The 137,447-nt window shown below is 38.9% G+C and overlaps 2 protein-coding genes and 1 non-coding gene across 3 annotated transcripts; 1 reads left to right on the forward strand and 2 right to left on the reverse strand.

The window, feature by feature from the left end:
• Window positions 1-21,016: 21,016 nt before the first annotated feature.
• Window positions 21,017-91,070, reverse strand: LOC128579275 (POTE ankyrin domain family member F-like). Its single transcript, XM_053581440.1, has 11 exons — window positions 91,030-91,070; window positions 87,217-87,323; window positions 85,724-85,858; window positions 78,410-78,468; window positions 59,369-59,508; window positions 53,049-53,127; window positions 52,391-52,452; window positions 49,656-49,749; window positions 47,490-47,560; window positions 23,923-24,016; window positions 21,017-21,253 (listed from the first exon to the last, which is right to left on the reverse strand). Exons 1-11 carry the CDS (start codon window positions 91,036-91,038, stop codon window positions 21,063-21,065), a joined length of 1,041 nt encoding a protein of 346 aa, XP_053437415.1. The 5' UTR covers window positions 91,039-91,070; the 3' UTR covers window positions 21,017-21,062.
• On the reverse strand, window positions 82,856-82,962 carry LOC128579293 (U6 spliceosomal RNA). The gene has a single exon (XR_008378119.1). It is a non-coding gene; the product is annotated as a U6 spliceosomal RNA (small nuclear RNA).
• A 32,717-nt stretch (window positions 91,071-123,787) lies between the features above and the next one.
• Window positions 123,788-124,723, forward strand: LOC128579278 (olfactory receptor 7D4-like). The gene has a single exon (XM_053581446.1). It carries the CDS (start codon window positions 123,788-123,790, stop codon window positions 124,721-124,723), a length of 936 nt encoding a protein of 311 aa, XP_053437421.1.
• Window positions 124,724-137,447: the final 12,724 nt, after the last annotated feature.

Below are 137,447 nucleotides of genomic sequence, written 5' to 3' on the forward strand. Positions count from 1 at the left end.
AACTTTTGGGGGCAAGACATAATTGCAAGAGGAACTTTGACTAACAAATTCAGTAAGTGTAACCTAGTTTGTTGTACCCTCAAAGAATCCCCAGCAAAAAAAAAAAAAAAAAAAAAAATTAAAAAAAATTTGAAGAAAGGATCTAGAATTAAAAAAACTCTAAGATTATCCAAGTTAAAGATTTAGAAATCTCCCAGTATATACATGATTGTCCACCAGGACCTGATACTCACATGAGGAAAGAAGAAATGGACTAAAATATTGAGCCAACAGGATTATTGGGTTTTACCGATAAAGGATGTTATGTGCATGGTTTGACAAGTATGAATACTAAAGTTAATAATGCTTCTTGAGAATAATAAAATCTCTGCATTGCTGGACATATTTGTCAAAGTAAGAAATGACCTTCCAGAGATAATTCTATATACTCTTTTGCAATCTTTACTGCCTTATGCTTCTGTAACACTGGGTAGTTTATTTGACGATTCTTTAATCAAATCTGATCACATACACTGGATGTGTGAACATCTGTGTCCATTACAGAGATTCCATGAGCACAAGATGAATGAGAAAATCACCAAAATAAACAAGTGACTAATTTGTTTAAGAGGATTGAGTTTAAAACCTCTTTTCACATTTAATGGATAAAGACATTTTAATTTTAGTTAACAAAACTATAAATGCTTATTTATTTTGCCTTTTTATTTTCAAAAAGTTCAGCTACCAAGAAATTACATCAAACAGTAAGATAAATTAGTTAAGTAAGTTGAGAATATACTAAACAATGTTAGAAAACTTTAAAAAAAGCCAGAAGAGTCAAATAATAATAATTAATTTAATAATTCTAATAGAGCCTAAAAGAGGTTTCACTTTGCATAATATCTAAATATAGGTTTGGCTAGATTAAATATAAGACGATGTTTCATTAAATTGAAAAGAAATAATAAGGACTAAGTTTCCTTTTTTAGAGATACTATAGAAAAAAGAATAAATCTTAAAAAGAAGTTTGATGTTCAGGCTGTCTTAAGCAATCAAATTAAAAGATAACTTTTGGGGGTTAGTCATAAATGGAATAACCTAAAAAAGAAAAGATAATCACATAGAATTAACATGATTTTTCTAAAAAATATGTAAAAGTCCTTTGTTGTTATAATAATAATAATTATTATTATTATTATTATTTTAAGACAGAATCTCGCTATGTCCCCCTAGGTAGAGTGCCGTGTCGTCACAGCTCCAAGCAACTTCTAACTTTTGGGCATCAGCAATTCTCTTGCCTCAGCCTCATAAGTAGTTGGGACTACAGGCACCCACCACAATACCTGCCTATTTTATTGTTGCAGTTGTCATTGTTGAGCAGGTTTAAACCTGCCAGACCCCATGTATATAGCCAGTGCCCTAAGCACTGAGCTGTGGGTGCTTAGCTATTTTTTAATCTTTGTAATTAATACATAATAGGGGTCCATATTTGGTGTGTACACATGATAATTTCACACATTCATATCATCAACTCAGGGTATAAGGTATTCAACACCTTAAATATATATACACATACATTTTTATATATACATTTTTTGAGGGTAGTAAAATAGCTTTATCCTCTGTCATAACACAAACCAACAGACTTTGGTGTTGGCAAGTAAGGAAACACAACAGTAGAACACGCTGCTCACTGAGAAGGAGGAGGATGAGTTACAAAGCCTTCCCCCATTTCTCGTGCAGCTGAGATAAAGCCATAACCCTTATAAATAGATAAGCATATTAAAAATATTTCCAGGGCCCACCTGGCTCTGCTCCTACACAAATAAGGTTAATCTCTGTAGTAAAAAGGGTGAGAGAGGCAGAAATTTGGTTTACTGGTAGGTGGAAAACAGGAAGGGATACAAGCCAATGTGTAACAAAGGCTCTCCCAAACATACAAAAGAGAGGGACAAGGGGGACCTATCAGAGGCTGAGAAATGTTCCTGAAGGTGGTCTCACTCCTGTCCCCAATCCCAGATGCTCTTGAGTGATCTGTCCTTTCAGACACCACCTGTGAGGTTCCACTATCAGAGTCTATTCTTCCCTCGGTCCCCACCTATTCAGCTCACCAACCAAGTTTTGGTGTCCCTAATTGCTTAGGCCTCTGAAATCAGCCCCTTTAAATCACAGCCCTCTCCTTAAATACAAAGCATGAGGAGAGCTGGAGGGCCGTTCCTGCCAAGAGGATATTCCAGGGGTCAGCCAGTTTTGGGGTTCCCCTTCAGTCCTGGACCAGGCAGTAAATTTGGTGGTGGGCCCCATATTCACTGTTGGAGACCTCAAAGACATAGACAGTGCACAGCAGCAATTTCTGGGTGTCTCAGTTTGTCACCACCTGGAGGACGGTGAAGTTTTCAAGGATGCTGTTCATCATATATCACTCAGCCAGCTGCCACAACCTGTGCAGGTAATTCACCAGGTAATCCCAGAGAGGCAAGCACACCAGGAAGTACACTAATCTCTGTCTTCCAGCTGGGCATGCTTTGTCTCCACCTTCTCCACCACCTGCTTGCCAAAGGAACAGGTCTTGTAGGAGCATGTGAGGGTCATGTGTCCCAGGCTCTCATACTGGCTGCTCACTCTGTTACTGCTGCTGCCACTGCTAGCCCTGGCTTATCACCCCTTGGGCCTCAGTTCAGGTCTGCCCAGAACTTGATCAGGCAAAAGATGGGGGTAGTGGAGATCACATTTTTTCAGGGATGTTGTAATTGATCTGCTGGACATTCACACTCTTGAGTGGGGGTTCCCAGGGCTAAGGGGATGCTGGGTGATCTGTAGAAACAGGTGTTTCTGGTATGAGTCAGCTGCATTAGGCAGTTACACACAGGCCGAGAACTCTACTAGCTGCAAGCAGACAATGCCCAGGGCCCAAGCCTGCCAGGTTGGGGGTAATGAGGCAGGTAGAGGCATGGGTAATATGGGTTAAGCAGACCCATACCCTGGTCAATAGATGTGGGAGTTAATGACAAGGAAAATGGCTTCACATCTGAAACATTCCAGAGGGGTCTAGAGCCCCTGACCAAAACTGGAAAATCTCAGAGACCTGAGGTCCAGCAGGACCCAGTTTGGTGAGCTTGGCTGAGGACATGGTAGTCATGGTTTGGAAAACCTTGTTCTTAGAAACCAGGTCCTTTAGCTTGGACTACATTTCCCTTGATTTATTTCAAGGTAAAACCTGGATGAGACTAGAGACCTGGTTGCATGTTCAGACCTTTTCCATTCTCAGCTTGATATAGGAGGTAATCATTTCATTCTGACCATACATTTTGCCTTCATAGGGTCCTTCCTATCAGGAGGCTATTCCAGGGACCAGCCAGTTTAAGGTCCCCCTTCAGTCCCAAACCAGGCAGTAAATGGGGTGGTGAGCCCCATGATCACTGGTGGAGACATAAAAAACATAAGTGGTGCATAGCATCAATTCCTGGGCGTTTCTGTTTGTCTACACCTGGAAGATGGTGAACTTTTCAAAAATGAGGTTCATCATGTATCACTTAGCTAGCTGCCACAATGGGTCCTTTGCAAAGCAGTAGGGGAAAACCCACAGTCATCAGTCCCAGCTCTTGGGCAAAGGGCTGGTTAATCACTACTCCAGGTGCCCCCAATCCAATTTCACATTATCTGCTCATCTAGCCAAATGGTGAAAAATAAACATGGGGTGGAATCAGCAGAAAAACTCTGGCAACATGCATAGTAAGAGTAGATCAACATCCCCAAGGAACGAAAAGGTGGACACACCAGAAGATCCAATTCACAAACAAATGGCTGAGATGTCAGAAATTGAATTCAGAATTTGGATTGCCAATAAGATTAACAGAATGGAGCAAAGTCGGATTTAGAAATTTAAGGAGCATTTCAAAAGTCGTCTGAAGAATTCAATGAATTCAAAGTCAAAATCAACCAGTTTTGACACATTGAGGCAAGAACTTACAGCCCCCAAAGATCTGAGAAATACAGTAGAATCCATCAGGAACAGAATGGAGCAGGCAGAAGAAAGGATTTCTGACAATGAAGGCAAAGCTTTTGAATGTTTCCAAATGCTCAAAGAGGAAGAGAAATGGAGAGCAAAAATGGATCATTCTCTCAGAGAGCTCTGGGACACTTCAAAAAACCTAACTTTCGCCTTATAGGAATTCCTGTGGGCAATGAGATTGCATCTAAAGTTCCAGATGCTCTACTGCAAGAGATAATCGAGAAGAACTTACCAAACATGGCAGGAGATTCTGAAATTAAGAAAGCAGACAGTTTCAGATCCCCAGCACAACTCAACCTAATTATAGCATCTCCCAGACATATTATAATTAACTTAGTAAAAGTTAATATGAAGGAGAAAATTCTGCAAGCAGCCAGATATAAGAAAACCATAACCCACAATGGGAAGAATATTAGAATGAGTGAAGATCTCTCTACCGTAACTTTTCAAGGTAGAAGAGGGTGGTCATCGACATTTAACCTCCTAAAACAAAACAACTTTCAACACAGGTTTCTGTATCCAACTAAACTCAGGTTCGTTTATGATGGAGAAGTTAAATACTTTAATGACATTCACATGTTGAAGACATTTGCCATAACTAAACCAGCTCTCCAGTATGTTCTCAGTCCTATCCTCCACAATGACAAGCAAAATCCTCTACTACCAAAGTCAACTCACTCAGCAACTTTTGATCAAATTCCAACTTCCACAGTGCTGAAAGGATTAAAAATGCATACTGGACTTTTGAAAACTTGATATCCAAAATACTGTCAGGTTTATCAATATTCTCTATTAATGTGTATGGCTAAAATTGTCCTCTAAAGAGGCACAGGTTGGCTGACTGGATATAAAAATTTAAGTCATGTATCTGCTGCATATAAGAATCTCCTCTTACCTTCAAAAATAAATATAGACTCAGTGTGAAGGGATGGTTGTATATAATGCAGGCAAATGGAAATCAGAAAGAAGTAGGTGTTAAAATTCTATTTGCAGATATAATATGCTTTAAACCAAGAAAAGTAAGAAAAGATAATGATGGTCACTTCATATTTATTAAGGAAAACAGTCAACATGATGAGATTTAGGTTATTAACATTTATACACCCAACCAGAATACACATCAATTTATAAGAGAGGGTCCAACAGACATGGGTACCTTGATTTCCCACAGCACCATAATAGTAGGAGATTTTAGTACTCTTTTGGCAATGCTGGATAGATCCTCCAGTCAGAAAGTAAGGAAAGTAATTTTGGACTTAAACTTAGCCATTCAACAATCGGATTTAACAGACATCTAAAGAGGATTCCACCCTAAGAAAACTAAATACACATTCTTCTCATTAGCTATGCAACATCCTCCAAAATTTATAACATCTTAGGTCACATGTCTAACCTCAGCAAATTTAAAAGAATAGAAATTATTCCTTGCATCTTCTCAGACCATCATGGAATAAAAGTAGAACTCAGTAACAACAGGAATCTGCATACTCATACAAAAACATGGAAACTAAATAACCTTATGCTGAATCACAGCTGAGTCATAGATGGGGTTAAGAAGAAAACTACCAAATTTTCGGACAAAATGATAATGAAGGCACAAATGACCAGAACCTTCTGGAATACCTCAAAGGCCGTCCTAAGAGGGAAATTTAAAGCATTGCAAGCCTTCCTCAGGAGAACAAAAAGATAAGAAGTTAACAAACTAATCTCTAGCAACTGTAAAAGGAAGAACATTCCAATCCCAAACACAGCAGATGAAAAGAAATAACCAAAATTAGAGCAGAATTAAATGAAATGGAAAGCAAAAGGTTTATACAGCAGATCAATATATCAAAAAGTTGGTTTACTGAAAAGATCAATACAAAATCTCCCCAAAAAGACCACCATCAGATGGTTTCACATCAGAACTCTACCAAATCTTTAAAGATGAACTAGTACCTATATCACTAACCTTTTCCAAAATATAGAAAAACAAGGAATACTACACAACACATTCCATGAATAAAACATCACTTTGATCCACAAACCAGGAACAGACACAACAAGAAAAGAAAATTATGGACCAATATCTCTAATGAATATTGACACAAAAATATTCATTAAGATACTAGCAAACAGGTTGGTGCCTGTGGCTCAAGGAGTAGGGTGCTAGCCCCATACATCAGAGGTGGCAGGTTCAAACCCAACCCCAGTGAACAACTGCAAAAAAAAAAAAAAAAAAAAAATCCTAGCAAACAGAATGCAGTATCACATCAAACAAATTGTACACCATGATCAAGTGGATTTTATCCCAGGGTCTCAAGGCTGGATCAACATACATAAAACTATAAATATAATGCATTGCATGAACAAAATAAAAAACAAAGACCACATGATTCTCTTAATTGATGCTCTAAAAATCTTTTGACAATATCCAGCATCGTTTCATGATCAGAATACTTAAAAAAACTGGTATAGAAGGGACATTTCTTAAATTGATAGAGGCCATATATAGCAAACCCACATCCAATATTGTATTGAATGGAGGAAAATTGAAATCATTTCCACTCAGATCAGGAACCAGGCAAGGTTGCCCATTGTCTCCACTGCTTTTTAACGTTGTGATGGAAGTCTTAGACATCACAATCAGGTAAGAAGAGGCGATCAGGGTATCCATGTAGGGTCAGAGGAGATCAAACTATCACTCTTTGAAGATGATATGATTGTATTTCTGGAAAACCCCAGGGATTCAACTACAAAACTTTTAGAAGTAATCAAGAAATACAGCAACATCTTAGGTACAAAATCAATACTCACAAATCTGTAGCCGTTATATATACCAACAATAGTCAAGCTGAAAAAACAGTCAAGGATTCTATTCCGTTCACAGAAGTGCCAAGGAAGATAAAATATTTGGAAGTTTACCTAGCAAAAGCCGTGAAAGATCTTTATAAAGAGAACTATGAAACTCTGAGAAAAGAAATAGCTGAAGATGTTAACGAATGGAAAAACATACCCTGCTCATGGTTGGGAAGAATCAACATTGTTAAAATGTCCATACTACCCAAAACAATATACAATTTTAATGGAATCCTTATTAAAGCACCACTGTCATACTTTAAAGACCTAAAAAAAATAATACTTCATTTTACATGGAATCAGAAAAGAACTCAGATAGCTGGATATTACTCGGAAATAAAAACAAATCAGAAGAATCATACTACCAAACCTCGTTTTATACTATAAATTGATAATGATCCAAACAGCATGGTACTGGCACAAAAATATGCATGTAGATGTATGGAAAACAATACAGAACCAAGAGATGAACCCAGCTACTTACCATTATTTGATCTTTGACAAGCCAATTAAAAACATTCAGTGGGAAAAAGATTCCCTATTTAACAAATGGTGCTGGGTGAACTGGCTGGCAACTTGTAGAAGACTGAACCTGGGACCACAGCTTTCACCATTAACAAATATACCAGATTACTGTATTAAAGATTTAAACTTCTTGATATATACCTAGTAGAGGAATTGTAGGATCAAATGCCAGGTCTATTTTTAAATCCCTAAGTGTTCTCCAAGTATCTTTCCAAAAGTAGTGCATTAGTTTGCATTCCCACCAGCAGGGCAAAAGTGTTCACTTTTCTAAACATCCATACCAACAGCTTTGGTTGTGGGATTTTGTGATGGAGGCTAATCTTACTGGAGTTAAATGATATCTCAAAGTGGTTTTGATGTGCATTTCTCTGATGATTAAGGATTATGAGCATTTTTTTCACATGTCTATAGGCCATGCGCCTGTCTTCTTCAGAGAAGTTTCCCTTCAAGTCCCTTGCCCACCCTGACATGGGATCACTTGTTCTTTCCCTGCTAATACATTTGAGTTCTCTGTGGATTCTGGTTATTAAACCTTTGTCAGAGACATAACCTGCACATATCTTTATCTTAAGATCAAAGATTTAAACCTTTGTCAGAGACATAACGTGCACATATCTTTATCTTAAGATTAAAGAATTTAACTTAAGACATGAAACTATAAAAATACTAGAAGAAATTGCAGGGAAAACACTTGAAGAAATCAACCTGGGACAATATTTTATATGGAAGACACCCTAGGGCAATTGAAGCCACAACAAAAATACATTACTGAGACCTGATCATACTAAAAAGCTTCTGCACAGCCAAGAACACAGTAAGTAAAGCAAACAGACAGCCCTCAGAATGGGAGCAAGTCTATCTTAGTTAATGGTGAAATGTATGACAGTGGTGCTTAATAAGGAAAAAAAATAAAAAAATAAAATTGTATATTGCTTTGGGTGGTATGGACATTTTAACAATGTTGATTTTTCCCAGCCATGAGATTGGTATGTTTTTCCATTTGTTAACATCTTCAGCTATTTCTTTTCTCAGAGTTTCATAGTTCTCTTTATAAAAGATCTTTCACAGCCTTTGCTAGGTGAACTCCCAAATATTTTATCTTCTTTGGTACTACTGTGAACAAAATAGAGTCCTTGACTGTTTCTTCAACTTGACTATTGTTGGTATATATAAAGGCTACAGATTTGTGAGTATTGATTTTATAACCTGAGACGTTGCTGTATTCATTGATCACTTTTTTTTTTTTTCCAGTTTTTGGCTGGGACTGGGATTGAACCTGCCACCTCCAGCATATGGAGCCGGAGCCCTACTCTTTTGAGCCACGGGCACCGCCCCTCCTTGATCAATTCTAAGAATTTTGTAGTAGAGTCCCTGGGGTTTTCCAGATATACAATCATATCATTTGCAAAGAGTGAAAGTTTGATATACTCTGACCCTACATGGATACCCTTGATCGCCTATTCATGCCTGATCGTGATGGCTAAGACTTCCATTACAATATTAAAAAGCAGTGGAGACAATGGGGAACCTTGCCTGGTTCCTGATCTGAGTAGAAATAATTTCAATTTACCTCCATCCAATATAATATTGGCTGTGGATTTGCTATAGATGGCCTCTATCAGTTTAAGAAATGTCCCTTCTACACCAATTTTCTTACGTGTTCTAATCATGAAAGGATGCTGGACTATTATCAAAATATGTTTTCTGCTTCAACTGAGAGAAACATCAGGTCTTTGTTTTTTAATTTGTTTATCTGATGAATTATATTTATAGATTTATGTATAATGAACCCCTGAGAGCCTTGGATAAAACCCATTTGGTCGTGGTGTATAATTTGTTTGATGTGTTGCTGGATTAACTTTTTAGGATCTTGTTGAATATTTTTGCATCAAGATTCATTAGTTACATTGGTCTATAATTTTCTTTTCTTGTTTTGTCTTTTCCTAGTTTGAGTATCATGGTGATGTTTGCTTCATAGAATGTGTTGGGTAGTACTCCTTGTTTTTCTATTTTGGAAAAGGTTAAGTAATATAGGTACTGATTCCTCTTTAAAGGTTTGGTAGAATTCTGTTGTGAAGCCATCTGGTCCAGGGCTTTTCTTTTTAGGGAGATTTTGTATAGTTTATGCTATTTCAGAACTTGATATAGATCTGTTCAACAGTTCCACTTCATTCTGGCTACATCTAGGAAGGTGGCATGCTTCCAAGCATTGGCCTATTTCCTTTAAAATTTCATATTTCTGAAAAAAGAGTTTATTATCATATTCATTAAGGCATTTTTTGAATTTCTGAGGAGTCTGTTGTTATTTCATCTTTACCATTTCTGATTGATCAAATTAGAGATTTTAGTCTTTTTTCATGGTTAGGTTAGCCAAAGATTTATCTATTTTATTGACCTTTCCAAAAAACTAACTTTTTGATTTATTTTGATCCTACAATTCCTCTACTAGGTATATACCCTGAAGACAAAAATCACGTTATAACAAACATAATTGTACCAGAATGTTTATTGCAGCCCAATTCATAATTGCTAATTCATGGAAGAAGCCCAAGTGTCCATCGAACCATGAATGGATTAATAAATTGTATATACACCATAGAATATCATGCAGCTGTAAAAAAGAAGGAGACTTTACCACTTTCATGTTTACATGGATGGATCTGGAACATATTCTTCTTATCGAAGTATCTCAAGAATACAAGAAAAAGTATCCAATGTACTCAGCACTACTGTGAAATCAATTTATACCTTTCATATGAAAGCTATAACCCAATTATATCCCAAGAACAAGGGAAAAGGGGAGATTAAGGGTAGGGAAGGGGGAGGATGGGAGGAGGGAGGGTAATTGGTGGGACTACAACTATGGTGCATCTTACAAGGGTACATGTTAAATTTGCTAAGTGTAGAATATAAATGTCTTAACATAATAAATAAGAAAATGTCATGAAGGCTATGTGAACCAGTTTGACGAAATTATTTCAAACTGTATATAAAACTAGCACATTGTACCCCATGATTGCACTAATGTACACGGCTATGATTTAATTAAAAATATTTAAACTTAAGATATGAACCTATAAAATACTAGAAGAAAGTACAGGGAAAATATTTGAGGAAATCGATCTGGGAAATAATTTTATGAGGAGGACCCCCAGGGCAATTGAAGCAACACCAAAATACATTAGTGGGATCTGATCAAACTAAAAAGCTTCTGCACAGCCAAGGACGCAGTACATAAAGCAAACAGACATCCTTCAGAATGAGAGAAGATATTTGTAGGTTATGTCTCCCACAAAAGTTTAACAACCAGAATCCACAGAGAAATTAAACGTATTAGCACAAAAAAAAAAAAACAAGTGATCCCATCTCAGGGTGGGCAAGAGACTTGAAGAGAAACTTCTCTGAAGAAGTCAGGTGCACAGCCTACAGACACATGAAAAAATGCTCATAATCCTTAATCATCAGATAAATGCAAATCAAAACCACTTTAAGATATCATCTAACTCCAGGAAGATTAGCCCACATCCATTCATGAGATACTTTGCTAAGAAGAATATTTTCTAGCTCTATCCATGTAAACATGAAAGAGTTAAAGTCTCCATCTTTCTTTAAGGCTGCATAAAATTCCATGGTTTACAGATACCACAATTTATTGATCCATTCGTGGCTTGATGGTCACTTGGGCTTCTTCCACGTCTGAGCAATTATGAATTGGGCTGCAATAAAAATTCTGGTACAAATATCTTTGCTATAATGTGATTTTTATTACTATTAAATCATAGCTGTGTACATTAGTGATTTTTGGTCTTCTGGATATAAGAAAAAGTATCCAATGTACTCAGCCCTACTATGAAACTAATTACAGCACAAGAATATGGGGAAAGGGACAAAGGACAGGAGGGGAGAGGGGAGGATGGTTGGAAGGAGGGTAAATGGTGGGACCACATCTATGGTGCATCTTAGAAGGGTACAGGTGAAGCTTACTAAATGCAGAATATAAATGTATGAACACAATAACTAAGAAAATGCCATGAATGCTATGTTAACCAGTTCAATGAAAATATTTCAAATTGTGTATAAAACAAGCACATTGTACCCCATGATTGCATTAAGGTACACAGCTATGATTTAATTAAAAAAAAAAAAAAGAGAGAGAGAGAGAGAGATTAGCCCACATCACAAAATCCCCAAACCAGAGATGTGGGCATAGATGTTGGGAAAAGGGAACACTTCTGCAATGCTGGTGGGAATGCAAACTAATATGTTACTTTTGGAAAGATATTTGGAGATCACGTAGAAATCTAAAAATAGACCTGCATTGTATCCTTCAATTTATCTATTAGGTATATATCCAGAGGACCAACAATCACTTAATAATGAAGATAATTGCACCAAAATGTTTATTGGAACCCAATTCATAATTGATAAGTCATGGAAGAAGCCCAAGTGCCCATCGATTCATGAATGGATTAATAAATTGTGGTGTATATACAACATGGAATATTATACAGCCTTAAAAAAGATGGGGACTTTGCCTCTTTCATATTTTCATTGATGGAGCGGAAACATTTTCTTCTTAGCAAAGTATCTAAAGAATAAAAGAAAAAGTATCCAATGTACTCAGCCCTACCATGAAATTATAAGCACCCACACATCCATATGAAAGCTATAACCCAACTATAGCCCAAGGTGAAGGGGAAAAAGAAGAGGGAAGGAAGGTGTAGGGGGAGGATGGGTGGAGGAAGGGTAATTGGAGGGACCATACCTACAGTGCATTTTATAAGAGTACATGTTAAATCTACTAAGAGTAGAATACAAATATCTTAACACAATAACTAAGATAATGTGATGAAGGCTTTTTTAACCAGTTTGATGAAAACATTTCAAATTGTATATAAAACCAGCACATTGTACCCCAAAATTGCATTAATATACACAGCTATGATTTAATAAAAAAAAGATGAAGAAAAAAAGAAAATATCCACTGGACACTTGATAAACATGGCATCCCAAACATTATGATGTTTATCAATACTCTCAATTAATTTGAGTTTCTTAAATTGTCCTCTAAAGAGGCATGGGCTAGCTGACTGTACACGAAAGCTCAGATCAGATATATCTTGCATACCAGAATCCCATCTTACCTTAAATGATAAAAGTAGACTGAGTGTGAAGGGATGAACATCTATAATTCAGGCAAATGGAAATCAGAAAAAAATCAGGGGTTGCAATTTTATTTGCAGATACGAATAGGCTTTAAACCAACAAAGGTAAGGAAAGTTAAGGATGGACACTTCATATTTGTGAAAAGAAACACTCCATATGAAGATATTTCAATTATTAATATTCATGCTCCCTACAAAATGCCTCTCTATTTATAAAGGAAAACACTAACAGACACTGAACAATTGGATATCATCCTGAACTATAACAGTGGAGATTTTAACTACCATTTGGCTATGTTGGATAGATCCTCCAAGAAGGAGGATCTTTCCAAGAAGAATGTAAACAATGAAATAATAGATTTAAACTTGGTCCTATAACAAATGGACTAAACAGACAGCTACAGATAATTTCATTGTAATAAAACCAAACACACATTCTTCTCATCATCCCATGCAACATCCTCCAAAATTGATCACATCTTAGGTCACAAATCTAACTTCAGCAAATTTAAGAATATAAATTATTCCTTGTATTTTCTCGGACCATCCGGAATAAAAGTTGAACTCAACAACAGCAGGAATCTTCATACTGGAACAAAGTCAAGGAAACTAAATAACCTTATGCTGGATGATAGCTGTGTCAAAGATGAGATTAAGAAGAAAATTACCAAATTTTTGGAACAAAATGACAATGAAGACATAAATTATCAAAACTGTTGGATTCTTCTAAAGCAGTCCTACAAAGGAAATTTATAGCATTGCAAGCCTTCCCCAAGAGACTGGAAAGAGAGGAAGTCAACAACTTAGTGGGTCATCTCAAGCAACTGGAAAAGGAAGAACATCCCTTCCCCAAATCAAGCAGAAGAAAATAAATAACCAAAATTAGAGCAGAATTTAATGATATTGAAAACTAAAGAATCACTCAGAAGATCAACGAACAAAAAGTTGGGTTTTTGAAAAGATTAACAAAATTGAGAAAACTTTGACTAACCAAACCAGAAACAGAAAAGTAAAATCCCTAATATCATCAATCAGTAATGATAAAAAAGAAATAACAAAAGGCACCTCAGAAAATGCAAAAAATCCTTAATGATAACTGCAGAATACTCTATTCTCAGAAATGGGAAAATCTGGGGGAAAATGGCAATGTCTGGAAGCACACCACTTCCTAGACATAGCTGAAAGAATTGAAAGTGTTGAACAGACCTATATCAAGCAATGAAATACCATCAACTATATGAAATCTCCAGAAAAGTAAAGTCCAGAAAGAGGAGGCTTCACATCATAATTCTACCAAACCTTTAAAGAGGAACCAGTATCTATATTACATAACCATCTTCAAAACAGAAAAAGAAGGAATACTTCCCAATACATTTGAGGAAGCAAACATCACCTTGATCCCAAACCAGGAAAAGACCCAACAAAGAATTAAAGTTATAGACCAATATCATTAATGACTATTGATGCAAAAATATTCAATAAGATCCTAGCAAAAACAATTCAACAACACATCAAAAAATGTATACACTATGACTAAGTTGGTTTTATCCCAGGGTCACAAGGCTGGTTCAACATGACTAACTCTATAAACGTAATATATCACATAAACAAAATAAAAAACAAAGACCATATGATTCTCTCCACTGATGCAAAAAAGCTTTTGATAACATCCAGGATCCTTTCATGATCAGAACACTGAAGAAAATAGGCTGAAACGGGTCATATCTAAACTGATAGAGGCTCACTACAGTAAACCCACAGCCAATATCATATGGAATGGAAGAAAATTGAAAAAAATTCCACTCAGATCTGGAACTAGACAATGATGCTCATAGCCTCTACTGCTATTGAACAAAGTAACGGAAGTATTAGCCATTGCAATCAAGCAAAAGAAGGAGATTAAGGGTATTCCAATTTGGTCAGAGGAGACAAACTCCCACTCTTCGCAGATGATATAATCTTCTACCTGGAAAAACCCAGGGACTCAACTGTAAAACTCTTATAAGTGATAAAAAAAATACAGCAACATCTAGGAATACAAAATCAATACTTACAAATCTGTAGCTTTTACATATACCAACAATAGTCAAGCTGAACAAATAGTCAAGGACTATATTCTTTTTACAGTAGTACCAAAGAAGATGAAGTACTTGGGAATTTACCTCAAAAAGGACATGAAAGATCTCTATAAAGAGAACTATGAAACTCTGAGAAAAGAAAAAAGCTGAAGATGTTAACAAATGGAAAATCATACCCCATGCTTATGGCTGGGAACAATCTTCATTGTTAAAATGTCCATATTACCCAATGCAATATACAAATTTAATGCAATCCCTAAAGCACCTCTATCATACTTTAAACAACTGGAAAAACTAGTACTTTGTTTATATGGAATCAGAAAAAAACATTGAATAGCCAAGACATTACTCCGAAATAAACACAGAGCAATAGCAATCAACCTACCAGACTTCAGCCTATACTAGCAATCTATATTGATCAAAACAGCATGGTAAAAATGCCAAGGTAAATGTATGGAACGGAGTAGAGAACCAAGAGATTAACCCAGACACTTACCATCATTCAATCTTTGATAAGCATATCAAAAACATAAATTGGGGGAAAGATTCCCTATTCAACAAATGGTGCTAGGTGAACTGGATGGCAACTTGTAGAACACTGAAACTGGACCCTCATCTTTCACCATTAACAAAAATTGATTCTCATTGGATAAACAGTTTAAACGTAAGACATAAAACTATAAAAAATATTTTAGAGGGGACAAGGGAAATACTTGTCCCCTGAAAAAATTGGCCTGGAAGAATGTGTTATGAGGAGGACCCCAGCCCCTAAACAATTGAAGCAAAACCAAAAATGTACTACAGGGATCTGATCAAACCCTGTAAAAAGAACAAAGTAAAGCCAGCACACGGTCCTCAGAATGGGAGAAGATTTTTCCAGGTTATGTTTCCAACCAAGGTTTGATAACTAGAATAAACAGAAAACCCAATTAATTCGCAAGGAAAGAACAAGTGATCTCATTTCATTCTGGGCAAGAGAATTGAACAGAAGCTTCTCTGAAGTAAATAGGTGCATGGCCTACAGACTCATGAAAAACTGCTCATCATCTTTAATCATCAGAGAAATACACATCAAAACCACTTTGAGACATCATCTAACTCCAGGAAGAGTAGCCCACATCAGAAAGTCACAAAACTACAGATTTTGGTGTGGATGTGGAGAGAAGGGAACATTTCTGCACTGCTGGTGGGAATGCAGGCCAATATGTCCCTTTTAGAAAGAGGTTTGGAGAAAACTCAGGAAACTAAAAGTAGACCTACTATTCGATCCTGCTATGCCTCTGCTAGGAATAAGTCCAGATGACCAGTCATCATTTTACAAAACATATTTGCACCAGAATGTTTATTACAGCCCAATTCATGATTGCCCAGTCATGAAAGAAGCCCAAGTACCCATAGACCCCCTAAATAGAGTAACAAATTGTGGTATATGTATACCATGGAATATTATGCAGCCATCAAAAAGATGGAGACTTTGCCCCTTTTTGTTCACATAATGAGCTGGAACATATTTTTCTTAGTAACATATCTCAAGAATGGAAGAAAAACTGTCCAATGTACTCAGTACTATTGTGAAATGAATATCTAATCCCCCACACTTTTATACAAATGATAAATCATAACTATAGCCCAGAATGAAAGAGGGAAGAGAGGGGGAGAGTAGGAGCAGAGGGAGGCCATGTGAATGGAAGGTAAATGGTGAGTCATCACCTATGGTGCATATCACAAGGGTACATGTCAAATCTATTAAGAGTAGAGTATAAATGTCTTAACACAACAAATAATTCAGTAAGGTGAACCCTATGTTAACCAGTTTGATGTAAGCATTCCAAATTGTGTCTAAAATCAGCACATTGTACCCCATAAAAGCAGTAATGTACAGTTACGATTCAATAAAAAATTTACGATATAAAAATAAGAACTTCAGAAAAAAAAATCTTAAGTGTCCCTTCATTTTGACAATAACTTCTGACTTCCTTGCTTGTTTTAGTGTCTGTATTATCTTCACATTTCTCCTCACCTGTGTCAAATGCATGCCGAGTGTCTGTGTGCATTGTTAGCATTTTTACAGTACACATTTTCTTTAATTTAAATAAACTTTAGAAGGTGAGTGAAGATTATACTTCAGGAACACAAAGTAGGCATGAGATGGAAAATATTTTTGTGACTGAGGCATTTTGTTGAGAAAATGCCTCAAACACTAAAGAGTGGAAAATCCAGGTGCATCTTTCCCCTCACAGTCTGGTATACTATTTGTTACATTAGATGGTGCTTTTTCTGAACTTTGCTCCGTCCTTACACTAACTCTACTACAGGACAAGCAGGAATTTTGTATCATTCACAGATTTAACCAGAACTCTGTTTCAACTCATTTCTCAGGTGTTTTTATTTACTTCCCCATTCCTCTTTGCCTTGTTTGATGCCCAGTTGCTCATACTTTTGAACACAAGGAAGTTCTGAATGTACAGATACATTTCATCAGTCCTCATTCATTCCTAATCAGGAGTCATGTTTCCATATGCAAACATGCTCAATTAACATGGTTATTTCCATTCTGTTTTTAAAAACTGATAACTGAAAACTGGAAAATTTTACATTATCACAAGATAAAATCAATAGCAATCAGAAAGAAAAGCCAATTCTCAAATGTGAATTCAAATGATACAGCAGAATATGACAGTGCTATTTTTCTGACACGGACTATCCGCTTAAGCCTATGTCTAAGATTTTCTAATGTCCTCTTAGGACAGTGAGTAAAGGAACCTTGATACCATTTAATAATTTCATACAGCTATGTGAGTTACAACTTGCTGCTGTACACAATCACATCAATGTCCCTTTCTGCAAGGTCGGATTTCCTTCATAGGCACAGTCTAATGACCTCATTCCCTCTCTTAGCACACAGGCCGAACCGAGTTAGAGGCCACAAGTTGGAAGAACCACTCTACCTGGCACAAATGACTGGCAGTATAAAACTACACTACAGTTGGGGACATTAGGCATGGTGACTCTTTGAACATGAGTCCAACTCAGTGGCCATCATGATGAAATTGCTTGTAATTTCTCTTGCTTAGTAATATGATTCTGTACTTGGCATGACCTTATCATGTAAGGTTATAAAACTAAAGAAGCAGGAAAACACCAGAAATTCTCTGCCTCGAATCCAAGGACAAAGATTAGCTATAAGTTACTCTTCACTTTAGGAAGGTTTAAGCTTTATAACTAGTTAAAAAACTTCCTCAACTTAAATATTAGCTTACAACATATGAATTATAAAATGCTATTCCAGTAGGAAATGTCCCTTGGACTATGCCACATTATTCATGTAAAAAAGTAGTATGAAACCAGGAACATAAGTGTCAATTTGTTTATACCTGTGGCTGGTCATTTTCAACTCCTTCAGGCTCTTCTTCCTCTTCTTCTGACGTAACAAAGTTGTATACTGTAAATTTCATATATTTATTTAAATGAGCTGATTAGAATGATGTGATAAAAGGTATCAGCTTTATAAAAGTGGATAGAAAGTTACATTTATGTTGATTTTATAAATTGAGAGTTTAGATGAAGTTAAGTCTTTAGCAGACTATATACTTCTTTTAAAAATACTCCTAAATAATCTAATAATGAGTTGCTTGGAATGATGGTAAAAGCTATTACCTTTATAAAAATGGATAGAAAGCTAAATTTCTTTTTATTTTATAAATTAAATTTCTAGATGAAGTCTTTGGCAGACTATATACTTCCTTAAAAAGTACTCCTAGTTAATCTAATAATGAGTTTCTTAGAATGCTTTGGTAAAAGCTATCTGCTTTATAAAAATGGATAGAAAGCTAAATTTCTTTTTATTTTATAGATTGAGTGTTTAGATGAAGTTGTCTTTAGCAGACTATATACTTCTTTAAAAAATATTCCTAATTATCTAACACTTAAAAAACCACTCAGAAAACTACTAGGCATCAGTGTGTAGAAGGCTCACAAAGATCACAGATTCACGCAGAAATTCATCCACCCAACATACATGACATAGCCATCATAAACAAAGAAAAATTTTTCAATCCAGGAAAACATATCAAGTATCCCTGTGTACGCCTGTCTCCTTCTTAATAAAACCTGCAAAGCATTGCATATGTTATTCTGTAAGTTGCTGTTACTTTTCATACCATAATCAGTGTATGCCCTGTGACTTACGTGTGAAATGCTTTCCCTCTAATAGGCTGACAATCTTCATTCAATTTTTAATTTTCTTTTCTCTTCTTTTATTCTTCTTTTTCCATCTTCTCTCTTCTTTCATTCTTTCCTTCTTTATTTTTGGACACAGATTGCTATGTGAAGACCTTGTTAATTACAGCTCTTTCCCTGGTTAAACAGGAATCTACTCTCTCACTGAATCTACTCTCATCCTCAGGACTTATGGATTTCTCTTTTGCACCTTCCCCACCTGAACTATAAGTTATTTATTTCCATTTCTATTCCCCAGATCCAAAGGCTGTAGGATACAATATTCCACAGCAATGTTGGGCACATAGTTTTTATCTATGTACTTGATAATTATACTGTGATTAAAGGAAAATGAATAAGATGCATCAAGATTGGCTTTTCTAGAGGTCATGTCTGAACTGACAAGTACAGGGTGAGATGAGCAAGGTGAAAAGATGGAGAGGCCAGGAGAAAGGGAGAGCAGGACAGGAAGCAGCAGGAGGAAAGAGAAGCCTGAAAGAGGATGTGCATTTGTCCAAAAAAGAGGAATTGGCTCAGAGGGCACTCCCAGAGGTATTTCAGTAATGCTAGTGAAAAGGCAGGCACACAGGGTATGGGCTAAAATGAAGAGTTGAGAAAAAGTCAGATTGTGAAAGCCCCATGTGAGACCTAAGGTCCTACAATATTACCAATTCAAGGACCACTTAATCATCCTAATGGCCCTAGAGAGGGACCACAGTGAATACTGTAGGGAAGATAAATTCCAGGGACACATGAATAAACAGAAGATGACTTACAGGCCATATTGCAAAATAAATGCACTTCTGAAATATATGAATGGTTCCAGAAATGATTCACAAAGTGTCAGCCTCAAGTGTAATGTAGATTTTTATGGAATAAATAAAAGAATCTAGGTTTTGCATTATAATTTTTTCCATTTTAATGCTTAGTATAGTAAGTTTTAATATTTACAACCTACTGTATACAAAAGATCCTATGGATCCCCAATCACATTTACATTTTTAATCTGCATTCAGTGTTCAGTTCAGTGTGGTACACATATGTTGGAATGGCACAGAGAGCTTAAACTAAACAAAGATACTAGTGTCATTCTCAGCAGATCCAAAAAAATGTAATATTGAGCAAATGAAGAAGTTGCTGAATGTTATATACAATGTATACCATTTGTGTGCAATTTTATGACCCAGAAACTAATTCTCAGCAATATTTATCACTAGACTCATACATTGTCAAAACTTTGAAAGTCCTTGGAAATAATGTACAGACAATTCCAGGTGTTCATTATTTCTGTGTAATATTCCGTAAATAGTACAGAAGGACTATTTTGTACTATTAACCTTTCAGGATCACGGTTTTAAGACTGTGTCTACCAAATATTCATAATGGAAAATAACTAAGAAAATGCCAGGAAAGCTATGTTAAGTAGTGTGACGAAAATGTGTCAAATGGTCTATGAACCAAGTGTATGGTGCCCCATGATCATACTAATGTACGCAGATATGATTTAACAAAAAAAAGAAAAAAAATTCATTTAAAAAAGTTTCCCACTTTGTTTGTAGACTCGCAACTTTCTCTTGCAATTCTGCCAGACTTGCTTTATATATTTCACCAAAATAAATATGTACTACCAAAAAAAGTCTCTCAATAAATGAAAAACTAAAAACTAAAAAAAAAAATTCATAAAGGAGTGATTAATTATTTTACTAATAAGGATACCCTCTCACACAAATATACTCTACTAATTGGATCATCTGACTTCCTTTGTTATCATCAGTGTAAAATCAGTAAGATGGAATAATTAAAGTTAAACATGACTGAGATGTTAACATGAAGTGCTCCTCTACGTAAAGATTTGAATTCCAAGAAGCACTTGGAAAGTTGTGGAGTCACCAAATTCACCTCTGTCATTTCCCTAACAAGGACAGGGATGCCAAATCAGAGAACAATGGGAGGCAGAATGACAACAACAACAAAAGAAAATTACCTGTTGCAGCTGGTTTAACTTTAATCCTTTGTACTCCTTTTTTTGGAGTAGGAGGTTTTATGTCAGCATCGTGCACAGTGAGCTTTGAAACAAATTGTATCATAAGTAAAGCACAATTTCACACAATGTACAGAAAATAATTCCCTCACATGAAGGGAATTAGGAAACAACTACTTTATAGAAAAAAAAAAAAAAACAATAATAACATTTGCAAAAAAAGCCAGCCATCTTTGTTCAAAGTAACCTGATCTGATTAACTAGTATCAATGCAACATATATCTCAGATGCCTGATCCTTCTGGAGAAAAGAAATGCCTCCCTGTGTTCTGCCCCAATCCAGCACTTCCTCCTCCTTCCAGTAATCTCTGGAGCTGCAGTAATCCAATCTTCTCTGTGTGTGCAAATTTCCTGAATGAATATTGTTACCTGATACTGAGGTTGTGTCTTAACATGCACTGAAAAACAAAGAGAACATAGAAATCAGTGTAAATGTAAATATGACAAAGCCAAACATACAGTGGAGGAGAGTTCCTATTGAGCTGAACCCCCAAGCTGTGCTTAGAAAATAAATACTTTAGGTTTCGGGCTGCTTTTTCTCTCTTTTATTGGTGGATTGATTGATTTATGGGCAGACAGGAGCATAACAGACAAAAACTGAAGACAATAGGAATACAAGTTTAATATAATATACAGTTAAAACTTCAAAAGTGAGATTATGTTTCAAATGAAAATCACTCATATAGAAAAGTGCACATACAGAAGAGTGAAGAGTGGTCTTTATTTGAAGGAGCAAATCATGACCCAGAGAGCATAAAAGGCAAGGCCGATGGCAGAAGCTTACAGCATGCCTTTACTACAACCCAAAACATCATTTGTACAATAGGCTGCAATTAAGTGCCAAGTTCTTCAGTTTGTGGATGTCATTTAGGAAGAAACACAGCTATGAAGACAGTTCAGATGAGGGCATAGTCCATTTCTCATTAGAGAAAGGGTTCAATCGATCTGCATGGCTAGACCCTTGTAGAATAGCAGTTTTAGAAATTTGATCTTCTCCATACCCACAAGAGACACAAGTATACCAATATTTCTTAGGTCCTCTACTTTTGTGCTGTTAATTTTCTTCCTCAATTCATATAAGAGGTATGTGAGAAATTACATATACTGAGCTATCTATGGTGAACTATTTATCAAAAAGGAAACACTGAATGGCCATATAATTATTAGATGTTGGGTGGCTCCTGTGACTCAAAGGAGTAGGGCACTGGCCCCATATGCCAGAGGTGGCAGATTCAAACCAAGCCCTGGACCTACAAACCACACACAAAAAAAACAAAGTTAAAATGTTTTTAAAAAATAATTACTAGATGTTAATGAATTTTTATATTCAAAAATCACTAGAATATTCATTGAACATGACATTAAATTTCATAAGAGGCAAAAATAAGCTTTTAGGCTTTTTTTAAATTTTCAGAATATTTGGGGATACATATTTTGCTTGCATACTTTACTTTTATACAGATTGAATCAAATGCTAAGTGTACTGTTTCTAAAATTAGTGTTCTTGAAGATCTCACATTAAGGGAATTAGGAAACAACTACTTTATAGAAAAAAAAAATAACATTTGCAAAAAAAGCCAGCCATCTTTGTTCAAAGTAACCTGATCTGATTAACTAGTATCAATGCAACATATATCTCAGATGCCTGATCCTTCTGGAGAAAAGAAATGCCTCCCTGTGTTCTGCCCCAATCCAGCACTTCCTCCTCCTTCCAGTAATCTCTGGAGCTGCAGTAATCCAATCTTCTCTGTGTGTGCAAATTTCCTGAAGCCACCTGAACTGAGTTCTGTCATGTTTGCTCATCACTAACTGAGAAATTACCTCGCTAAACTTCTTTCCTCTATGCCCACTCACAAGCCCTCTTCGTTTGCCAAAAAAAAAAAAAAATCTTGCAATCTGCCATCTGCATTCTTTTAATAGATTATTTCCACCACCTCTTTCCTCTTTATTTAGCAAAACATCATATATCTAGTGTTTCAATATCTCTATCATTCAGTGTTATCCTCCAGCTAGAAAAATGCTCAGAAATAAGAACAAAATAATGCTTTCCTTTGATTCTAGGTTGGAAGTGCTCTTCAATGGCGCCTCCTACACATTCCTCTACAGAGAACTCTATGCCCTAGTTATTCAGGGCGTTCTGAGGACCAACAGTACTGGAAACAAATGAGAATGCATTACGACTGTAGAATCACAAACCTGCTCAATCACGATGTGCATCTTTAACATGGTCCCCATTGATTTCTTAATGTTTGAGAATATCTGGTCTTTAAAGAGTATTAGTCCACATTTCTTTACCTAAAAATAGCCCTTGGAATACAGCCTCCAGTTTCTCCCAGTCACATATTCCACACTGAAATGGCATTTAAAATCACCATGTTTCTAATGGAATGTTACTGGGCTACAGCTTTCCTGACCTCTCCACGAATAACCCCATTGTCTTCTATCCACTTCCATAAAATTGAACCATATGCTATGAAGAAACATCACTTTATATGACATGAAATTGCTTACACGTAACAGCTCCACACTCCATCAAACAGCTCTGCATGAACAGGGGCCTCAGCCCTTAATAGCTTCCAAACAGTGAGAAACACAGGGAGAACAAGGATTTTGGTGCTACTTGTCTCACTCATTTTGGCACTGGAAGATCTTCATCTTTACTACATTCTTCCCACCTAACACTTTAATCTACCTTTTACTTAAGAAATATTTTATTGGACCACCCTGACATTACATCCATCTGCTCCTTTTCTCTCCATGTACTTTCTGTACTGTCTGCTTTCCCAGTTCTTCATCCCCTTTTGTAAAGCTGTCCTCTTCCTGATTTCTTGTCTTTGCTCAGCTCTCGCACTATACTGAGATGGAACTAAAGATTCAGTTCCTTAAGTGATACTCTCGATTTCATCATCTGTTGCTGACACCTGAGAAGACATACAATTTATCACTGTTTTGCTTCATCTTTTCTTTTTTCTACCATACATATCTAAAAGCCAAGATGGTTTTTGGTGCTCACGTTCTTCAATAAACATTATTTCACATGACATTTCCCGTAAGTTGTAGTGCTTACCCTTTACTTGTTTGGGTACTGTCTTGTATCCATTTGAATTGCCAGTCCAAGAAGAACCACTGAGATCCTCCTTGGTAAGATTCTCTGATAAATTCTGTTAAAATTAACATCAACATTGAGTTTAAAGTACTTTATAATTAAAATAAGTGGTATCAACATTTCCTAATCATTTTTGTCAAAAATATTTGAATTATCTACTCTAAGATCAAAGTTTTTTAACCTTTAAAGAAAGAAGAATGTCTTAAAAACCAAAGCATTGCAGCTATACATATGCTCTCGAGATGAACCTTACCTTCCACTTGTGTATGGCTATTGATTCTGTAAATTGAGCATAGGCAGCCAAAGGAAACATATTCGAAGACAAAACATTAACTCATGTTATATAGCAACAAGGAACTTACTTCACCTTCCATAACATTACTTTGCATTCTCCACCAAACACAGATCAACATTGTGAAAAATATAATATATGGGATATCATACTTCTGGCATTACATCCTTAAAATATTTCCCACTCTAGAAATATGTCAGTGATAACACTAGATACTGGCATAATGGGCAACTTGGGAGTACATCATGTCGAGTATGAGCTCAAAAATGTCAATGCTGCTTCATTTAGCTAAACAAGGCCTTGAAGACATCAAAATGTTTTGTGATAAAATATTTACTGATAGGAAAAATTGTTGAAGAAAAAGATATCCTCTGATAAGAACAACTTACCTTATGTTTATGTTTAAGTAAAAGCAAGTAAACAGGACATACACTGTGCAACTCCTTCCCAATTAGGAAACAACTTCAAGAAAGTATGGAAAGCCTTAATAAAGAGGGAAGGATGGAGGCGGAGCATGATGGCAGATGGGGTGGACGTGTAGCCGACCTCTCCCAAGTCATCATGTGAGAGGAAGAGTGGTCTGGACCTTTCCCACGCGTGGATTATTGGTGTGGACTGACAGCTGGAGACACTCAGCAAATTGGCAGATTGCTGTATATGAGGAGTAATTTAAAACCACAGACTGTTGTAGAGATTTTTCCCTGCTTGGCCATGCTGGCTGGCAGGCCCCTCCCTTACGGGGGACAGCAGCTTCCAATTACTGGCAAAACCCAACTTACGAAAATGTACTCCTGAGCTAAGGATGGCACCCGAAAGGAGAGCCACTCAAAACCACAGAGAGCTCGGCAACCCAATGGAAAATTGAAGGGAAGGGATACCGCCTGGGAAACAGACATTTTGAACTATCCAAAATGGCAGACGCCTTCCCCCAGAACAACAGGAGTGATTAAATAGACCAGAGCATCCCTGGTGGGGAATGTTGGAGGGGGCTGGCAGTTCAGGCTGCATGGCAAACTGGCAGGTGGCTGGACTGAAAAGTCCCAATTCAAAAGGGAGACTCTGAACCACAACACTGAGAATAAGGTCCCCGAACCCAGCCACGGGACCTGTCAGCAGCCACGGGAGCCACCAGCAGCCAACACCCTTCCCAACAGCCGACTGCAGTCGCCAGTTTGTAGGAGAACATCGGAGCAGAGTGGAAAGATTTGTGAAGCGTGGACTGCTGCAACGAGTTGGGAGGTCAGACAGGAGTGCCATCTGGAACAGAGCAGCTGAGGTTGCGCAATACTTAGGTGACAAACTTTGACCAAAACTCCAAAATGGCGATCGGCCAGGTAGGGTGCTTAGGTGGTAACAGTATAAACTGAATCAGGTATAAGCCTGGAAACTACTCACAGCGCCTCCTGGTGTCCAGAAAGTATACTGCATTATAAATATATTCCTGCGAAAATTGATCCCTACATCATACATACAGATGTATATTTCTACATATGTACAAGAATAATATTTTTGTGATTGGTGCCATTTTTTCTTTTTCTCTTTTTTTTTGTTCTGTTTTTTTCTCACCATTTTCTTGGAGGAACTATTATTATTTTTTTATGATTTTTATAGACATATTTTTATTTCCTTTTTTTCTAATTTTAATTTCTCCTTTCTTATTTCTTTAACTTTTTTATGAACACCACTTTTTTTCTTTTTTTTCAATTATTTTACATTTATCACTATTTTTATTGTAGTTGTTTTTTGTTGCTGTTGTCGTGGGTGTTGTCTGTATGTCTATCTATCTCTGTCTGTGCATCTACGGGCTCGTGTGTCTGGTAGCCTTTGTATATGTTTATGTGATCATTTGGTCTCAATGAGTTTCGTGTTACGACCTGCAATTCTGAGCTCCCAGCACTTCCCTCCACTCTCACTCTGAGGTCTGGAGGCCTGTCCCCCAGGAGTCCAGAGTCTTGTGTGATTTCTCGAGGGGTGTGGACAGGACCTGGACTGCAGCTGGTCAGAGCTGATTTTGTGGCATGGGAGTGAGGAGATGATGGTCAGCTGAGAGGGAATCACGCCGCAGCGGCAGTGCCCAGAGGCACAGAGCAGCAGTCATCTTTAGCAACAAAAAGGCAAACCCTCAGATTTCCCAAAGCAACTCCCCCTGTCTCCCTGGGCAACTAAAGGAGGCCAGGCATCTTCTCAGATGGCAACCACCACAGAACAGATTTGGGACTGAAACACAGGCCCCATGAGTAAAGGGCTTGCCTGAGGCGGTACTGGCCTGGGTGGAACACGAGGACTAGAAAAAGCACGCGCAGAACAAGGAAACTCCCAGAGCGGGCTGACCAAGAGGACCACTCTACTGAGCATAAGACACACCCGGCCCTCAGGGGATCATCAGCCTATAGACAAAGGAGGACAGGAGGCTAGAGCTGACAGCTGACCGTGCTGCAAATAAAAACCTGCAGGAGTAAAGACAGGGCCTGAGGCACAGGTTCTGGGAATTCAAATCAGCCCCTCCTCTGCAGAGGAATTTAGCTGGGACAGAAACAAACTCCAACAAGGTTGTTCTGTTAGGCCAGTAACATTAATCTAGGGCGCGGCTGGAACAAAGTGAACACCCCCCAGCCTCCATCAACCGCCCGAGTTTGACAGGTCTCACCACCCCCTAATGGATAGAGGCAGAGAGCAGCGGCGTGGCTGAGCAGACACAGACTTCCTTGTGATGTAGGTAGGTGCAAACCTCTGGAGTATCTGCTCACTGGAGACAACTGACTGGGTCACAGCCCTGCGGGGCTAGAAGTGACTGGGTGTGACAGAACTTCAAGATGGGGAAGAAGGTATCAAACTTCCCAGACTAATCTGTTTGCTGGTTGGGTCCTCCAGAATTCACGGAGCACCAGAGCAAGTCATATTTGAGTTGTCACCAGACCCCTGCGTTCCAGTTGCCAGAGACCTTTTAAACTCTCCCACCTGAGGCAGGTGCTGACTGACACAATTGATTTGGACCTTTTGAACTGAGCCAATTGCCTGAGGACTATTCTAATGGTGCCCTGGGTGTGTGGTTGTAAGAAAGTTTGATTTTCTTTTCCAATTCTTGCCTGTGGAGGGCAGGGTGACTTAATTGCTGGTAATACTCCACAGCTGATACTTCAACCCAGAGTAACTGTTTCACTAGGGGTGAACAGAGACCAGCTGAAAACAATACAGAACCACTTAGCCCCACCACATCAAATAGATCCCCAACATCTCAGGCTGTAGCACTGCACGGGTCCTCGACAAGGCTCCAGAGGAAAAATCAAATGGTGTAAAGTAATCGTGGGGCACAATTGGCGGAAAAATTCTGGTAACATGAATAACCAGAATAGATCAACAACTCCCAAAGGACAGATATGGCAGATGTAGCTGAAGATCCCATTGATAAACAGCTGGCTGAGATGTCAGAAATCAAATTCAGAATTTGGATTGCAAACAAGATTAATTGAATGGAGGAAAATCTGGAATTAGAAATCCGAAGAGCAATTCAAAAGTCAGAATTAGAAATTTGAGGAGAAATTAAAACATTGTCTCAAGAATTTAATGAATTTAAAGACAAAACCACCAAAGATTTCGATGCACTGAAGCAAGCATTTGCAGCCCTCAAAGATCTGAAAAATACAGTAGAATCCCTCAGTAACAGAGTGGAGCAGGCAGAAGAAAGGATTTCTGACATTGAAGACAAGGTGTTTGAACACTCCCAAACTCTCAAAGAAGATGAGAAATGGAGAGCAAAAATGTATCATTCTCTCAGAGAGCTCTGGGATAATTTGAAGAAGGCTAAAATCCGCCTCATTGGAATCACTGAAAGTGATGAAGAGGTCTTGCAAGGCACAGAGGCCCTTCTTCATGAAATTATGAAAGAGAATTTTCAAGATATGTCAAGATATTCTGAATTCCAGATAGCAGACAGTTTCAGATCCCCAGCACAACTCAATCCAAACAAGATATCCCCCAGGCATGTCATAATTAACTTCACTAGTGTCAATATGAAGGCGAAAATAATGAAAGCAGCTAGATGCAAGAAATCTATTACCCACAAAGGGAAGAATATTAGAATGACGGAGGATGTCTCTGCTGAAACTTTTAAAGCCAGAAGAGGGTTGTCCTCGACCTTTAATTTCCTAAAGCAAAATAATTTTCAACCCCGGATCCTGTATCCTTATAAACTGAGTTCCATTTATGATGGAGAAATTAAATCCTTTATGGCATTCATATGTTGAAGAAATTTGCCATGACCAAACCAGTACTCCAGGATACTCTCAGAACTATCCTCCATAGCGACACCTCAATCCTCTACCAAAAAAAGAACTCACTCAGAAACTTTGATCAAACTCCAACTTCCACAGTGGAGAAAGGACTAAAATTGTCCACTGGACTTTCAAAAAACTTGATACCCAAAATTTTACCAGACATATCAATATTCTCCATTAATGTGAACGACTTAAAGTGTCCTCTAAAGAGGCACAGTATAGCTGACTGTATACAAAAAGTCAGGTCAGATATTTGCTGCATATAAGTGTAACATCTTACCATAAAAGATAAATATAGAGTCAGGGTGAAAGGATGGTCATCCATATTTCAGGCAAATGGTAATGAGAAAAAAGCAGGTGTTGCAATTCTATTTGCTGACACAATAGGCTTTAAACCAACAAAAGTAAAGAAAGACAAAAATGGTCACTACATATTTGTTAAGGGTAATCCTCAATATGATGAGATTATAATTATGAATATTTATGCACACAAACAGAATGCTCCTCAATTTATAAGAGAAACTCTAAAAGACATGAGCAACTTGATTTCCTCCAGCTCCATAATAGTCAGGGATTTCAACACTCCTTTGGCAGTGCTGGATAGATCCGCCATTAAGAAGCTGAGCAGACTTCTAACTCTCTTTGGAAGTGCTCTAAACTTTCTCTTCGTTCTTCCTAAATAAAATCTCTCTTTGCTGCCCTGAGACTTGTTTCAGCCAAGTAATTGAACCAGGTCAGCTGGGTTTGGGGAACTGGGACCTCCAATCCTCAACGGTTGAGAGACAGAGTCTCATTCTGTTATCCAGCCTGGAGTGCACACAATGAGTGTTCACAGCTCATTGCAACCTTGAACTCCTGGGTTCAAGCATTCCTTCCACCTCAGCCTCCCAAGCAGCTGAGACCACAGTCCACAGGCACGAGAACTTAAAGAGCAAGAGGAAATGAAGGGAAAATTAGGGCAAGGAAACAGATAAAAGAAATCACCCATTAGGAAGAATCAGCAGAAAACTCCAGGCAACATGAAGAACCAGTCCAGAACAACCCCACCAAGGGACCATGAGGTAGCTACTGCAGAGGATTCCACCTATACAGAAATGTTAGGAATGACAGAAAGCAAATTTAGAATACACATGTTGAAAACAATGAAAGAAATGATGGAAACAATGAAGGAAACTGCTAACAAAGTGGAAACTAACCAAAAGGAAATCCAAAAACAGAATCAAATCAGAGATGAACGATATGAAGAATATAAAAAGGATATAGCAGAGCTGAAGGAAATGAAACAGTCGATCAGGGAACTTAAAGATGCAATGGAAAGTATCAACAACAGGTTAGACCATGCAGAAGAAAGAATTTCAGAGGTAGAAGACAAAGTTTTTGAGGTAACTCAGATAGTAAAAGAGGCAGAAAAGAAGAGAGAGAAAGCAGAACGTTCACTGTCAGAATTATGGGACTTTATGAAGCGTTCCAACATACGAGTTATAGGAATTCCAGAAGGGGAAGAAGAATGTCCCAGAGGAATGGAAGCCATACTAGAGAATATTATAAAAGAAAATTTCCCAAATATCACCAAAGATTCTGACACAGTGCTTTCAGAGGGATATCGGACCCCAGGTCGCCTCAACTCTAACCGAGCTTCTCCAAGACACATTGTGATGAACCTGTCCAAAGTCAAGACAAAAGAAAAGATTCTGCAAGCTGCCAGGAGTAAGCGCCACTTGACATACAGGGGCAAATCCATTAGAGTGACCGCAGACTTCTCTAATGACACTTTCCAAGCAAGAAGACAATGGTCATCTACTTTTAATCTACTTAAACAGAACAATTTCCAGCCCAGAATTCTGTACCCTGCTAAGCTAAGCTTCAAAATTGATGGAGAAATCAAATCATTTACGGATATATAAACATTGAGGAAATTCGCCACAACAAGACCAGCTCTACAGGAAATACTTCAACCTGTTCTGCACACGGACCACCACAATGGATCAGCAGCAAAGTAAGAACTCAGAAATTAAAGGACAGAACCAAACCTCCACACTGATGCAAAAGACAAAACTAAGCAATGGACTCTCACAAAATAAGACGAATAGAATACTACCACACTTATCAATTATCTCTATAAATGTTAATGGCTTGAATTCCCCACTGAAGAGACACAGATTGGTTGACTGGATTAAAAAACACAAGCCATCCATTTGCTGTCTGCAAGAAACACATCTGGCTTCAAAAGACAAATTAAAGCTCCGAGTCAAGGATTGGAAGACAATTTTTCAGGCAAATGGAATTCAGAAGAAAAGTGGAGTTGCAATCTTATTTTCAGATACATGTGGATTTAAAGCAATTTAAGTCAAAAAAGACAAAGATGGTCACTTTATATTGGTCAAGGGAAAAATACAACATGAAGACATTTCAATTCTAAATATCTGTGCACCCAATTTAAATGCTCCCAGATTCTTGAAACAGACCTTACTCAGTCTGAGCAATATGATATCTGATAAAACCATCATAACAGGGGACCTTAACACTCCTCTTTCAGAGCTGGACAGATCCTCTAAACAGAAATTAAACAAGGATATAAGAGACTTAAATGAGACCCTAGAACAACTGTGCTTGATAGACGCATATACAACACTCCATCCCAAAGATAAAGAATATAAATTCTTCTCATCACCCCATGGAACATTCTCCAAAATTGACCATATCCTGGGACACAAAACAATTATCAACAGAATCAAAAGAATTGAAATTTTACCTTGTATCTTCTCAGACCATAAGGCACTAAAGGTGGAACTCAACTCTAACAAAAATGCTCGACCCCACCCAAAGGGACGGAAACTAAACAATCTTCTGTTGAATAACAGATGGGTGAAGGAAGAAATGAAACAGGAAATTATTAACTTCCTTGAGCATAACAACAATGAAGACACAAGCTACCAAAACCTGTGGGATACTGCAAAAGCAGTTCTGAGAGGAAAATTCATCGCTTTAGATGCCTACATTCGAAAAACAGAAAGAGAGCACATCAACAATCTCACAAGAGATCTTATGGAATTGGAAAAAGAAGAACAATCTAAGCCTAAACTCAGTAGAAGAAAAGAAATATCCAAAATCAAATCAAGGATCAATGAAATTGAAAACAAAAGAATCATTCAGAAAATTAATGAAACACGGAGTTGGTTTTTTTAAAAAATAAATAAAATAGATAAACCATTGGCCAGACTAACGAGGAATAGAAAAGTAAAATCTCTAGTAACCTCAATCAGAAATGATAAAGGGGAAATAACAACTGATCCCACAGAGATACAAGAGATCATCTCTGAATACTACCAGAAACTCTATGCCCAGAAATTTGACAATGTGAAGGAAATGGATCAATATTTGGAATCACACCCTCTCCCTAGACTCAGCCAGGAAGAAATAGACCTCCTGAACAGACCAATTTCAAGCACTGAGATCAAAGAAACAATAAAAAAGCTTCCAACCAAAAAATGCCCTGGTCCAGATGGCTTCACTCCAGAATTCTATCAAACCTTCAAGGAAGAGCTTATTCCTGTACTGCACAAATTATTCCAAAAAATTGAGGAAGAAGGAATCTTCCCCAACACATTCTATGAAGCAAACATGACCCAGATACCAAAACCAGGAAAAGACCCAAACAAAAAGGAGAATTTCAGACCAATCTCACTCATGAACATAGATGCGAAAATTCTCAACAAAATCCTAGCCAATAGAATACAGCTTATCATCAAAAAAGTCATTCATCATGATGAAGTAGGCTTCATCCCAGGGATGCAAGGCTGGTTTAACATACACAAGTCTATAAACGTTATCCACCATATTAACAGAGGCAAAAATAAAGATCACATGATCCTCTCAATAGATGCAGAAAAAGCATTTGATAAAATCCAGCATCCTTTTCTAATTAGAACACTGAAGAGTATAGGCATAGGTGGCACATTTCTAAAACTGATTGAAGCTATCTATGACAAACCCACAGCCAATATTTTACTGAATGGAGTAAAACCGAAAGCTTTTCCTCTTAGAACTGGAACCAGACAAGGTTGTCCTCTGTCACCTTTACTATTCAATGTAGTGCTGGAAGTTCTAGCCAATACAATTAGGCAAGACAAGGAAATAAAGGGAATCCAAATGGGAGCAGAGGAGGTCAAACTCTCCCTCTTTGCTAACGACATGATCTTATACTTAGAGAACCCCAAAGACTCAACCACAAGACTCCTAGAAGTCATCAAAAAATACAGTAATGTTTCAGGATATAAAATCAATGTCCACAAGTCAGTAGCCTTTGTGTACACCAATAACAGTCAAGATGAGAAGCTAATTAAGGACACAACTCCCTTCACCATAGTCTCAAAGAAAATGAAATACCTAGGAATATACCTAACGAAGGAGGTGAAGAACTTCTATAAAGAAAACTATGAAATCCTCAGAAAGGAAATAGCAGAGGATATTAACAAATGGAAGAACATACCATGCTCATGGATGGGAAGAATCACCATTGTTAAAATGTCTATACTTCCCAAAGCAATCTACCTATTCAATGCCATTCCTATCAAAGTACCTACATCGTACTTTCAAGATTTGGAAAAAATGATTCTGCATTTTGTATGGAACCGGAAAAAACCCCGTATAGCTAAGGCAGTTCTCTGTAACAAAAATAAAGCTGGGGGCATCAGCATACCAGATTTTAGTCTGTACTACAAAGCCATAGTGGTCAAGACAGCATGGTACTGGCACAAAAACAGAGACATAGACACTTGGAATCGAATTGAAAACCAAGAAACAAAACTAGCATTTTGCAACCACCTAATCTTTTATAAACCAAACAAGAACATACCTTGGGGGAAAGACTCCCTATTCAATAAATGGTGTTGGGAGAACTGGATGTCTACATGTAAAAGACTGAAACTGGACCCACACCTTTCCCCACTCACAAAAATTGATTCAAGATGGATAAGGGACATAAACTTAAGGCATGAAAAAATAAAAATCCTCCAAGAAAGCATAGGAAAAACACTGGAAGATATTGGCCTGGGGAAAGACTTCATGAAGAAGACTGCCATGGCAATTGCAACAACAACAAAAATAAACAAATGGGATTTCATTAAACTGAAAAGCTTCTGTACAGCTAAGGAGACAATAACCAAAGCAAAGAGACAACCTACACAATGGGAAAGGATATTTGCATATTTTCAATCAGACAAAAGCTTGATAACTAGGATCTATAGAGAACTCAACTTAATCCACATGAAAAAAGCCAACAATCCCTTATATCAATGGGCAAGAGACATGAATAGAACCTTCTCTAAAGACGACAGACGAATGGCTAACAAACACATGAAAAAATGTTCATCATCTCTATATATTAGAGAAATGCAAATCAAAACAACCCTGAGATATCATCTAACTCCATAGAGAATGGCCCACATCACAAAATCTCAAAACTGCAGATGCTGGCGTGGATGTGGAGAGAAGGGAACACTTTTACATTGCTGGTGGGACTGCAAAGTAGTGCAACCTTTCTGGAAGGAAGTATGGAGAAACCTCAAAGCACTCAAGCTAGACCTCCCATTTGATCCTGCAATCCCATTACTGGGCATCTACCCAGAAGGAAAGAAATCCTTTTATCATAAGGACACTTGTACTAGACTGTTTATTGCAGCTCAATTTACAATCGCCAAAATGTGGAAACAGCCTAAATGCCCACCAACCCAGGAATGGATTAACAAGCTGTGGTATATGCATACCATGGAATACAATTCAGCCATTAAAAAAAATGGAGACTTTACATTCTTCGTATTAACCTGGATGGAAGTGGAAGACATTATTCTTAGTAAAGCATCACAAGAATGGAGAAGCATGAATCCTATGTACTCAATTTTGATATGAGGACAATTAATGACAATTATGGTTATCAGGAGGGAATAGATAGAGGGAAGGAGGGAGGGGGGTGGGGCCCTGGTTTGTGTCACACTTTATGGGGGCAAGACATGATTGCAAGAGGGACTTTACCTAACAATTGCAATCAATGTAACCTGGCTTATTGTACCCTCAATGAATCCCCAACAATAAAAAAAAAAAAAAAGAAGCTGAGCAAAGAAATTTTAGATTTAAACCCAGCCATCCAACATTTGGATTTAGCAGACATCTAGAGAACATTTCATCCCAACAAAACTGAATACACATACTTTTCATTAGCCAATGGAACATACTCCAAAATCGATCACAGCTTAGGTCACAAGTCTAACCTAAGTAAATTTAAAGGAATATAACTTATTCCTTGCATCATATCGGACCACCGTGGCATAAAAGTTGAACTCAGTAACAACAGGAATCTGCACACTCATATAAAAAATGGAAGTTAAATAACCTTATGCTGAATGATACCTGGGTCAAAGATGAGATTAAGAAGGAAATTGCCAAATTTTTGGAACAAAACAACAATGAAGACACAAACTGTAAGAACCTCTGGGATACCGCAAAGGCAGTCCAAAGACGGAAATTTATAGCACTGCAAGCCTTCCTCAAGAGAACGGAAAGAGAGGAAGTTAACAGCATAATGGGACATCTCAAGCAACTGGAAAAGGAAGAACATTCCCACCCCAAGTAGAAGAAAATAAATAACCAAAATTAGAGCAGAATTAAATGAAATTTAAAACAAAAGAATTATATAACAGATCAATAAATCAAAGTTGTTTTTTGAAAATGTCAATAAAATAAACATTTGGCTAACCTCACCAGCAAAAAAAGAGTAAAATCTCTAATTTTATCAATCAGAAACAACAAAGACGAAATAACAACAGACTCCTCGGAAATTCAAAAGATTTTAAAGAATATTACAAGAAAGTTTATTCTCAGAAATATGAAAATCTGAAGGAAATTGACCAATCCTTGGAAGCACTTCATCTTCCAAGACTTAGCCAGAATCAAGTGGAACTGTTGAACATGCCAATATCAAGTTCTGAAATAGCATCAACCATATGAGATCTCCCTAAAAAGAAAAGCCTGGGACCAGATGGCTTCACGTCAGAATTCTACCAAAACTTTGAAGAGGAACTAGTACCTATGTTACTCAACCTGTTCCAAAACATAGAAAAAGAAGGAAGACTACCCAACAAGTTCTACGAAGCAAACATCACCCTGATCCCCAAACCAGGAAAAGACCTAACAAGAAAAGAAAATTATTCACCAATATCACTAATGAATATAGATGCAAAAATATTCAACAAGATCCTAACAAAGAGAATCCGGCAACATATCAAACAAATTATATATCATGACCAAGTCGGTTTTATCCCAGGGTCTCAAGGCTGGTTTAACATACATAAATCTATAAATATAATTCACTGTATGAACAAAATAAAAAACAAAGGCCACATGATTCTCTTAATTGATGCTGAAAAAAGCTTTTGACAATATCCAGCATCGTTTCATGATCAGAACACTTTAAAAAACTGGTATAGAAGGGACATTTCTTAAATTGATAGGGGCCATATAGAGCAAACCCACAGCCAATATCATATTGAATGGAGTTAAACTGAAATCATTTCCACTCAGATCAGGAACTAGACAAGGCTGCCCATTGTCTCCACTGCTCTTTAACATTGTGATGGAAGTTTTAGCCATCACAATTACGGAAGAAAAGGTGATCAAGGGTATCGATATAGGGTCAGAAGAGATCAAACTTATGCTTTTCACAGAGGATATGATTCTATATATGAAAAACACCGGGGATTCTACAACAAAACTCTTAGAAGTGATCAAGGAATACAGCAGCATCGCAGGTTACAAAATCAACACTCATAAATCATTAACCTTTATACATACCAACAATAGTCAAGCTGAAAAAACAGTTAAGGACTGTATTCCATTCACAGTAGTGCCATAGAACATGAAATATTTGGGAGTATATCTAACAAAAGATGAGAAAGATCTCTATAAAGAGAGCTATGAAACTCTAAGAAAAGAAACAGCTGAAAACATTAACAAATGGAAAAACATACCATGGTCATGGTTGGGAAGAATCAACATTGTTAAAATGTCCATAGTACCCAAAGCAATATACAATTTTAATGCAATCCCTATTAAAGCCCCACTGTCATACTTTAAATATCTTGAAAAAATAATACTTAGTTTTATATGGAATCCAAAAAACCCTCGAATAGCCAAAACATTACTCAGAAATAAAAACAAAGCAGGAGGAATTATGTTACCAGACCTCAGACTATACTATATATCAATAGTGATCAAAACAGCATGGTACTGGCACAAAAACAGATAAGTAGATGTCTGGAACAGAATAGAGAACCAAGAGATGAATCCAGCCACTTACTGTTATCTGATCTTTGACATGCCAGTTAAAAACATTCAGTGGAGAAAAGATTCCCTATTTAACAAATGGTGCTGGGTGAACTGGCTGGCAACATGTAGAAGACTGAAACTGGACCCACAATTTTCACTATTAACTCAGATAGACTGTCACTGGATAAAAGGTTTAAACTTAAGACATGAGACGATAAAAATACTAGAAGAGAGTGCAGGGAAAACTCTTTAAGAAATCGGTTTGGGTGAGTACTTTCTGAGGAGGACACCCCAGGCAATTGAAGCAGCTTCAAAAATACACTACTGGGACCTGATCAATCTAAAAAGCTCTGCACAGCCAAGAACACAGTAAGTAAAGCAAGCAAACAGCCCTCAGAATGGGAGAAGATATTTGCAGGTTATGGCTCCAACAAAGGTTTAATAACCAGAATCCACAGAGAACTCAAACGCATTAGCAAGAGAAGAACAAGTGATCCCATCGCAGGCTGGGCAACGGACTTGAAGAGAAACTTCTCTGAAGAACACAGGGGCATGGCCTACAGACATATGAAAAAATGCTCATCACCTTTAATCATCAGAGAAATGCAAATCAAAACTACCTTGGGATACCATCTAACTCCAGTAAGATTAGCCCCTATCACAAAATCCAAAGACCAGAGATGTTGGCGTAGATTTGGAGAAAAGGCAACACTTCTGCACTGCTGGTTGGAATGCAAATTAATACATTTCTTTAGGAAAGATGTTTGGAGAACCTTTAGAGATCTAAAAATAGACCTGCTATTCAATGCTATAATTCCTCTACTAGGTTTATAAGGTTTATACCCTGAAGACAAAAAATCACATTATAACAAGGATATTTGTACCAGAATGTTTATTGCAGCCCAATTCCAATTGCTAAGTCATGGAAAAAGCCCAAGTGCCCATCGATGCATGAATGGAGTAATAAACTGTGGTATATGTACACCATGGAATATTATGCAGCCTTAAAGAAAGATGGAGACTTTACCTCTTTCATGTTTACGTGGATGGAGGTGGAACATGTTCTTCTTAGTAAAGTATCTCACGAATGGAAGAAAAAATATCCAATGTACTCAGCCCTACTATGAAACTAATTTTTGGCTTTCATATGAAAGCTATATCCCAGTTATAGCCTAAGAATATGGGGAATGGGGAGAGGCAGGGGAAGGAGGGGGGAAGATGGGCGGAGGGAGGGTGATAGGTGGGACTACACCTGTGGTGCATCTCACAAGGGTACTTGTGAAATTTAGTAAATGTAGAATGTAATTGTCTTAACACAATAACAAAGAAAATGCCAGGAAGGCTATGTTAACCAGTCTAATGAAAATGTGTCAAACTGTTCATAAAACCAATGTATGGTGCCCCATGATCACACTAATGTACACAGCTATGATTTAGTATTAATAACAAAAATTAAAAAACAATAAAAAATAATAAAATAAAAAAATCATTTACAAAAAAATAAAACAAAAAGTGAAGGATGAAAACAGAGAAGACATTTCTTAGAATCTCCTAAAGTGTTCTGCACTTTCTTGTACATTTTCTTTTCTATACATTATACTAATGAACATAAAAATCATGATGAAGATGGTGACCCTCAGTTCTGTTTTCTGTTCATTGTAGGAGGTAAGAGTAAAATGGTGAATAAATGTGATTAACGAAACATACAAAATTGGAAAATCAGAATGGACCAGACAACTGACAAAGGAAAAAGCAGCAGTGGGAAGGGAACCATCTACCTCGTTTGGAACTTGAACTTTTTCTTTTTGGAAGGTCAGAGTTCTACCGGCCTTCCTCATTCTGATTTGTTTACATAATTTGCTCTATTGTTTGCTTCATAAACACATATGCTTTTGATGATCTGTCTCCAGGTGGTGGGGAGAAATACACATTTTCTGATTCAGGTTTCATGATTTATACTTCTTAGATTTGCTGAACTCATCTAATGCCTCACAAACATGTTCAGCATGTACTGTTTTTCCTTCATCATAAGTGCCCATAGCAGCAGAAGCAGTGTGCCCTTTTGCTTGAATGAGGCACACTTCATTTCTTTGCTGTTATCAAGTTACAAATTTTGCATCACTAGACTGAAGCACAGTTCTGATATCTATTTTCACATTAATGGTTTTGGGGTTCCCATTTCCTGCCACTTCTCTACGGAGACAGCTTTCAGCATAAGCTCCCACAAAGAAAGAATGATAATAGTCAGAACAAACCCAATAAAGCTGTGAGCATGGCCATTTTCTTGTCTGGCATAAAAGTTGGACAAGTATTTTCCCTGCTATTCTGAACTCTCAGTCCATCTTTTCCCCGGGCCTAGAAGTCTGGAAGTCTAACCCCTGCAGAGCTCAGAGTTTCTGGTGGTTCTTTGCTAGGGCTGGGCATTGTATGGGCCATGGGACAGGCGCGCTAAAAATGTGACATGAGAAGAAGTGGAGAGATACAAGGGGTGGAGGACTGGCCCAGTGCCACCAAGTAATAGTAGCGGCTGCCAGAGGCTTGGGGACCTATGTGGTGGAAAAGCAGCAGTGATGGTACCCTGCTCCCTCCATGGTAAAATTTTGGGAAGCCATCTCACCACTTCTATGGATCACTAGAGGGAGCCCAACCTCGCCCCACAGCGGTACCAGAGGAGGAGTGTGGCTGTGTGAGAGCTGCATTCTCTGAGGGAGTAAAACACACACTGAGTCAACCCCCAGCTTGGAGCAGACTCAGGGAAAACATGACCCAGTTTCCAATGAGCACCAAAGGGTGTCAGGATTCAGCTCCCTTTGTGTGCTGGTGGCAGAATGCAACGGCCTGGTTAAGGAATCATTGACTCCCCTTTGAATTTGGAAGGTGCAGAACCCTGGCACATTTGCTCATTGGAGGGAACTCGGCAACAGACCCTCAGGATTAACATTGACTGCTCGTGGCAGATGTGAAAAGTGGGGAAGTAGTTCCAACCTCCCTGCACTAACTCATTTGCTGGGTAGGCCTTTCTGACTCCATGGAGTACCAGAACAAGTCATATTTGAACTGCCAGTGGACCCCTGCTGTCTGCTTGTTGGAGACATTTTCAACTCTCCCACCTGAACAGCGATTCTGCTGCCCAGGACAATTAGTTTAGAACTCCTGACCTGGGCTGGCTACCTGGGGATGCTCCAAGGTTGAACCCTGGTAGGGTTGAAATGGGAGAGACTGATTCTCCTCTTCAAGTTGTTGCTGCTTGGGGGTTTGGTGTCTTAGTTGCTTTTATCTCTCCCCAGCTAAGATTTCAGACAAAAGCCACTGATTCCCTAGGAATGGATAAAGGCTGGCTGAATACAAAACAGAGCCACCTAGCCCCATCACACCTACCATGTCCCCAGACTCTCAGGATGCACGATGGAAAGAGACCTTTGTAAAGCTGTAGGGAAAAAAGCCACAGTCACTAGTTCCAACTTTTTCATAAAGGGATGGTGAACTACAACTCAGGGATCCCTCAAACCATTTTCACTTTAGCAGCTTCTCCAGGCAAAATGTGAAAAATAACCATTGGCTGGTGTGGCGCCTGTGGCTCAAGGACAAGTATATGCAGTATATGCTGGCTCCATGTACTGGAGGTGGCAGGTTCAAAACTGGCCATGGGCAAAAACTGCAAAAAAAAAAAAAAAAATCATTGGGCAGAACCAGTGGAAATACTCTGGTAATATGAATACTCAGAGTAGATTAACAACCCCATGGAATGACAAAAAAGACACAATAGAATATGCCATTCATAAACAAATGGTTGAAATGTCAGAAAAGGAATTCACAATATGGATGGCAAATAAGATTAATAGAATGGAATGAAAGTTGGAATTAGAAATACAAGGAGTAGTTCAAAAGTTGTCTCAAGAAATCAATGAATTCAAAGACAAAATATGCAATGATTTAGACATAAGGAGGACAAAAAATGAAGACCTCAATGAACTGAGAAATACAGTAGAATCCCTCAGTAATACAGTGAAGCAGGCAGAAGGAAGGATCTCCAAAGTTGAATAGAAAGCTTTTGAAGGCTCTAAAACACTCAAAGAGGCAGAGAAGTAGAGAGCAAAAATGGATCACTTGGTGAGAGGGTTGTGGGACCAGTTCAGAAGACCAAACATTCACCTAATGGGAATTCCTGAAGGAGAAGGGGATAATTCCAAATTATATCCTCTACTCCAAGATATAACGGAGGATAATTTGCCAAGCATGACAAAAGATACAGAAATTCAGATAGTAGATAGTGTCAGAACACCAGCACAACTCAATCCAAATAAAGCATCTTCTGGACATGTTGTAATTAACTATACCCAAGTAAATATGAAGGAGAGAATTCTGCAAGCAGCCAGACATAACAAAAGTATAACCTACAAGAGGAAGAATATTAGAATGACTGTAGATATCTCTGTTCAAAATTTTCAAGCCACAAGAGGATGGTCATTCACCTTCAATCTCTGAAAAGAAAAGAACTTTCAGCCCAGGATCCTGTATCCAGCTAAACTGAGTTTCATTTGTGATGGAGGAATCAAATACCTCACCTGCATACACATGTGGAAGAAATTTGCCATAACTAAGCCAGCTATCCAGGAAATTCTCAGACTCATCCTCCATCATGATCAGCTTAATGGTCTACCACTAAAGTAAATTCACCCAGAAAATGAATAAAACCTAATATCCTCAATGGTGAAATGATTGAAAATATCCACTGTGGGGGAGGAGGCAAGATGGCTGATTGGAACCAGATTTCCACAGAGGCATCCATCCAGAAGGAGAGTTAAAGGACAGAAGTTTAGCAAGTAAGCTGATGGTTTAGAGCTGAGCCAAGAGGGAAGACTAAAGAGCACATATCAAAGCATCCCTTCCACAAGCAAGCAAGCAGAGTTCATACCTCTTCCTATTTTATCCCATGGGAGAGACACTCTATAAACCAGAACTCCTTCCCAAGAGAGGACTCACTAGTGTGCCATGGCACTCTCCCTCCAGGCATAAAACTGAACATAGACTCTACCTGCAATTCTGAACTTCCAGCACTCCCCTCCACTCTCATGCTGTGGTCTGGAAGCCTGTCCCCCATGGAGTCCATATTCTTGGGCATTTTCTCGAGAAGTGTGGACAGGGTGTGGGCTGTTACAAGTCTGTGCTGAAATGGAGGCATGGGTGGAAACTGGGGACTGTGGATCATGGGAGCCATACAGGAGAGAGAGAGATGGCATTCCACATGGCAGCCCAGCAGCTGCAGTGGTGGGATCAATAGGGCTCATGCCCCTGGTGATGTTTTGGAGAAACATTTTCCACCTCTCTTAGCAAGCAGAGGCAGCTGGGCCTTTGCTCTGGTGGCGGCCATGGGTGAAACAGATGTGGGATGGACACACAGGCCCCCTGAGCAAAGGATATGCCTGAGGTGATACCTGCCTTGGAGTGGCATGGCAGGAACAGAGAATAGAATCCACGTGCATGCAGAGACGGCACACTCCTAGGGCAGAGCTGAGTCAGAAATGCTACATTTGTGAGCCCAAGATGCAAGTGTTCCCCAGGAGCTTAGCCGGGACAAAAGCAGGCAGGGCAACAGCATCAGCCCATGGAAGGGCTGAAACTGAGAGTCATTTATGAGCACTAAGTGAACCTGCCCCAACATAGAGTGCAGTGTAGTCAGAGATGCCAGCTACATGAGTATAGGTGCAGCAGCAACAACACAGGGTGGGACTGAGCCATAGTTTCTGTGAACTCAAATAGTGCCTGGCCAATAGAGCAATAAAGCCAGGACAAAATGCAAATTCTGTGAGAATTGAGTTGTCTCAAGAATTCAATGAATTCAAAGACAAATCAACAAAGTTTTGACACATTGAGGCAAGAATTTGAAGCCTTCAAAGATCTGAGAAATACAGTAGAATCCCTCAGTAACAGAATGGAGCAGGCAGAAGAAAGGATTTCTGACAATGAAGACAAAGCTTTTGAATGCTTCCAAATGCTCAACGTGGAAGAGAAAGGGAGAGCAAAAATGGATCATTCTCTCAGAGAGGTCTGGGACACTTCAAAGCAAACTAACATTTGCCTTATAGGAATTCCTGAAGGGGATGAGGTTGCTTTGAAAGCCCCAAGATGCTCTTCTGCAAGAGATAATCAAGGAGAACTTACCAAACATGGCAAGAGATTCTGAAATGAAGAAAGAAGACAGTTTCAGAACCCCAGCATGACTCAACCCAAATATAGCATCACCCAGACACATAATAATTAACTTTGCCAAAATTAACATGAAGGAGAAAATTCTGCAAGCAGCCAGATGTAAGACAGCCATAACCTACAAGGGGGAAAATATTCGAATGACTTCAGATCTCTCTACTGAAACTTTTCAAGCTAGAAGAGGATGGTCATCAACTTTTAACCTCCTAACACAAAATAACTTTCAACCCAGGATCCTGTATCCAGCTAAACTGAGGTTCATTTATGATGGAGAAGTTAAATACTTTAATGACATTCACATGTTGAAGAAATTTTCCATAAAGAAACCACCTCTCCAGGATATTCTCAATCCTATCCTCTATAGTGACCAGCACAATCCTCTACCAGCAAAGTCAACTCACTCAGAAACTTTTGATCAAAATCCAACTTCCACTGTTGCAAAAGGATTAAAAATGCCTACTGGACTTTAAAAAAATTGATACACAAAATACTACCAGGCTTATCAATATTCTCAATTAATGTGAATGGCTAAAATTGTCCTCTACAGAGGCACAGTTTTGCTGACTGGATATACAAATTTAAGTCATATATCTGCTGCATATAAGAATCTCAATTTACCTTAAGTGATAAATATAGACTCAGGGTGAAGGGATGGTCATCTATAATGCAGGCAACGCTCAATAGCCAAGACATTACTCAGAAATAAAGACAAAGCAGTAGTAATCAGCCTACCAGACTTCAGTCTATACTATAAATCTATAGTGATCAAAACAGCATGATAGTGGCACAAAAATACCAAGGTAAATGTGTAGAACAGAATAGAGAACCAAGAGATTAAGCCGGGCACTTACTATCATTTGATCTTTGATAAGCGTATCAAAAACATAAATAGGGAAAACATTCCCTATTCAACAAATGGTACTGGGTGAATTGGCTGGCAACTTGTAGAAGACTGAAACAGGACCCTCATCTTTCACCATTAACAAAAATTGATTCTCATTGGATAAACGGTTTAAACTTAAGACAAAAAAATATAAAAATACTATTAGCGGGGACAGGGAAAACACTTGAAAAAATTGGCCTGGAAGAATATGCTATGAGGAGGACCCCAGTCCCCAGGCAATTGAAGTAACACCAAAAATATATTACAGGGATCTGATAAAACGAAAAAACATCTGCACAGCAAAGAACAAAGTAAGTAAAGCAAGCACACGGTCCTCAGAATGGGAGAAGATTTTTTCAGGTTATGTTTCCAACAACGATTTGATAATTAGATTAAACAGAAAACCTAAATTAATTAGTAAGGTAAGAACTATTGATCACATTTCATTTTAGGCAAGAGAATTGAACAGAAGCTTCTCTGAAGAAAATAGGCGCATGGCCTACAGACACATGAAAAACTGCTCATCATCTTTAATCATCAGAGAAATACAAATCAAAACCACTTTGAGACATCATCTAACTCCAGGAAAGTAGCCCACATCACAAAATCACAAAACTACAGATTTTGGTGTGGATGTGGACAGAAGGGAACATTTCTGCACTGCTGGTGGGAATGCAGTCTAATATGTCCCTTTTAGAAAGAGGTTTGGAGAACACTTAGGATATTAAAAGTAGACCTACCATTTGATCCTGCTATGCCTCTGCTAGGAATAAATCCAGATGACCAATCATCATTTTAAAACAAACATATTTGCACCAGAATGTTTATTACAGCCCAGTTCGTGATTGCCCAGTCATGAAAGAAGCGCAAGTGCCCATAGCCCCTGAATGAAGTAACAAATTGTGGTATATGTATACCATGGAATGTTGTGCAGCCATAAAAAGATGGAGACTTTGCCCCTTTTATGTTCACATGATGGAGTTTGAACATATTTTTCTTAGTAACATATCTCAAGAATCTAAGAAAAAGTATACTCAGTACTGTTATGAAACAAATATATAATCCCCCATACTTTTACATGAATGATGAATCAAAGAATGAAAGAGGGAAGACGGGGGAGAATAGGGGAAGGGGGAAGCTGTGTGAAGAGAAGGTAAACAGTGGGACATCACCTATAGTGCATATCACAAGGGTACATGTCAAATCTTTTAACAGTAGAGTATAAATATCTTAACACAACAAATAATTAAGTAAGGTGAACCCTATGTTAACCGGTTTGATGTAAGCATTCCAAATTATGTCTAAAATCGGCACCTTGTACCCCATAAAAGGAGTAATGTACAGTCATGATTCAATAAAAAAATGATATAAAAATAAGAACTTCATAAAAAAAAAACTCTCAGTGTCCCTTCATTTCGACAATAACTTCTGACTTCCTTGCTTGTTTTTGTGTTTGTATTATCTTCACATTTCTACTCACCTGTGTCAAATGCATGCCGAGTGTCCGTGTGCATTGTTAGCATTTTTACAGTATACCTTTTTCTTTCATTTAAATGAACTTTAGGAGGTGAGTAGAGATTATACTTCAGGAACACAAAGTAGGCATGAGATGGGACATATTTTTGTGACTGAGGCCTTTTTATTGAGAAAATGCCTCAAACACTAAAGAGTGGACACTCCAGGTACATCTTTCCCCTCACAGTCTGGTATACTGTTTGTTACATTAGATGGTGAATTTTCAGAACTTTGCTCCTTCCTTACACTAACTCAACTAAAGGACAAGCAGGAATTTTGTATTATTCACAGTTTTAACCAGAACTCTGTTTCAACTCATTTCTCAGGTGTTTTTATTTACTTCCCCATTCCACTTTGCCTTGTTTGATGCACAGTTGCTTATACTTTTGAACGCAAGGAAGTTCTGAATGTACAGATACATTCTATCAGTCCTCATTCATTCCTAGTCAGGAGACATGTTTCCATATGCAAACATGTGTAGTACCCATTCAAAGAACCCCTAAAGGCCCCTGTCTCATCCTGAGTTCCCTGCACATCTAAACCCCCTCTTGGGTTAATTCCCAAAACAGGTTTCAGAATAGAACAGGAAGTTCCCTTAGTGCCCAAAGGATTCCTAGACACAGGTAAAACAATGGTGCAACTTACCACAACCCCCTAGCAATGGCTAAACAATGATGGAAAGCTTACTCGAGTAAAATTTCCCAATCCAATTTTATCCCCATGCCAGCTGCCAGAATGCAACCCCCTGACTCACTGTAACCAGTGCCAAACCCCTGACTCACTGTAACCCCACCCTTGTGAAAACCGACATGCTTTTGGCCCCCTAAGCCAACTCTGTAACCCCGCCCCTGAGCTAACCACCTGCCTGTTTTTGCTTGGCTTGCCACATAGCACAAAATCGGTATAAAAATCAGCTTGATCCTCGCCTTGGGGCCGTTTGCCCTTTGGACAAAAACAGGCCTGCGCGGGTGTATATATATATAAATCACTATCTGATTTATACCTAGAGTGGGTATACCTGAGTCTTTCTTCAGGTAGCATGAGTACAACACATGCACTATTAACGTGCTTATTTCCGTTCTGTGTTTAAAAATTGATAACTGAAGCCTGGAAATTTTACATTATCACAAGACAAAATCAGTAGCAATCAGAAAGAAAAGCCAATTCTCAAATGTGAATTTAAATGATATAGCACAATATGACAGTGCTATTTTCTGAAACAGACTGTCGGCTTAAGCCCACATTTAATATTTTCTTTTTTTTTTTTGGCCGGGGCTGGGTTTGAACCCACCACCTCTGGCATATGGGACCGGCGCCCTACTCCTTGAGCCACAGGCGCCGCCCCACATTTAATATTTTCTAATGTCCTCATAAGACAGTGAGTGAAGGAACCTTGGTACCGTTTAATAATTTCCTGAAGCTATGTCAGTTACAACTTGCTGCCGTACCCTCACATCAAAGTCCCTTTCTTCAAGGTCGGATTTCCTACATAGGCACAGTCTAATGACCTAATTCCCTCTCTCAGCACACACACTGAACTGAGTTAGAGGCCACAAGGTGGAAGAAACACTCTACCTGGCACGACTGATGTGCAGTATAAAAACTACATTACGGTTTGGTACAATTGGGAATAATGACTCTTTGAACATGAGTCCAACTCAGTGGTCATCATGATGAAATTGCTCGTAATAAAAAAAAAAAAAAAGAAATTGCTCGTAATTTCTCTTGCTTAGTAATATGATTCTGTACTTGGCATTACCGTCCTTATCATGTAAGGTTACAAAACTGAAGAACCAGAAAAACACCAAAATCGTCTGCCTGGATTCCAAGGACAAAGATTAGCTGTAAGTCACTCTTTACTTTAGGAAGGTTTAAGTTTTATAACTAGTTAAAAAAACTGTTTAAAATTAAATATTAGCTAACCACATATGAATTCTAAAATGCCATTCCAGTAGGAAATGTCCCTTGGACTACGTCACATCATTCATGTAAAGAAAACAACATTAAACCAGGAACTTAAATTTAAATTTGTTGATACCTGTGGCTGGTTATTTTCACTTCCTTTAGGTTCTTCTTCCTCTTTCACTGATTTTGATAAAATTTTGTGTCCTGTAAATTTCATATATTAAGTTAAATGACATTGCTTAGAATGATGTGATAAAATCTCTCAGCTTTATAAAAATGTATACAAACCTAAATTTATTTTTATCTTATAAATTGAGAGTTTAGATGAACTTAAGTCTTTAGCAAACTATATACCTCTTTAAAAATTACTCCTAATCATCTAATACTTGAAAAACCACTCAGAAGGGGCTGCTAGATGTCACCAGGTAGAAGGCATATGAAGATCACAGATTCACTCACAAATTCTTCCATACAACATAAATGACAAAGCCATCATAAACAAAGAAAATTTTATCAATCCAGAAAAACATATCAAGTAACCTATGTACTCCTGTCTACCTCCTATTAGAACCTTCAACGCGTTGTACATGTTAATCATCAAGTTGTTGTTACTTTTTATACCTTCATCAGTGTATGCCGGGTGATATATATGTGAAATGCTTTCTGCTCATATGCTGACAATCTTCTTTCCTTTTTTTTTTTTTTTTACACAGATTGCTACGTGAGGACTCCATTCATTATGGCTCTTTCCCTGGATAAACAGGCATATCCTCCCTCAGTAAGGCCTCAATACTCTAAGGATTTCTCCTTTGCAACTTCCCCACCTCAACTGTAAGTTATTTATTTCCATTTCTATTCCCCAGATCTCAAGGCTCACAATATTCCATAGCATCATTGGCAAACAGTTTTTACCTATTTTACTTGATAATTATGGAATGCAGTTAAAGGAAAATGAAAAAGATGCATCAAGGTTGGCATTTCCAGAGCTCATGTGTGAGCTGAGAAGGAAAGGGTGAGATGAGCAAGGTGAAAAGTTGGAGAGGCCAAGAAAAAATGAGAGCAGGACGGGATGGAGCACCCTGCAGACTACAGATTAGGTGTACACTGTATCCTCTAGCTTTCCCATCTTAATATGTCTTCCTCCACTCATTCAAAAGCCTTGTAAGATACATCTAAGTAATTATGCATATTCACTCTAAATATGACATATTTATAAAAAAGGAAACAAATTGATTCACCTCATCATTATAACATATTAACTAATTTTTACATTTAAAAATCAGTTTCATATTCATTGAAAATATTAAGAAAAGTCATGGAATGGGCTCTATAAATTTACGGTTTTTGACTTTATTTTCTGTGGGGATATTACATTAATCTCTTTCTGATTTTAGAAAACACCTATTTTAATAAAGAATATTTTTAAAAATGACCAGTGTTTTTATATTCGAGTTAATCTATTTTTATGAATTAATATACATATAGCACATATCTCTGATGCCTAACACTTACAGGAGGAGAAATGCATTGCTGCTATAGCCCCACAGATTCACCATTCCCCACAATTTTTTTTTTTTCTCCCAAAATGTTCCTTGAATATCCAGACTGGAGAATTCAAACAGAAATAGTTTCAAATACCGGATCCTATCCTTCCAAATTCCACATTATAATTCTAGCACACTCTCTTGCTTCCAGTGATCTCTGTGGCAGAAGTAATCTTAATCTTCTGTGTAAATGCAAATTTCTTGAATCGATACAAGAGCATTCTCTCGGTTTTCTTCATCATTAACTGCAACATTACGGGTACAACTTATTCCTTCCCTCTTTCCCTGCTCATGAACCTTTTTTTCGGATCTCTTGTCACCATTCTTTTCAGGGATCATTTATGCCCCTTATTTCCTCTTCAATTACTAGTAATAGTTCATATCTATAATTTGGAATTGTTCACTTTTTTCTTTATCCCATCTGGCTAGGAACATGTTCAGAAATACATGTAAAAGCAAAATAATGCCCTTCTTTGATCCTTCTGTTGGAGATGTTCTCCAACAGCTCTTCCTATATATTTCTCTACAGGGATGTCTATAGTCTTGTTACTTAGTGTGGTCCAAGAACCCGCAGCATTGGAGTCACCTGAGAACATATTAGAAACACAGAGGGAGCAGTAGCTCGACCCTGTAATCCCAACACTCTGGGAGGCGAAGGCAGGTGGATGCTTGTGCTCTGGAGTTTAGGACTAGCCTGAGCAAGAATAAAATCCCATCTATAAAAATTGTCTTTTACAGGAAAATACAATTCTTACCTTCTACTTGTGCATTTACTCTGTTTTTTTCTTCTTGATTGGCATCCTGAGATGAATGACTAAGATCCTTCTCTGAAAGAGTCTCTGAAATACTCTGTTAAAGTTAATATCAATATGAGTTAAGTTAAAAATAATAAGTTACATCAATATTTGCTAATCATTTTCTTCAAAAACAACTGAATTTTTTTTGGTAAAAGCAATTACATATAAAACTAAGAGAAACATGTATTGAAAGCCAAAACACTTCAATACAGAACTTCATATATGCTGTCTAGCTCAAGCTCATCTTTTATGTGCATATCGGTGTGTAAACACAGCATGAAAGGCCAAAATGAATCATATTCACAAAAAAATATGAACTCGTGCATGTTTCAACATGGAACAAGATTGAAAATAACCGATTACTTTGTACTCACCACAAGGAATAGGAGAACTTTTTTTTAAAACAAAATACACTTGCTCTAATACTTACCGATTAAACACATAAAATATTTCTTAATGGAATTTTAGCATGAAAATTTGACACACAGAATTCTAATAAACTTTGTATATGTCATATTGGGCATAAACTGAACATTCATTTTTATTTCATATTAACATAAGTGTACCTAAACAGAACATTTCTGAAGCTGCTTTATTTAGGTAAACAAAAGGTTAGAAAAATCTAAAATATGTTTTGTAGAGTTTTTACTTATGATTGAATAAAAGGATACCGCAGTTAAAAATAACTGTTTTGTCATGTTTAAATAAAATCAAACAAACACTAGATATAGTATGTAACTTTTTACTAACAAAAAGCAAATTAGGAACTATAGAAAACCTCGATATAAAAGAATACAAACACTTATTTTTGAAGCATCTAAGGTATCCCAGACATGTATTTGCACATTTTCATTTCTATGCATTATAATGATAAAAATAAAATTGACTGATGATGATGATGATGACGACTACCCTACTTTCTGCTTCCTGGTGTTCCCAGGATGTTTAGAGTAAAAAATGATACATATGTGATCCATTGCTTTCTTTCCTATCTTTCTCCCACAATTTCACATGGCTGGCTCCTTCTCATCCTTTAGCTGATAGCTTGAAAATCACACTCAGAAAGATCTTTCCTGACTATAGATTTCCACCCCAGTCCTTTCCGCATTAACTGCAATCTTCCTCTATATTGTCTAACCTGATATTCTCTATTTTCTCTATATGAAGCCCCCATAGTAAGTCAGAATTTTTGGCTGTTTGGCTTTCTGTTGATACTACAATATTTATATGAAGCCCACATAGTAAGTCGGATTTTTTGGCTGTTTGGCTTTCTATTGATACTACAATACCGTAAGTCATCCTATTGTACATTCAATGTCTAACTACTTAGCACATAATTGGTACTCATAGTACCAGATACTACTTCGGAGGCTGAGGCAAGGGGATCACTTAAGCCCAAGAGTTTGAGGTTGCTGTAAGCTATGACACCACAGCACTCCACCCAGGGCACAGAATGAGATTCTATCTCAAAAAAAATATATATATAAATATATACATATTTTTTTTCAAGGTCAAACATATACAAATCTCATTGGGAAGGTCGTAAGCACAAAATCACTATTCTTACAGGATATCTGCCACAATAGTCTCCCAAAACTTATTATACCCCAAATTAGAAAGGCTCATGCCAGTTCTAACTTGCTTAACTTCCATTTTTCCTTGACACTACTGTCTGAAGGATTTTTTTTTAACTACTTCCCATATTTATTAAATCATTAAATAAAACTGTGAACATTTCTTACAGTTGCATGCATACTTTTCAGACTATAAAAATGTTTCCAGATTTCATACTATATTTGTTCATTACACATACCTAAGAGGTTGATATTAGTGCCATGTCTATGAATTAGGTCACAGACATTCAAAATTAATTAAATAATTTTCCTCAGTTTCCACAGAAAGTCAAAGATCCAGAATAACATGTCTTTTGACATCCATTTGATGCTGGTGCTGCTGCCCAACCACTGCTTCCAAGAGGTCAGCCTTTCCCATGTCTTCCTACCTGAGCTCTGCTTCCGAATAAATTGTCAGTATTTCATACCTACAGTGTATCAGAAGCATGGCTGCCACAAAAGTATTCTATGTGTTCTGTTTTAGAAAATGATTTTTGTTTATTAAAACTCCACTAAATCAAATAGTTACTATTACAGCCCAACATGTTCACTTACTCCCCATGATTTTTTTTTTTTTCTCTTAAAATGTTCCTTGATGATCTAGACTGGCCAATTCAAACATAGTAACAGTTTTGAGTGCCAGATTTTGTCATTACATGTTCCAAGTTATAAAAATCAAGTCTCCAAACTGCTTTTCCCTGAATTTCATTAGGCCTTTTATTACACATCCATATTTACCACAGACTCATGCATTTGGCTATAGATGAATCTGGAATAATTCTTTAATTTTTAAATAAACTTAACTTCAAATCCAAATGGTATTCTTATAACTTCTAAGCCTTATCATTTTGTATTATATTACACTGTCTTTTTAAAGGAATCTTGCAAATTAGCAGAATTTTACTATTCAGCATCTCATTCTTTCCACATAATTACTTTATTAATTATGGCCTGATAATGTAAGAAAATAATTCCTTGTGGGAACATACGCAGCTGAGAAAAGGTAATTAAAAGCATCCCTTTTATGTTTTAAAGTTGTCAATGCTTACATTTTAAAGTAATGATAAGAAAAGACAGTACCTCCAAATACAAACTTGGTTCTTTTGGTTTGTCGTGTCCTGATAACAGTACAGAGATTTTATCTATAAAATGTCATTTAAAGATAAATTAATGATAAAAATATTACTGCATTTTCAAAACATATACAAATGTATCTCCATTTGTGACTATTTGAGTAAAATAAAACTCATAGCCAAAAGAATTTCAGAAGGTCAAAGCAGTTTCAGGATAAAGTTTATAGTATAAAAAAGGTGGCAAAAGAAACGTACTTAAAAGGAATGGACAGTATATTTAAAAGGAATGGACATTATCTACTTGTGACCTTACCTATGGTGCATATTGCAAGGGTACATTGCAAGGGTCAAATCTATGAAGTGTAGAGTATCAATGTCTTAACACAACAATTAAGTAAGTGAGGTGAAGGCTATGTGACCCAGCTTGATTTAAGCATTCCTAATTGTATATAAAATCAGCACATCATACCCCATAAATACATTACTGTACATAGTTATGATTTAATAAAAACAATAAAATAAATAAAAGGAATGGAAATTAAACCAATACCCATTATTGGTTTTTATTTCGTAATAGCATGTAATTAAAAATTTTAGATGTTTCCCCTAATTATAAGATTACCACCTCTTATAATTTATTTTCACAAAAATAAAATTGTCATTACCTATTTGCTTTTGTGTAGCACTTTCAACAATACCAATCGTGTTGGTATTGTCTCCAACTTCTGACTCTCTTGCTCCTTCCTATTGAGAAAAAGAAAAGTCAACTTCAGGAAATGTATTGATTCACTCACACATCAATCTGTTAGCAAAATAACACACATTCACTATGTTTATCAAGCATACGCACTACCTGGGAGAATAATTTGAACATAGAAACAGAAGACAGAGTCTGTCCTATATTTAAGTGGGTGTGGCAAAGATATATGGAAACAAATAAGAAAGGTAATTCATGAGTCTGTAATTACAGTAAATTAATTACACAAAGGATACAATGGAGGAAGAGTCAGTTCTACCCAGGAAGCTTAGGAAATGCAGCAAAGATAGAGGCGTATTTTCAAAGACAACGATGTACACAGTGAGAGTGTGAAGGGCTTTTGGACAGGGGAGAAGGGGCAAAAGGATGAGGAATGGAACCACAGGGCATATGAGGGCTATGAAGGTAATGCGGTAAAACTGCAACCTTGTGATAAGGAACAGGTTTCAGAGATGAAATGGGAGAATCAGGCCAAGCTACCAAAGACAGGTGGCAGAAGAGGTGCAAACTTTCCCTTTCCTGTAATGGGATCCACTCAATAAGCAGGTAAGTCAGGCCACCACAAACATATTTTCAAAAGGTCACCTTGGTAGCAATGTGAAAATAGATGAACACCTGACAAAATCAGAAAAGAGCTTTTCAAAATCATAGATCAGAAAGAGAATTATTGGTAACAAGCTATGAACACTGGTAATGGTGAGTGACTGGATTGGTGATCTGCAGGAGAGATAAAGTACAAGATTTACACTAACTTAATGTTTCAGTGCTACTTACTAGATGTTATTTACTAGAAAAGAAAAATCAGATGACAAAATAGGGCACCAAGAGTCAAGGAAGTAAGGGAAGGGATAAGGACAGTGTCTTCAGTCCTTAAAGTCCAATATGTCAACTATGAAGCACACAAGGACATAGGAGATAAATCTGGATACGTACTTTAGGAAGAGATTACTTACTCATGAAAGGAATATGGTGTTAAGAACATAAGTATGTGTAAGATATTCTAAACTGGCACACCTATGTAATGCAAATCCAACAGAACTCTGACATTTGGAAAATGAGAACAAGAGGAGAAAATAAAACCATAGGATTCAAATTTTATATTTTAACATTTTTGAAGAAAAGTACACTTTCATTAATATATGCAAATATTTATTTCTTGTTATTTTGTCCATTTTTAAAATTGAAGAAAATGTTTATCTCAAAAAAAAAATTCAAGATGCTACAAGAAAACTCTTTCAATAATTATCCCTACAAATTTTAACTTGTAGAAGAAAAATGCTGTTATGATAAGAGAATTACGAGGGCATTTTAAGTACTACTATGATGTAAGAAAGAAATGTAAAACCCTAGTTTAAATTTCACATGTTTTTCTTATTCTTCTGTCAACAACGTACTAATAACTCTGTCTATTGATACCTGATAGAATGGTCATTAAAAGTTAAAGAAAAGGGGTGTGGTATGTCTTTTATGGGTGGGACAAGGGTTCTTTTTTATTATTATTAAATTATAGGTGTGTACATTGATATGATCATGGGACATCATATACTAGCTTCATAAACCGTTTGACACATTTTCATCGTACTGGTTTACACAGCCTTCCTGGCGTTTTTTTAGTTATTGTGCTAAGACATTTACATTCTACATTTACTAAGTTTCACATATACCCTTGTAAGATACACCACAGGTGTAATCCTACCTATCCCCCTTGCTTTATCCCCCTCCCCTCCCTTTCCCCCTTCCCCGTAAGTATCTCAAAAATGGAAAAAAAAGTACCCAATGTACTCAGCCCTACTATGAAACTAATTTAGGGCTTTCACATGAAAGCTATAACCCAGTTACAACCTAAGAATAGGGGGACAAGGGTTCTTATCTAACAAAGCAATCGATGTACGCTAGATCTGTGTACCCTCAAGGAAACCTCAACAATAACAACAACAACAAAAACTGAAGAAAGGATCTAGAATTTAAAAAACCCTATGATTATACATGTTGAAGATTTAGAAATCTCCCAGTATATCCATGATTGTCCAGCAGGACCCGATACTCACATGAGGAAAGAAGAAATGGACTAAAACATTGGGCCCACAGGACTCTTGTGTTTTACTGATAAAAGACATCGTGTACAAGGTTTGACAAGCATGAATACTAAAGTTAATAATGCTTCTTTAGAATAATAAAATGTTCACATTCTGGACATATTTGTCAAATTAAGAAATGACCTTCCAGAGATAATTTTGTATACTATTTGGCAGTCTTTACTGCCGTATGCTTCTATAACTTTGTGTAGTTTATTTGATGATTCTTTAATCAAATCTGACTACATTTACTGGATGTGTGAACATCTGTGTCCATTACAGAGATTTCATGAGCACAAGATGAATGAGAAAAACACCAAAACACACAACTGATTAATTTGTTTAAGAGGTTTGAATTTAAAATATCTTTTCACATTTAATGGATACATAAATTTTAATTTTAGTTAACAAAACTATAAATGTTTATTTATTTTGCCTTATTTTCAAAAAGTTCAGCTACCAAGAAATTACATCAAATAGTAAGATAAATTAGTTAAGTTGAGAATATACTAAACACTGTTAGAAAACTTAAACAAAGGCCAGAAGAGCCAAATACTAATAATTCATTTAATAATTCTAATAGAGCCTAAAAGAGGTTTCACTTTGTATAATCTGTAAGCATAGGTTTGACTAGATTAAATATGAGATGACATTTCATTAAATTGAAAATAAATAATACAGACTAAATTTCCTTTCTTAGAAATACTACCAAAAAATAGAGAATAGACCTTAAAAAGAAGATTGATGTTCAGGCTGTCATAAGCAATCAAAGGAAAAGATAACTTTGGGGGGTTGTTCATAAATGGAATACCCGAAAAAAGAAAAGATAACCACACAGAATAAACATGTTTTTTTCTAAAAAATAAAATAAAACTCCTTTATTATTATTATTATTTTTAAGACAGAGTCTCACTATGTCCCCCTAGGTAGGGTGCCATGGCGTCACAACTCCAAGCAACCTCCAACTCTTGGGCATCAGCGATTCTCTTGCCTCAGCCTCATAAGTAGCTGGGACTACAGGGGCCTGCCATAATTCCTGGCTATTTTATTGTTGCAGTTGTCATTGTTGAGCAGGCCCAAGCCAGGTTTGAAACTACCAGATCGGATGTATGTGGCATGCGCCCTAAACACTGAGGTACGGGTGTCCAGCCATTTTCTAATATTTGTAATTGATACATAATAGGGGTCCATATTTGGGGAGTACACATGATAATTTCACACATTCATATCATCAACTCAGGGTATAAGGATATTCATCATCTTAAATATGTAAACATATACATTTTTATATATACATTTTTTTGGGGGGGAAATAGCTTTATCCTCTGTCATAACACAAACCAACAGACTTTGGTGTTGGCAAGTGAGGAAACACAACAGTAGAACCCGCTGCTCACTGAGAAGAAGGAGGATGAGTTACAAAGCCTTCCCCCATTTCTCATGCAGCTGAGATAAAGCCATAACCCTTATAAATAGATCATTATATTAAAAATATTTCCAGGGCCCACCTGGCTCTGCTCCTACACAAATAGGGTTAATCTCTGTAGTAAAAAGGGTGATATTTTGGGGGCAGAAATTTGGGGGGCTGGTAGCTGGAAGACAACCCAATGTGTAATGAAGGCTCTCGCAAACATCCAGAAGAGAGGGGCAAGGGGGCCCTGTCATTGGCTGAGAAGTATTCCTGGAGGTAGTCTCACTCCTGTCCTCAATCCCTGATGCTCTTGAGTGATCTGTCCTTTCAGACACCCGCCTGTTCCACTCTCAGAGTCTATTATTTTCTTGGAACCCACCTATTTAGCTCACCAACCAAGTTTTGGTGTCCCCTATTGCTTAGGCCTCTGAAGTCATCCCCTTTAAATCACAGCCCTCTCCTTAAATACAAAGCATGAGGAGACCTCAAGGGTCCTTCCTGCCAGGAGTATATTCCAGGGGTCAGCCAGTTTGGGGGTCCCCCCTCAGTCCCAGACCATGAATTAAATTGGTGCTGGGCCCTGTGTTCATTGGTGGAGACCTCAAAGACATAGGCAGGACAGTAATTCCAATAAGACACCCGGCAATTCCTGGGTGTCTCTGTTTGTCACCACCGGGAGGATGGTGGAGTTTTCAACGATGCTTTTCATCATGTATCATTCAGCCAGCTACTACAACTTGTGCAGGAAATTCACCAGGTACTCCTAGAGGGGTGAGCAAAACAGGCAGTACACAAATCTCCGTCCTCCAGCTGGGCCCGCTCTGTCACCACCTTCTCCACCACCTGCTTGCCAAAGGAGCAGGCCTTGGAGGAGCACATGAGGGTCATGTGCTCCAGGCTCTCATACTGGCTGCTCACTCTGTATAAGGCACCACTGTTGCTGCTTCCACCACTGCTAGCCCTGGTCTTCTCACCACTTGGGCCCCAGTTCAGTTCTGCCAAAAACTTAAACAGGAAAAAGACAGGGGGAGGAGGCCATGATCATCAGTTCCTGGACACCACCCTTTTCTCAGAGAATTTGTAATTGATCTGCTGGACATCCACACTCTTGAGTGGGGGTACTCCAGGGCTGGGGCAATGCTGGCTGATGTGTACAAACAGGTGCCTCTGGTATGAGCCAGTTGCATTTGGCAGTTCCACACAGGCAGAGAACTCTACTAGCTGCAACCAGGAAGAGCCCAGGGCCCAAGCCTGCCAGGCTGGGGATAATGGAGCAAGTACAGACAGGGGTGAGAGGGGTTAAGTGAACCCTTACCCTGGTCAATAGATGGGGGAGTCAATGACAAGAAGAATGGCTTCACATCTGAAACTTGCACAGGGGTCTAGGGCCCCAGGCCAAAACTGGAAAAGCTCAGAGGCTTGAGGACCACCAGGACCCAGTTTGGTGAGCTGGGCCAACAACGTGGTAGCCATGGTTAGGAAAGCCTTGTTCTTGGAAACCTGGTCCTTTAGCTTGGACTAGATTTCTCTTGATTACTTTCAAGTTGAAACCTGGATGAGATTAGAGACCTGGTTGCAAGTTCAGACCTTCTCCAATCTTAGCTTGATGTAGCAGGTAATCATTTCATTCTAACCGTACATCTTGCCTTCAAAGGACAAGATGATTTTCTGACAACCATAGAACAGGTAGATGGCCAAGCTCTGCTCAGTATCTGGGTTCCAAACACCCTCTGCATCTGTGTCCACTTTCCTTCTAATACTCTTCCTGCCTGTGCCACTCTCATCACTGCCGTCCTTAATGCTTGTCCAGCCATGGCCATCATCCACAAGGGACCCTAACCCAGGCTTCCCAATCACGGCCTCCCAGCCTGTGGCTGAGGAACCATGACCTTAGATATTTATCTTTCATTCATGCTAGGAACTTATGAAATATCTTCTAGTTATTTGTAAATGTATACAAGATTAATGTTACTATAGCCATCATTAAGTTTTCTTTATGTTCCTTATTAACATCAGTTATAAGTCATTCAGATAAATCTGAACACGTTTTCATTACCTGGCTTTCTTTTTCTAAGTTATGTTTAAAATAATTTCTATTATATCTTATACAGAGATCATGCTACCATTTAACTCCACTATTTCCATCGTGTTTTTATTTATTTATTTATTACTTTTCTTTTTTAGAGATAGAGCTTCACTTTTTCACCCATGGTAGAGTGCCATGGCATCACAGGTCACAGAAACCTCCAACTCCCAGGCTTAAGTGATACGCTTGCCTCAACCTCCTGAGTACCTGGGATTATAGGCACCCACCACAACACCTGGCTATCTGTTGTGTTTTCATAATAATCTCCCTCATTTAGACTGTCTTACTCAATGTTTATATTTATCTTGCCCTTCCTCAATCAATTCTTTCCCTTCATCACTCTCTTCCTCTCCATGTTTGTTGAGCTGGGGTTTTTTGGTTGCTTTATAGTACTTTCCTTCCATAATGATAAGCTTAAGCTTTGCTCCACTAGTTTTCCTAATGCTCAATGCTAAGCACATCTCTGGCTTGACACTATATGATTTCTCTTATGATTATGAGGACTTTTTTTGTTAGATCTTTCTTATTATTATGAGAATCAGTGGGATGGTATGTGAAAAAAATCACATTGTATCCCATAAATGCATTAATGTACACAGGTATGATTTAATAATAAATAAATATCCTTTAAAAAAGGTTTTATGAAGACAACTTACCTCTGTATCACAATGGTTGACAAAGGCCATTCGAGGACCTGGTATGAATGGCTGGACTAAAGTGAAGGTGGAAAAATGGTTTTCAGCCATTTCTTCTTTTTGACAAACAGAACGCCTGTCCTTAACCAAAGTTGCTCTTGCTACAGTAAAAACAAGGTAAAGAATACATAAAAATATTGGTAGTTCATAATCAATAAATAACAGAAGAAGAGACAGTCTTCAAAAAGCTTATAATTTTCCTTGCATGTCTGAGAAGCAGTCTATAGACTTTTAAAATCTGGGTTGGAAACCCAAAAGGAAACGGAAAAGGAAGAAAAAGGAAACCAGAACAAAGGAGAGGTTGCAATCTTAATTTCAGATACAAGCAGTTTTAAAGCAACTAAAATTAAGAAAGACAAAGATGGAAGAGAGGAAAGGAGGGAGGGGGTGATGGGTCATGGTGTTTGGCACACCTCTTGGAGAAAAAACACATTTATAAGAGGGACTTTGCCTGACAAATGCAATTAGTGTAACTTGGTTATTTGTACCTTCAATGAATCCCCAACAATAAAAAAAAATAATAAATAAATAAATAAAATAAAAATAAAAAAAGAAAGACAAAGATGGACACTTTATACTGGTCAAAGGTACAATACAACATGAAAACATATCAATTTTAAATATTTATGCACCCAACTTTAATATGCCCATATTTATGAAACAGACCATGAAGGGTCTGAGCAATATGACATCCCAAAGACACCATAATAGCTGGGGACATTAACATCCCTCTGACAGAACTGGACAGGTCCTATAAATGGAAACTAACCAAGATACAAGGGACTTAAATATGACCCTGGAACAAAAGGGATTAATATACATATACAGAACACAACATCCCAAAGCAAAAGAATATACATTTTTCTCAGCTCATCATACATACTCCAAAATTGACCACATCCTAGAATACAAATCAAACCTCAGCAAAATTAAAACAATAGAAAGTGTACCTTATACCTTCTCAGACCACAAGGCAATAAAGGTGGAACTCAACTCCAACTAAAATGCACATCTCTACACAAAGACATGGAAATTAAGTAACTTTTAGCTAAATGAGTGTTATGTTCAAGAAAAGATAAAAGAGGAAATCATTAAATTCCTCAAACATAACAACAATGAAGGAATAAGTTCTAAAAACCTGTGGGATACAGTGAAAGCCCTCCTATGAGGGAAATGTATTACATTAGATGCCCACATTTGAAAAACAGAAAGGGAGTGCATTGACAAACTCAAGAACCATCTTATGGAATTGGAAAATACAACAATCTAATCCCCAAACCAGCAGAAGGAAAGAATTAACCAGAATTAAATCAGAGATTAATGAAATTAAAAACAAGAGAATCATTCAAAAAATTAATGAAACAAAAAATATTTTTTTATTTTATTTATTTATTTATTGCAGTTTTTGTCCAAGGCTGGGTTTGAACCCTCCACCTCTGGCATATTGGGCTGACACCCTACTCCTTTGAGCCACAGGTGCCCCCTCAAATGATTTAATTTTTTGAAAAAATAAATAAAATAGATAACCTGTGGCCAGATTAACTAGAAACAGAAAACAAAATCTCTAATCACATCAATCAGAAACAATAAACAGGAAATAACAACAGATGCCACAGAGACACAAGAGATTATCTCTGAGTACTACAAGAAACTCTATGCCTAGAAATTGTATAATGTGGAGAAAATGGATCAATAACAAGAATAATATCCTCTCCCTAGACTTAAACAAGAACAAATAGATCTTCTGAAAAGACCAATCTCAACCACTGAGATTGAAGAAAAATTAAAAAATTTCCCAATAAAAAATGCCATGGTCCAGATGACTTCACACCAGAATTCTATCAAACCTTCAAGGAAAAGCTTATACTCATATTGCAGAAATTATTCCAAAAAAAAAAAAAAAGAGAGAGAGGAAAAAGGAAGGAATCTTCCCAACACGTTCTACAAAGCAAACGTTACCCTGATGCCAAAACCAGTAAAACATCCAACTAAATTGAGAATTTCAGACCAATTTCACTAATGAATATAGATGCAAAAATTCTCAATAAAATCCTACCCAAAAAATTACAGCTACACATTATAAAATAAAATCACAATCACGCAGGATTCATCCCAGAGATGCAAGCCTAATAAACAAAAAATGTACTTCACCATATCAACAGAAGCAGAAACAATGACCATATGATCCTCTGAATAGAGGCAGAAAAAGCATTCAATAAAATTCAACATCTTTTTTCTAATAAGAACACTTAAAAATATAGGCATAGGTGGCATATTTCTTAAACTTATTGAAGCCATCTATGACAAACCCACTGCTAGTATTATACTAAATTGAGTAAAACTGAAAACTTTTCCACTTAGAACTGGAACAAATACAAGGTTGTCCTCTACCACCACCACTGTACAACATAGTGCTGGAAGTTCTAACCAATTCAATCAGGCAATAGAAGACTATAAAGGGCATCTTAATGGGAGCAGAAGAGGTCAAACTCTCCCTCTATGCCAATGATGATCTTATACTTAGAGAACACCAACAACTCAACCACAAGAATCCTGGAAGTGATCAAAAAATACACTAAGGTCTCAGGATATAAAGTTAATCTCCACAAGTCAGTAGCCTTTGTATATGCCAATAACAGCCAAGATGAGAAGCTAATCAAGGACACAAATGTCTTCACAGTAGCCTCAGAAAAAAAATGAAATACCTACGAATATACCTAATAAAAGAGGTGAAGGACCTCTATAAAGAAACTTACAAAACCCTAAGAAAGAAATAGCAGAGGATATTAACAAATGGAAGGATATAACATGCTCTTGGCTGGAGAGAAACAACATTATTAAAATTTCTATACTCCCAAACCATTCTACAGATTTTATGCAATCCCCATTAAAATCCCATCATCATACTTTCAAAATGTAGGAAAAAAAATAATTCTGCATTTTGTATGGAACCAAAAAAAAAAAAATGTTATAGCCAAAGCAATTCTTAGTAATAAAAACAAAGCCAGGGCATATCACTACCAGACTTTCAGCTGTAAAGATCAAAACAGCATGGTATTGGCACAAAAATAGTCACTGACATTTAGAACTGAATAGAAAACCATGAAAGGAAACTAATATCTTACAGCTACCTGATCTTTGATAAAACAAACAAGAACATACACTAGGGAAAAGAATCCCTATTCAATAAATGGTGCTGGGAGAACTGGATAACGATATGTAAAAGACTGAAACTGGGCCCTCATCTCTCATCACTTACAAAAATTGATTCAGGATAGATAAAAGATCTAAATCTAAGGCACGAAACAATAAAAATCCTCAAAGAAAGTGTGGGGAAAACACTTGAAGATATCAACCTGGGGAAAGATTTTATGAAAAAGACTTTCGTGGCAGTCACCACAACACCAATAATAAACAAATGGGACTTAATTCAACTGAAAAGCTGCTATACAGCTAAGGGAACAATAACCAAAGCAAACAGACAGCCTTCAGAATGGGAAAAGACATTTGCATATTGTGAATTGGACAAAACAATGATTACTAGGATGTATAGACAACTCAAATTAATCAACTAGAAAAGATCCAAGAATCCTATATATCACAGGGCAAGAGACATGAATAGAACCTTTCTAAAGACAGATGAATAGCTAACAAACATATAAAATAATACTCATCATCCCTGATCATCAGAGAAATGCAGATCAAACCCACCATAAGATATCACCTAGCCCCAAAATGGCCCACATCACAAAGTCTCAAAGTGGCAGATGCCGGTGTGGATGTGGAGAGAAGGGAACACTTTTACGCTGCTGCTGGGGATGCTAATTAATACAATTTTTTGAAAGGAAGTATGGATAATCCTCAAAGAAGTCAAATTAGATCTGCCATTTAATCCTGCAATCCCATTACTGAGCATCTACACAGAAGAAAAAGAAATCCTTTTATCATAAGGACATTTGCGCTAGACCGTTTATCGCAGCTCAATTTAAAATCACAAAATGTGGAAACAACCTAAATGGCCACCAACCCAGGAATGGATCAACAAACTGTGGTACATATATACCATGGAATACTATTCAGCCACTAAAAACGATGGAGGCTTTATATCTTTCATATTAACCCAGATGAAGATGGAAAACATTGTTCTTAGTAAATTATCACAAGAACGGGGAAGCAAAAATCCAATGTGTATATTTATATTCTAATATGAAGGCAATACATGATCTAATTCAAGGGGTATGGTAGCAGAACAAGGTAGCGGGGAGAGGCAGAGGTAGAAGGGGAGTGGGGGACACAGTGTGTGGCACACCTCTTGGGGGCAGAACACAAGTATAAGAGGGATTTTATCTAATAAATGCAATCAGTGTAACCTAATTCTTTGTTTACCCTTAATGAATTCCAAACAGTAAAAAATGCACATTTTGATTTCATTGATTTTGATTTTTTTACTTTTTATTCTGATTGATTTTGGCTCTAATTTTTATTTCCTTTCTTTTGGTCACTTTAAGTTTCATTAGCTCTTATTCTAGTTTCTTTTTTATTAATATTAAATCATAGCTGTCTAGCTGATAGATCATGAAAAAAATGCACATTTTGTGTATGATTTACAATTTGCTAAAAACGAAGACTGATACATTGTTACAAAGTATTCCTTTGGGATCATACTTGAATACCAGAGTAGAATTAATAGTCATACTATTGGTGGGCTATTACTGCAGAAAGAAACTCTTACTTCCCTTCCTTTGTTTATAAAATGTAAACAAGAACAAGATCTATCAAAATTATTTGATACTTGTAAGGAGCTACTATTTGCAATAATCATAATCCTAAAAAACCCTACCACACTGACAGAAAATGCTATCATTTGCAGAATCAGTATCACGTGAGTATAGTCTCAAACTTAAAAAGATTGATTTCTGAAATGGATGAGGAGCACTTAGAATACAGTATAAAGCATTCCCCCTTATCTGTTACTTCTGTGAGAAAAAACACACTCAACCTGTTTTTTCTTTGTCCTCACACCACCACGACACTAATCAACAGAGAGGATTTATGTGACCTATGTGTGGGAATATTTTTTCACTCCAAAAATCCCACAATCGATTCTTCAGTAGACACCAGCTGGGTGTCCTCCCTTTTGATCCCAGCACCATCTCCTTGGTGACAGTATCAGACCCCACAGGGTTCGTCTGCCCCTCCCCACACCAGAACTTCTGACCAACAGCCTTCAAGCTGGGGTTCCCACAACCCCATCCTAGGGTTCGATAAATTCAGTAGAATGTTTCACAGAACTCAAGGAGACACTTCTGCCAGCTGGTTAATTATGGAGGAGATTATGAAGGATACAGATGGTGAGGGACATAGGGCAAGGTATGGGGAAGAGATGCAGAGCTTCCAGACCCTCCAAAGGGCACCACCCCCTTGGAACTTCGATATATTCAGCTATCTAGAAGCTCTCTGAACCCTGTCCTTTGGGGTTTTATGAAAGATTCATTACTTGGCATGCCTGACTAAAGGACTGGCCATTGGTGTCAAACAAACTTCCAGTCTCTCTCTCCTCCCTGGAGGTTGGGAAGTGGGTCTAGAAGTCCCAAACTTCTAATCCTACCATAGTCTTTCAGGTGACCAGGCCTTACTCTGAAGCTGCCTAGGAACTGCTGGACATCAGGCCATCAACCACACACAAAGCTATCTCTTTTGGAGATCCTAAGGATTTTAGAAGTTGTATGCCAGGAAATGGGGTGCAAGATCAAGTATCACATTTTTGGCTTTGTGTCCTGTGGTTTCAATACATATAGTCAAAATGGTGTCTGAGTCTTAAATTGAAAACTCCAGAAATAAACAATTTATAAGTTTTAAATTATGTACTCTTCTGAGTAGTGTGATAAAAAAATCTCAAACCATTCTGCTCCATTTTGCCCAGGATGTCAATCATCCTTCTTCTGGTATAACCACACTGTCTGTGCTGTTCCCCAAATTCTCCCTTAGCCATTGATATGTTCTGTCCTCACATTCAGCCCTCAGCTTGGTGATCCAGGATCACTGGAAGGAGATGTTCTCCTCCTTCTAATATGCAGTTGGAACATAAACAGCAGCCCAAACTGCATCACAGTGCCTGCCTCACCCACCTCCCTCATCCAGTCGCGTTCACTGTATCTGCCCCTGTCATCGCAAGGAGAAGTAGGGTGAGGAGAGTATGATAAACTGTTTTGAGAGATGACATTCACGTCACTTACAGTATAGCACGTTGTTAAAATTATTCGTTTATTATTAGTTATTGTAGTTGATCTATTACTGTGCCTAATTTATAAACTATCATAGATATGTGTATATAGGAGAAAACATTTGCAGGGCAGACTAGAGACAGACTACAAATGTGCCACTCATGGGGAAAGTGGAGTTGCAGGTAGCTGCCTTCATACGGATCACTTGTCTCTGAAGCCACATTGTGAAATCACAGAGAAGGAACAGGGTACACTCAGTGTGGGGGGAAAAGGTGATAGGTGACACATTAAGAAGATTAGAGAATGTGAGGGGAAGAGTAGATTAGATTATGAAAGAACCATGTCAGCACAGCATGGCCTGAACTGCACGATGGCACCCAACACCCTCACAGACCTCTTATCTGCACAGATGGGATACCGCCTGGAGTTTGTGCAGAACCCATGCAACAGAAAACAGGCACTGTGGGGAAGCACCCTTAACTCTGAGGTGCACCCACACTGGTCTACACCAGGTCTACACTGAGCAGGGGAGGGAGCAGACTGACTTGTGGCTTCCCTTTGTCCTCTATAGATCCTAGTTATCAAGCTTTGGTCTGATTCAAAAAATGCAAATATCCTTTCCCATTGTGTAAGTTGTCTATTTGCTTTGGTTGTCGTCTCCTTAGCTTTTCAGATGAATTAACTCCCATTTGTTTGTCTTTGTTGTTGTTGCAATTGCTACAGAAGTCTTCTTCATACAGTCTTTCCCCAGGACAATAACTTCAAGTGTTTTTCCTATAATTTCTTTGTGGATTTTTATCGTTTTGTGCCTTAAATTTAGGTCTATTATCCATCTTAAATCAATTTTTGTGAGTCGAGAAGGGTGTGGTTCCAGTCTCGGTCTTTTACAGGTCCTTATCCAGTTCTCCCAACACCATTTATTGAATAGGGATTCTTTCCCTCAGTGTATGTTCTTGTTTGGTTTATCAAAGACTAGGTGGCTTTAAGATGTTAGTTTCATTTCCTGGTATTCAACTCGGTTCCAAATGTCTATGTCTCTATTTTTGTGCCAGTACCATGCTGTTTTGAACACTATGGCCTTGTAGTACAGCCTAAAGTCTGGTATGCTGATGCCCCAAGCTTTGCTTTTACTGCTAAGAGGTGCCTTAGATATATGGGGATTTTTCTGGTTCCATACAAAACAAAGAATTATTTTTCTAAGTCTTGAAAGTATGATGTTGGTATTTTAATAAGGATGGCATTGAATCCGTAGATTCCTTTGGGAAGTATGGACATTTCAACAATGTTGATTTTTCCCAGCCATGAGCATGGTATGTTCTTTCATTTGTTAATATCCTCTGCTATTTCGTTCCTTAGGGTTTCGAAATTTCCTTTATAGAGGTCCTTCACCTCTTTTGTTAGGTATATTCCTAGGTATTTCATTTTCTTTGCAGCTATGGTGAAGGGGGTTCTGTCCTTAATTAGCCTCACACCTTGGCTGTTACTGGCATACATAAAGGCTACTGACTTGTGGACATTGGTTTTATATCCTGAGACATTACTGTATTTTTGGATCACTTTCAGGAGTCTTGTGGTTGACCTTTGAGGTGCTCTAAGTAAAAGATCATATCGGCAGCAAAGAGGGAGACTTGGACCTCCTCTGCTCCCATTGGGATGTTCTTTATTTCCTTCTCTTGCCTGATTGTATTGGCTAGAAACAGCACTATGTTGAATAGTAAAGGCAATACCTGGTAACCTCCTCTTTATTGACCTAAAAACTTCTTATTCCGTCCTTATGCCCAGTTTTAAGTCAGGCTATTAAATTGTGATCATTCTGTCTTTTTGATTTAGGCTTTTAAGGTTATTGATTTCCCACCAAAGAATGCTATGGCTGAGTCCCATAGATTATAAAAGCTTGTGTCCCCTTGTTTTTTCCTTATTTCACAATTTTTTTTAAAGTAGATCACAACACCAAGCTTTCGGTGCATTCTGCTATTGTACAAGCTCTAAATGCTGGCTCAGCAGCTGAAGGGCACTCTTTCATAGCATGTCTGAAATGTGAACAAAAGTCCATATAAAACAAATATTTAAGCTTTTTCTATAGGAACACAGATAAAGGTAACCCCATATCCTAATCCTCTGAATTGCTTCATCTGTGCCAACCCTACTTTTACAAAAACATTTCAAAACTAGTAGTGATTCAGTTAAGTGTACCCCAAAATCCCTAATGCCAGCTAAACTCACAGTTAACAGCTACAGAATGATGTCTACACATTATTAATGGCTGAAGGACACACTGCTGGGTGACCTTTCATTTCACTTTCCCAAGTACAAGACACAGACAGAATGCTGACATCCCTCTCTTCTACTTCAGGTAGGACGTCAGGGTTCTGGATTTGTTCAGTTGCCATATCAGTCCTGACATCATATAGTAGACAGTCGAGTAGAAGCAGCAGCTACAGTGTAAGTAGCCAGGATTTCAAGGAGCATCCAGAAACACACATGCATTTCAGGCAGGTCACAGCACTCAACAATCTTATCAAGGCTATCACATACTCATCCCCAGAAGTAGATGGATGAATACTACTTCTCATCTGATTTAGGACTCTTGTGCGGAAGAGGCTTTACATGCACATAATCATTAGGATGTTACCAAATGACCCGTACACCCCGTCTTCACATAACACAGACAGACTTATTCACTGCACTCATCATCATCATCATCAGAGCCTATCTGTTCCTTCAACATGACTTTTTTTGCAACAATATTAACTGCAAGCATGAAAGGTGATGCAACATACTATCTGCCTGGCTCAGCTACGATTTTCACTCCAGGGTCTGATGCAAAACACTTGTCCAACACTGGGCTGATTACACTGATGATCTCTTCCACTTTCAGCTTCACATCCTCACATTCAGGCAAACCACCATCAATATGAAGCAGTACGTGCTGAAACCAACCTCGGCTCCTATGTTAAAGACACAGCAGACACCAGAGACCACCTGCATGAAGGGCTCAGGATCATTACAGCCATTTCCTACATGGAAGATAATGCTGATAACATTAATATTTAGTGCTTTTTCTTATTCCACAAGAAATCTTCTGGTTTTGAGCATGGCACCAAATTTAGCAGCGTCAACAGGCTGCCTTGGAACCATCAGTGGCAACCAGCAAAGCCAACTTTGGCTTTGGTTGTGTTTTGGCAACTTTCATCAGCTTGACTGTGCTGTCCAAAATCATCATCTGGACTCCATTATTGGCAGCACACTTAATTGTAGAAACTTGTTTACAGGGATTTGCATAGATAATCCTCTCTAGAGGTACATGACACTCTGCACCAATTGTATTTCAGTCATGCTAGCACAGTCAGATCCGGTCCCCATGGAAGTGAGGATCTTCACAATGACTCTGCTGTCACGACATTTGACTGCATAAAATGGAGTGACAGAAGAAGCTTTTCGCTACTTTTGGGGTTTCCCCAAAATCCCAACATAGAAGGCATTATTCCCTTCAGAAGAAACCTCATACATATTTTGGTCCCAAATGTCCCTGGGAGTAAAACCTTGTGTTTTTAGAATCCCACTGTGCATCCTCAGATCAAAATGGAAATGTTCTCAGAGCATCCAGGTGCCACGGGACAGCCCCATGGTCAAGCCAGGGTGCTGCTGTTCCACGTAGTCATCAGTGCCTCGCTCCCACCCATCAGAGATGCCACCCAAGACGGTGTCCAAGCAGCAGGTACAGGGGCAGCTGGCAGTGGCTACAGGGAATGACCTATGTTTCCCTGTTTTTCAAATTATTTCTTGATTTCCATCCTAATTTTATTTTTGACTCAATAATCATTCAGCAGCAGGTTGTTTAATTTCTGTGACTTTGCAAAGGTTTGAGTATTTCTCTAGTGATTCACTTCTAGTTGCATTCCACTGTGGTCTGAGAAGATGCATAGTATGATTTCATTTTTTTTTAACTTCTTGAGGCCTTTTTGTAGCCTAAGGCATGATCAATCTCAGAGAATATCTCATGCGCTGCAGAGAAGAATCTCTTATTCAATAGTTTTGAGGTAGAATGTTCTGAAAATGTCGTTAGGCCCATTTGATTTACAGTCTGCATTTATTTATACTCTGCTTTTATGATCTGTCTATCTCTGACAGTTAGGTGTTAAAGTCCCCAGTAAACACAATCCTGCCACAGTAATCTTCCTGCTCTCTGGAACCCATGGGGATGGTATATTCCAGATAAATGTAGTTTCTGGTTACTTGAGAATTCCTTTTAAAAATAGTCCTATCTCTTTTGTTCATAACATACCATACCATACCATACCACTAACTCTGTATTGACTTCATATTAATATTGAAATACACTAGTTAAAAGCTAATTAAGACAAAGACAGACTTCACTTACTATAACACAGTTTTACTGTGTTATAAAACAGCTTTTTAAATGCAGTGTACAATTTTAGCTAAATTGAAGTCAAAACATTTTCTTTCTTTTTTTTTTTTTTATTGTTGGGGATGCATTGAAGGTACAATAAGCCAGGTTACACTGATTGCATTTGTTAGGTAAAGTCCCTTTTGACATCGTGTCTTCCCCCAGAAAGTGTGGCACACACCAAGGCCCCACCCCCCTTCCTCCTTCCCTCTTTCTGCTTTTCCTCCCCCATCCCATAACCTTGTCATTAATTGTCCTCATATCAAAATTGAGTATATAGGATTCATGTTTCTCCATTCTTGTGATGCTTTACTAAGAATAATGCCTTCCCCTTTCATCCAGGTTAATTCAAAGGATGTAAAGTCTCCATTATTTTTAATAGCTGAATACTATTCCATGGTATACATATACCACAGCTTGTTAATCCATTCCTGGGTTGGTGGGCATTTAGGCTGTTTCCACATTTTGGTGATTGGAAATTGAGCTGCAATAAACAGTCTAGTACAAGTGTCCTTATGATAAAAGGACTTTTTTCCTTCTGGGTAGATGCCCAGTAATGGGATTGCAGCATCAAATGGGAGGTCTAGCTTGAGTGCTTTGAGGTTTCTCCATACTTCCTTCCAGAAAGGTTGTACTAGTTTGCAGTCCCACCAGCAGTGTAAAAGTGTTCCCTTCTCTCCACATCCATGCCAGCATCTGCAGTTTTGAGATTTTGTGATGTGGGCCATTATCACTGAGCTTAGATGGTATCTCAGGGTTGTTTTGATTTGCATTTCTCTAATATACAAAGATGATGAACATTTTTTCACATGTTTGTTAGCCATTCATCTGTCATCTTTAGAGAAGTTTCTGTTCATGCCTCTTGCCCACTGATATATGGGACTGTTGGCTTTTTTCATGTGGATTAATTTGAGTCCTCTATAGATCCTAGTTACCAAGCTTCTGTCTGATTGAAAATATGCAAATATCCTTTCCCATTGTGTACATTGTCTCTTTGCTTTGGTTGTTGTCTCCTTAGCTGTACAGAAGCTTTTCAGTTTAATGAAGTCCCATTTGTTTATTTTTGTTGTTGTTACAATTGCCATGGCAGTCTTCTTCACGAAGTCTTTCCCCAGGCCAATATCTTCCAGTGTTTTTCCTATGCTTTCTTTGAGAATTTTTATTGTTTCATGCCTTAAATTTAAGTCCTTTATCCATCTAAAAGAAAGTGTGAGTAAATATAAGTAGGTTTCATAGAAGTACTGAGTACACTGGATACTTTTTCCTCCATTCTTGAGACATTTTACTCAGGAGAATATGTTCCGGATCCCTCCATATAAACACAAAAGAGGTAAAGGCTTCATCTTTTTTAAGGCTGCATAATATTCCATGATATACATATACCACAGTTTATTAATCCATTCATGGGTCGATGGGCACTTGGGCTTCTTCCATGACTTGGCTTTTATAAATTGAGCTGCAATGAATAATCAGGTGCAAATATCTTTTTTGCAAAGTAACTTGCAAAATTACTTTGGTCTTTTGGATACACTCCTAGTAGAGGAATTGCAGTATCCAATGGCAGGTCTGCTTTATTTATCTGGAAGCTGCTATTTGAGGTGCATACATACAGTAGAACCATCAGAGTTGACCAACTCCCTACACTGACCCTCCTTAAGTTGACTTAATTTTCATAGACTGGACATGCACCACATGTACATGTCAGTACAGCAGGTCTAGTTCTTGACCAGTTGACCGGTTTTTTACAGTCCCTTGGGTGTTCTGTTCAAGTCACTGAGGTTCTACTGTATTCAGGATTGTTGTGATTTCTTGTTGAAGTTCTCCCTTTACCATTTTAAAATAACCCTCTTTGGCTTTCTTTACCTTTGCTAATTTAAAATCTGTTTTATCTGATTTGAGAATGGCTATGCCTGCTCTCTTTTGGTTTCAATTTGTGTGGAATACTTTTTACCACACTTTCACATTGTATCTGTATGTATCCTCAGTGGCTCCAATATGTTTCCTGGAGAAAATAGATACTTGGATTGTGTTTCCTTATCCATTCAGTCAGACTACACCTTGTGAGTGGTGCATTTAAACCATTAAGAGATACAATTGATATGTAGGATGCTCTTCTGTTCATAGTGTTGGGTAATACCTTGTACCTTTTTTGCCCTTTTGTGCTATTGTTCTATAAGAGTTGTGAGCTTTACTTTTTTGGGTGATTTTACATTGGTGGCTATCAATTGTGCTGATTCATGTATAATGCAGTTTTGACTACTTTCTGCAAGGCAGGCCTGGTCATAACAAATTCCCCCCATGCTTGTCTGGAAAAGCTTAATTTCTACATCAAATATGAAACCCAGTTTTTCAAGATACCAGATTCTAGGCTGGTAGTTGTTCTGTTTAAAAAGATTAAAGAGAAGACTCCATCCCTCTGGTTCATAAGATTTCTGCTGATAAGTAAGTTGTTAGTCTGATGGCTTTTCCTTTGCAGGTCAGTTATAGATTACACCTAGATGCCTGTAGAATTTTCTCCTTCATTTTGACTTTGGCCAAGTTGATTATCATGTGTCTCAGAGATGTAGCATATGCTATGAGACTTTCCAGAGTTTGATGACCATCTTGTATCTAGATGTCTGGATCTCTGGTGATACCATGGATGTTTTACTCAAAAATTCTCTTGAATAGATTTGGGTACAGCATGGAAATCTATGGATTATCTGAGATATCTCTCTGCCCCCTAAGAGTTTCACATTCAATAATCACTAAATCATGTTGACTATATGTCTTTTCTTCTTCTGCATATTTCTACTAATGCTGCAGGGTTAAATATTAATACATTAAAATACATTGATAATTCCTAGTTTAGCGTGTGCTCTCAATGCATCATTCTCATAGGGAAAACAAACTACCAACTATCACTGTTATTTCATAAATGAAAAAAATACTTTAAGACAAACAAATAAAAAAGTCATAATGCCAAGAAAAAGACCAACACTTAAAATAAAAAAAAAACAACAACAACTAAGCTCCCTATTTTTCTATATGTTACCATAGATGGGTAAAACCTCATAATAGATTGAGAGCAAGAATTGGTGCCAAGGTAACTGTGGTTTTGACTACCAAAAAAGCTTCCTTTGTCTCCTAATCGCTTCATGTGGTTACCTTCCTCCTATCCCCTACAAGAGGCCTCAGAAAACTACAGACAACATATAAAAATTCATCCTGGCATGCCTTTATAAGTAACATTTATTGGAATAAATTCATATCTATTTGCTTACATATTATTGATGACTGCTTTCACAGAACCATGACAGGGTTGAGTAGATGTGACAGAGATAACCAGCTGAGCTAAAATATTTACTGTGTGGCCCTTTGAATAAAAACTTTGCAAGTCCCTGCTTTACCCATAAACAGAGCTCTCTAATACTCAAATCTGACCTGTGACTTCCTTGCTCTAAATTCACCAATGAATCCCTACAGTAAACTTTACTGGCTCCATACCTAATAGCCATTCCATGTTCCCTCTTGCTAGAGGAACACAATCCCATTTGGATATTTATCAACCCAAAACCCTTCCCAGGCTCCAAAACCAGAAATAATTATTCTAAGCTAATCTGCTTTCCCAGTGACTGGTTTAGGGATGAGCATATGATGTACCCCAGCCAACAAAATCTAACAGGAAGTCCCCTGCAAGCATGTGAGTTTTCTCTCCATTTAACTGAAACATAAGAAAAGCAGGCCTTCCAACCATGAGACATCACCTTACGGGAACACAATGTTTGGAGTTACTGCTAATTAGGCAAGCACAAAAGGAGACATGAACAAAACACAAGCAACAGCACAGCAGAAAGGGGGACAACAAGGGGGATGCTGAGGATGCGCACTGACCCCCCCCCAAAAAAAAAAACAACTCTGTTTTCTGTGGTTGTAGCCAACATTGGTTAGGTCATCTTCAGCATGGATTGAGGGAGGGTAATTGGTGGGAACACAACTACGGTGCATTTTACAAGGGTACATGTTAAATTCACTAAGTATAGAGTATAAATGTATTAACACAATTAAGAAAATGAGCTGAAGGCTATGTTAACTAGTCTGATGAAAATATTTCAAATGGACAATAACCAAAGCAAAGAGACAACCTACACAATGGGAAGGATATTTGCATATTTTCAATCAGACAAAAGCTTGATAACTAGGATCTATAGAGAACTCAAATTAATCCGCATGAAAAAAGCCAACAATCCCATATATCAATGGGCAAGAGACATGAATAGAAGTTTCTCTAAAGACGACAGACGAATGGCTAACAAACACATGAAAAAATGTTCATCATCTCTATATATTAGAGAAATGCAAATCAAAACAACCCTGAGATATCATCTAACCCCAGTGAGAATGGCCCACATCACAAAATCTCAAAACTGCAGATGCTGGCGTGGATGTGGAGAGAAGGGAACACTTTTACACTGCTGGTGGGACTGCAAACTAGGACAACCTTTCTGGAAGGAAGTATGGAGAAACCTCAAAGCACTCAAGCTAGACCTCCCATTTGATCCTGCAATCCCATTACTGGGCAACTACCCAGAAGGAAAAAAGTCCTTTTATCATAAGGACACTTGTACTAGACTGTTTATTGCAGCTCAATTTACAATCGCCAAAATGTGGAAACAGCCTAAATGCCCACCAACCCAGGAATGGATTAACAAGCTGTGGTATATGTATACCATGGAATACTATTCAGCCATTAAAAAAATGGAGACTTTACATCCTTTGTATTAACCTGGATGGACGTGGAAAACATTATTCTTAGTAAATTATCACAAGAATGGGGAAGCATGAATCCTATGTACTCAATTTTGATATGAGGACAATTAATGACAATTATGGTTATGGGGGGAAACAGAAAGAGGGAAGGAGGGAGGGGGTGGGGCCTTGGTGTGTGTCACACTTTATGGGGGCAAGACATGATTCCAAGAGGGACTTTACCTAACAATTGCAATCAGTGTAACCTGGCTTATTGTACCCTCAATGAATCCCCAACAATAAAACAAAAAAAGAAAATATTTCAAATGGTATATAAAACCAGCACATTGTACCCCATAATGGCATTAATGTACACAGCAATGATTTTTTAAAAAATGCCCATGACCTACAGAATAAGACCTACTCATTTCTATACTAATAAAAAGGTTTTCATGAGCATGCGTGAGCCAGGTATTCACCTCATTCCCAGCATAACTGAACCTCTGAGAAATCCTGCAACGCCATTTATGAACATCAGATTTTACACTTCCTCTTCCTTCTGACAAATATGTAATCTGGTTAGATATTCCTTCTACAAGCATCAGTATTTTGCCTCTTTCACTGGAAGACTGCTGTTCACTCTACCTGCTTACCTTATATCCTATTCATTCCCTTAAAGCTTTAATTTCTTTGCATGGACTTAAGGTGGCTGGCATAAACATAACATAATAAATACATAAGGAATGATATAAGCATGTGCTCACACACAGTAAACACTGAAGATAGTAGCAAATAATTAAAATGACAATGATAATAACTAGTTCTTGACTTGGCACTAAAGCATAGTGGTTATGGTGCCAGCCATATGCACAGACGCTGGTGGGTTCAAACTCAGCTACACAATCACACCTGCAACAAAGAAATAGCCGGGCATTGTCGTGGGTGCCTGTAGTTCCAGCTACTTGGGAGGCTGAGGCAAGAGAATCGCTTAAGCACAAGAATTGGAGGTTGCTGTGAGCTGTGATGCTACGGAACTCTACCCAAGGTGACTTAGGGAGACTCTGTCTCGAAACAAACAAACAACAACAACAACAAAAACTTCAACTAGCTTCTGATAGTATTTTTTAAAATATTTGTCTTCTATAACACTAGCAAAATGCTTAGTACATAAAAAACACTTAATAGTTATTTGTTAAATGGGCAAAGGAATAAAGATTATTTCCTTAACAATTCTGTTCATCAACCTCAGGAATTAAATAGGAAATGATCTATTTGGAGCACCTTACAGGCCAAAACTGTGTATTCCATTTGTTTTCTTTGAGACAGTGTCTCACTCTGTTACCATGGGTAGAGTGCCATGGTGTTGTAGCTCACAGCAACCTCAAATGCTTGGGTTCAATCCATCCTTTTTTTTAACTTTTTTTTTTGTTATTAAATTATAGCTGTGTACATTAATGCAATCATGGGGCACCATATACTGGTTTTATAGACCATTTCACACATTTTCATCACACTGGTTAACATAGCCTTCCTGGCATTTTCTTAGTTATTGTATTAAGACATTTACATTCTACATTTACTAAGTTTCACATATACCCTTGTAAGATGCACCGCAGGTGTAATCCCACCAAGCCCCCTCCTTCTCCCCACCTCCCCCCTTCCCTTTCTCCATTCCCCTATTACCTCAGCCTCCTGAATAGCTGGGACTATAAGCACCCACCACAACACCCAGCTAGTTTTCCTATTTTTAGTAGATATGGGGTCTTGCTTTTGCTCAGGCTGGTCTTGAACTTCTGAACTCACTCATTCTGCCTGCCTCAGGCTCCCAGAGTGCTAGGATTACAGGCATGAGCTAGTGAGCCCAGTCTACTCCATCTTTTTTTTCTACAACTTGAGAAACCTGATACAGAAATTCTTTTAGACAGATACACAACATTATATTTCAGATTGTATATATATGTCACATTGAGGTAGCCTAATAGCACTTTTGTTACTATGAAACATTTTTGTACTTTTATTATACTTTGTTTACTCAGAGTTGGGCATTTGGAATATCTATGAGGCAAAACCTCTAGCGAATGGTAACAGTATCTTCTTCTACCACAATTATGGTTACCATGATAGTTAACTAGCACACAGAAGAACACACCTTATTCTAACCAGGTAAATATATCTTATTCAATTACAATTTTTGGTTAATGAAGTCAATAATAATAAGGTCTTGTTGGTATAAGAATATATAACTTGTGCTTCTCAACAGGGATTGCCCTTCTGACTCGCCGACTCAGAAGATACCATTAAGAAATATGATTGCAAGAGGGAAATTACCTAACAATTGCAATCAGTGTAACTGGCTTATTGTACCCTCAATGAATCCCCAACGATAAAAAAAAAAAAAAGAAAAAAAAAGAAATATTCACTTATTGGTGTTAGCCCACACTGGATATGTTTCGTAGTTTTATGCCTATTTATGGTACCACAGAGGTATTGTTTATTGTTGAGTTCCCAGGTTTAAAGACAGTATGTCTTTAGAGACAGATAGCACTATGTAATACAGTTAGCCTTTCAACAACAGGGGTGTTGCCTGCAGCATCCACTTACGTGCAGATTTTCTTTCACCTCTGCCACCTGCAGACAGCAAAACCAATCTCTCCCCTCCCTCCTCCTCAGCCCATGTGAAGACCAGGAGGTGGAAGTCCTCTACAATGATCCACTGCCACTTAATGAACAGTAAATATACTTTTCAATTCTTTCTTTCTTCTTAATGAATTCCTTCCTCTATCTTTATTGTAAGAATAGAAGATTCTTTCTTTATTGTGAGAATCAGGTAGATAACACACACAAAAATATGTGGTAATTGATTGTTTCATTCACTAAGGTTTTCAGTCAACAATAGGCTATTAATAGTTTGTAGGGAGCCAAACATTATACATAGGTGGATAATCCTAGCACTTTGAAAGGATGGGGGGATTGCTTGAAACCAGGAGTTTGAGACCAACCTGAACAAGAAAACAAGACTCCAACTCTATAAAATTTTTAAAAATTAGCTGGGCATGGTAGTATATGTCTGTATTCCCAGCTACTCAGGAGGCTGAGGCAGGAGGACTACTGGAGCCCAGGAGTCTGAAGTTGCAGTGAGCTATGGTTGATGCATCCCTGGCCAACAGAGGAAGATCCTGTCTCCCCCCAAAAAATGTGGTATGTAAATGTTTGACTACAAACCACACATTTTTTGAGGGTAAACAGTAATTAATATTCTTTAAATGAATGTAAATCCCTTATTACAAAAAGTAAATGGAGGATTTATTTTATAAACAAGTTCAACTCATTACAGTGTGATGATGGAGGACATTTTGAACATTCCAACTTGCACATCTATTTTCTCATTTATACAAAAATCTCATATAAGATTTTAGAGGCCATAACTAATTAAATGAATTGTTTTCGGACAATATTATATTGGATTCTAAGTTATCTGCAACTGACTTAATAAACAATTCTGAACTGTAGGCCTGGAAGGAACAAATGAAGAAAAAATACATAAAATTTACAATTTTTTTGGTAACTGCTCCTTTGTGTTCAGAACTTACTACTCTTACTATAATAGGTCAACCCAGAGTAATTCACTACCAGAAGTCTTACCTTGTGCAGGAGTTATAGGTTTAATTTTTGCCTTGTATTCCAAAATTTTCTGTTGAATGCTATGTATAAAGAGTAAATAGAATTATAGTTTTAATACTGATGTGAAATATATTTACCACATATATTAAATTATTAGACTATTTCAGAAAACATAAGAGCTGACATCAGAATGTTATCCCAAACAGATCAAATTTGTAAGCTCTATGAATTTATTATACAGCTTCTAAAGAATAAAGAAAAAAAGCAAGGTGAAGTACTCATGAATTGAGGGAAGTACAGCTCATTACATTAATTAGAATTAGCTTGAAAAAATGGAAAACTTCCTGAACTCAGAATAAGTTCTACCTCTACAACAAATAGCTAATTGTTCGTGCCAAAACTGCCTCTTTAAGGATTATTTTTTTTTCTAAAAATAAGGATTTTATGACCATCTTTAACTAGGTTATTATGATGCTTTACTGAGACAAAATTTTTAAATGCTCAGAGAAACAGGAATACAATGGAATACATTGCTCCTAAAATTTATTATTGAAACTGTCATAGAATCCCACATAAAATACCATCTGCATTTTTCACAGGTTGTAATTGTTTTATTATTTATTTTTTTTGAGACAGAGTCTCACTAAGTCACCCTGGGTAGAGTGCCATGGTGTCACAGCTCACAGCAACCTCAGACTCTTGGGCTTAAGTGATTCTCTTGCCTCACCCTCCCAAGTAGTTGGGACTACAGGTTCCCACCACAATGTCCGACTATTATTGTTGTTGTTGTTGCAGTTGTCACTGTCATTTTGGCTAGCCTGGGTGGGATCCAACTGGCCAGCCTTGGTGTATGTGGCTGGCATCCTACCCACTGAGCTATGGGTGCTGCCCCACAGGTTGTAATATTCTAATGTTGCATTTTCCAGTACATGTTCATTAAGTCCTACTTTTTTGGATATTGGTTGTTTTCTACTGTGTGGCTTATAAATCAGGTTGATAGCACACAAAGCGAGAATAAGATGGAGTTAGTCAGGCTAGGGCTGAGATGACACAGACGGTCTGGATGGTTAGGTCCTATGTGACCTCTGAGTATGTCCTATGTGACCTTTGCCTCATGTCTCCCATCCTTGTTGTCTTGTAAATATGGGTTTAACCTAACATTGTATATCTTGAATAGCTTAAGGCAATGTATTAAAGAGATTAACTTCTGGATTGGAATGTTGTTATATGGATCATGGGTTATGTCAATTATTGTTTGTTACAGATCATTGGTTATGGTGATTATTGTTATTTAAAATAAGTATTATTACTGCTGTTTAATATAAGGGTTAGTATGATTCTTTCTTTTAACATTTACATATAAAACTGATTTTGGAATATACCATATCAAAAGAAGCAAAAACAAAGACCTGATCCTCTCAATACATGCAGAAAAAGCATTTGATAAAGCCCAGCATCCTTTTCTGATTAGAACACTGAAGAATACAGGTATAGTTGGCACATTTCTTAAACTGATCAAAGCTATCTACCACAAACTCACAGCTAGTATTATACTCAATGGAGCAAAACTGAAATCTTTTCCACTTAGAAATGGAACCAGACAAGGTTGTCCTCTATCGTCACTACTAATTCAACATAGTGCTGGAAGTTCTAGCCGATACAATCAGGCAAGAGAAGGAAATAAAGGACATCCAAATGGGGGCAGAGCAGGTCAAACTCTCCCTCTTTGCTGATGATATGATATTATACTTAGAGAACCCCAAAGACTCAATCACAAGACTCCTGGAAGTGATCAAAAAATACAGTAAGGTCCCAGGATATAAAATTAATGTCCACAAATCAGTAGCCTTTGTATACACCAATAACAGCAGCCAAGACAAGAAGACAATCAAGGACACCCTTCCCCTCACAGTAGTTTCAAAGAAAATGAAATACCTAGGAATATACCTCACAAAAGAGGTGAAGAATCTCTATAAAGAAAATTATAAAACCCTAAGAAAAGGAATAGCAGAGGATATTAACAAATGATAGAACATACCATGCTCATTGCTGGGGAAAATCAACATTGTTAAAATGTCTGTACTTCCAAAAGCATTCTACAGATTCAAGCAATCCCCATTAAAATACCAACATCATACTTTCAAGACTTGGAAAGAATAATTCTTTGTTTTGTATGGAACCAGGAAAAATCCTGTCTAGCTAAGGCCATCCTTAGTAATAAAAACAAACCTGAGTGAATCAGTCTACCATATATTAGGCTGTACTACAAGGCCATATTGATCAAAACAGCATGGTACTGGCACAAAAATAGACATATAGACATTTTGGAACCAAATAGAAAACCAGGAAATGAAACTAACATCTTACAGCCACCTAATCTTTGATAAACCAAACAAGAACCTACACTGGAGGAAAGAATCCCTATTCAGTTAATGGTGCTGGGAGAACTGGATAACCATACATAAAACACTTGAAACTGGATCTGCACTTTTCACCACTCACTAAAATTTATTCACGATAGATAAGAGATCTGAATCTAAGGCACAGAACAATAAAAATCCTTAAAGAAAATACTGGTAAAACACTTCAAGGTATCAGCCTGGGAAAAGACTGTATGAAGAAGACTTCAGTGGCAACTGCAACAGCAGAATAAACAAATGGGACTTAATTAAACTCAATAGCTTCTGTACAGCTAATGGGACAATCACCAAAGCTAATGGACAGTCATCAGAATGGGAAAAGATACTTGCATACTATGAATTAGACAACAGATTTATAACTAGGATCTACAGAGAACTCAAACTAAGCAACAGAAAAAGAGTCAAAAATCCCTTCTGTCAATTGGCCAGAGAGAGGAAGAGAACCTTCTCTAAAGAAGACAGATGAATGGAAAAATAATAAACATATGAAAAAATGCTCATCATACCTAATTATTCGAGAAATGCAGATCAAAACCACCCTGAGATATCATTGAACCCCAGTGAGAATGGCCAAGATCACAAAGTCTCAAAGCTACAGATGCTGGTGTGGATGTGGAGAGCAGGGAACACTTCTTTTTTTGTTTGTTTGTTTTTATTATTTTTTTATTGTTGCATCATAGCTGTGTACATTAGTTCAATCAAGAGGTACAATGTGCTGGTTTCATATACAATCTGAAATATTCTCATCAAACCGTTCAACGTAGCCTTCATGACATTTTCTTAGTTATTGTACACTTCTGCTGGGACTGCAAACTAATACAACCTTTTAGGAGAAAGTATGGAGAACCCTCGAAGAACTCAAACTAGACTTCCCATTTGATCCTCCCATTACTGAGTACCTACCCAGAAGAAAAAAAAATCCTTTTACCATAAGGACACTTGCAGTAGACTGTTTATTGCAGCTCAATTTACAATTAAAAAAAAAAATGGAGAAACAGCCTAAATGCCCCCCAACCCAGGAGTGGATTAACAAGTTGTGGTATATGTGTGCCGTGGAATACTATTCAGCTACTAAATCAAATGAACACTATACATCTTTTGTACTAATTTGGATGGAGATGGAATACATCCTTCTTAGTGAAGCATCACAAGAATGGAGAAGCAAGAATCCAATGTGCTCAATTTTGATATGAGGACAATTGATAACCTAGTACATGTTGGGGGGTCAGAGAATGGGGGAGTGGAGAGAAGGAAGAAGGGGAGGTCACGGTGTTTGGCACACCTCTTGGGGGAGGAACACATTTATAAGAGGAACTTTGCTTGACAAATGCAATTAGTGTAACCTGGTTCTTTGAATGAAGAACCTCAATAAATCCCCAACAATAAAAAAATGTGATTATTTTAAATAGAAGAACGGGACAGTCTTGGAGAGGACGCTCTCATCTTCTCCACAATTGATGGACTTCTGACAAATAAAGTTTGGTGCATCTATCCCCATCTCTGCATATTGGCTGACAGTGACAGGTGGCCAAACTCTCTTCATCCAGTAACAAGGTCATCTCAGCTGTTTCATAGTTTTCAACAAAATTTATTTGTAAGACATTAGCCCACTAAATTAGATAACATAAAGTAAATGTCCCCCATTATAATGGTAGAAAACTAATAGACGTCAAGACCTGGTTTGGATTCCTACTATTCTCTCTCTACCTAGTACCTAGTCAGACTCTGAACCAGTAGATCTTTGTTAGAATGGTATTTAATCTCCATGCTCATCTCCAATTGATGTAGACGACAAAAAAATCCTGCTTCTTTAAATTCCATGAAGGAGCGAGATCCATGTTGATACTTTCTCATTTCTGAAATACATCAACAACACTTTGCACACAACATCCCAAGTGTTATTCAGCTCCATGCTCATTTCATAGATCATCTTACACAAAATTTTTTTTAGAGAACATCACAGTTTCACTATTGGGTGCTGCCCATTTTGCTTTGACTCATACTATTAGAGTTTGTCAAACAATTCAGTCACCATTCAAGAACTACACAAAATATGGAATGTCTCAAGAAACTGTATGTGACCTTTGCACATGAGTCATGCTAATCTTCTCTGTATTGTTTCAATTTTATTATACGTGCTGCCAAAGCAAGCACAATGTTCTACTTTTGTATGTAACTTTTTTTTTTTTTTATTTTGGGGGCTTCATTGAGGATTTAAAGAACCTGGTTACATTGATTGCTTTTGTCAGATAAAGACCTTCCAATAATAGTGTTCCACCTCCAAAACGTGTACCACCCCCTGTGATTCCCACCCCCTTCCTTTCTCTGTTCTCCCCATCCTCAACCCCCACACTGTGTGCCAGGTCACTAATTTTTTCCATATTAGAATTGAGTACATAGAATTCTTGCTTTTCCATTCTTGTGATGCTTTGCTAAGAATAATGTCTTCCACTTCCATCCAGGTTAATACAAAAGATGTAAAGTCTGCATCTTTTGTAGTGGTTGCATAGTAGTCTATGGTATACATATACCACAGTTTGCTAATTCATTCCTAGGTGGGTGGGCATTTAGGCTGTTTCCACATTTTAGCAATTGCAAATTGAGCTGTGATAAACAGTCTAGCACAAGTGTCCTTAAAGTAAATAGATGTTTTTGTTTTTGTTTTGTTTTTTTCCTTCTAGGCAGATGCCCAGTAATGGGATTGCAGGATGAAATGGGAGGTCTAGTTTGAGTTCTTTGAGGGATCTCCATACTTCCTTCCAAAAAGGTTGTACTAGTTTGCAGTCCCACCAGCAGTACAAAAGTGTTCCCTTCTCTTCACATCCATGCCAGCATCTGTAGTTTTGAGACTTTATAAGGTGGGCCATTCTCACTGGGTTTAGGTGATATCTCAGGGTGGTTTTGATTTGCATTTCTCGGATAATTGGGGATGATGAGCATTTTATCATATGTTTGTTAGCCATTCATCTGCCTTCTTTAGAGAAGATTCTATTCATCTCTCTTGCTCTATGTTGTAAAGGATTCTTGGTTCTTTTGTGTTTATTGAGTTATCTGTAGATCCTAGTTATTAATCTTTTATCTAATTCAATATATGCAAATATATCTTCTTATTGGGTAGGTTGTCTATTTGCTTTGGTATTGATTTGTCATGTAAATACAACTAACCTGTTCAGATTCAGAGGTTTACATCCAGCAGCTACATTCTTAGAATTTGACATAGAATTTGAAAACATTCTTAAATTTTGAGGTAGAGAACCAAGTAGCTTCAAAGATTTTCATAATTATGGAGGACAAATCATTTGAGGGCCAAGGACAAGTTGGTGTCCACTACTAGAGAAGGACATGGGATCTTTTACAGCCTAAGAAAAGGTGCTGCACAGGCTATAAGTAGGCTTCAGGGCATAGATCTGGTAACAAAGAAAAAACGGAACTCCATTCCTTTCCTGCATCATTATTTGGAACTCTCTGACAGTTTAGAACAATCTCAGCTACTATTTGCTAGACAAAAGGACTTTAAAGGAGAATGTACAAAGGATTAGGCTAAGTCTAAACTAAAATGTGAGCTCCATATAAGCTCTATATAAGTAGGGGAAGGGATCTCTTTGCTCACTGTGTGTTTGTGTGGCTAAAGGTCAGAGGCCTAGCTGCCAGAGCAGAGAATGATGCTAGTGCTTTTGGGAACAATGGACAAGCATATAAGCAAATGTAAGTGAACCACAAAAAGTATTACTTTGAAGTTTAAGTGTGTTTGACCATGGAGACTGAGGCATCTGAATCAGCAAAGACTTCCTAGTAGCATAATTACCAGACTGCAGGACCAGTTTCCAGGCAACAATGCAGCAACACAATCAGGGGAAACAGAACGAGTACAAAGTCCTTCTTCTCCCCTTTCTGCCTTATAAAAGAGGATTGCCTTTCTTGCACTTTAAAACCTGTTCAGTTCTTGAAAATTTCAAGGAGGAAGGTCTAGAGCACAACAGTACAACAGGGAATGGTACAACAGCTTCTACTAAAGTGGACCTTTCATGACCCATATAACTACTCAGAAAAAGCAGAGTTGTGACACTGTCTTTATCCCACGCATAGGGGCTGTACTTGTAATAAAACAAAATAAAACTGAAATCCGTAAGGTTAAAGGTCTTAAAAGTCTTTTTTTTTTTTTTTTGTAGAGACAGAGTCTCACTATACTGCCCTCGGGTATAGTGCCGTGGCGTCACACGGCTCACAGCAACCTCTAACTCTTGGGCTTATGGGATTCTCTTGCCTCAGCCTCCCAAGCAGCTGGGACTACAGGCGCCCGCCACAACGCCCGGCTATTTTTTTTGTTGCAGTTTGGCCGGGGCTGGGTTTGAACCCGCCACCCTCGGCATATGGGGCCGGTGCCCTACTCACTGAGCCACAGGCGCCGCCCAAAGGTCTTAAAAGTCTTCAGAACCCTGCACTCATTACTACTTGTAACACCTCCATCCTTTGGATTTCTTCCGGCTATCTCATTTCCATTCTAAAACTTTCTGAAACAAACCATGAAATTTCAACTGATGTACAAGTTGCAATAGTTATAATTATTTTACACCTCAATTTAACATTAACTGGTCTTTTTTCTTTTTCTTTTTTTTTTTTTTTTTTTGAGACAGAGTCTTACTTTGTCCCCCTGGGTAGAGTGACATGTCATCATAGCTCACAGCGACCTCAAACTCTTAGGATTAAGCAATTCTCTTGCCTAAGCCTCCTGAGAAGCTGTGACTACAGGTGCCTGCACAATGCCTGAATATTTTTTTGTTGCAATTGTCATTGTCGTTTTAGCAGACCCAGGCCCCGTTCAACCCTGTCACCCCCAGTGCATATGGCTGGCACCTTAACCACTGTGCTACGGGTGCCACCCAGCATTAAGTAGTCTTTTATCGTGTACACTTACCTTTCAGAGTCAGGAAGAAGAAAATTATCTATAGTCCGTCCAAATAAATCTTCCGCAAAGACATTAATATTCTGCTCCAAAAGAAGATCCACTAAGCTTTCCGAATTACAAAGTACAGCAAGCATGAGCGCTGTTCTAAAATAAGAAAGATAACCCACACTTACAAACTTGAAAAAAGTTATTTATAGTACTAATTGGATATACTTTACCAATTCAATATCCTGCCTGTCCGTGCAGAATGTTCTTACAGACATGAACATCTTGGGTACTGAAATGTTCATTTTAGCCAATTTCCACTGAAGCTAAAAGGAAGCCTCTTAACCACTGGTATAACACAGTACAAGTTGCTAATTTATAGGGCTTTAATGGTCAAGAAACTACGCTGAGATCACTTATCTTACATAGTGCAAGATTTAGATGTAGAATTCTCCATTCCTTCCCTATCTAAATAGAATATATTTTCATTCAAAGTCAGATAGTGGTCAAATAAGTAAGAGCTACTTGCAGGCTTCCAATAACAATAATAATGGTAATAATTTTAGTCAGAGTACTTACAGATTTTGATGCTGATATTCATGTGCTAGGAACTGCATTAAATTATTGTGTGTGTGTGTGTATATATATATATGTATCTGTGTGTATGTGTGTATATGTCTCTGTGTGTGTACATATAAGACTTTACACACCATAAGCCTTGGCAGATTATGCTCCTTTTCAGATCAAAAAACACATCTGATGATAAATGATGTTCCTAACATCACACCTAGCAAGTGGAAAAGCCAGGAATCCAACCCAGGCTTCGGGGAATCTAAAGCCTCTCTGTTTACACTTTATCACCCACCTATGGCTTATTTTATTCAAGGAAAAGTTTATCCAGTTAAAGTTTTCATCCTTCTGCCCATGCCAATTAAAACTAAAACATCAAACTACACTAGAAGTAAAAATGGAAAAAAAGCTGATGAACCCACAGGATCTGGTAATAGCAATTAATAGTCACTTAAGGTTAATCTAACGTCAATATTCTTTAAAGAAAACAACTTAAAGACTCACTAAGTCATTCAAAAGAGAAAATGAATCCCAGCTCCTATTTATGGGACACAGAACATTCTAAAGGAAAACCATGTAAGCAACAGTTGTTAAAAAATACTATGAAAGAGTGAAGAATTTCATATTAAGTCATAAAGTAAACTACAAGTTTAAGTCCACATTTTATACAACTAACTAAAGCCTATCAGCTAATATATCACCAAAACACCAAATTACGAACAAATATCAGTCAATATTGAAAAAAAGGTAAATCCTTCTGTATACTGTCCTTCATATTTCTCAGTCAAAATAACTGCTTTTCTGCGTAACTGAAGATCTATGTGGATATTTTTCACTATACAACAATTATGAGGTAACGTTATTGTTCATTTAACATTTCTGAGGAGAGATACTATTGCCACTCTAGAATACCACTCAGGTTTTAAAAACAGAACGAATTACTATACCTCCTACATCCATCAACTAGATGTATATTTGCCTTATGCTTAATTAAAAGTTCCGCCACATCTGAATGGGTTTCCTTCAGAGCAAGGAAGAGTGGTGTGGTGTCTTTCTGCAATACAGCAAAAACAATTAATACAATATTGGACAAAATTATACACTTTTATAAGTGGAAAACTTTATATAAGGTCCTAAAATTGTACACATAATGTAGAAAATAAATAAAAAGTAGACCCTTCCTTCTCATTACTCTGTGCTTTCCAATGTGACACTCCTTCCCTTGGAAACACCTCTCATCTGCCTCTTCACATCAACTCAGGTTACCTCCAAAACTCAGTTCAGACATTTAATGCTTTGAAGAATCTTTGCTTCTATCACAGCATTTACCACAGTATAATACTTTCTTGTTTCTCATCTAAACCAAGAGCTTCTTGTGGGCAGAGGCAGTATCTATTATTAATATCTCTATATCCCCCTACCCTAAGATATAGTAGTAACTATTTTCAGTATTTTTATTGAGTTAATGATCTAAATTATTACCCCTAGATCAGTATTTCTTACACTGGATTTCAAAGACTACTTACAAGTATGTACCCCCAACACAAAGTTTCCATGATCATCTATGCATAACAAATATTACCAAACTTTCCATTATATATCCAATATTAAAGCAATCTCTTGAATTTGCTTAAACCCTCTTTGGCAATACATTTTTGGGGCAAACCCTAACATTTGAGAAATTAGAGTTTCCGTGATCCTTGAAAGCTTTCCAACAAAGGGGGAGGATTTCACCAGGTATACCAACTCAGGACTCTCTTCTATCGATGGTGACAAGACCCCAGATGCCAATTGGTCTGTCACTCCTGTTGCGAATGGTTCACTAAGGTTTTCTGAGTGAAAAAAAGCTAGACTTCAAATGAACTTTTCTTGCTTATCATTAAATGGCCCATGGGATGTCTCCTGTTATAAGATTATCAATTTTTTACTTAGGAGGCTGAGGCAAGAGAATCACTTAAGCCCAAGAGTCTGAGGTCGCTGTGAGCTGCGACACCATGGCAATCTACCAAGGGTGACATAGTGAGACTCTGTCTCAAAACAAAACAAAACAAAACAAACAACAACAACAAAAAAAGATTACCGATTTTTATCTCAGCTGTTAGAAAGTTCACTGAGAAACATTATTCTCGATGAAAATGGTATATGGAAATCTAATGCATATTTAACTTTCTAATCCATTTTTTTCTGGTTTCTCTTTAAATTATGTTTTTTTCGGCAAAATATAAAGCAGAAATATAATGGTTTCTTAATAGAAGTTCTAATACTGACTTACATGAATTGTTTACAGCCTAAGTAAAGGCACTAAATCATTTTCATTTTTAAGGGATGGTGCTGAGGCAAAACATATGTCATCATCTATCCAACTACAACCATGATTAACTTAAAAAGGCTTATAGGTTTTGTAACAGGAAAACAATTATTTGATAGATGCAAAGACAAAGAGATTTTAAAAGCCATTTTTTAAGTTCTAAGATATGACCCCATCACTAAGGACTAATATAATTTTTTTTAAAAAAATTCCTATATGTATTCTAACTTCATGGTTTTCAGTGTTTCAAACTGAGATCCTGATTATGCTGAAGCTCTGTGGCCCTAAAAGATGTGCTAAGACAGTTCATATTACAGCTTCAACTAAAAAAAAAGGTAAAGGATTCACTACTATTCTGATTGAGAAAACTCTACTTGTAAAAAACATTTGTTGACTTAATCATCTGAATGATAACAAAGAGGAAATACTAAAATGGTCAGTCTGCACTTATTGAAAGACTATACACAAGTAAATTTCTAAAATCCCTCTCAATAACAGTAAATGATTGATGGTTGAAAAGGATAAGAAGGTGCTCTGTAAGCTAACAGATACTGCCAGTAACATTCCTTTTACCCTCTTAAGCAGTAAAAGACATCATAAACATCAGTCTAATATTACTGGAAAGCAGAGATTGAAAGAGAAGTAGTGCCTCTAGAAATTTCTTACATTTTTGATACATGTGAATTCATAATTACACTTAAGTGCTCAGTGCATCAGAGTCTTGAAGAAATTGTGTTGTTCTTAGGGACAGTGTCAGAGAAAGTGTCAAGAAATCCTGGGTTGGTTCAGTGCCTGTAGCTCAGCAGCTAGGGCACTGGCCATATAAAAAAACCTGAGCTGGCAGGTTCTAAGCCAGCCCAGGCCTGCCAAACAATGACAACTACAACAAAAACAAAAAAATAGCCCGGCATTGTGACAGACACCTGTAGTCCCAGCTTCTTGGGAGGCTGACGCAAGAGAATTGCTTAAACAAGAGTTGGAGGTTGCTGTGAGCTGTCACGCCAAGGTACTCTACCCAGGGGAACACAATGAGACTCTGTCTCAAAAAAATAAAAAAAAAAAAAAAAACAACTCCTGAGATTGACTGATCCTTCCTACCTCAATCTCCCTCTCCCTCAAACATGTACCTGCCTTCAAGGAAATATTTTTAAATATACGTGCTTGGACCTTATTATATTTTCTGAATCAAAATCTTCAGGACAGAGCCTAGACTTCTAAATTATTCTTTTACATTCCCCCCAGTTCATTGTGTTGCACAATTCTAGTGGAGAACTAATGCAACAGAAAACCACTTTTGTCTCATTGTCTACCTACATGGACAATTATGTTACCACTTGGGAATTTGGATAAAAAGAAGAAAGAGTAAGAGGTGGAGTCATTACTGAAAATTCCATTTAATGTTTCTAGGGAAGGGGAGAACAGGGACTAGTGAACTGAACATGCACCTTGATTTTGCTACGGAAAAGGTCCTTCTCCCCCACCTTCCCATCAAGACATTCTGGTCTTGAGAGTAGAGTTTACACTCTTACCTAAAAGTGGCTGCTTCTGCCAAATTAGGATGATCAGTTAATTATTTGTTCTTCCTTCTTTCATAATTCATCATACTCATTGTCAATCTGGTTTTCTCGGAGTTCTCCTAAAATTGATGCCTAGACAAGTCTACCTCTCACTAACTCTCTCAAACTGAGAGTTATTATCCCTCAAAATAAAGAGATTCTGGTTTAAATGTTAAAAAACTGGACAAAACATGCAAAACCCCCTCTTATTGGTATTTCCTGCAGTTATGTATTTTTTTAATGATTTTTTATTAAGTCTTTTGTATATAGATCATAAAAACATTTATGCCATTTTCAGTGTGTTGATTATTTGAACAAATTGAAGTGCTTACATCATACTAATCAACATAGCTTTCACCTCATTAACCCAATCATTCAGTTTTTAAACTGGCCTGTGTGTTTCTGATCAGTCTCCTTTCCCTTTTCCCCATTTTCCTCTTTACTCCTTGCTTATGTGAGGCAAATCATGTTCCTAGAAATTATTTTTTAAGAAACCTGTCAACAGCAAGATTTCTATTTCTTGTAAAATACATTCCTTTTGTCGAAGTTTTAAGATAAAGCCTATTTCTAGGATAAATTGACTTTTCTGTGCTATTTTACAATAATTAGAAAGAAACAGCAGAATGGTAAAAAAATTGAAAAAATAATTTAACCTTCAACAAATTCAGTGTTATCTCAAATATTTAACATAAATGCATAAAAGAAGATGTACTCTCTCATGCTCCTTCGAAAGTACCAATTTTTAAACAGAAACCTTTGACAATTGAGCTATTTCAAAATATTTTATTTTAGGGAATGCTTAAGTTTCCAAACTTGGAAAATTGAACCCTTACATATGTCAATGTTAAAACAAATGTATTTCCGATATTTTCAAAATAAAGTCAGTTAATCTATACCTTGTTCATTATCTCTGTAGCGGCACCATGTTCAAGGAGTTTTGTTGTAATCTCTACATTGCCGCTGTGGGCAGCATAGTGGAGAGCGCAGTTACCGTGGATATCCGTGATGTTGGGATCTGCACCACGTTCTAAGAGGAGAGTGACACACTGCGGTCTCTCGCATTGCACGGCCTGTCAGTTTTACACCAAGAAATAGATCATAAGTTCTAGGAATGCAATATAAACCTTTCACAGATTTCACTTATTAGTTATATTCAATTGTGATAAATTCATTTTATTCTATGGGTTTAAATAAAATCCATCTCAAGCTGAAATCTGGCTACTATATACCTTTATCAGAGGTGTCCTCTCTTCAGCATCTCTGATGTTCAGATCGCAGTCCTTGTCGATCAACATAGTGGACACCTTGGCATAGCCTCTTACGCAAGCCAAATGCAAAGCACTTCTACAAAATTGAGAGAGCCTTTTTAAAAAATTGTAGCACACTAACTAAAAACATGTAATCATTCACGTAGCTGTAAGCATTAAGTTTCATTTATTCCTGTTTTCAGAACAAATCCTTAATTTTCTTGTGAAGACAGAACGATATTTATTAACACTCACTGTGTAACAAAAGAACAGCCTATTGGAATCCAAAGACATTGGCCTTTGGATTCAGTAACTTCAGTTTGGGACACACTTTGGCTTAGCTTTTCTGTGTCTTAATTTCCTCATCGATAAAATGGAAATAAAAATAGTAAGAGCAGGCGGCACCTGTAGTTCAAAGGAGTAGGGCGCCAGCCCCATATGCCAGTTGTGGTGGGTTGAAACCCAGCCCCAGCCAAAAACTGCAAAAAAAAAAAAAAAAAGAAAAGAAATAGTAAGGACACCTTACAGGATACCCTTGTGATGCTGACCATTTTTAACAGTTCCTGGCACAAATAACAGTTGTTTATTATAACTATTACTATGAATGCTAAGAAAGATGACATTCTGATTAAAGTAAAATGATACAATCATATCTACTCAGTGGTATGTTTTAAAGATTAGAAATACAACTGTATTATAATGTTTCTTTTTTTTTTCCATTATAACATCTCTGATTTAGGAATGCCACTTGTAATTCATGATTATAAGTATAATTGACAGCATTTTAAAAATTACAGTATTGAACTTAAGATAATGGGGCATAGCACATTCCATGGTGGCTTTACAGTGAGTGAGATTTGGCACACACAGGTCTCTAGCATTTATTTTTATATGAATGACATTTAAATAAATTTTAGTTTTTAAATGTACTAGGACAAAAAGATGGCTGAATTAACAACAATTTTCAAAAGAAAGTTAATTCTCATTTTGATTTCAAAAATATTTAAAACAAAAGAAATGCAGAATTCAAATGGAAAGTGTGGCTCATTATTCAGTGCTTAGATTGATTGACATGTAAAGGAGATACTTCCAGTGATTAGTATTAGTCATTAAGACTGTTATAAAATTTCAAAGGTCACTAAAATATCTTTTTAAATAATTGTTTAACTTTAGGAATTATTTTTATGCTAACTTTTATTCTCTTCAAAAGTAAAGGAATCTTTTTATCTGTGTTTAACAGGAGGGAGGAAAAACTGCATGTGAGATCAAGTCCTAATGCAACAATTTTAAACCTCTCATCTTCCTCAGGCTGCTCAGGTAAACATGATGGTTTGGGATGGAACGGTCCTGAAAGGCTATAGTATATGTCTCCTACCAAAGAGGTTTCCAGCTTATGTTTGGAGAATAAATGGATTCAAAGGATGGATAGGGAGCTCAATTAAAAGGAAAAAGAAAAACTCAAGAAGTAAAGCAATACTTTTGCAAGATTAATAATCATTTATATTTGCCAGCTTTATTTTCTTAAGGGCACAAATAAAATGATGAATCTATAATTATTTGTATATATAATAAATACATATGATGAAAACAATGTGCATAATAAAATGTATATGCAACAGAATATACATGCACAGATACAGGTAAAAAGATTCATTTTGAAGAGACTACAAGTTAGCAGAAGATACTAATTCAAATAAATGAATTAATAAAAAGTGGGAAATTATTTTTCTTGTGTAAGATTCATATCCCATAATCCTTGTGAACGGATTATTTCATTAATAATAAGCTGCTACTAAAACTTATACAGGTTCACTGCAGAAATCACAGGGAAAAAAAGAAAAATCTTAGTCGTATACCAATTTCTAACACTAACTGCTTTTGTCAAACTTTTTACATATTTTCAGCTAACACATTGCCATAGTCCATGTGTACATATCAGCAAATTGACATTTTCCTCACTGTATATCTTAAAAGTTCACCTCCACATGACAGCTGACACCTACCTGTTCATATGCCACCTTCATATGCCACTCTTACCTAAGTGGCTGCTTCTGCCAGATTAGGATTCTGTCACATATTGTACTACCCTATGGATGCATTGAAGTTTCTTTTTTTTTTTTTTCTTTTTTTTTGTAGAGACAGAGTCTCACTGTACTGCCCTCAGTAGAGTGCCGTGGCGTCACACAGCTCACAGCAACCTCTAACTCTTGGGCTTACGCGATTCTCTTGCCTCAGCCTCCAGAGCAGCTGGGACTACAGGCGCCCGCCACAAGGCCCGGCTATTTTTTTTTGTTGTTGCAGTTTGGCCGGGGCTGGGTTTGAACCCGCCACCCTCGGCATATGGGGCCGGCGCCCTACTCACTGAGCCACAGGCATGTTATGTAGGTTCTCCTTAATACAGTGTTACTTTAAGCAGAGCTGAGAAAGTCGAATTTTATGAATTTCTAATTACTCTATAAAAATATTTTATTATGACTTGTTGGAGTCTATCTAAAAGGTCATAAGCACATAAAAGCATAAGTACCACCACATTGCATCTTTATAAACTTTGTGGATAGAAAAAAAAAGTATTCCCTTTTTAATTTAAGGTCCTTGTCTTATCAAGAACACTAAATGTTTTTCCCAGGTCCATAGATCAATTGTAGATCAGTAGAGAAAAATGTACTTTGCAGAATTTTAGAATTCTTTTTTTTTTTCTTGCAGTTTTGGCCAGGACCGGACTTGAACCAGCCACCCCTGGTTTATGGGGCCAGTGCCCTACACTTTGAACCACAGGTGCTGCCCAAATTAAGATATATTTTCATTTGATGTGTTGCAAATATTTTGTAAACATGTTTTGTTAATTTTTTCCCCTCATATACGGAGGGTTTTAACGTTTATTTTGCTGAAACAATCTTCAGAAAGCTTGCTTCAGAGGTCATTCTCAGGAAGGGCTTCTTACCATAAAAATGTATCTATCTCAATAGGCATTTAGGTTTGTTCCCAGTACTTTCCTCATTTGGTATATTTAAAACTTTTAATATGTATTTTATTATGAACTTACATTTATTTATGTATTTATTTATTTGAGACAGATTCTCACTATGTTGGCCTGGGTAGAGTTCCGTGGGGTCACAGCTCACAGCAATCTCAAACTCTTGAGCTTAAGCAATTCTCCTGCCTCAGCTTCCAAAGTAGCTGAGATTATAGGTGCCCCCACAACACCTGACTATATATTTGTTGTAGTGGTCTTTCTTTAGCATGCTGTTCTTGGAACCCACCACCCCACCCCACCCCCACCCCCCGGTGTATGTGGCCGGTGTCCTAACCACTGACCTGACGGTGCCCAGCCCTGAACTTACTTTTGTGAATTAAAAATCTATCTACTTTCTTTCCAGCTAACAGACACCTCAGTTATGAAAAATTCATTGTTCGCTAATAATATAAAATTTCACCACTATCAAGTTCTAAATTCCCCTATACATTTGGTCTATCTGGATTTTATATTTTGTGCCATTCATTCATGTGTCTTTTCAAATGTTAGTAAAAAATTTGTGGACCTTAATAGCACATTTTGATGTCTAAATAGGCAAGTCTTTATTCACACCATTACAAATGTTTCTTAATATCATGACAATAACAAAAGACGGATACCATATGCAACTCAAAAATTGAAAAATTTTGGCATTTTTATTTGGCTGATTTAAAATTAATAAACATGGAAAGAGCCCACATTTTCAGGAAAATAAGTCTTCCTACTCAAGCACATGCAATCATCTTACCACTTTAAAATTGCTTTCTAAGACCCCCTCGGTAGAGAACGCAAACCCACGGCTGCACTTCGATATAAAATGGAAATTGGACTTGATCTAAAGATGTGTTAGCTCAGAGGTGGACATATTGTAGGAATTCTCTCATTATGTACTTTTCCATAATATACAGAACATTATGTTCTAAAATGTGTACATCAAAAATAAAATGCGGTTATACCTAATTTTCTTGGTTAAATTACTTTAAAATGGTCAATACAGGCTGGGCACAGGGGCTCGCGTCTGTAATCCTAGCACTCTGGATGCCGAGGCGGGTGGATTGCCTGAGCTCACAGGTTCAAGACCAGCCTGAGCCAGAGCGAGACCACATCTCTAAAAATAGCCAGGTGTTGTGGCGAGTTCCTGTAGTCCCAGCTACTCTGGAGGCTGAGACAAGACAAGTGCTTGAGGTTGTTGGGGAGCTATGACGCCACAGCATTCTATCCAGGGCAAAAAAGTGAGACTCTGTCTCCAAAAAACAAACAAACAAAAAAGGTCAATACAGAGCTGTATAAGGGGAATCTGGAGTGGAATGGAAACCAGATGAGGTTCAGCTTTTGCTCTGCTGCCCATAGTGGTGGCCCGAGTGGGGCGCGGGACCTCTCCCAGACTTCCCCATCTCAGTTTCTAAGGAGCCCTGGCGACAGGAGGGCTGGCCCAGGGAGCCCATGAAAGAGGGCGTCTCCCCCCTCACACCCCTCACACCTCATCCCTCACACCTGGTCACCCCACCTCTCACCCCCCACGCCGCCATCCCCAACCCCATCCCACCCAACCCCTGCCCCCCGCCCCAGCCCGAGCCGGCTCCCTGTTCCTATCACCTCTTCTTCTTGTCATATGCATTTAACTTATTTCTTTTCAGATGGACCAGGTCCATCATGTCCTAGAGGTCGCCCTCGTAGGCAGCTCTGTGGAGAGTCTTGAGGTCCTTAAATTTGACCTCATACCCGGCCGTTGAGAAGACTGGGTCCTGATTCTGGTCCCAGTACTGGTGGACCAAAGGGGTCAAGGCTGAGTTGCCCATCTCCACCTGCAGCTAACAATTTCTTTTAGATAGAGCTCCTGGCTCCGTAGACTCCCTTCCCCCACCCCCTCCCCTCCGCTTTCTCGCTCAGCGTAGCCCTAGGACGGTGTCCTAACCAGGTCTGGCAGCAACTCCAGGAAACAAGCCTGGCGGTTCCGTGGTCAGACCAGTACAACCGAAGGCTAGCAACCGCAGTGCGCGTGCGCAGGAAGACCTGCGCTGGCGTCCGGAAGTTGTGTGCAGCTGGTGCCTGGGCGTGCAGGGCGTGGCTACAGAGCTGGACCTCGGGGCTCCCTGGGTGCACAGGGTCCTCGTACACTGCCCGCCAGGCCTGGCACACCTGCTGCACATGGTGCGTGCAGGAGGGATCTAGGGAGTTCTGTACCCTCTCAGCTCAGGCAGATATTTCCTGTCCTTGCTGCTGTTTGGACAGGGCCAGGGACTGTGGGGAGCAGCCCTGCAACTAGGAACCTGCCCGCGCTCCTAGAAGGAAGGAACAAGGTACCTGACACCTCAGTTGCAGTCAAGCCTGGCCAATGACCTGGCAGCAGCCGCTCAGCCAGACTGCCTGGTGGGCGCGGACCCCATACTCCCAGCGTGGGCCCAGCAGGAGCTGGCCCACGGAGTCGGTAGGGCCCTTGGGACGCATGCTGGACACGAGTCCTTGAGCGCTGGACACACCGACCTCAGGGTTCAGCGGTGCAGCCTGTTCCGCCCCTGAGTGCTGCTGCTAGTGCCGGGCCCACCGCCCGGCTTGGCGCAGGCTGAGGCCCCCGCCCTTGCATTGGTGCTGCTGAGGGCGTCGCGAGATCTGGGATTTCTGGACAGTCACTGCAGGCACCTGACAACGAGTTGCAGCCCCGGCTGTGGTGGCAGCGGGCTGGCAGCCTAGTCCCTGTCCATCCCGCCTGCCTGACCTGAGGCAGGCAAGTCCTCCACCTCAGGAAGTCCCATTCTGGCAGGAAAACAGCAGCAAACAGTGTGGACAGAAATAGGAGACTGGTGCGGACAAGTGCTCAGGGGGTTGGAAAGCCAATCTCTGAGTAGCGGACAGAAGGGGCAGCAATAGATGGGCTAGGTGGAGTGGACTGTCTCTCGTGCCAACACAAGGAACATGCTCTAGGAGCACCACCTCTACCTCCTGCATCCCAGGCACACACTCTGCCCCTCTAGCCCTTCCAGTCTCTCCTCTAACATTGACATCCCAAGACCTTCCATCCAAAGACCCCCTTCTCTCTCTTCTCTGGAGGGAGCCCATGCACATCTTTTTATCCTCACCTGGCTCCTACCCTCACACCCATGGATCTGCCCCCCAGGTCTACCAACAGCCTGCTAGTCCTTCACTCCATGGCATTTCTCCCTCCTTAAAAGAGACACTTTTCCTTCTAATTCAGCAGCCTGTGTCTGGGTTTCTACCACTTAGACTCCAGGCTACTTGGCTACTAGATGTCTCCAGTTGCCTTAGGTTTTCTCATCCAGACCCTCAGCAGCACTGCTACTCTTGGTAAGCACACTACCTTCTGCCCAGCATCCAGCAGAGATTGGTGCTGTCCTTAATAACCCCTCCTCTCCCACATAGTACAAGTATCATCAAATTCTGCAGATTATGCCTCCAAAATTTCTTCCAAGAACTGACTTCCAAACCTCTCCATTCTGACTACTCCAGTCAAACCACCACCATTTCTTCCTAACACTTCAACCACCCGGCATCTCTGTGCATTCTCCCCATTGAAGGATCTTGCTGAGGTGCAGGTCGAGCATGTCCACCTCTCAGTGCTGTCCATCCCCAAAGGATGCCAGCAGTCAAGCCCTTCTCATCTTGGCGCTGCCCATACTGCCTGCAGCCTGCTGCCTCCCATGTCCACCCTCTGTCCTAGCCCACTACCTCCTACATCCTTCCTCCGCCCCAGAGCTTCTGCCCTTCGGGTTTTGGCACAGGTGCCTCTTCTGCTAGGAGAGCTTTACTAACAATCCACCTGATCCCCAATGCCAGTATCTCTCCATTGAGATATTTTCATGCTGAACTTACTGGATGTTCCCTGCCCCTTGTGGCAGGGACCATGCCTCTGCACGTGCTGAGCTGTAACAGAGAGGGAGGAGGCAGGGAGATTGGGTGCTGGAGAGCCATGTGCAGACACCACTGGCTGCTGGGACAGGAGTGGCCGGGCAGACCAGCAACAAACGGGGTATAGGCCAACCTGCCTTTGCTGCCCTTGGACTGCCTGTCTACATCCCCTGCTCCCCCTGTACACCCTCCCTTCCACTCCCAACCTTCCATCTAACTTAGTACCTGGACAGCATCTCCACCCCATTTTGTGCTTCCTCCAGCACTATGCACTGTTGGACGTCTTATTACGTCTTTTACTTATTTGTTGTGCCTGGTGTCTGTCACTCCCACAGGCACATAGGCTCAGCAAGGACAGTGCCTTGGTCCTGAGCACCTCCAGTGCCTAGAGTGCTGTCTACCATGTGGACTTTAGTTGGACCGATGAGAGCACCAGACTGATGAGTGGATGGCAAATGCATGCCGGACAGACATGGGAAGGCACACAGGTGAACAAGTAAACAGATACTGCATGCATGCATACACATGCGGGTGACAGGTGCAATGGAAGGGGGTGCATAAAAATTGCGTGCACACAGGTAGATGGGCCCCTGTGTGCAGAGGAGAGTGAGCATGTAGGGCTGAGCATGCAGGGCTGAGCAGCAGCTCTACAGCTGCTGGGTTCAAACCCTGCATCACCAAGACTGCTATATCAGGGCACGTAGCACAGAACCGTCTGTGTCCTCGTCTACATGAAAAGTCATGGGCATGTGTCTCGAGGGACTATGGCAGTGACCAAAGAAGCTCACGTAGCATAGGGTGCAATTGCACCCTCAGGGCACCTACAGGCCATGCTGGTTCCTGTGTCTCTGCAGGTCATGATGAATGGAAAAGAGAGACAGCCACATGCCGGGGCAACGAGGGACTCACAGGTTGGTGGGGCTTAAGCAGAACATGGAGCTATATGGCACAATGGGTCGGGGGCCGCTCCTCATCACGTCATCGGCTTCCACCTCCTTCTTCCCCTCCACTTGGCTCTCCGGGTCCACGTTACCACCTGTGAGAGTACAGAGCCACCAGGTAAGGGTGTGGTGTGCACACAGCCCACATCACATGATCTCTCCACCAGGCAGGCCTGGCCAGGCAGGCTTCGCAGACATGGCTGAGGGGATGATGGCAGGCCACAGCCACAACCAAGTCCCTGAGCTGTGTGTGCAGAGACTCCGATAAGCCGGCCCCTCCTTGCATCTTGATTTGGCAGGGCTGGGGTGGGAACAGATTCAAGCCCATGCTGCCTACTAGGCTGTGCATGCTCCAAAAGGAGCAAAGCCAGCCAGGCCTCCCCACGGCCTCTACAGGACCCTTGGAGCAGTGAAATTGGACAGGCAGGGCTGGCCCTGATTCAGAATCCCACAGGAGCTCCCTGACCACCATTGTCCAGTCTGAACTGACCTGGCATTTTCTCCCTCAGGATTCTAGATAAGGACTCACAATGATAGGGAGGTCAGAAGGACCCACTGACCCAGGAAGGATTTGCTGACCAGTCTCTGCTCACAGCTCGCTCTTCCTTGGGTCCTTATGGGTCCTCACTTGGCCCCCACTCAGCACCCGACCTTCCCCAGGCCCACCCTCTGCTTGCTGAATGAGTACTCCAGCCCTGCCCAATTTTGTTCCCACAAACCAAACTGCCCAGGACTGAGATGGCCATAACCTGATATGTCAGATAAAGCCTGCTATTCATGCATTTTGCTCACAACTCTGCATCTTTAATTATCCTAACATATAGTTCAACTCTTGTGGGTGACAGAGTTCCTGAGACCTCAGGGACACCAAAGAAGATAGTGCAGTGACTTGGAGCCCCCCCACCTGCTGTATCTCCTTTTTACTTCTTTAAAGAAACATAAAAGCAAAGAGGATATTAAGAACAAAAATGAAGGTGCTTATCCCTACAGCCTGCTGTAGAGAACAAGCTCCAAGCCCTCCTTGGCCACTGACCACTCTGAAGTCCTGCAGAGAATAGCTGGGCCAGAAAAAAGAGCCTTGTGTGGCATGTGAGAACTGCTGAGATGGCACTGGGCAGCCAGCTCCCCTACCCACAGGCATAGGCAGTTTTATAGTGACCACTTATGAAATGGGTATCATCAAATTTCTCTGCTGAAAACATAAATTATTAAATACACAGACCTCTGAGAAAGAAATCTGACAATACTTAATTAAAGCTTAAAATACTCTATTAATATCTAAGACATTATCTGCTAAGGCAATCAAGCATACACACAGCAATCTGTATTTACTTTGTTATAAGTTCTTTTACAGTAACAAAATTTATGAAACATATAACCATAGTTTGACTAAGTAAAATATGAAATGTTTATATGAAGCACCATACTATTAATATTAAAAAAGCTTACACCTGGGCAGCACCTGTGGCTAAGTAGGGTGCTGGCCCCATATGCCAAGGGTGGCAGGTTCAAACCCAGCCCCAGCCAAACTGCAACAACAACAAAAAAATAGCCAGGCGTTGTGGCGGGCGCCTGTAGTCCCAGCTGCTTGGGAGGCTGAGGCAAAGAGAATCACGTAAGCCCAAGAGTTGCAGGTTGCTGTGAGCCTTGTGACGTCATGACATTCTACCCGAGGGTGATACAGTGAGACTCTGTCTCTACAAAAAAAAAAAAAAAAAATCACACCTGTTGTCCCAGCAATGTGGGAGGAAGGTCACTTGAGACCTCAAGTTTAAGTCTAGCCTGGGAAACATAATGAGAACCCCATTTCTATAAATAAATTGATTAATTAAATTTAAAATGACTTCAGAGATGTAAGAGGAAATTTATGACATGGTAAGTTAAAAGAAAAAAAAAGGCAGGCCACATACTTGTATACCCTACATGAGCCCCACCTGTAGAAAATAACACCCATGCAAGGAGAGAAATAACACCAAAATGTTAGCTGTGACCTCAGAAGGGCTTTTAGATCATACTTTTTGTTTTATTACACTTCTTTTGTCCTGCTTGTTTGCATGTCTCATAATTTTTTATTGCATGCTGCACGTGGTATATAAATGAAACAAATGCTCCAGATAATGTCTTCCACCAGTGGAAGTACCCTTTTGTCTATTAGGCAGATAGGATGAAGGATTTATCACTTTAATTCAATCAGGGATTTATTTTAGGCTGAGTCTGCCTACAGCTGTGGCCAGAATCCTGTACCCATTTATATTATTTATGCTTATAAGGGGAGGCTCTGGGAGGATGATGGTGGACCCAGTTCCTGCACCAGTAAGACAGAGACAGCTGCAGATGGGCACTGGGTACCCAGACACATGGCAATGGAAGACTAGACAGCAAACATTCAGCATTACCATCATGAGTTCTAGAAGCAGTGCAAAGGGCTTGGATATCTACATATCACCTTTAAAGTAAGGAATACTTATTATTTAAAGCCACACTTCTTTCACAGTAACAGCAACGCACAACAGGAGAAAAGACCCAATTGGGACTCAAGAATTCCCTTCACATCACAGCTATGTGAGTTCAGGCCAAGGCTGAACTTTGTTTTTTTTTATTGACAGAGTCTTATTTTGTCACTCTCTGTAGAGTACTGTGATGTCACAGCTCACAGCAACCTCAAACTCTTGGGCCCAAGTGACTCTCTTGCCTCAGCCTCCCAAGTAGCTGGGACTACAGGCACCCACTACAACACCTGGCTACTTTTTGGTTGCAGTTGTCATTGTTTAGCAGACCCTGGGCCAGGCTGGAACCCACCAGCCTTGGTGTATGTGGCTGGCACCCTAACCACTGAGCTATGGCACTGAGCCAGGCTGTTCCTTGAAAGCAAATGCCCACCAGGATCCTCATCTCACAGGAAAACAGGGTTGAGTCTCAGCGTTTAAGGCTGCAGAAATTTTGACACTGACCATAAATGCTAATAGAAATTAAACTTTGCGGGCGGCGCCTCTGGCTCAGTGAGTAGGGCACCAGCCCCATATGCCGAGGGTGGCGGGTTCAAACCCAGCCCCGGCCAAACTGAAACCAAAAAATAGCCGGGCGTTATGCCGGGCGCCTGTAGTCCCAGCTGCTCGGGAGGCTGAGGCAAGAGAATCGCGTAAGCCCAAGAGTTAAGAGGTTGCTGTGAGCCGTGTGACGCCACGGCACTCTACCCGAGGGCGGTACAGTGAGACTCTGTCTCTACACACACACACACACACAAAAGAAATTAAACTTTGCTATTATTTTTTATCAGGACCATTCCAGTTTTTTAGTTTCTGGTTAAAGAGTTAAACAACTCTTGAGTCATTGGGCCCAACTCTACTCTTCCTACACCTCTACGATTTCTAGTGCAAGGCATTTTCGGGAGTGCACGTGTCAGGTCACACAGGACTGTCTGAACTTTAGGAAGAAAGAGAATCATAGCAAATGGAAGTTTGAGCTGTAAGACTAAAAGGTAAGCCAAAGAGCAGTGAGAAATCTAAAACTGGCAAATCTAAATAAACATGGTCTCTATCATGTACAAAGCAATAATAATATCTACTGTGCAGAATTTTTTTTTTTTTTTGTAGAGACAGAGTCTCACTGTACCGCCCTTGGGTAGAATGCCGTGGCGTCACACGGCTCACAGCAACCTCTAACTCTTGGGCGTAAGCGATTCTCTTGCCTCAGCCTTCCGAGCAGCTGGGACTACAGGCGCCCGCCACAACGCCGGCTATTTTTTTTGTTGTTGCAGTTTGGCGGGGGCTGGGTTTGAACGCGCCATCCTCGGCATATGGGGCCGGCGCCCCACTCACTGAGCCACAGGCGCTGCCCTCTACTGGGCAGAATTTTTAAAAAAGAGCTGGAATGCTATACAACAGTAACAAAGAAGTTGGGAAAAATGGGACTAAGTTACTATTCTAAGGTCTTAGTATTATTAAAAGGGAAGTTAACGATTATAGATTTTTACTGTGAATACAGGTAAAATTACAAATTTAATCATTAAAAGAACAGAAATAGAATCTATAGTTTTTAAACCAGGAGAAGGCAAAGTGGGACATGTAAGCAAATAAACAATCAAAATCAGTTAGTATTAAAAAGGAAGGAAAAAGCATATGAAAAATGGAATAAATGTCATAATCTAAGATGGATGAAGAAACTCCAAGTAAATTACTAGTCATAATAATTATGAGCAGACTAAATTGGGCAATTAAATGACAAAGATTCAGCAAGATTTTATAAAATAACAGTTATAAAATATGTAGTTTCCAAACAATAAGCCCAAAATAGAAGGCCACATAAAGGCTGAAAGTCAAAAGATGGAAAAATATATACTTGGCAAATGCTTACCTAAAATAAAAAAGCTCAGGGAGCCATATTCACATTGAGACAAAAATCACTAGAATTAAAGGGGACTGGCCAGGCACGGTGGCTCACACCTGTAACCCCAGCACTCTGGGAGGCCGAGGCAGGAGGATTCCTTGAGCTCGGGAGTTGGAGACAAGTCTGAGCAAGAGTGAGACCCCATCTCTACTAAAAATGGAAAAACTAGGCAGATGTTGTGGTGTAGTTCCTCTGTAGTTCCAGCTACTTGGGAAGCTGAAGGAGCAGGATTGCTTGAGCTCAGGAATTGAGGTTGCTGTGATCTGTGACTCCATAGCACTCTACCAAAGGCGACATAGTGAAACTCTGTCACAAAAAAAAAAGAAAAGAAAAAGAAGATAACTGCTTATATATATTTCAGTAGAAAGTTTTTTATTTTTATTTATTTTTTATTTTATTTATTATTATTACTATTATTATTATTATTTTTTTTTTTTGCAGTTTTTGGCCAGGGCTGGGTTTGAACCTGCCACCTCTGGCATATGGGGCTGGCACCCTACTCCTTTGAGCCACAGGTGTCGCCCCAGTAGAAAGTTTTTTAAAGAAAGCAAGAAATAAGCTCTTACAAAAGAAATTGAGAAACACATAGTCACTATTTTAGAAATGTACATACTACATAATAGATGGTTAGTAATATTCTAGGTTGTTTTTATACTACGCTGCACATTTCAAACACAACAGCAAGTGCACAATACCACATATGATGCTTACAAAAGAAATGGCCTCAATTCTTTCTAACCAAGTCTCTAGATCTGCGCTTCACAAATGGGTGACTTTGGTACCATCTGGGGCATCTGGTGAGTGCAGACCAGGCTGCTGTTACACACCCTGAGACGCTCAGGACAGCTGCCAACAACAGAATTTCAGTGGTGCCACAGCTCAGCAGCTCTGTCCTAGGTCTAATTACCAGTAGCAGAATATAGTGAGGACAGAGGAATTTACTAAATGACACCACAATGCAGTCAACCAAATTAACAATGTGAGAAATTATACAGGACAAATGGTATGTTTTTTCAACAAACAAATGGCATAAAGAAAAGAGAAAATCATCATAACATAAAAGAGACGTTTTCAAAATGAAGCAAGTCAAAGGAGTAAACCTTGTTTGGACTCTTATTCAAACAAACCATCTGTAAAATGTTATTTTTGAGATAGCCAGTAAAGTTTGAACCTAGAATAGATTGGTTGTTAGCAAGGAACCATTACCAATATTGTAAAGTATAATAACAAAATGGCCGGGTGCAGTGGCTCAGGGCTGAAATCCCCATACTTTGGGAGGCCAAGGCAGAAGGACCCCTTGAGCTCAGGATTTGGAGGCTGCAGCATTGCACTCCAGCCTGAGCAACAGAGAGAGAACTTGTCTCAGAAAAAAAAAAAAATGAAAGAGCTACTGTGGCTATTAATTATTAAAGATGCTTACTGGCATATTTATACCTAAAAATGATACACAAGAAAGCAAGAGAAAGTGTAAGTGAACAAGATTGGCAAGGCGTGGGCAGCTGCTGATGGCAGAAGCCACTTGCCCTTGTCTCTGCCTCCCCATGTATTTCAACTTCCACAATAAATATGGTTTATTGAAGCAGCTACAGAGAGAAGACACAGCCATAAAAAGGAGAAACAATTCAGACTGACAACTGGCTTCTCAAAGGAATCAACAGAGGCAGAAGACAGTGGAACGGTCTCAATATCCTGAGAGAAAATAGCAAACTAGAATTCCATGTGAAGTAGAATTAATAACAGTGGCAAAGACCACTCAGGCAAAATGAGAGAACTTACCACCACTCAATCTAAACAAAGTTAGGAAAGATGTTCTTCAAGCAAAAGGGAAAAAGAAAGAAAGAAAAAAAAAAAAACAACTGGATGATCTGAAATAGAAGTGATGAAAGATGAGAGGGAATAATGAAATCAACAGCAAAAATAAGGGAGAAAAAATCAACATAGAAAAACCTGTCAACTGGAAATTCAAAACCATACTTATAAATAACACATAAATCAATTAAGAAATCATAATCACACTTGGAAAAAAGACTTAAAACAAGAAACCAATATTTCAAAGTTTATAATATGCAATTAAAATAATTCTCAAAGTGAAAATTAAAGCTTTAAACACACCTCAAATTCCATGAGCTAAATATTCAAATAAAGAACTGGAGAAAGAATATTACGGTATGGATAAAGTAAGTAGATTAAAGGAAATATAAATTAGAACAAGAATTAATGAAACAGAAAACAAAGATGCAACAGAAAAGATCAAGAAAGACAAAGATTGAGATGCTGGTAAACCGTTTAAATTGACAAATCATTAGGGGAAAAGAGTTTTTCAAGTGAAGGAGGGAGGGGGAAAAGGTAAGAAGGCAATTATAAGTGGCCATACTACAAATCCAGCAGAAAATAAAAAGATAGTAAGAAACTAGTGCCTGTAGATAATGGCAGTTACCTACACTCAAATTTCTCCCCATACCCTCTATTTCTCAATATAGAGAAAGAACAAAATTATCCACAGTCTATCCCTGTAGTATATGAGAAACAAGAAACCATAAGCTTTAGCCTGCATGTAAGTGTGGAAATAACAACAACAGAGTAAGACTCTACTCCCTTCCCCAAAGGAGGATATTCTTGAACTAGAAAGCAAGTAAGTTACCCAGACCTCTACCCTACCCTCCACAAAGTCACATGTAATTGCTGGTCCAGGAAAATTTACACAGTTTATCATTATGTGAAAAAGCTTCTATAAGAAGCAAGTAGAAAGGAAGGATAAAAACTTTTCAGCTAACAAAATTTTACAAAACACCCCCCTGTAAAGTAGAGGAAAACTAATATAACTTTTCAATATGAATTAAATATAATTGAACAAGCAGTGCTAATAGGAAAGATTACTACAAATCAGATTCAAAAGCTCAAAATAAAATGGAAGGACAACTAGAAGATGTGGGATGAGCACTAAAGAGAAATTAAAGAAGACGAAATCATCTCAGAAAGAAAATTAAAGAGAAAGACAAAATTATCTCAGAAAGAACAAGGAGTCCAAGGGAGAACAGATAGGACTGAAAGTTTATCAACAGAAAAGGAAGATAGGTGTGAGATGAGCCAAGAGGATACTATGAAATGAGCTATCCAAAGGATCAGAAATAAAGTTATAGACAAGACAGACAACAGAGAGCCAAAGTTTGCACAACTGGAATGTCTGAAATACAAAAATAATACAGCATAATGGAACTAACAATTGTAACAATAATCTCAGAATTTTTTCCTGAAATAAAATAATACTTATCAATTGATTTTTGACAAAAGTGCCAAAAATAATAAAATGGGAAAATGATAATCCTTTAAAAAAATGGTAATGGAATGATTGGACATCCATTAGGGGGGGGGGGAAAACCCTTTCAATCCTTATCTCACATTACATATAAAAATTAACTCAAGACTTCAGCTTCTGAAGACAACAGTACTGCCTCATCCACTCTGCTAAGCACAGCAAATACAGTCATCCCCATTTACCCTTGGGGACTACATTCCAAGACCCCCAGGGCATGACCAAAATCTTAGATAGTACTGAACCCTCAAAATACTGTTTTTTCCTATTTATACATACATATGATAAAGTTTAACTTATAAATTAGGCACAGTAACCGCAGGAAACCCACCTCAGGCCAATACACCCTGCCCTTTGAGTCAGCCTCCTTTAGTCTCATGTGTGGTGAAGGACAGAGACACTCAGTCACAGCAAATGCCCACCCACCTCCAGCCACTGTCCCCCTGTAATACAAGTGAAGCTGGAAACCATGGAGATGACCGAGCAGTAAGTGCAGGTTCCAGCACTGGGCACTTCCAGCCTGTTCTGTGCATGTGGGATGTGTGGCCAGACTGTGCAGCCACCTGCTCCCAAGCCTGGGCACTGCTGGGGTCCTCTCACAGAAGGATGGGCCTGGCTAGCTGGGTTGGGAGGAAGCCCCACCACATTCACCTTTGCTTGAGCTGAGAACTCAAGCAAAACCCTGAACCCAGTGCTAAGCAAAGTTCCAAGATAGCAAACTATGGGCCCCAGGACTCCTGAATTAGGAACCAGAGAAGGTATTCAGCATACATCCCTCCCTGGACATCACCCTCCTGGGAATGGGAGCCAGGGTGCCTTCCAGAAGCTCCCTGGATCCTTCTGCCCCCTTTTCCTATTAGAGCAGGAAGAGATTTCAGTATGAAGTCTGGGGAACTGTGGCCTAGGATCCTACCCATGTCTTCCTAGGCCTGTGAAAACCCTGCAGGTGGAGGCTGGGTCAGTGGCCCCTGGAGAGAGTCTGGGCCAGCCCATCAACACAGCAGAACACTCAGACAGGGCTGGGGGCCAGGACCATTCTTCTCTGAAGTCAGAAGAGGCTCTCCTGGGGCAGCCTAGGTGGCTTCAGGCACACAGGGCCCTCAAGAGAGAGCAAGGCCCATGTGGGAGGCCCAGTAGTGCCCCATCCCCAGCTCAGCTGCAGACGCCAAGCAGGGTGAGCACAGCTGACCCCTGGAGAATGGAGAGACTGAAGCACTAACCACAGGACAGAAGACATCAGTGGGTTCTTTGTGTTTTGTGGTCTCACTCTGTCGCCCTGGGTAGAGTGCCATGGCATCATCACAGCTCACAGCAACCTCAAACTCTGGGGCCCAAGTGATTCTACAGCCTCAGCCTCCTCAGTAGATGAGATTACAGGTGCCTGACATAACAACCAGCTAGTTTTTCTCTTTTTAGTAGAGATGGGGTCTCGCTTTTGCTCAGGCTGATCTCGAATCCTTGAGCTCAGATGATCCTCCCACCTTAGCCTCCCAGAGCACTAGGATTACAGGTGTGAGCCACGGCCTCAGGTGAGTTTTTTGTCTTTAATCCTCATTGTGAGGAAGACAACGGAGCTGGACGACTCCACAGGCCACAGAGTCCCACGTGTGGAGGGCTGGCACTGGGACCAAGGTCCCCACCCCCAGTCATCTTCCTCTCTCATCCCTGGGGCTATGGCCAGGGCCAAGACAGGTCATGACTTCAATCCCTGTTACCCATTGCAAGGCTCCAGTCACAGGGGGCAGGGATGCATCCAGGGCCAACCAATCACATAGGAAAATGGAAATAACCCCAAAGGTAGCAACCAGAACAGCTGCCCAGGGCAGGGGCAACAGCCTTGTGGCAGGAAGGACCATGGCACTGAGGCCCAAGTCTGTAGGTCTAAGCCCTCCAAAGGAGGATAAAGGTCTCTCTGGCCTGGCCTGGCCCTGGCCACCCCACATACCTTCTCCCCTGGGGGCCCAGGCCTCTCGTCCCATTTCACAGTATGCTGAGGAATAGAGGTTCACAGGACCTGGGCAGCCCAGGGATGGGGAGGCCACCTCAGGTCCCAGACACATTCTAGCCTCCAGCAGAGCCCCTGGGGGCTGCCCATGTCTGTGGGACAGTCTGGGCAACACAGGGATCCTGTGAGGGATCCCAGGTAGATAGGGACAGGAGACGTCCAAGTTGCCCATGAGCAGAAGGGGCCCAGCCACATACATACACAGCGCCGTGGTGAGACGCTGTGGCTGGTTGTAGTGCACCATGGCCACACACAGCATGTTCAGGGCCACCACACACAGCACCGCCCAGTAGAAGCTCTGAGCCTTCACCACACGCTGGATGAAGAACCGGAACATCTTCTCCTTCCTCCGGAATTATGATGAGCTCTCTGTCTTCCCGCACTTGAGGCTGGCACGGGCAAAGGGAGATCCTGGGGGACAGGGGACTTGCTGAGGGTGTGGGGGACCAGCAGGCCTCAGGACACACACCTGACACTCCCATGGCACACTCTCACAGACACACCCTTGAGGACACTGGCCCCTAGCCCAGCCAGTCACAGATACTTATGCTGATTATCTCTGTGGCCCCCATCTTGCTAGTGAGGGAGCCGAAGGCCTCAGTGATCTCCACGGTTACTGGGTGCCAGATGGGAGTGTTGGACTGGGCCTAGATGATCCACTGCCACTGTCTCTGGTCCCAGCACCCTGACACTGTCTGCAGGTATCCCGAGCTTTCTGCACCTCCAAGACATAAATCTCCCCAAATCCCACCTCATCAGTTTGGCTGAGGAATTCTGCAGCACCTGGCCCTCCCTCTCTCCCAGTGGCTCAGGGTTCACAGCTAGGGGCCACCTGTTCTTACCCAATTTCCTAGGGCACAGCCAAGTTCACTGTGCATATGTGGCCCATGCCTCCTGCCCACCAAGCCTCAAGCCCTACTCTGATCCAATGCCTGCAGCTCTCCCCTCCTCACATCCAACCATGTGGCCTCCTTGCATTTCCACACACTCTCCCTTCTGCTCTGCCCAGCCCCTCATGGCTGCCTGGGAGAGGGATGTCTCCCTTAGCTCTCTCTTGTCACAGCTGGTCCAGCATCCTCACTGAACTCCTGCTCCAGGAGCTTCATTCAAAAGTGGGTCCTTGGCTCCACTCGCAGTGGTCTTCACTAAACTGCCCCTGTCACTGTGTCTGCTTACTGACCCACTCTGTGCCCAGCTCCCGCAAAAGCCCCTGAGCTCTGAGAGGACAGGGGCCACATGCCTCTGTTACCATGTGATGGCAAGGCTTCTGGCAAAGCATGGTGAGTGGGGCAGGGCCTCCATCGTGCCTGGGATGCTGTGTGTGCCTCTAGGGCTGGCCATGTCCCTGCAGCAGCCTGTGCAGGAACTGCCCGACGTGTGCAGCATGGGCTGGCCACTGTGTCCGTGACACAGACAGCTGTGCCCAGCCAAGGGCCTCTCGGGGTGCAAACCCTGTGTGAAGACACAGGGTGTGTGAGTGTATCGCTGTGAGCACTCTGCGCATGTCATGTGTGCATGTGCACACCCAGGCGCTCAGCACAATGGAGACTCAGCGGGCTGGAGAAGACAGACTCTGAGGCCTTCAGGGGGACACGTCCACAAGCTGAGCAGCTGTGTCAGACACACAGGGAGACACTGTCATAGGTGGCCTCGGGCCCAGCAAGAGGGTCCAAAGGAGACCACAAGCCAGTTGTGGGTGTCCTTGCAGAGCCCTAAGGGTGGATTCTTAGTGCTTGGGATGCAAATGCACAGAACACCATCCCCACAGCCCTCTTTCTGTAAAGCCAAGGCAGAGCCTCACACCATCCACATCCAGACCTCACTGGAAGTAGTCACTTAGTCAGAGCTGACCCACCATGGCCATGCATACGCACTCATCCTCAGAGGAGCAGAGCAGGGTGCAGAGGGGGCAGACGCACAGAGCAGGCCATGTGGGACAAAGCCACACAGGGCCACAGACTGAGCCATGCACTCATAGCCCCTGACACTTGCAGTCACTTGGAACATCAGAGTTACACTCATGCTCAGCCCTGACTCAGCTCACTCTGAAGGCCAGCCAGAAGCCACATGACATGTCCTCAGCACATGCATAGCCACCCATGGAAGGGGGGAAAGGAGCATGCAGACCCCCATGGCCACTGCACCTGGCAGTGAGGGGGCAGCAAGTCCTCCAAGGGAGTCCCCAGCCGTACAGTAAGAGCTAGTTGGTGCCTGCCACAACAAAGGCCTAGTGAGAATGCTGCCTTCTGTGTCTGGCCAGCCATGTCCCACGCACTCATCTGCCTGCACCCACATAGCACACACCCTCCCTTGTCACCATATTTGCACAAAACCACACCTTCCATGGGGTCCCTGAGCCACAGAAGTTCCTTGGTGTGACCATGTGCGATGAAGCGCCAGGGCAGGGGCACCAGATAGCAGGACTATTCTGTCCTGCCTGCAGGGAGCCAGCATAACCACTCAACTCACACTCACACTCTGGGACAGACCCAGCAAACTCACAGGCAGACCAGCCAGTGTCCTCAGAGCCACAGAGCCATGTGGCGTGGGCCATTTGTTGAGGAAATGGGGAAAGTCAGGCCAGCATCCTGCCAGTATATCCTGGGCCACCAGTGCATTCTGGGCTGGGTGCAGGTACCCAGGACAGCATTTCCCAGTAGGCAGCCCCTGTGCGGCTGAGTCTGCCATGGACAGCGGCCCCGGCTCAGCTCTTTGCTATTACCCTCTGTAGCAAGTGGGGAGACGTCTATGTCCAGAGCCATGTTCAGGTGGGGAAATCACAAAGGGACCGCACTTCTGCTTTTCAGTCTTTTGCATTTTCCAAGTTTAGTTTAATCAGCACATATTTTTTAATGAAAAAAAAAAAACATTATTTCAAGAAAAAAATATTTTCAAGGTAGGGGAAAATCAAGACTGAAACTAACCTATGAATGACAATGAATTGAGCTTTCATGAGAACAAGGCATGACTGCATGCAAACACTTGAGTTCTTTCTATTCTGCCCCCTACATAGGCATTCCATGCCAGGCCTGGACAGGGAACAGAAACAGAGTGGCCAAGACCATTCCTGCCCTCAGCAGCCCTTCCAGAGGCCAGTGAGACGACAGACCAGAAAAATGTGCTTTCCTTCAAGCCCAGCTTTGACTCACCAGCAGAGGACACCAAGGAACCCCTCACCTGGGTATGTGACCCTGCACACAGCACACAGCCTGGAGATTTCACGCAGAAAACCCTAACCTCACAGGACTATGAAGATTGAGTGAAACAACAAAGGGCCTAGTTCATTAGGTCTCAACCCACTTGACATGTGGCCTGTGCCTGGGACATAGCAGTCCTTGGCACCAAGGGAGGGCAGCCAAAGTCACCATGCAGCTCTGAGTACCTGAAAACCCAAGTATGGCTTCCTTTCCTCCCTCTGAGTCCCAAGCCCATCTTGATCTGACAACTTCTGAGTCCAGCCAGAGGTGAAGGCTGGAGCTCTACTGGAAATCCAGGAGGGAAAGTTGACAAGGTCCCAGGAATTTAGGTATAGCACCAAACAGATCAAAGTGAAACTAACTAAAAGAGAGAATGAGAAAGGTGCTTTTGAGAAAAAAAATAAATTCCCTTCTAAAACCATTCAGCAGATAAAAGAATAGGAAGGTCACTCTTAAAACCCAAGCTAGAAGCCTGGAAGATGAAGCACAAGAACATCTCAAGTCTATAGGAGACCATGAGGGAGAACTCACAAGGACAAGGCCAGACCAAGCAGATGAGCAGAAGACCAAGGAGAGGAGATGAAAGCAATGGACAGATGGAAGAAGGGGGCTCTGAGGAGGGGCTGTACCCACAGATGAGGCCCTGGGCTCTGCAGCAGGCACAGAACAACCTCCCCAGGAGGGAGAAGAGTCCGGCAGCCCCTAGCACCTTGTCCGCAACAGGGAACAGAGACAGGGTAATGTTTACGGCACTGAGATGTGCCAGGATCTCGCTCCACAGTAAGGACCGAGGAGGGATGCTTGAGCATAAGCCAGAAGCTAAAAGTCCACCACCAGTGTAGTCCATCCAGTGACAGATGTGAGGAAGGGACTGACCAGGCCACAGGATGCCAGTCTACAGAGGAACTGACTCCCACTGAGCATGGTTGGAGTGGAGAGAAAACGTGAAGGCAAATTGCACCCTGATGGCTGTTAAGGGCTCTTGCACTTGGGGGGAGGGTGTGGCCACTCTAAGGTACTAATAAGAGTCTAGAACTAAAAACACTAAACTGGCCCAAACCAAGAGAGGGGATAGAGTATTACAAAGATCATATCTTACTGTATTGGGGGTAGGGGCAGAAGAAGGGGAAATAGAGCAAATTAGTGATGGAAATAATGCATCTTGGTGATAAAGATGGTAAAGAAACAAATAAATACTGAAGGAAAATGTTCCTAATTATGAGAATGGGGAAGGGAAGATAACCCTTTGTGGAACAGGAGAGTGAGAGAGAAATGATGAGTAATAGGCTGATCAGAGCAGAACAAGTGAAGCTGAAATGCAGGAACAGCAGCACCGGGACACTCAACAGGGATGGGAGCAGGGATGGCATGCAGCAACCAGGAAACAACAAGCACAGGAGCAGATCAAGCGCTTCACACGTCAGGGACAGCAGCACAGGGGCACTCAGCAGGGACGGCAGGACAGCAGCACAAGTCACATGCAGAAGGGACAGCAGCAGGGATGGCAGCACCAGGACACGCAGCAGGGACAGCTGCAGGGATGGCATGGACGGCAGCACAAGTGACACGCAGCAACCAGGAAGCAACAAGCACAGGAGCAGATCAAGCGCTTCACACATCAGGGACAGCAGCACAGGGACACTCAGCAGGGACGGCAGGACAGCAGCACAAGTCACATGCAGCAGGGACAACAGCAGGGACGGCAGCACCAGGACACGCAGCAGGGACAGCATGGACGGCAGCACAAGTGACACACAGCAACCAAGAAGCAACAAGCACAGGAGCAGATCAAGCACTTCACATGTCACTGAATCAAGACAGGTTGAATGCTCACATTAGAAACAGACCAGACAACAGGGTTAAAAAAATCAAAACTCAAAAATATGATTTACAAGAACACTTAAAACGAAAAGGCAAGAAAGGTATCAGGTAAATGCAAGCTAAAAACCAAGAACAGCGACAGCAACAAAAAGTAGCAGTGCCACATGACAGCAAACAGATGAGGTGTCTACAGAGAGACTGACCAGGCCACAAGATGCCAGACAGGCAGGATGTGTACAGAGGGACTGACCAGGCCACAGGACACCAGACAGGCAGGGTGTCTACAGAGGGACTGACCAGGCCATGAAACACCAGACAGGCAGTGTGTGTACAGAGGGACTGACCAGGCCACATGACACCAGACAGGCAGGGTGTATACAGAGGGACTGACCAGGCCACAGGAAGCCAGACAGGCAGGTTGTGTACAGAGGGACTGACCAAGCCACAGGACACCAGACAGGCAGGGTGTGTACAGAGAGACTGACCAGGCCACAGGACACCAGACAGGCAGGGTGTGTACGGCGTGGATGTGGAGAAAAGGGCACACTTCTACATGCTGGTGGGAATGCACACTAATACGTTCCTTCTGGAAGGATGTTTGGAGAATACTTAGAGACCTAAAAATAGACCTGAAATTTGATCCTATAATTCCTTTACTAGGTTTATACCCAGAAGACCAAAAATCACAATATAACAGAGACATCTGTACCAGAATGTTTATTGTAGCCCAATTCATAATTGCTAAGTCATGGAAGAAGCCCAAGTGCCCATCAATCCATGAATGGACTAGCAAATTGTGGTACATGTATACCATGGAATATTATGCAGCCTTAAAGAAAGATGGAGACTTTACCTCTTTCATGTTTACCTGGATGGAGATGGAACTTATTCTTCTTAGCAAAGTATCTCAGGAATGGAAGAAAAAGTATCCAATGTACTCAGCCTTACTATGAAGCTAATTTATAGCTTTTACATGAAGGCTATAACCCAACTATAGCACAAGAATATGGGGAAGGGCTAAGGGAGGGGAAGGGAGGGGGGACGTTAGGGTGGAGGGAGGGTAATGGGTGGGGCTACACCTACCGTGCATCTTAGAATGGGTACAGGTGAAACTTACTAAATGCAGAATACAAATGTCTGCATACAATAACTAATAAAATGCCACGAAGGGTACGTTGAACAGTTTGATGAGAATATTTCAGATTGTATATGAAACCAGCACATTTTACCCCTTGATTACACTAATGTACACAGCTATGATTTAACAATAAAAAAAGAGTACAAGCCCTGAAATACACATGAATTCTACAAAAATGATTCTCTAAATATGGTCTCTGCCTGAGCAGCAGCAGGAACTTGTTAGGAAAGCAAGCCTTGGCCCTGACCCAGATCTACTGCATCAGAAACTGCATTGGATGGGCATCCATGCATTGGTCTTTAACAAGTCCTGCAGGTTCTAATGCTTGCTGAGGAGTAAGAACAACTACAAAAAATGGAGTTTCTGGTCTCTTGCCCAATAGACTCTGGACTAGAGGATCTATGTCTATTGTATTCAATACTAATATGAAATCAATACATAAACAACTGCATACCTATAGGAGAGAAAAACACAATTAAACTCAAATGGAGGGATAAGGGAGAGAAGGGTCGGGGGAGAGAGGAGGGAGGAGGACTGATGTGCTGAGAGATAATTGAAGGATATACTGTAGCCTGGGTGAAAGTCTCAACTATAACTTGAACTTTACATAACATCTAAAAAATATAACATAATCATTCATACCCTCATAATAATCTGAAATAAATTTTTAAAAGAAGTTCTTCTTGAGGGAAGCAAATTGGATAGCTTTTTCTTCCTTTGAAATGACTAACAAAAGGTGCACAGGAAAATCTTTGACATTTGCTGGAGACAGAGGAACATTTGTTGATATTAGGGCTTCATTTATCACCTCTAATGAGAAAGATTGGAAATAATAATTTAGCTAGAGTGAGTTGAATAGTGAATACTAATGAAATATAGAATAGAAATATAAACAAACTATATAGTTTTTCAGAGATGGAAAGAGGAAAGATAAAGCATACTGTACACACATTATGAAATACATTGAATGGCTTTACAGAAAGTGTTTAAATTGAATATATGGAGACCTGATTAATTTCAAAGAGAATGTGTATAATAAATGAAGGCACTGGAACAGTGAGGAAATACCAGTCCCACGTTTTTCAAAAAATTATATATACTGTGAATCAAAGAAATATCATAATATAGTGCAAATTGGTTATACAGAATACATAGTTCCACACACAAAAAAAAAAAGGTTGGAAGTAGAAGGGTCCTTGCATAATGTTAGTTCCAGAAAGCCACATGGGAACTTAGTGCTTCGGGTCTCTGCTAGCCTGGTGTTTGCAGAAGTGCCAATACAGTGTGGGGTGTAACAGTTCCCACAGACCTCTGAGTGTTGTGACCCTGGGTGAAGCAGTCTCCTTTAGCTGAAGTATATTCTCTAAGAAGGCAAAGGCTGAAGGCTGTCAGATGACCATACCACCCATTCTAATTCTGAGATGGATTAGTGGACTATGCAGCACAGCATTCATTACACTCCACCCCTTTGGCCATTTGGATGTACTTCTTCATGTAAGTTCAGGGAGTGGCAACTTCATGGTCATTATTTAGGGAAGAAAGGTCAATAGGATGAAATACTTCTTAGAGCACTGACAATAGGTCAGAATTTAGCCTCTTCTCCTGAAGATCATCTCAAGATCACACTGAAATATGGTCTTCATCCTCCACTGCCTGCTCTCAATGCCACTCAGCCCTGCATAACCTCTGCTAGTGGGTATGATTGACACAGTAGGTGGAGCTTGTTCTTGTTCTCAGTGTTCTGATCCTGGTCAATACATCATTTTCTTTTCATATTATGGCTGCTACATTTCACCATTTATTGTCAAAATTGAGAAACAGACTATCATCAGTGCCTAGATGAATCAACTGCATGCCAGAACTGTCTCCACTTCTGCTGTGATACACCCCTATTGCATGGGTCATATTAAATTCCAGATCTATGATATTAAATGACATGGGAGAAAACACCTTCAATGTGGATCTATGGAATGTCTTAGGAGAAGAATCACAATACAGACCCCAGGGATTCTATAACAAGGCTATTCTCTCCATAAAGAATGGGGGGTGGGGCCTTGGTGTGTGTCACACTTTATGGGGGCAAGACATGATTGCAAGAGGGACTTTACCTAACAATCGCAATCAGTGTAACCTGGCTTATTGTACCCTAAATGAATCCCCAACAATAAAAAAATAATAATAATGAAAAAAAAAAAAAGAATGCTCATATGTCATGGAGAACTAGTTCCTGGTTTGTTACTGAGTCATATAGATGTGAGGTGTTTAACCACAGGGTACCCAGTAACCTCATTTCCAAAACATACCATTACAAGACTGGCTTCATGGCCATACTGCCCATTCTAATTCTGAGATGAATTAGTGGACTATGCACTAATTAGTGCACTTATGCACTAATGACTGATTTTACTAAGTCATAAATTCAGATAGATATAGTACTGTTATATGGAGTTAATGGTCCATTAGATATCAAACTGAGGTGTGTGTGAGCCACATGACCAGATAGTGCAGATGTTAGAATCATCCACTATTACTAAATCAACATTACTATTTTAGTCTGAACCTATTTTCTGTTCGGGTCAAGAGGTATCCTGTACCAGTAATACAGAGGATAAAAATTTTTGACTTTGACTCATATATAGATTGGTATGGAGTGTTGATAAAGCCAAAATTGGACCACATATTCATTATAAACATCCTTGGTATCCTTGGAATGAAAGACACATGAACTGTATCTAATATGACTGGAATTGCAAGCAGGAGATCTGGTCATCCAATTTGTGTACAAGAAAAAGTGGATTAAGGTGGCAAGGCCATCTGGTCAAGGGCTTTGAACATAAATGAATAGAAGAGTGGAGACAGGCATGGGAGGACATGGAGGAAAAAAACAAGAAACATGAATTTTTTTTTGGTTTCCTAAGTCATAGAAGATGATTGGAAAAACAGGTAAGCACTTCTTGAGCCATGTAAGGTTGCATCAGCCACCTGATGGAAGGATGGACAATTAACCGTGTGGCTGTGGTGAAAGAGATAGCAGAGCTCAAGGAAGTGAAAAAGTTATTCAAGGAGCTTCAAAATACAGTAGAGTTGAGCAAGCAGAAGAAAGAATTTCTGAAATTGAATACAGGGGTTTTAAATAATACCAAGCATTAAAAGAGGCAGAAAAAAGGAAAACAAGAGCAGAACATTAACTGTGAGAGTTGTAGGATCATTCCAAAAGTTCAAACATCTGAATTGTAGGGATTCCTGAAAGAGAAGAGGATGGTCCTAAAGGCACAGATGTTCTACTCCAAGATATTATGGAGGAGAATTTCTGAAGCATTATAAGACCTACAGAAAATCAGATAGTAGATAGTTTCACAACCCCCAGCACAACTCAATTCAAGCAAAATATCTCATAGACACATTGTAATTAAGGTTGCCAGAGTTAATATGAAGGAGAAAATCCTGCAAGCAGCCAGACATAAGAAAAACATTACCTACAAAGGGAGAAATATTAGGATGTCCACATATATTTTAGCTGAAATATCTCAGGCTAGAAGAGGATGGTCATATTCTTCAACCTTCTAAAACAAAACAACTTTCAGCCTAGGATCCCGTATCTAGCTAAACTGAGATTTATTTGTGATGGAGAAATCAAATATCTGACACATCAACATTTTGAGAAATTTGCCAAAACTAAACCAACTCCCCAGGAAATACTCAGACCCATTTCCCACAATTACAGGCACAAAGGTTTACCAGCAAAGTAAAGTCACCGAGAATTTAAACAAAAAACCTTAATTCTACATTGGTGAAAGTGTTAAAAAATATGCAGTGGACCTTTGAAAAACAGGACAGCCAGAACACTACAACACTTATTAATTCTGTCAATTAATGTGAATGGCTTATATTCTCCTCTGAAAGACACAGGTTGTCTAAAGGATAAAAAAACTCAAGCCAGGTATCTGTTTCCTACAAGAGACTCATCTTACCTTACAGTATAAAACAAGATCCAGGGTGAAGGGATAAGCATCTCTAATACAAGTAAATGGAAATCAGAATGAAACAGGGATAGAAATTTTATTTGCAGATATAATAGGATTTAAACAAACAAAGATAAGGAAAGACAAGCACTATGTATTTGTCACTATGTATTTCTCAAGGGAAACAAGCAACATGAAGCGATTTGAATAATTAACATTTGTGTGTTCTACCTAAATGCTCTTCAATTTATAAAACAGATATGAAAATTTTGATATTTTCCTGCATTATAATAGTTGGAGATTTTAACACTCGTTTGGCAGTTCTGGATAAATCCTCCAAGAAGAAATTTATCAAAGAAATAATGGACTTAAACTTGACATTAGAACAAATGGACTTAACAGACATTTAGAGAACGTTTCATTCTAATAAAACTGAACATTCTTCTCCTCAGCCCACAGATCATCCTCCAAAACTGATCATATTTTAGGACAAAAATCTAACTTCAACGTATTTGAAAGAATAGAAATTATTCCTTGTGTCTTCTCAGACCACTGCAGAATAAAAATTGAACTCAACAGCAGAAGTCTTTATACTCAAACAAAATAGAAAATAAATAATTTAGGATGAATGATAGCTGAGTCAAACATGAGACAAAGAAGGAAATCATCAGAGTTTTGAAACAAAGTAATAATGGAGACACAAATTATCAAAACCTGTGAGATACTGCAAAGACAGGTCTTAGAGGAGTAATTTATAACTTAGAAGCCTTCATCAAGAAAACAGAAAGTGAGAAATTCAACAACATAAAGGGTCATTTCAAGCAACAGGAAAAGGAAGAAAAATCCAAGCCAAAACCCAGCAGAAGAAAAGAAATAATGAAAATTAGAGCTGTGTTAAATGAAATTGAAAACAAAAGAATCATTCAGAAGATCAATGAAACGGAAAGCTGCTTTTAGGAATGATTAATTAAATTCATAAATCCTTGGCTAGCCTGACCAGAAATAGAAAAGTAAAGTCTCTAATAATGTCAATCAGAAATGATAAATGGGACATAAGAATAGATACCACAGAAATTAAAAAATCCTCAATGTTCATGACAAAAAACTCTATTCTCAGAAATATGAAAATCTGAAGGAAATCTGCCACCTTCCTAGACTCAAGTAGAAAAAATTACAAATTTGGAATAGACCTATATCCAGTGCTGAAATAACATCAAGAATACAAAATCTCTCAAAAAATAAAAGTCCAGGACCAAATGATTTCAGATCACAATTCTACCAAACCTTCAAAAAAGGAACCAGTACCTATATTACATAACCTTTTCCAAAGCATAGCATAACAGAGAGATGATTCCTGAGTTTTGTTGCTTATAGAAATTAAACTTTCCTTAGGGGAAACATTGTGACTTTTAAATAAAACCAAAGGAAGAAGAGTTACTCCTTAGGGGAAATACATCCAGCTTTCTCTATTACGGTCTTTGTAGACACAAAATTGACTGGAAAGTTTGAATTCTGCTGTCACCTTTGTATCCTAAGGGAGCCAAACGGTTTGCAGAGTGCAGAGACAATAGAACAATTCATTTAATGAGTCACTCTGGGAATGCAACTCTTGAGACACAAGAAATGTTAAACATGCCCCTGCTGGCCCCCACCTGTAATTCTTTGATTTCTGATTTTGTGAAAACCCAGGAGGGCTTCCCAGGGAAAGACTCTGGAGAAAAATAAATCTTCAGTGACACCAGCAGAGAGAGTCAGTGTGAGCAGGGGGGCTGGTGGAGAAAAAAGAAAGAAAAGTGGGCACAGGCTTTGCCTTTACAGCAATGAGATGGGGACAGTTCTGCAGGTATTTAATCTATGAGGGTACAATCTCTATCCTTAGAAGATAAGATACTTTGAGACTGGTCTTTTCCCACTCTCCTTCAGTTTCCTGTTCTTTCTTTATGGAATTGATAATAGAATCTCTTTCTAGTAAGAGCTAGAAATGGCCAATTCTAGAATGTATCTTTTCCTGGACAGTCTTTAGAGCTTCTCCTGTCTCCTAAACATTGTAGGTTCCTGCTAGATTTCCTTGATCCAAACACTCATTCATTAACTACTGTTTAAGGACCTCTTATTCACCAGGTATTGTATGTGGTGTTTTCAATTTGATCACATTTTTAAATTTACTTCCCTATTACTAAAATCACTGAATAGTTCCTATATGTTGTCATCATCAGTTTTTATTAAAGTGTGCAAAATATGATGGAAATAATATACTTATTTTTGACACTTGGCACTCAGGCCACTTTCCGTTCACCATTCACCAATCTCTTTAAATGTTTGGGAGAATACTGAGTAATATAATTTAAAGTAGTCCGCGTTTCCCTAATCATAAATGTTGCACAATTGTTCTAATATGTTAATGTAGGATATAATGTTACCTGTGGGTTTTAAATCACCATTCTTTACTTGGTTCAGAAGTTGCCTGTGTACTTTTGTGTATGTCTGAAGATTCTCTGCCCTGCCTGCTAACTGCAGAAATGGTTATTCCATATTCTCAAACACATTTTTTTCCTTGTGATTGTGAATCTACTTATGAACCTGTATGTGTGCTATTCTTTTTTTTTATTTTATTTTTTTATTAAATCATAACTGTATACATTGATATGATCATGGGGCATCATACACTCGCTTCATAGACCATTTGAGAAGGCTATGTTAACCATTGTGATGAAAATGTGTGCTATTCTATGTTAACAAACATTATAAGACAAACTTCGTTCCCCTTACTAAAGTGTTACCTGCTCATTATTTATTAGTCCTATAAAATGGAAATGAATGTATTTTATTTAACCTTACCACTCCACTTTGAATCTATATTCAGGCATGTAATGAGGTTCAAGATTTCTGTTCATGTTGCTTTTACACATTTGGTCTCACTCATTATTACACATGCAAGATTTGTATTTGTTGGGCCCTGACAACATGACAGGCACAAAGTGTATCAACATGCCTGGAAAGAAAAATAATGAGAAAAAACTGTCACAGCCTCAGACTTCAAACAAACATAAAATTATCAACATGAAATGAACTTTAAGAGATATCACAGGATACTCTGCTGTGGGCCTCACACCTCTGCCCTCATGACACTCATCCTTTGCTCTCCATTTCACTCACCCTCAAATTCCCACTACAATACTCACCGAACCATATGTGTGTAGCATCCTGTTCTCTTGCCTAGGAAGTTTATTCTGTCCTTACTCCCTTGATTAACTCTGACCCACACTTCCTCTTTCAGATCATATATACATATATCAGAGAATTCCTGCCTTCACAACATTCCCATCTAAATTTTTCTTCATGATTTTTTTTCTGCTTTTAATTTAGTGACCCACTCTATGAGTCATAACATGTAACACAGAATATTGTTCTATCATCAAGATGTAAAAATTACTTTAAAATATCAAATTTGGCTTTTGGTTTTTCTAGATGATTAAATTTATACACATTTTGGAAACCTTCAATTGAATCTATCAGTTATATATGTTGGTGACTAACTTTGCTGATTCTAATACATCTCCTACTGAGAGAATATCCACATGAGCAAAACTTCTGACATATACCTTGTATTTTATTTCAATTTGTTTGTGTGCTTTAATTCCCTCCTTTTATGTATATGGTCTACTCATTTTTTCTTCTTTGGAGAATTCACTTGGTGTGCATATTCTGAAAGAAGGAGATATAAGGATCTTCACTAGTTACAAGTACTATATGGCAATCAAAACAGGTAAGAGACCTGACCTGATATTTTCAGAATGATCAGAATTACATCCTTAAGGCATTGGAACAGTGAGGAAATACATCCTGATGGTTGATTCTTGTATATGGGGTCTTGATATAAAACATAGGCATGAACGGCAGATTTATTGTTATGTTAAAAATGGAAGATTCAGTAACCAGAATAGAAAAATGATAACTATCCCACCGTGTTTAATTTCATTCTTTGATAGATATTGGATATATTTACTGCTCCTACTATAGAGGTGAGGTACCTGCAGATAATAGTTTAAATAACTTTCTCAGGTCACTCCTTAGTAAGCTGTTCTATAAATATTTATCTCTAGAAAGACTGACTAATTAAAACTTTTTTTCATTATTATTATCCTGTATGATGGAAAACTTAAAATATCTAAAATAATTTTACTAAAAAGAAAACTTTAATAATAACAATGACAAGTATTATTTATTGAGATTATTTGTACAAAAAACTACTCTTAAACCTCACACATGAGGTATACTAATGATCATATATTTAGAAAAATAACAAGATCCTAAGAGGTTACTTTCATATCAATAGGAAATGTCACATAACAGAAAAAGGAGTGAGTTGAAAATCCATGTGATAATCACCACTGGAGACCCAGTAGAATAAAAGGATTCTGAAAAAATGGATTATGAAAAAAAAAAAAAAAGATGCGCTATGTCTGCAATAACTTGAAAGATTCTATCAAGGAAGAAATCGGTTAATGACAAGAGGTTTAATATGAGAATCAAATCTAGTGAATAGATGAGAAAATAGAGGGATTGCTGCTAATTGGAAGGAAGTCTAAGCAATTCTTCACATTTCAAATACAAGTGGCCGCCTGCTCAACAAAGTAAATACAGTCTTTGAAAAGACTCTACTGACTGTGAAGAATCATTATACTGTGATAACTAGCCAAGGTGTAACCTGGCATTTTATAAAATGTTCCATTTATCTTCCTCCCTGACAGACACACTACTAGCTACATGGAAGCAGAAAAACACACAGAAGTATCACAATTCCTCCTCATGGGCCTCTCAGAAGATCCTGAACTGCAGCCCCTTCCCTCTGGGCTGTTCCAATCCATGTACCTGGTCACAATGCTCAGGAATCTGCTTGCAATCCTGCCCATATGCTCTGACTCTCACCTGCACACCCCCATGTACTTCTTCCTTTCCATCCTTTCCTTGGCTGACATCTGTTTTACCTCCACCACGATTCCAAAGATGTTAGGGAACATCCAAACGCAAAGCAAAGACATCTACTACATAGGATGCCTCACTCAGATGTATTTTGTAATGATGTTTGGTGGACTGGATAATTTCCTGCTGACTGTGATGGTCTGTGACTGGTTTGTAGCCATCTGCCACCCTCTTCACTATATGGTCATCATGAACCCCTACCTCTGTGGCCTCCTGGTTCTGATGCCTTTATTCATCATGTCTCTGGTTGCCACGGTTCATGTTCTACTGATCACAAGACTGACCTCTGTAGGCACTGAAATTCCACATTTCTTCTGTGAAATGGCTCATCTCCTCAAGATGACCTGCTCTGATCCCCTCATTGATACCATCATATTGTATGTGTCAAATGTGTTTCTGGGGGTGTTTCCTGTCATGAGGATCCTATTCTCTTATTTTCAGATATTCTCCTCCTTAATGAGGTTGTCATCCATGGCAGGCAAGTATAAAGCATTTTCCACCTGTGGGTCTCACCTCTGTGTGGTCTGCTTGCTCTATGGAACAGGACTTGGGGTCTACCTGAGTTCTTCTGGGACAAATTCTTCCCAGAGAACTTCTATTGCCTCAGTGATGTACACAGTGGTCACCCCCATGCTGAATCCCTTCATCTACAGCCTGAGTAATAAGCATGTGAAGGGGCCCCTGGGAAGACTTCTCATCAGAACAGCCTCTTGCCTGTGACACACAGATCACTGGTTCAGAACTCAGTGGACATTGTGGTCCTCAAAAGCAAATGTGAATTTCCATATCCTTGTTGTATTTCTCCTTTTAATGATATGGTTCTTTTGTTTTTTTGCCAAAGCAACCAGTTCTCTGCTTTTTTACATTTTTGTTTTTGTTAAACAAATGACTCAGTAATTTAATATCTCTCGTCTATAACTGGGCCTTAAAGTGCTAATTTTATTAAGTTTTCATAGAGCCATTCCTGAGATTTATAACTTGACAAAAGGATTTCATATTGGATACTGGTGCAGTTTTCTGAAAAATTATCCTCTTTCCTGTTACTATTCTTCTCTAATTTATATGTGCTCTTGCTATTTATGAAATAAATGTAATAAAAATGACAATACTGAAAGCTGTAGTCTTCCTCTACTAGAATTCTGCTTGTTGCTTTACATGTATGAAAATAATTCTAAAAGCATGCCTTTGAGATTTTGTTATGTGGGCTGCTCTTACTGGAATTAGATGATATCTCAAAGTGGTTTTGATTTGCATTTCACTGATGATTAAAGATGATGAGCAGTTTTTATATGTCTGTAGGCCATGCACTTTTCTTCTTCAGTGAAGATTCTGTTCAAGTCTCTTGCCCACAATGAAATGGGATCATTTGTTCTTTTCTTATTAATAAGTTTGATTTCTCCATCGATTCTGGTTATCAAACCTTTGTCAGAAACATATGGATTTAGATAAAAGGGAACACTTCTGCACTTTTGGGGAAAATGCAAGCTAATACATTCCTTTTGGAAAGAAGATTGGAGAACACTTAGGGATCTAAAAGTAGACCTGCCATTTGACCCTGCAATTCCTATACTAGGTGTATATCCAAAAGACAAAAAATCACTATGTAACAAAGATATTTGCACCAGATTGTTCACTGCAGTTCAATTAATAATTGCCAAGTCATGGAAGAAGACCAAGTGTCAATCCACCCATGAATTGATTAATAAACTGTGGTATATGTATACCATGGAATACTACGTAGCCTTAAAAAAGACGGAGACTTTACCTCCTTTTTGTTTACATGGATGGAGCTGTAACATATTGTTCCTAGTAAAGCATCTCAAGAATGGAAGAAAAAGTATCCAATGTTCTCAGTACTTTTATGAAACCAATTTATAATCATTCACACTTTCGTATGAAAGATAAATCACAACTACAGACCAGGATGTAGAAGGGAAGATGAGGGGGATGGGAGGGGAGTGAGGAGGGTTGATGGAGGAAGGGTAAATGGTGGGGCCACACCTAGGGAGCATATTTCAAGGGTATGTCATATCTAAGTATAGAATATAGATGTCTTAACATAATAATTAAGTAAATGAAGTGAATCCCTATATTAACAAATTTGATCTAAGCATTCCAAATTGTATATAAAAGCAGAACACTGTACTCCATAAATGGATTAATGTGTAAATGATCTATGTGTATATGACTTAATAAATAATAAAAGAAAAAAGAAAAAATGGTCAGTGGCATAGCCAACTGTATAACTGGCAATCATTTCTATTCTAATCACCTTTCCCCTTCAATTCCTAATAAACATTTTTGGTAGATGTTGCTGGCCTCCATCACTGGGGAAAAAAAAATAAGAAAAATAATAAATATGAGAGCCATCAATAAGTATGCTGAGTATGCAATTTCTATTGCATCTAATAGAAATATTCTCCCTTAAAAAATAACAAAAAACAAAGAAACAGACAAAAAAAAAAAACATGCCTTTGAGAGTTTTCACACATTCTTCAATTTCTCCAAGGAAGAGCCTGACTTAAGATGGACTATGACCCTGCACTGAGTCCACACTCTTGTTTGCTGCACTGCTTTTCATAAAAACAGTGATGATGGGTGTGGAGCAAGACAGTGAACCCAAAGAATTGTTCAACTGAGCTGTACAAAAATGACTGGGGAAAAAGAGAAAACCCAACCATACTTGGCATGGGGGAAATTATCCAGAGTCATAGCTCAGGGAACACAGCCAGGAGGGGGTGAGCTGGATACAGCATATGATCCCAAGTGGTGGAAATGTTATAAATTTGGCAGGTGATTTCTATCACCTTGGATCGGCTGGACTCCCACAAAGGTGTGGAAGGGAGGAAGACTTTCAGGGTTTTTCAATTGTTAGGGGAACTATGCATTGAATGGAAATCTTGGAAGGGTGGGGGACTTGAACATATAGTAACTACATTTGAACACTGATTGGAGTGGATTTGCCATAGGTTTGATGGCTGGTGAGGCAGCCATAATGAGAAGGTCTCAGTGGCCAGTGGTCTCCCATTGTGGGAAGGTCATGAGAAGGTCTTAGAAAGTGCCTAAAGTACAGCCATCTTAATTCCACCTGGAAGGATTATAAATCCACTCCTGGGACAGGCTAAGGGACTCTCTGTACCCCTTAGGAACTGAAGTCAGGGGGCACAGTGAGACCTCCCCTGAAAGGTTCTTGTGAGCTTTAAAATCCCAGCCTTGCAGGATGAGAATGCTGAAGAAACAATCAGGCGATCAATGAAGGCAACTAAGTTTGGAATAAAGAACATAGGGGTTGCCGGTGGTGCTCTCTGTCTCCTAAGAAAACCATAGCATCACCTGGTTTCCTGGTGACATATTGCAAAATATCGTCATCAAGAACAAGGATTTCTGTTTATTTGGCCATGAGAAAAATTTGGGTTTTGTCAGGCTGAGGCCATTTCAAGACCAAAGCTCTGAGACAAGGGGATTTGAAAGAAGGGAGGCAGTGAGAAGGGAAAAGGAGGACAAGAAAGTGAACAAGAAGAAAGAACACATGAGGAGGAACCAACAGAACAATTGGTGCAACATAAAAATGCAAAACAGAGGAACTCCCTAATGGGAGTTCTTGGAGAGGTATCTACTGCAGAAGACTCCACCTATTAATAATTAATGGACTTTACAGAAAGGGAATTTAAAATATAGACAATAAAAGGAATGGATGAGAAAATGAAAGACAGAACCAAAAGTTGAATGAGAGATATGTACAATACAGAAAGGATATGGCAGAGTTTAAGGAAGGAGACAATCAGAGAATGTAAAGATGCGGTAGAAAGTATCAAAAACAGGTTAGACCATGGAGAAGAAAGAACCTCAGAGCTAGAGGACAAAGTTTTTGAGTTAACCTATTAGTTATAGAGGCAGAAAAGAAGAGTGATAAAGCAGAACAGTCACTTAGAGAACTACAAGACTCCAGGAAGCACTCAAACATATGAATAATAGTGATTCCTGAAGGGGCAGAAGATTGTCCCAAAGGAATGGAATCCCTACTGGAGACTATCATAAATGAAAACTTACCAAGTTTTACTAAAGACACTGACACACTTCTTTCAAATGGATATCGAACCCCAGTTTGTCTCAGCTTAAACAGACCCTCTCCAAAACACATTGTAGTCAACCTATCCAAAGTCAAGATGAAAGAAAAAAATCTGCAAGCATCCAACAGTAAGTGTCAACTGACCTACAGAGGCAGAGCCAATAGGATGACAAAAGACTTTTCAATGGAAAACTTCCAAGCCAGAAGAGCATGGTCATCCACTTTTACCATTCTTAAAACATTTTTTTTCAGCCCAGAATTCTGCACCTTGCTAAACTAAGCTGCAAAATTGATGGAGAAATCAAATCTTTTGATGATGTACAAGCTCTGAGGAAATTTGCCACAACAAGACCAGCTCTACAGGAAATACTTAGACCTATTCTCAACACTGACAATCACAATGGACCACCAACAAAGTAAACACCCAGAAGCTAAAGGGGAAAACATATTTTTCACAGTGACACAAAGATAAAATACACAACACACTTTCTCATAACAAGATGAATAAAATTCCATCACACTTATCAATTCTCTCCATAAATGTCAGTGGACTGAATTCACCACTGAAGAGACACAGGCTGGCTGATTGGATTAAAAAAAAAAAAAATCTATATGCCTGCAGGAGACACACTTTTCCCTGAAGGACAAATCAAGGCTCAGGGTTAAGAAATGGAAAACAGTGTTTCAAGTAAATGGAAATCAGAAGAAAGGAGGGGCTGTAATCTTATTTTCGGATACAAGTGGATGAAAGCAACTAAAGAAAGATAAAATTGGACACTTTATAGTGGTAAAAGGAGACAAGAAGACATTTCAATTTTAGATATTTAGGCACCCAACTTAAATGCTATCACATTTATGAAACAGATCTTGAAGAGTCTGAGCAATATGACATCCCACAATACCATAATAGCTAGGGACTTTAACACCCCTCTCACAGATCTGGACAGACATTCTAAACAGGAACTAAACAAGGAAACAGGACTTAAATGTGATCCTAGAACAAAAGTGATTAATAGACATATACAGAACACACCATCCCAAAGATAAAAAATACGCATTTTTCTCATCAGCCCATGGTACATCCTCCAAAATCAACAACATCCTAGGATACAAATCAAATCTCAGCAAAATTAAAGGAATATAAATAATACCATGTATCTTCTCAGAACACAAGGCAATAAAGGTGGTACTCAACTCCAACAAAAATGTTTATCCCCACAGAAAGAAGAGGAAATGTATTGCATTAGATACCTATACTGGAAAAGCAAAAAGAGAGTGCATCAACAAACTCATGGACCTTCTAATGGAATTGGAAAAAGAAGAACAATCTAATTACAGACCCAGCAGAAGCAAGAAATAGCCAAAATTAAATCAGATTCATGAAATTGAAAACAAAAGTATCACTCAGAAAATTAATGAAACAAAAAGTTGCATCTTGGAATGGTGCAAGTGAAGTTTACTAAGTATAGAGTATAAGGGTTTGAACACAATAATTAAGAAAATGCCATGAAGGCTATGTTAACCAGTTCTGTGAAAATATTTCAGACTGTATATGGAACCAGCACATTGTACCTCATGATTGCATTATTGTACACAGCTATGATTTAATAAAAAAATAGTTGTTTTTGAAAAAAATAAATAAAATTGATAAACCTCTGGCCAAATTAGCTAGAAACAGAAAAGTAAAATCTCAAATAACCTCAATCAGAAATGATAAAGGGGAAATAACAGCCAATGCCACAGAGATAGAAGAGATCATCTCTGAGTAGTACAAAAACCTCTATGCCCAGAAATTTGACAATCTGGAGGAAATGAATTAATACCTAGAATCACACCCTCTTCCTAGACTTAACCAAGAAGAAATAGCATTCTTGAACAAATCAATTTCAAGAACTGAGATCAAAGAAACAAGAAAAAGCTCCCAACAAATAAATTCCCTGGTCCAGATGGCTTCACATCAGAATTCTATCAAACCTTCAAGGAAGAGTTCATACCCATACTGCAAAAATTATTCCAAAAAATTGAAAAGAAAAGAATCGTCCTCAACATGTTCTGTGAAACGAACATCCTGATGCCAAAACCAGGAAAAGACCCAACTAAAAAGGAGAATTTCAGACCAATTTTACTAATGAATAAAGATGCAAAAATTCTCAATAAAATCCTAACTAACATATTCAGCTACCCATTAAAAAAAATCATTCATCACAGTCAAGTAGGTTTCATCCCAGGGATGCAAGGCTGGTTTAACATAAGCAAGTCCATAAACGTAATTCACCATATCAACAGAAGCAAAAACAAAGATGATATGATCTTCTCAATAGATGCAGAAAAAGCATTCAATGAAATCTAGCAACCTTTTCTAATCAGAACACTGAAGAGTATAGGCACAGGTGGCACATTTCTTAAACTAATTAAGGTTATCTATGACACTCCTACAGCTAAAATTTTACTGAATGGAGTAAAACTGAAAGCTTTTCCACTTAGAACTGGAAGCAGACAAGGTTGTCCTCTATCGCAACTACTGTTCAATATAGTGTAGGAAGTTCTAGCCAATACTATCAGGCAAGAGAAGAAATAAAGGGTGTCCAAATGGTACAGAGGATCAGATTCTCACTGTTTGCTGAGATGATCTTATACTTAGAGACATCCAAAGACTCAAACACAAGACTTCTGCAAGTGAGAAAAAAATACAGCAATGTCACAGGATATAAAATCAATGTTTGCAAATCAGTAGCATTTGTATATGCCAATAGCAGCCAAGATGAGAAGCTAATTAAGGGCAGAATTCCATTCACAGTAGCTACAAAGAAAATGAAATACCTAGGAATATACCTAAAAAAAGAGGTGAAAGACCTCTACAAAGAAAATTACAAAATCTTAAGAAAATAAATGGCAGAAAATAATAACAAATGGAAGACCATACCATGGTCATGGCTGGGAAGAGTCAACATATTTACAATGTCTATACTTCCAGGGCAGCGCCTGTGGCTCAGTTGGTAAGGCGCCGGCATATACCGAGGGTGGCAGGTTCAAACCCAGCCCCAGCCAAACTGCAACCAAAAACAGCCGGGTGTTGTGGCAGGCGCCTGTAGTCCCAGATACTTGGGAGGCTGAGGCAGGAGAATCGCTTGAGCCCAGGAGTTGGAGGTTGCTGTGAGCTGTGTGAGGCCACAGCACTCTATTGAGGGCCATAAAGTGAGACTCTGTCTCTACTAAAAAAAAAAATGTCTATACTTCCAAAAACAATCTACCAAGTCAATGCAATCCCCTAAAATTCCATCATCATGTTTTCAAGATTTGGAAAAACAATTCTTTGTTTTGTATGGAACCAAAAGGAACCTCATATAGCCAAGGAACTCTTAATAATAAAAACAAAGCTGGGAGTATCACACTATCAGATTTTTGGCTATATTACAAGTCCATAGTGATCAAAGTAGCATGGTATTGGCACAAAAATAGAGATATTGACATTTGAAACCCAATAGAAAGCCATGAGATGAAACTAAAATTTTACAGCCACCAGGTTTTTGGTAAACCAAGCAAGAACATACTCTGGGGGAAAGAATCCCTATTCAATAAATGGTGTTGGGAGAACTGGATAACCACATGTAAAAGACTGAAACTGGACCTGCACTTCTCACCACTTACAAAAATTGATTCAAGATGCATAAAACATTTAAGTCTAAGGCATGAAACAATAAAAATCTTTGGAAAAAGTGTGGTGAGCACACTTGGAGATATCAGCCTGGGAAAAGATTTTATGAAGACTTCCATTGCAACTGCAACAACAAAAATAATAATAATAAAAAAAGGATTTAAGTATACTGAAAAGCTTCTGTACAGCTAGGGAGACTACAACCGAAGCAAACTGATAACCTTCATAAGGGGAAAAGATATTTGCATATTATGTGTTGAACAAAAGCTTGATAACTAGGATCTATAGAGAACTCTAGTTAATTAACAAAAAAAGACCCAATAATCTCATATATCACTGGGCAAGAGAGGTCAATAGAACCTTTTCAAAAGAAGGCAGATGAATGGCTAATAAACACATGAAAAACGCTCTTCATTCCTAATGATCAGAGAAATACAAATCAAAACTACTCTGATATATCACCTAACCCCAGTGAGAATGTCTCACATCACAGTTTCAAAGCTGCAGATGCTGGTGCAGATGTGGAGAGAAGGAAATACTTTTACATGGCTAGTGGGACTGCAAACTAATACAATCTTTTTGGAACCAAGTATGGAGAATCCTCAGAGAACTCAAACTAGGCCTCCCATTTGATCCTGTAATCCCATTACTAGTCCATCTACTGAGAAGAAAAGAAATCCTTCTATCATAAGGACATTTGCCCTAGACTGTTTATCACAGCTCAATTTACAATCGCTAAAATGTGAAAATACAGTAAATGTCTACCAATCCAGAAAAAGATTGACAAGCTGTGGTATATGTATACCACAGAATACTATTCAGCCACTAAAAGAGATTGAGACTACATTTTTTGTATTAACCTGGATGGGGTTGTAACACATTCTTAGTAAAGTATCATAAGAATGGAGAAGCAAGAATCCAATGTACTCAATTCTAATATGAAGGCAGTAGATGAGCCAATACAGGGGAGGGATAGGGGAATGAGTAAGTGTGGAGAGGGGAGGACAGCAAGATGTGAGGGGTCACAGTGTATGGCACACCTCTTGGGGATTGGTCACAATTATAAGAGGGACTTTATCTAACAAATGCAATCAGTGTAATCTATTTCTTTTTACCCTCAATGAATCCCAAACAATAAAAATGTAAAAATAATTAAAATAAATTTAATTAGTTCTATAATATGGGTATATTTCTAGATTTTCTATTCTATTCAATTTATCTGTTTGTCTATCTTTAGTGTATGTCAATATCCACTGTCTTGATTTATGAAGCTTCATGTATCCCTTTCATGTATTTATGAAATAAGGAAACAATAACTCTCCAACTTTGTTTTTCTTTTTTAAAGTTATTTGGCACTCCTAAGTCTTTGCATTTCCATGTAAATAAAGGGAAAGTGATGGAATTTTCAACATAGATGCTAGAATTTAGATTTTACAGTAAGTACATGTATTTGATTCCTATGATAACTCTGAGATGTTGCTTCAACTCTTGTGATTTTTGTCTTTCTCTCCTTCCTTCTTTATTCTTTACTGTCCTTCCTTCTTTTCTTCCTTCCTCTTGCCTGTTTTACTGGGTAATGTTAGCAGGGTACATTCCATTTTATGGCTGAGTAATATTCCTCTATATAGTAAACGCAAATTGTTTATCCATTTATTCATTAATGGATATTCAGGTAATTTCCATCTCTAGATTCTTGTGAATAGTTCTGCTAGGAACATGCTTATGTCTTCATATTCTTTCCAATACTTATTATTTTCTTTCTTAAAAAATGACTACATCCACCTAGTAGATTTGAAGTAACATCTATTTGTCCTTTTGAGTTGTGTTTTGCTAATGGAAAATTGACCATCTGTTAGAGTGCTTATTAGCAGTTTGTGTATCTTCTGTGGAGAAATGGCTTTTCAAGTCTGTTCAATTTTAATTGTCTTCTTTGTATTTTTGTTTCTTATATTAGTTCTTATATTAGTTTCTTATATTAGTTCTTCATATATTCTGGATAATTTGACCCGTATCAGATATATGTTTTGCTAATATTTCCCCTTTCATGTTATCTTTCAAGAATAAATTTTATTGTTTTCAACTGTACTCATCAGAATGGAAAATAGATATCCTGAAATTCTCTCTCTCTCATTTTTGGCTAGGGCTGGGTTTGAACCCACCACCTCTGGTATATGGGGCTGGCACCCTACTCCTTTGAGACACAGGCACCACCCCTGAATTTATTTCTTATTTCCTATTTCACAACCCCACAGTACCTACCATTCTTCTGTCTGCTTCTATGAGCTAGACACTTTTAGATTCCATGTAAAGGAGACTTCATGTTGTAATTGTTGGCTATGACTTCCTGATTTCACTTTACATATAGTCCTCCAGCTTGATCAATGTGGTAGGAAAAACAGGATTTCTTTCTTCTAAAAGGCTGAACAATATTCCACTGTGTATATACCACATATTCTTCAGCTATTCTACTAAATGATGGAACAAAGTTCCCTTCCATATCATGGATGTTGTGATTAATGCTGCCATGGAAATTGGAATGCACATTATCGCCCAACATATCGGGAGTCATAGTCCGTAGTTTGATTTCTGGAATACATGGCCATTCTATTTTTATTTATTTTTTAATTTTTTTGCAACCTCTGTATTGTTTTTTCATAAAGGTCACACTAATGTACCAACAGTTTTCAAGTATCCAAGTATCTGTCCACCACACAAATACACCAATACTTGCTGCCCTTTTCGTCTTTGTGATAGCCATTCTATCACATGGATGATTACTTATGCTGAGATTTTTCACATATACCTGTTGTCTCTTTGTGATTTTTTAAACTTTAAAATGTATATTTTTAATATATCAAAATGTTAACAAGTATTTTTGTTAGCTGGCATGATTCAGAGCTGTAAGTGTGCCCATAAACAAAATAATGTTCATTGTACCCTTTAGGTAGTTTTTTGCCCCTACTTTTCCCCCTTCCCTTTGCTTAATTTCCAGTGACTTTTAATTGCTCTGTGCATATGTGTGCCTATCCATTACTTTCAATTTATTGGAGAATACATATGGTATTAGTTATTCCATTCTTGAGATATATCACTTAGGAGAATGATTTCCAATTCTTTACAGATTTTTGAAAAAGGCACTAATCCATCCACTTTTGTGGCTGAGTAGTACTCAATTGTATACATATACCATATTTGTTTAATCCACTCATGAATTAGTGGGCATTTGGATTGATTCCAAATCTTTGTTGTTTAAATTGTGCTGCAATAAAAATTTGAGTGATACTGATGCAAAAGATAAAACTAAGCAATGGACTCTCACCAAATAAGACAAATAGAATACTACCACACTTATCAATTATCTCAATAAATGTTAATGGCTTGAATTCCCCACTGAAGAGACATAGATTGGCTGACTGGATTAAAAAACACAAGCCATCCATTTGCTGTCTGCAAGAAAACACACCTGGCTTCAAAAGACAAATTAAAGTTCCGAGTCAAGGGTTGGAAGACAATTTTTCAGGCAAATGGAATTCAGAAGAAAAGAGGAGTTACAATCTTATTTTCAGATACTTGTGGATTTAAAGCAACTAAAGTAAAAAAAGACAAAGATGGTCACTTTATATTGGTCAAGGGAAAACTACAACAAGAAGACATTTCAACTCTAAATATTTATGCACCCAATTTAAATGCTCCCAGATTCTTTAAGCAGACATTACTCAGTCTGAGCAATATGATATCTGATAATACCATCATAACAGGGGACTTTAACACACCTCTTACAGAGCTGGACAGATCCTCTAAACAGAAATTAAACAAAGATGTAAGAGATTTAAATGAGACCCTAGAACAACTATGCTTGATAGACGCATATAGAACACTCCACCCCAAAGATAAAGAATATACATTCTTCTCATCACCCCATGGAACATTCTCCAAAATTGATCATATCCTGGGACACAAAACAAATATCAACAGAATCAAAAGAATTGAAATTTTACCTTGTATCTTCTCAGACCATAAGGCACTAAAGGTGGAACTCAACTCTAACAAAAATGCTCGACCCCACCCAAAGGCATGGAAATTAAACAATCTTCTGTTGAATAACAGATGGGTGAAGGAAGAAATAAAACAGGAAATCATTAACTTCCTTGAGCATAACAACAATGAAGACACAAGCTACCAAAACCTGTGGGATACTGCAAAAGCAGTTTTGAGAGGAAAATTCATCGCTTTAGATGCCTACATTTGAAAAACAGAAAGAGAGCACATCAACAATCTCACAAGAGATCTTATGGAATTGGAAAAAGAAGAACAATCTAAGCCTAAACTCAGTAGAAGAAAAGAAATATCCAAAATCAAATCAGAGATCAATGAAATTGAAAACAAAAGAATCATTCAGAAAATTAATGAAACAAGGAGTTGGTTTTTTCAAAAAATAAATAAAATAGATAAACCATTGGCCAGACTAACTAGAAATAGAAAAGTAAAATCTCTAATAACCTCAATCAGAAACGATAAAGGGGAAATAACAACTGATCCCACAGAGATACAAGAGATCATCTCTGAATACTACCAGAAACTCTATGCCCAGAAATTTGACAATGTGAAGGAAATGGATCAATATTTGGAATCACACCCTCTCCCTAGACTTAGCCAGGAAGAAATACAGCTCCTGAACAGAACAATTTCAAGCACTGAGATCAAAGAAACAATAAAAAAGCTTCCAACTAAAAAATGCCCTGGTCCAGATGGCTTCACTCCAGAATTCTATCAAACCTTCAAGGAAGAGCTTATTCCTGTACTGCAGAAATTATTCCAAAAAACTGAGGAAGAAGGAATCTTCCCCAACACATTCTATGAAGCAAACATCACCCTGATACCAAAACCAGGAAAAGACCCAAACAAAAAGGAGAATTTCAGACCAATCTCACTCATGAATATAGATGGAAAAATTCTCAACAAAATCCTAGCCAATAGATTACAGCTTATCATCAAAAAAGTCATTCATCATGATCAAGTAGGCTTCATCCCAGGGATGCAAGGCTGCTTTAACATACGCAAGTCCATAAACATTATCCACCATATTAACAGAGGCAAAAATAAAGATCATATGATCCTCTCAATAGATGCAGAAAAAACATTTGATAAAATCCAGCATCCTTTTCTAATATACTGAAGAGTATAGGCATAGGTGGCACATTTCTAAAACTGATTGAAGCTATCTATGACAAACCCACAGCCAATATTTTACTGAATGGAGTAAAACTGAAAGCTTTTCCTCTTAGAACTGGAACCAGACAAGGTTGTCCTCTGTCACCTTTACTATTCAACATAGTGCTGGAAGTTCTAGCCAATACAATTAGGCAAGACAAGGAAATAAAGGGAATCCAAATGGGAGCAGAGGAGGTCAAACTCTCCCTCTTTGCTGACGACATGATCTTATACTTAGAGAACCCCAAAGACTCAACCACAAGACTCCTAGAAGTCATCAAAAAATACAGTAATGTTTCAGGATATAAAATCAATGTCCACAAGTCAGTAGCCTTTGTATACACCAATAACAGTCAAGATGAGAAGCTAATTAAGGACACAACTCCCTTCACCATAGTCTCAAAGAAAATGAAATACCTAGGAATATACCTAACGAAGGAGGTGAAGGACCTCTATAAAGAAAACTATGAAATCCTCAGAAAGGAAATAGCAGAGGATATTAACAAATG

The sequence above is a fragment of the Nycticebus coucang genome, unplaced genomic scaffold (assembly GCF_027406575.1).
Source record: "Nycticebus coucang isolate mNycCou1 unplaced genomic scaffold, mNycCou1.pri scaffold_43, whole genome shotgun sequence".
Classification (NCBI taxonomy): domain Eukaryota; kingdom Metazoa; phylum Chordata; class Mammalia; order Primates; family Lorisidae; genus Nycticebus; species Nycticebus coucang.

Bases quoted from the DNA above. Each gene is read 5' to 3' on its own strand.
- LOC128579275 (XM_053581440.1), bottom strand. The intron at 78,469-85,723 runs GTAAGTGTACAC...CTTTATACATAG, and splicing joins CTTCTTCCTGACTCTGAAAG to CATTCAACAGAAAATTTTGG. The intron at 52,453-53,048 runs GTAATGACAATT...GACATTTTATAG, and splicing joins TGCTACACAAAAGCAAATAG to ATAAAATCTCTGTACTGTTA.
- LOC128579278 (XM_053581446.1), top strand. From the start codon at position 123,788: ATGGAAGCAGAAAAACACACAGAAGTATCACAATTCCTCCTCATGGGC.